General features: G+C 43.4%; 4 protein-coding genes and 1 long non-coding RNA gene across 6 annotated transcripts; 2 read left to right on the forward strand and 3 right to left on the reverse strand.

Moving 5' to 3' along the window:
* Positions 1-932: 932 nt before the first annotated feature.
* On the reverse strand, positions 933-34846 carry FAM131B (family with sequence similarity 131 member B). 2 transcript variants are annotated; one of them, XM_027722139.2, is made up of 7 exons: positions 34325-34846; positions 15192-15301; positions 13732-13767; positions 11093-11186; positions 10293-10499; positions 9846-9989; positions 933-9413 (listed from the first exon to the last, which is right to left on the reverse strand). In XM_027722139.2, the coding sequence occupies exons 1-7, from the start codon at positions 34350-34352 to the stop codon at positions 8869-8871; spliced, it is 1164 nt and encodes a 387-aa protein (XP_027577940.1). In that variant the 5' UTR covers positions 34353-34846; the 3' UTR covers positions 933-8868. The 2 variants fall into 2 exon arrangements, with proteins under 2 accessions (XP_027577940.1, XP_027577941.1); XM_027722140.2 differs by having other exon boundaries at positions 10293-10490; positions 34325-34845.
* ZYX (zyxin) lies at positions 34327-64096 on the forward strand. The gene is given in 11 exon segments (XM_027722138.2): positions 34327-34408; positions 34411-34500; positions 54805-55065; positions 58685-58884; positions 59875-59967; positions 60263-60769; positions 61084-61225; positions 61310-61479; positions 61637-61815; positions 62044-62164; positions 62587-64096. Coding segments are annotated over 11 exon segments (1941 nt in total). The 5' UTR covers positions 34327-34341; the 3' UTR covers positions 62698-64096.
* LOC113988483 lies at positions 34812-50316 on the forward strand. Its single transcript, XR_003540923.2, has 3 exons — positions 34812-34909; positions 36774-37073; positions 39477-50316. It is a non-coding gene; the product is annotated as an uncharacterized LOC113988483 (long non-coding RNA).
* A 3330-nt stretch (positions 64097-67426) lies between the features above and the next one.
* EPHA1 (EPH receptor A1) lies at positions 67427-101826 on the reverse strand. The gene is made up of 18 exons (XM_027722129.2): positions 101492-101826; positions 98403-98470; positions 86587-86862; positions 84539-84929; positions 79512-79667; positions 78257-78589; positions 76899-77023; positions 76637-76796; positions 73990-74086; positions 73195-73250; positions 72796-72918; positions 72507-72692; positions 71998-72059; positions 71393-71602; positions 70662-70811; positions 69802-69995; positions 69326-69481; positions 67427-68462 (listed from the first exon to the last, which is right to left on the reverse strand). Exons 1-18 carry the CDS (start codon positions 101556-101558, stop codon positions 68384-68386), a joined length of 2889 nt encoding a protein of 962 aa, XP_027577930.1. The 5' UTR covers positions 101559-101826; the 3' UTR covers positions 67427-68383.
* A 9807-nt stretch (positions 101827-111633) lies between these two features.
* On the reverse strand, positions 111634-112644 carry LOC113988487 (olfactory receptor 10AC1). The gene has a single exon (XM_027722146.1). The coding sequence runs from the start codon at positions 112642-112644 to the stop codon at positions 111634-111636; it is 1011 nt and encodes a 336-aa protein (XP_027577947.1).
* Between the last annotated feature and the right edge of the window lie 31535 nt (positions 112645-144179).

Below are 144179 nucleotides of genomic sequence, written 5' to 3' on the forward strand. Positions count from 1 at the left end.
CAAAATTAATTATATGCACATAATTATGCAGATATACATACCGAGTGGTGGGTGGCAATCTATTCAAGTAGTAAAAGCAGGTAAACTGGAAAGAAGCAAATTAACTTCAAATAGAATACAGAAAGCAATGATCACCTAAATAGTCCTGATTGTGAAATATGCTATGCCTTAAGCACGGCAAAGGGACACTGCCTAGCCCCTGGAAGAACCAGTGGAAAAGCACAAGTATCTTGACAAGGAAATATATATCTTTCATGACTAGAATTTAAAAGTCTCATATGGCAAACAAATAGCTACTGGATCTGGCCTAATGTCCTAGATCAGAAGCAGATGATACAACAATGTTGGAAGTGCAGAGATGTTCCTTTCCCTCTGGGTCAACTAATTCCCCAATCTGCTAAGAGAACACCAGGCTGAGAAGCACTGATTTAAAACTGAAATGTGAACTCAGAGCTGTGCTACCCAAAGTCAGTGCCTAAGCATCAAACTCCTCTTTGTGTCCAGTCCTAACCTGCTGCTGTGAAACTTGTCCAACTCTGTGCCAGATGTGTCTGCATGTCACCAATATCGGGACAAAACTTACATGTATCCAGTGTAACAGGAAAACTCACTCTATGCTAAACTAGAGGATTCTGTTGATGTGATGCTATCTATCCTCAAATCTGCCACAATGGCCTGGGATTCGTGTCATGGTAGTCACAGACACACATTAGATTTTAGCTCTGTATACTCAAAAATTCTTATCTTCTTAATGAGAAAGAGAGTATCAGATATTTCCTACTCTGGAATGCTTCTCCAAGCCACCACGGATCCTTTTCAACATGGTCCATCCGACTATGGAAACCCACCCCCTCTTCCTAGGATCCTCCTTCCTGAGACGCAACTCCCCTGGAATCAGTCCCACAGAAATAAAACACTTCCACCAGCCAGGATGGCAAGACCACATTCTGTTTAATAACAACTCCATAAAGGACTGTACATGCTATTTTGAGCTACCTCCCCTCCTTTACTGTGGTTACTGCCACATACAGGCATGGAGGTGTGTAGTGCCATATAAATTTCTAAGTCTATATGTAGTGTGTGCACATGTATGCATGTGGTTGTACATGTATGTATTTATATATATCTTTGTAGAAGTGTTATCTCATAAGTCACATTATCAAAACATGCGAAGTATATCCAACAAAAATTTTCAGGCAAACATGTTTTGGAGCTGGAAGACCAAAGGCAAATCAGACTCAGGGCTAGGGTGGGACAAGGTAAGGATGAAGGCTTTCAATAGCGGGTCCCTTTCCCTTGTTTTACTTCAATTCAGTACTTTCTCCCCAAACATCAATGCACCTCTGTAAACACTAGCTTGAAAGAATAAATATAATCACCATGCAGCCTCCCCGCTACAGAAAGTGTACAGGCTTAGGGGAAGCTCTTTAAAATTGCTTTGCAGCAACCTCCATTGTCCCATACACTTATGCTAAGGTAGTTTCAGATACCGAGAATACAACATTTAAAGACCCAAGCCTTCAGTTATTTTTATACATGCTTCAGGAATCCATTCTGCATGCCACCCCTGAGACTCCCATCCACCACCCTTGTACCTCCCAAAACCTCAGTCTTTACCCACCCCTATCTAAAAAAGAGCTGAAACAAGAGAAATCCTGTTCCTCATTAAATTGAGTCCCAATTTTATAATGTAGGGATTCCCAGAGACCTCCAATCATGCACAACATCCACAAATTAGAGAAGAAAAATTAAAGCCAAACAAGAATATATACCTGCAAAAGAGCTTTTGGCTTGCTACATTGCTCAAGCATGCAGTATCTGAAAGGAAGGGAAATCCACTTGTACTTGCCTCATGGGAACTTGGCAGGGCTCTGGAAGAGGGTTCTTAACCTTTTGGCCTCCAACTCATGACCAGATTTCCATGCCCAATGAAAATGAACCCAGAAGGCCAATGAATCTGGACTAGATGCCTGTATCTTATTAGAAGCAAATCTTCATGCATGATCTTGTCTACATAATGGAGAAAAGCCTTTATTGTCTTGCTAGCATGGACATTTGATCCCTTATGGGAAAGCAAAAATAAGACTAGGTTTCAGAGGGCATTTAAAATGTCCCCAGTCAAAGGAGATGAGGAAGATCCACAGAACACTGTAATCTCTCTCTTCCTAGAAGACAGCAGTTACTACTTATCAATAGGTAAGTCCTGCCCATGGCAGAGGGGTTGGACAAGACAATCTTTAAGGTCCCTTCCAACTTAAACCATTCTGTGATTCTATAGTATCTGCACTGAGAACAGTCTTGAACAAGTCTTTACAGTTTTAGTAAACATAATCTTTCTCGGACCAAATTTTTACTCTTCCAACAACGTGTATCTGCACTGGAAAAATATATTACATATTTATTCTCTTTTGTGCAGACCAACACTGACAATCACAGAGCTTCTCTTAATTTCCAAGGAAAAGATAACACTTTGATCTGCCTATGCTGGGGAAAAATGCCAGTGCAAGGATGTAAATAGACCCTAATGTTCCAAGTGCAAATCGTCCATGTCCATTTGTTAACACAATAACCATTTGTCTTCATGCCTACACCTGTCAATTCATGGAGATGGTTGTGCTGCTGAAAGAGTGTAGTGTCTCCAGGTTCCATGACAAATTCTGAGAGAAAGAGAGACATTGATCCGGCACACAAGTCCAGCTCTTCTGCTCCTGCACTACTTAGCCTGGGAAAAGCCTATGATACAAAAGAGGCACCTGACATTGACTTTACAGCTTGCAATCATATTTGAGACTGTGCTTTAATGACTGTAGTCTGTCCTACATATATGTTTAGTTCTAATAGGCACTATTTTACTCACATTTTCCCTGTTTATTTTTCCTTTCCCTGAGCCATGGCATAGAAATCTTTCCCTGTCAGATTGCTACAGGGGAGGAAAATCAAAGGTGAAACTGTTACTTAGTTACATTTTTCTAGATGTAAGGGCACCGGCTTTTTTTTCTCTTTTTTCTTTTTCTTTTAGAAAAAGTCAAAAAGTTAATTTAAAAGACATGCCAGAGTGGTCTGAACAAGAAACATTGGAAATTCCACCTGGGAGAAATCAGAAGGAAGAGCTTAGACTACGTCAATGTTGCTCTGCTTTCTATAGCATTTAGAGGTGGATTTATCTGAGTTTCTCCTTCCAGACAATTACCAATACATCAGTTAAGGCAAACTGAGCTGAATTTAGGTATTTTAAGTTTCCAATGAGAACAAAACTCACATTAACTTCATTTGGACAAGGAGTAAGTTCTTACTTGGTGTATTTCTCATAAGATTTCCCTGAAGAACTAAGCATGCTGAGAATGGTTTTTCAAAGATAATGAAAAGAAGCTAGCAGGTACCCTTTCCTATCACTTTGTCTTACAGAAAAAACAGTGTGGCTTGGACTAAGGAGTACTATAAACTGCAACAATCCTGGATTTACAGCTTGTGCAGCAAGTCTGCCATGAAGTTTCCTACCCGAATTGTGTAAACAAAAGACATTTAGCTTTTCTTGACCTTTTTCCTGAGCCTTTCTCTCGATGTCTTTCCCTCTCTAGCTAGACTTCTCCTTGCCCTTGCACAGGGCACACATAGATGTCCACAAGCCTGTACTGTTGCACACTACCTTGCCTCACCACCATACCTCATACCTCTGTCCAACTAAGAGAACAATTTCCTCTCTCTGGTTCTCTTCTCTGGGGCTACAACTAACATTTTTTCATTGTTGCTGTACACAGTACAGCACACACAGACTCTGCGTAGGTGAGTAGTGCTCTTCTGGATCTCACACTAGATTGGAACTGGCTTAAAGACAGGAATAAGCCTCCCTTGCTCCAGTTGTGCTTCACTCTTGCACAAGGCTCTCCTCTTGCAATTACAGGATAAGACTTATCAGTACCTTTAGCTGCCATGGAGTTTAATCACTGAGTGCATATAAGATTTATGCATGTTAATTTTATTAATTCCATGCATCTATCAAGTTACTCCTGTCCTCCTGTCCCTTGCAAGGGTTTATCTCAAAGGAGCCTTTGGAAAGGAAGGGAATAGTGAGGGAAATAACAGAGCATAAATAACAACGAACACCAAATCAAGTAAGAGCATACTAGAAATTCCAAGAAAAACACTATGGGAGAGAAAGGGAAATATGTCCTTCATGGTGCCCCAGTTGGGCTTATTCTTTTCAGACAGGTACTTCACAATTGGCTTGAGCCAATTTAAGTTGCACTGGTAAACAGTCTTCCACATGACCATCTGCACATTTTACCAGCCCTCAGTGATGCTTGCCTCACCAAGTGAAGCAATATGAACAGTTCATCCCTCTGAAACCCTTATTTTGATAGGGGACTGGGTTAGTTTTCAATGGGACCAGTTCCTGAGCAGGCAAATGAGTGCTAGCGCTGGTGCTTTTTAGGCAGTAGAAGTACACAGCTGGTGCTGGCGGAAAGGAGGAGGCATGACAGCTCCTTCGAGCAGCTTAGATTCATCATGAAGACGCCACTTCAAAGTGCACTTTCCCTGTTTCTCTAACCTGATATAAAGGAAAGCCAGCTGCTGTGAACAGCACTATCTCCCCCTCTGCTTACAGCTGTTCCCTCTTCACTTTTATAGTAGGGTAAAAGTGCATGGTTTGCTGTGGGTCAACTGTGCATCGGCATCAGCACAAGGCTTGTGGGAGGTGAGCACAGCCAGGGCAAAGGGCTGCCTTCCTTCACAGCAGCTGACCATTGGATCAGCTTAGAAGCATGGTTAAACTGTTCTTTGCTGCAAGTCTGTCGCTAAAGGTGACATTAAAGTTTTGAAGGGGGAAAGCAAGTGGGTGACTTGTCAGCAGCTTTCCAGAAGAAGGTGATGGTAATTTAGAGGCACAGAAACTGAAAGGAGCAGACTGACTTCTCCATCCCAGAGTCTGAGGTAATGGAGTTGAAGAGAACTCAGAAGGCTTATAAAGAAAGCTTCAGATTTATAAAAAAACCCCCAACAACTTATGAAATAGTGTAATCAGGTATGAGCAATCATGGGAAAAGGAACAAGAGAGAATTTTCTTGCAGTGGAAGCTTTTAAATTAGGGTCACTTGTGTTTAAGTTTTCTTTGTGTTTAGCATAATGATTTCAACAAGTTCCTATTGAAGACAAAGGCTTGGGGAAAAGATGAGAATCTTCTACCTCCACTGCTTCAAGAATATCCAAATTTTTCTGTAGTGCAGCTCTGCTTTACAAAAGGTTTGTGGAAACAAACAGCAGGCTCAGTTTCTTAGTAACTGCAGATCAGGAATATTGAGCTTACCTTTCGTCTTATTTCCAGCCTCACAAATACAATTTGGGCTCTGACTATTTGGCTGGGCTCTCTCCAACTCATCCCTCCTCACCAGGATAAAGGGATTGCAGGCCAAATTTCACTCACAGAGCACCTGTGCCTCCCATATGCTTGAATAGGTGTATCTACATAATAACAGCTTTTCTGGGAAACGTACACTAGGTTCCAGGTCTCTCTCTAATATTGGATACACACAACCAGCAGGCCTGTTACATAAGAAAAGGCCAGGTTATGCAAACAATTTTCCACTTTCAAAGAGATTCAAACTGCCTTTCCAGTTCAGCTAAGGATGCTCACGCAGGTGACAAGTGTAGATAGGCAGATCTGCTCTCTCTGGTCAAGCTCCTAGCAAATACAGATACATTTCTCTTTTGGATTGCGGAGAGGTCACGGAAAATAGCCTTTTTCTTTCTTTCAGGAAAAGGCTGAAATTTTATTATTCACAGAAAGTCAAGACCTTTATGAAAAAAAAAAAATTAGTAAGTTTGGAAGTTTTTACAGAGAGTAGTGTTCAAACCAGTCTGTATTCACAGAGAATGAGGCTATCTACAGGTTTCTAGAGATCAGGTTATGGAATTATACAGCAGGGTATAATTCTCTATCCCATTCCACAGAGGTTAATTTTTTTCACACTTCTTCCCATGTAGATAATTCCTTGTCACTGTCTTCCACAGAGATAATGTACATCTTTTAGACATGAGTCACACATCTTAGTAAATGTACCACATGTCCATATTAAAGAAAAAGAAGGCCTGGACAAGTTGACCCACTTGTCCCAGTCCTGTAAACAACACAGAGGGATCATTAGAAGCTACTCTAAAGTCACCGTAAACATCCAGATTGCTCCTGGAGAGGCACATGGGAACAAAACGGTTTGGAGAGGAAAACAAGAAGCCACCCAAATCTCCCAGAAAGAAACATACCCAACAAATGTTTGTTTCCCTGAAGGATTTTTAAAAAAGAAATAAGAAAAGGTTAACACTCATTTGTCATCTGCTGATGTGGCTCTTGGCACTTGCCCCATCTCCCTTTTCTGTCTAGCGTGATTTCCTAGGTCTCGCTCTAAGGCTAGACCCAAACCAGTTCAGGACAATGAGCTAGCACTGGCCCTGCAAGAATTATCAAGATCATATTTATCAAACCCTCCTGCCCAGGGGAGGTTAGCACCTGAATGTGTAAACATCTTTGAAGAGATATTGAAAGGTCATCATTCAGGAGAAGAGCTACCTCCTTAGAGAGATGTAAGCAAGACCAAACAAATGAGTAAAAAAAGATGATCACAAAAACTTTTCCCTCTTACCTACACCAAATTACCAATCTTACTTAAATATCCCAAAGGTCTTTCCTTTAGAGGTGCAAGAGAGGGAAGACAGATCCGCTTGAAGTGGGCTTTGCTGGAACGACTTAGTTATTGAAAGAGGAGTCCCTCTTCATGCAGCTGCCGGTGTAAGTGGGAGAAAGCTGAGTGGGGTAAAGTTCTACCTGAGAGCCCCATTCCTACTTTTCGTAATTCCTGGATGTCACCTGCTTTGCTTGCCAGGAGCTGTCTGAACTCTGAGACTTGATGGTATTACTTCAGTCACAATTTATTCTCCTTAGACATTCTTCCCTGCAAATATGCAGGAACTAAATCTGAAGCAGGGAAGGAGCACGCATCACTCTCCTGTCATCCAAAAAACACAACAAGCCTGAAGAAGAGGCAAAGAAAAAACAAATGTATCATGAATTAAACAGAGTAGATATGAGTCAGAGTAAGTGAGAAAGAGTTGCCCCTGGAACAGTATGGCAGTGCCCCAGGCAAATTCATTTCTCTAGCTCATCAGATTTAGCATCTGATCTACACCCATGCTTTGCCGATGCTTTTTTGCAAGACGTCTTGCAATTAAAACTCAGCATTTGGGTCATCTCTGCTGGTTCTGTTCAGTTCTTCAGCAAAATCAGTAACCTTGTACAATTTTTGCTTTTGTCTCTGTTTTTTTTTTTCTGGCGAGAGCTCAAAAGGAGACAATTTCCTTTCAAAACCTCTTCCTCCCAAAAGGAGGTCTGTAGAAACATGGTGAGGAATTGCAAGAGACCAAATTCCCCTAGTCAATGAACCACGGTTTTTTAACAAAAAATGTAGAACCCGTAAAAATAGGGAAAACTCCTGAAATCAGCTTTCTCCACACCTAAAAAAGAGATGGGAGGGAAAAACAAACAGACCAAATACTGAGCATTATTGATACTGCTTGGGCATGGGAAAACAAAAGAAAACATAGGCAGGAAGAAGACAAATAGGAGGAGAAAACTTCCTCTCACCCCTTTTCCTCCAGCTACATTTGGCAGAAGGAGTGGCATACTGCAGAAGGAGTGGCAGAAATGGGAAGTGAACAGTATTTCTGTTAAGTCATGACTGGAGTACAGGCCTTTCCTATTATTAACTGCTGTGTTATTAACACCTATCCATCAATATAAAAAGGTTAAAAGAAAAAAAGCAAAAGCTGAAAACTCTAATGTAAACTGGGTATCTGTGATCTCATAGCTGTACATGCTGTTCCTGGATCTGCTGCCTACTCTCTGGGTCTCCCCATACCACTGGTAAGGGAGAATACGGAAAGATGCAGCAGCAGCACCAAGATGGACATGTTCTCAAGCCTCCTGCAAGAGTCAGCTTTTTATTACTATCTCCGAGGCTGAAAATGTCCTTTCCACCGGCTTCCAGTGCCCAATGCCAAAAGGACACACCGCTCTTGCCAGCTCCTGGGAAGGCAGAAATGTCAAATAAAGAAACAAATAAATGAAAGAAACCAAAACATGAATATCTGAGAACAGGGTTAGATTCACATCTGCATCCATTCCTCCATGCCACAGCAGAGCCTGGCCCACAGAGCCACACCATCTGTACAGCAGCATAGCCCGTGCCAACGGAGCACAGTTTGTATCCATCGAATCTACCATTTGTATCAAGGTGCTATTGAGGATCTGGTTACACAGCAAACTTTCATTTCAGTACAATATGTATCGAATACAGCCTTATAGTCTGTATTGGTCACAATCACACAATACTAGTGCAATCTATATTTGCAAAGCCAAATCTTCATTTTAAACCAGTTTATATTCACATATTCTATCAAAGGGGACCATGTGCACAGAACACCATCCATTCTGCCAAGATGAATTCTAGCCACATAGTCGCTCCCTATACCCAGCCTGTCTCATCAGCCATATCCCCCGTACCAGAAGAATTTGTATCCACAGCCAAGACTTTGTATTAAAAAGATTTAGAAATTATTTACCAATCCAGATCTCTACAAGCACCTCACGTGTTGCCCAGAGCAATGAAAATCCAAAATATATGTCCATGGGGGAGGGGAGAAGAGGTTTTTATGTCAATCACTTTGAGATTTTCCTCTTGTTTAAAAAAATAATTAAATGTCAAGAATGGAAGGTGTGCCTCCTCAGAAATATGGGGAGCTGGAGAGAAGAATCCCTGTAATTTCATTCCTTGCCACCCCTCTCTTTGTTCAGCAGTGATGAGAACTTCACAGAAAGCATCAGTTATTTGTTTCTCCCTCTTCCTCATCAAAGGACTGCACCCCAGAGGAGGTGACATCTGAGACTTTGCGGCTCAGTGCAGCATGTTCCATCTCCTCTCGAGGAGATAGAGATTCCAGGTCCCGGCACACTGCATCATCCTCCTCTGGAGAGGGCTTCTTGTTCAGGAGAGGAGCCTTCTCCAGCCGTGGGTTCCCTTCATCCTCAATGTGGTCCTCCATGTATGTGCTGGACTCAGCTCCACCCCCACTCTGAGCAGTCTGCAGGGGCCACACGTGGACCAGCCCCGTGCTCTGGATGAAGTTCTGCTCCTGCCGCTGTTGCTGCAGCTGTTGCTGCTGGAGAAAGCTGCTCTGAAGCAAAATGCTTTCCTGAAGGTTTGTCTGGGACTCATCAAAATTCTGGCCTAAGTAGGAGCCAGTTGCTGGGGAAGCAATGAGGGACTGGTCACTGGCCTCCCAGGCATCAGATGAACCTAAGCAATACATGCCCTGCGAGACGTAGGAATGAGGCCAGCTATCATACTGCGTCTGGGCCATATGCTCTGCAAGTAAAGGAGGGAAACAACACACAGTTAGACACTCTCTCTAGGCCAAGCTGGCTCATTCAGGTAGTCTGTGTGCCTGTGCATGGCACTGCACTGTACACGGTAAAAGACTCCCTTAGAGGGAAGGAGGGCGAAGAGAAAACACAGTTCTAGGCAGTAGGCAGATAACCTTGATTATATCCACAATTGACTGCAACGGCTGGTAGCTTTCCACAGTTGTGCCCGAAAAAAGGCAAAAGGAACTGGACTTTGGAGCCTCCCTGTTATAATTAGATTCCTTGAACAGCTCCACAAATAGGGATGACTCTACTAGTCACACCCCCAAAGACTGAGGCTGCAGAATAAAACAGGGTAAAGGGAAAGACAGCAACGTGAAAACAAGAGGAGGAAACGGAAGTTTTAAGATTAGCAAGAAGCACTGGAGCTCACCTTGGCTCTCCATCAGCTCCTGATAGTTCTCAGAGTAGTTGCTTGCTGGGTTGTCCTGATTTGAGTTTACACTCACATCCTCACCATCCATGGAGGACCAGGCCATGAGAGTTGCTTCAGAAATAGCAAATTGTTCCATCACTCCTGTGCCAAAGGAAACAGGAAGGGTAAATAGAGATGTGTGAAGGTCTCCATTTCTCATCACCCTCCTTAACCTCATCTCTTGGTCACACTGTCCCACTCTTGTCCTATCTCAGCAACACCCATCACCCACAATGGGCCCTGACCCTCTCACATTTGCATTCCATTGGCAATCCTTCAACCACCAAGTCTCTCTCTGTTTTGGCCATCTGAACCACCCACAACCCTCTCCTATGTGGTCTCTCGGGGATTCTGCTCTGAGTCATCTCAACCAATCCAATCTACATGCCAGAAAGTCAGTGCTACCTGCAAGGAACCGGGCCTCCTTCTCCCCATCACTCAGGTCTGAGTAGGCGTCGGCGTCTTTGCGCGCTGTCTCGTGCGTGTGCTGCTGCTGCTGGCTGTTGGCTTTGCCCCAGCCTTGCCACTCAATCATGTGAGCCACACGGCCTTGGCCCATTGCTGTTGGCTTTGTGACATGGTCCTTCATGCTGCGAGATATCCCTAAGGGGCCAGACATTAGAAAACAAGGAAGGGCTATTACACAGTTCCATGGTTGTCTGCCATGCTGTTTACCTCTCTTAGAAGTGGAGCTTCTCCCCTCCTTTCCTGACAGGATTCATGCCTGCGGCTGGGTGTCTCCCAGTTTCCCTGTATCACTCTCCAGGAGAGTTTCTCCATGTTTCCTTGGACTAGCTCTCAGAAGGGGGAAAAAGGGAAACTCAAAATCTGAAAGACCATTTCCTTCCTTGCCTAGAATCCATTTAGGATAGAGTTGGGCATGAAGGATGAAGCCTGGAAGTGAACAAACTAAGAAACAGAAAATGGGGTTAAACTCAAGACTGTTTGAGGGGAAGCAACTGAAGATGTCTGAGCGGGGGTGCACGGTGAGAAGTCAACAGGAGTAAGACAAATCTGTTCTTTGAAAGGGCAACAACAATGAGATCTCTGTATTTAGAACCATGGTGGTGGAGACTCCTCTAAGGCCTTGAAAAGGCGAGAGTCAGAAAGGAGCAGGTGTGAGAGCAACAAAGAGATATGGGAAGAGGCACAAAGGCCTGTGGAGAGAAGCTGCCAAGGATAAACTCAAATTCTGAGGACCTCACCAGAGAAAGATGATTTAGCCAAAGCCCCAATCCCATAAGCATTGGAGTTGCGTTTCAGCTTGGGGAGGATGGAGGTCGTATCTTCCATGGAGAGCTGAAAAGAGAGAGAATATGAAGAAATGATATACAGGAAGGAGAAAAGGAAGTGAATTGGAGTGAGAAATCAGTAGGTAGTTGGAAGATGAGGAGCAGAAGCAAGCAATAGGAACAAAAGAAGGAAAGGAAAAATTAGAGGCTATTTAACCAGGACTGGGTATTGCATAGCACTGGGACTGAGTGAGGCAAGGTCAGAGGGAGAGGCAGAACCAGGCCGTGAGAAGCCTCCCTTTGCTGCTGCCAGTCCTTCATAGACATGCAGCAACGTTCCCAACTCTTTGTTAGAGATCCAAGACATGGCTGATGAACAATTCAGGGAACTTCCAATGGGGAGCTGTCAGTGCAAATGGCAAGGCACAGTAATTAATGTATCATATATTCATCATACTAAAGTTAATAATTTTTATATGTCACTTTGGGGGTTTTTATTCTTCTCATATGGTCTTAATAAAATGAACATGACTGTATCAGTGATGTGTCCTGTTTCAAGCACCTACAACTACCTGTATGTAAATGTGGTATATACAGCTCTGCTAATTTTCTTTATTGTCTTCTCTATGTTCATCCAAAGTCCCAGAATAACAAGGACAGGACACTACTGGGACAGTCAGCAGTCACAAACATCATCACGAAAATAATCTCTCAAGATGAATTCATCAGGCTTCTTCAGAGATGCCACGCATTTCATCTGAGGCTTAATTTTCACAAGGGCTAAACAAGCATTGCTTCTGCTCTTCATTTCAACCTCACTGAAAATCAAGGCCAGAATGTTTGAAACACAACAATACTCAAAAGTAGTGACCATGATGCCAGAAATTTTAAATCCTGACACAAAACAAGCATTTGGTCACAGGCACAGACCTCACAAAAAGTGAGTGGAGCAATAACTGGGCAATGAAATAGCTGGAGGCAAAGAAAGGCATTTTAAAGATGTTGAACTGCATATAATTCCAGTCAATTGCTGAATTATGAGAGATGAGGTTTTCTGGAAACTGAGCATAAAGGTAGCAGCTAAGGCATTCTGTAACTTTGGAGCCAGGAATGTCTGTGTGTAACACGAGCTGAAGAAATCACAAAGCAGGGGAAGAACAGTAAAAAGTGCGAACACATCCCTTGTTCCATGATGCATTTCCTTAGGTGATGAAGCTTGCTGGAGAAAGTCCACCTATGCCCCCACTGGTCATTCCTGCCTGGGCACTGCTGTTCAGTATCCACCCACTTGTTCCATGACAGCCTGCGGGCTGGGCCATGAGCTGCCTCATGGAAATTGGCCAGAGAAGAAAGTAAAATCAGGGGGTTTCTACCACTGCAAGGTTGGAGAGCTATGACATGAAGGCAGAAATGAATGGGATCAGAAGGAAATTAATGATCCAGCTTAGATACCAAAGAAGGTTTATGGAATTACACTGCGAAAGAGCTGCATTACAGAAGAGCTCCATGGATTCTGAATGGGTTGGAAAATGGGAAACTGCAAGTAAGGAAACTGTCTTCTACTTTCTTTAAGGATACATGACTGTGTACCTTGCTTTGAGATAGACAGAGGTGCAATGAGGAAAAAAATCTGACAAATTTCTTCTAGACAGTTGCTGCATGCACCATTATTTTCCTGCACAACTTGTTTCTCTAATTGATCCTAGGCAAGAGATCCCAAGCCATAAGTGCTACAATAAAAGAAGTATCAGCAGGGTGAGAATTAGTTAAAAAAATGTCCTCTTGATATTCAGTGTCCCAAGCGCTTTTAAACCACAGATTACCAGAAAATTACAGACATTTTAAAAGTTTTGAAAGTATCTGGAATACGAAAATATTTATACTACTTAAAATGAAGCTTCTAATCTTGCCTTTACAAGTGTACAAAACTATCAAATTAACTTACGTTAAAATACTTTTTAAGCCTACTGATCAAAAAAAAAAAAAAGAAAAAAAAGTTTGGTAGCATAAATATGCATTATTCCTTTTCCAGGATGTTGTTTTTGCTTTTGTGAAAAACAAAACAAAAAAACCCACATTTTTTTGTTCATAGCACAGGTATTAAAAGCAAAAGAAACGTGTTAAAATGTTTGCTTGTTTTTTCTTCTGCTTGTTAACTGAAGTTAACTAGTACTGACCATCTCCCCCGGGGGACATTAAGAATTCTTTTACTTCTGTATGCAACTGAATATGAGAGAGACATTTTTCCCAGAGAAGATCAAATTATGACCAAGGACTAACAATCTTCTTAACATTCTGGACAGACACCTTTCTTATGTAGCAGCACCCAGAAATTTCAAAAATAGAACATAGGAAACATCACACATTTGTCCCAAAAAGGATGAAGGCAACTCAATAGCTATCTGCAGATCTAAATACCTGCCAGACAGCAAAAAACGGAAAGCAAAAAAAAATTTATCACCATCCTTTGAATCATAGACAGTTCCCAGAATTTCAGTGGCACTAAAAACTTCCAGTCGTATTTCCATTCTGGCCTCCACTGTATCCAATGGCAGACAAATCCTGGTCTTCCTATAACTAGAAATTTGAACAGTAGTGTAGCGCATACTCACGTTGATGCCATCCCAGGAGAAATCTGTCCGTGTTTGCTAAAGAAAGTAAAGAATGACAGCACGTCAGTGCAACAAACATGCTGCGAACAGCCAAGCAACTCCAGTAGTTTTGCCATAATCAACAACCGCTACGTTATCTGATATATTAAAAGAACCTTGTGTCTTTCAAGCTGGTTTCATTCCCTCCTGTTGATTATGGCGTCTGTAGGTGTCACGGTGCTTGGAGGTGCAATAGCAGATAGAATGATAGAGGAGGAAAGGGAAAAACACTTTTTCACAAGGCTCCCCTTCCAACTGTGGGTGCTGTACCACTTTGAGGCTAACACAAGGAGGAGCTACACCACCTTTATATTTTAAGTATAATACAGCAAGCAACAGAAGTCTGCTGAAGTTATTTTTTCTTGTAGTGTTTTGGTTTGTCCATTCTGACTCACTCTCCCCTTGCAAACTACAGCCATTCCCTATATCAGCCATCACAGCACCAATTCACAGTGTGTTTCCTTCAGCTGGGAGGACTCACATCTCAGCAACTTGGTTTTGGGGATGTGGACACAGGAAAATTTAGATGAGTCAGTGATACCTATTATATCCATTCATATAAATCAAGATGTTCACTGAGGTGTAGTTTATGCTCATTGACTTTTAGATCTGCATTTGATTTAACTGAATCTTCCACACAAGATCGGGCCCAACAATTTCTGCCAGGATTCCATGAAACTCAGAGTTTCTTGAAGTTATATTCCAAGCCAAAGACATATAAAAAGGAAATAAAAATACTGATACATTAATATTTTTTAAGGTTTTGCAAACCGTATGTTATTTTTTTAAGGTTATTTGTGAACATTATTTGTAATTCTTCAAATATTATGCATTTAAAATAGCTTTGGTATTTTTATTAATCATCATTACATGCACTAAACCTTACAAAGCTGAAATTTCAGGTATCTAAGAGTGCAGAAGCTGCAATAATTCAGAACAGCAAATGAACCAGCCCTTGAGATATTGCATGGTAAATCAATTGGCTAGGAGTTACTAGTGAATGCAGCCCTAAAAATCAAAATGTAAACAAATCAAAAGATTTTATGGCTATGCTGCAGAAGCTGGGACAGACATAGTGCTGGACATTTCAATATTAATCTGTATTCAAGGAATGCAGACCTACAGGCTTGTGAGAACTGTCACTGTTTATTCCACGTCGTGTTCCACTCCCGTCATGAGTGGTTAAAAAGCACTTTCATTTGCAAATTCTTACTCATTATGGATCTTGTGAAGGAGTGACTCAACTCTATTCAATGCAAACCAAACTACACAGGTATGAAAGTCTGGTGCTCAGGTGCTCATTGGCATTCTGGTCCTCTCCCAGATGATGCCTCTGTGATGCACAACACGCGTTTCTGACCTCACAGAGAATTCAAATTTTCTGATCCCCTTGGGTAAGTAGGTCTGGGACAGGCACTTACCTCAGTGGAAGGTCGATGGAAGCTGCTGCCATGCAGTGAACTCGTGCTGTCCATATTGATTTGGTCCACATCTTTCAGTCCCTTCCAGTCTACTGCAATCACCTCATTTCCTGTGGGAACACACCTGGTCAGGCTTCTGAATGCCATCACAATTTGTTCTATCAGTCTTAAGCCAACTCATCTAAGCAAACAAGAGAATCATTGAGTTTAAGGCCACAATAGCCTCAAATCAGATATTCTGGTTTTAATCAGACATGTACATCATCAACTATTATATTTCTCACAGCTATCTCCACATGAAGACTAGTCACTCGTGTTTTTCTCAAGCATAATGTATGCTTGGCTAAAGCACAGATTCATCAGTCATGATGTGTGACTGAAAAAGAACCAATTCTTTTCATATTCCCTTCCAATATTAAACCATCATCACTTAAAAAGGCATTTCTCAATTATAATTTTAATTGGTCTGACAACAACTTAGGGCTGCTGGAGCCCTTTCTTTGCCATTCTTAGCAAGATTAAAGACCTTCTTAATACCTGCCATTACATTTCAAATTTTAAATATCAATAACATAAAATACAAATGATAAAATTTAATCAGGATTAAAAAATTAAAGAACATTAAATTTAAAAAGCGAAACTAAATGAAAAGAAGCACACATAAATAGTCAGCCAAGTAACCAGGACTGCTCTGTGCTGTTAGTGATTTATTGTGCCTTCAGCCTTTGTGCCATCCTCAAACTCTGCTTAGAATTATTTGCTGCCATGTCAGAGAGGAACAATTGTACTGTCTTTAAACTTGAGCCTTGCTAGAACCTGGCAAGAAATATAGCTCCCCAAATGATCATTTATTCCTGAGATCAATTCAGCAATGTCTAGTCTATTTGGAATGCCACTGAATGTGAATGGTTCTATTTCCATCAGCTTTTAGCTTTTTATTTACTCTTTATAGCAAATTTCTCCTCCACAAACATATGCAAACTCCCTTGCTCATTCTAGCAGCTCTGCCGCATTTACATAGTTCTCATCAGTGCACTTCCCAGGCAGAAATCTTCTGACAGGCAAGAGATGCTGCGCTCCACCCCACATAGGTCTGCACTTATGGGTGGGAAGCCTGAGGCATTCGTCAGCTAAAATTCAAAATGCAAAGAAATAATTTGGTCCCCTAGAAAGGCTAAACATGGCGATATGTAAAATATCAGAAAGCAAATGTTATTTGTATACTGTGGTGTCCACCACTCCTTCATATCTCAATTTTCTCCTGTACAAAAATATCTCCTTTCTGAAAGAACTAAGGGATATTTTTCCCTTCATGTCCAAAGTGTGTTTCTGTTCACCAGGATTATTCAAACCAAGTGTTTTAATAGCATCCCCCATATGCTTCTAACTAGGATGAGTAAAGTTGCAGTTAAAAGAAACTTAACTTAAAAGAAACTTAAAAGAAAAAGGATTCCTGTACTGTATTCTACAAAGGTGAGCATAGAGGTCAGACACGGACAGACTTCAGGAAAAGGCAGGACACAGGTATGATGAGCATGACAAAGACCACCTCTCAAGGTTATGATCCACTTAACTGATTTTCTTGACAAGCACATGCATACATTTGGACTCACTGAGCTCTTGGTGACCGCACTGCCACTGATCAGAGTGGCAATCTTGAGACTTGGGCATTTTTGTATTCAAGCGAGAGGAACAAGGTCTTAACAGGCCACTCATGAGTTGCCTATTTCCAGCATGCCTGGAGACCTCTTAGATCTGGGGTCCAAACAAATCTTGCAAGGCTGGAAATATCTCTGGCAAGGGGAAGTGCCAGGCAGAGCTGTGAGAGCCCAACTGACAGTCCCAGGCACATCAGCTGTAAGGTTTGGTTGTGGCTTAGAATGGAATTTGGTCTAAGGAGTAAAGGGGAGAAGAAAGGGGCATTGTCAGGAAATGCAAATCTAGGGAGGACAGGTATGGGAAGGAGCAGAGGGGTTGACTGTGGTCAGGCTGAGCTGAGGGACCAACAGAAGTCAGCGGGAGGATGAAACTGGAGTGAAGAGTAGAGCGGGAGCCTGTCCTTGCATGCTGGGATTCAGCTGCCTTTTTCTGTCTGTGCTCCTTTCCTCCACCTGCAACCCTTCACACTAGAACAGGAGAGCTGGGGCATTCCTGCCACAGACCTGACCAGGGCAGGGATGCTGGGGAGGCAGGAGAGATGCCACCTCTCCAGAGCAGAAGGCAGCTGTACAGAAGCCTTCAGTGCAGGTAACAGTGTCACGCCTGTTTTATCTGTTTACCCGAGGTCGTTTCCCTGTACTCGCAGCTGTTTCTGAGCATAACACTGTGGCCCTTCTGTAAGTCTACACAGACATCCTGGCACACACCACAGTCTGCAGCACAGCTCTAGGAATGCACTGCAAAGACACCCGCACCCTTGCCAAAGAAACAGAACAACCTCAGGAAGCCTGGTGCTCAGCACATGTGTCTTGACAGCCCAGAATTTGGCAAATGACACCCAACCTTTGCTCTCAATGCTGCAAGCCCACTAATGGTTTCCTTGAAGTGTTAAGACCGTGGAAAATATTCCAAGAACCACACAATGCTTTGGGTTGGAAAGGGACCTTAGAGGTCATCCAGTTCCAACCCCACTACCATGGACGGAGACATCTTTCCCTAGACGAGGTTGCTCAGAGCCGCATTCAACATAGCCTTGAACACTTTCAGGGATGGGGCATCCACAGTTTCTCTGGGTAACCTGTTACAGTGCCTTATCACCCTCACAGTAAAGATTTTCTTCTTAATATCTAATCTAAAGCAACCCTCTTTCAGTTTAAAGTTATTCCCACTTGCGCTATCCTTCCCTGACCTTGTAAAATGTCCCTCTCCAGTTTTCGGGCTCCCTTTAGGCACTAGAAGGTGCTATAAGGTCTTCTCAGAGCCTTCTCTTCTCCAGGCTGTATACTAACATTATTCTGGTAGATGGTGGCATCAAATGGTTGAAGAACAATAACATCAAACAATTATTTGTCTCAAAGTCCACACCTGTTCCACAATAGTAGAACTAAAGGCCTACAGAATTTTATTTATGACTGGTTTTCTCCAGTTGAAATAGCTCATCCACCTAGTTCAGGGAAAAGAATGAGTAATACGTGATTTTGCATGCTCCATAAAGACTGAATAATTATTGAAAATAAATTCTTGATCTAAATAGTTTCATAGGTACTAAGAAAGAAATATATTGAGAGAAAATAACTCTTTAACATCTGTTAAATGCTTTTAAATGCAGTAATATCTGCTGAAGAGTTACATCACCACACACTGGCTGAAAAGAAAATCCCTGTGTTCTAACTGGTGTTGGGCCTGGACCAATGTTACTTTCTCTTATTGAAAGTTGGATAAAGGTTACTGGGTTTTTTTCTCTTCTGCTAGAAATAGCAAGAGCAACATTAACCCACAGACACGAAAGATCAAGTTCTGCTCTGACAGATGGAAGGAAAAAAACATGGAAAATCAGGGAAAAAAAAAAGTATGGACAGTGAAGTGAAAAAGAGAAACTGAAAGCAGTACACTGTACATTAGCATTGTTTTTATCCAACCTCTTGTCAACTTCTTTCTACCATCAATTTGTATGGGTTTTTTTCTTTTGTAATGGTAGGTTTCTTCTCCAATATAATTTATTTTCTCTTATCCATCTTCCATTCCAGCTTCTGCTAATAATCATGACTAGTCCTTTTGTAATTCTATGATCAATCACCTCTTACAGAATAGTATTTGCTCTTCTCCATATAGAACTGATAAGCATTTTAAAACGAGTGGGCCATAAACCTAATATTAAAGTGGGATTTTTACAAACACATGCTATCAAATTTCTCATTTAAATATTCTGAAATGAGATGATGAAAGTTGAAAGATAACTGCGTTTCTGATTTCCTTGTCATTGTTTCTGTATGGTATGTACAGCAAGGATATAGAGGGAATTCATTTTCATTAAACTCTTAAGAGATGTCTTCATTTTATTTAAAAATTTAATATGTGTTTTGAGGGTTTTAAACATCATAAATTCTGCTCTGGAAGACTCAGTAGATGACTGAAGAACAAGTAGGAAGCTGATTACATGAAGCAATGAGAGAAAACCAAAGCAGTTGAAATACATAAATATATTAAGACATTATGGCAGATCATCGTTGCTTTGTATTTTTTAACATGAATTAGATAAAAAAAAACCTCTGAAAAACACTCATCAGAAAAAAGTGTCTCCGTTACAGCTAAAGTAACATTCCAACTCAAGTCATTTAAGTCTTTGGGGGAAAACATCATCCCTCTTTCTCTTACATTACTGTTAAGGTAAAAATCAAGATTTATTTTTAAATCTAGCCTTTCTAAATAATAGAGATAAAAAACACTCAAAGCAGAAAAAAATGGAAGAAAGAAAATACCCTTTTTCTTACTTTTTGTTTTGTGGGTTTTCTGAGCATCACGGACTCTCAGAAACTAGAAAATGTATGTACCAAGTGTTCCCCAAGCAAAGTGACCATTTTGATGAATGCACTGGAAAAATCCAAGAAACCATCTGGATGACTGTATCCTACCTTGCTGATATAGTATAACTACTTTTTTTCCCCTGTTTCATTAGTTCATTTTGCCACATACCTTAATTTACCATGGAGACACAGAATTTCTTAGTTAGACATATTTTCAGTTTCTTTGCATTTCTGTGATCATAAGAAATTCACTTCAGTTTGAATTACTCATTACTTAATCTAAACAAGTCCATTCTCCTTGGGTTTCCTCTTGACATTTTCTCAATTGCTATTACCACTGTGCATTCACTGATACTATATTTGGTACCTGTGCCTGTATTTTGTTCATTTAACAAGGTATACGTTTGGATCAGGCTTCTGCATCTATGACTTTAACCTGCATCTATAGCCTGTAATAATCTGTTGTGTTGTAACTTCTGTGCTGGATATTAATCATCTCCAACTTGTCTTCTCTATTTTGTTCCACACTTAAGTAGATCAGTACAGTTTTAGAGACTTAAATTCTGTTTTTCCCTTTTGGACATCACACTAGTGAAGATGTACACCGTATACCAAATACGTATTTGTGTCGTTTGCTTTCTGATGTGTCATGCCAATTAACGTAAGAAGAAACATATTAATTAAACAATGATTTTCCAGCACTGCTATTATCCCCTGTTAGCACACTTTCTTCTATTTCTCAAATTTTACTTTCCAGCAGAGAGTAGAAACCTTATCATTTGATATCAGTAGCCAATGTTAATGTTGGTAAAGATGAATATTTAGAGTACATGATTCATTATTCTTTTTCATTCCCTTCTTTTCCCTGAACTAAGAAAACAACAAATGTAATTGCAGTAATTATGATCAGTCTGTAAATTGTTCTTTCCCTGGTACCAATTTTCATGATACTTGTGGGAGTGTCTGTCAAACACAACATCATCATGTCTTGTCAAATGTGGTTGAAATTAAAGCAGCTGAAGCTACTGGGAAGGACTGACAGATGGATGGATAGCATAACCATAGAAACCTTTTCCTTCCCTGCATGCTTTATACAAAGCCAACCAAAGCTAGCCAAAAGGTCAACATCAAGGAAAGGAGGCAAACAGTCCCTGTTTGTGTGAGGCAAACAGTCCCTGAGGTGAACCTCCAGTGGAACTATTCAAATTCTCTCAGGTAAAGCAGAGAAATCAATTCACCTGAGTTATTCACAACTCCATAAGTATTCCAGCTTGTACTGCATAAGGAAACATAAAAATTAGTTAGCTGCTGTTGGCACCTACCAACAGGGTCACTTGTCAAAGAGGACCAGAAAAAAAACCTGTTTTCTTGGATGAGACAGGACTGATCATCAGCTCAGCTGGTGTTCACCAAGGCAGAGAAATGTCTCGGTCTCCACAAAACAGATGTCTTGGAAATTTTTGATAAAAAATGAAAACACCTACAGCTCTGAGATGTCTGTAAGAAGAGGAATCAGATGAGCAGTTCTCAGGATCTTTGCTTTGGATTTGGATAATTTCAATAGTTTTCCAGACCATTCTGCCTCTTTCTGCAGATAGGTCCCCTTTTTAGAGCTGTTTAGGAAGTAGAATTAATGAACAAAATCCAACACCAACATTTTTCTTCTTGACTGGAAACATTTTCAAACCAATACTAAAGGCTACTGCACATCACATCCTCGAAACTACGAGGAGGTGAACAGAGAGCATAATGCTAGACACAGGCAGTTCTGTCCTGAGAAGCAGTCATGTCATTTAAGCTAAGGAGGTACTGCAAAATGAAACACATCCAATTAACACAAATTTTAAAAAAAAAAATCTCAAAGCCCTGTCTCATTTGCAGAGCAAGTATCAGCCAGCATGAACAGTGGCGATGGGTTTATCCTCATTCTTCACTGCCTCTCTGAAGTGCAGAGAATGTGTCCCCAGGGGCCTCATTCAGCACAGTAAGTATGAAAACGTCAATATGAACCAAGGTAGCAGCCCTTTTTTGCTGGCCTACAGCCAACATTACAGAAGTAATACGCAGCAGGCAATTTCATATGTTGCTCTCCATATGTGTTTAAATTTTAATCTCTCTGTAGCCCGCATGTCACATGGGCACTGTCCTGGAGCATAAAAACACCATTCAGTGTGACATCTATGTGCCATAACTTCATCCCTAACAGTGCGGAAGAGCCATATCCAATATTCCTCAGGAGTCAACCAGCAGGTGACCACATCCTTCTCCACCACAGCCACCGCACACTCAGTCACAGTCGTCATCAAGCACCTGGTTTTGGAACAGCAGCAATGGTCAGAGCCAGCCAGGAGGCACTGAGACTGCTGACTGCCTCTCACCACTCTCCCCAAAAACCAAAGTGTGGGAGTTCACAGAGGCAGTGATACCCTAGGTCATGACAGTGACCTCCAAGCCATAAAATAGGTTTTCTTCCTGGCAATACAAACCACTCCATGGGAGGCAATGCGTAAAGGGCTCTCGGCATCAAGCTCTTCCAGGTGCTGGGTATAGAGGTGACACTAACTTCTGCCTCACCCCTTTTCCCAATGTGGTTATTCTCATTAAACCTCCCTAAAGAACCTGGTATTTCCTACCATCTCTCTTCTGAAGGGCTGCAAAGGACAACTCCCTCTGCCAGTGAGTCCTCATCCAGACAGTGAGGCAGGACATGGCCTAGAGAGCTGAAGAGTCCTTTACATTCAACATCAGGAATCTCTTTGTGCATCCACAGCTCCTCAAGGGACACTTCTGAATTGCCTGCTTTCTGACCCAGGAAAGAGTCATTAACCCTCCAAACAGTGAAGCAGTGGTCACAAGCAGATAGCCCACATACCTGGGGGGACCCCATGCAGGAGGAGAGGGCTGTTTACAGGGAAAAATTGTTACTTCTCATGCCTCCTTCCTCTGTGCATTCATCGTTATCTGAAGACCCAAATCCTCTCCACCGACAGCACTGCATGGGGTTGTTGTGACCCAAGTGCAGAGCCCGGCACTTCACCTTGTTGAACCGGCCTCAGCCCATCAATCCAGCCCGTCCAGATTCCTCTGCAGAGACTTCCTGCCCTCCAGGACATCAACACTCCCACCCAACTTAGTATTGTATGTGAACTTACTAAGGGTGCACTCAATCCCCTTATCCAGATCATTGATAAAGATATTAAACAGGACTGGACCCAAAACTGAGCCCTGGAAGACAGCACCTGTGACCATTTGCCAGCTGGATGTTAACTCAATTCACCACCACTCTCTGGGCTTGGCCATCCAGACAGATTTTTACCCAGTGAACAGTGCACCTGTCCAGGCCATGAGCAGCCAGTTTCTCCAGGAGAATCTCATACAATCAGAGAATGATTTGGGTTGGAAGGGACCTTAAAGAATATCCAGATCCAAGCCTCCTGCCATGGGCACGGACATCTTCCACTAGACCAAGCTGCTCAGAGCCCCATCTGGCCCCACAGACCTGCGTGTGTCTAAGTGGTGTAGCAGGTCTCTGACCATTTCCCCTTGGATTATGGGGGCTTTATTCTGCTCCCCATCCCTGTCTTCCAGCTCTGGGTGCTGAATATCCTAAGGACAACTGGACTGACTATTAAAGACTGAGGCTAAGAAAGCATTAAGTACCTCAGCCTTTTCTTCATCCTTTGTCACTATGTTTCCCCTCATATCCAATAAAGGACTGAATTTTTCCTCAGCCCTCCTTTTATTGCTAATATAGAAACATTTTTATTGCCTTTTATGGCAATGGTCAGATTAAGTTCTAGATGGCCTTTGGCCACTCTAATTTTCTCCCTGCACAAACTCACAACATCCTTGTAGTCTTCCTGACTGGCCTGCCCCTTCTTCCACTCTCCCTTTTTTCCTGAGTTCCAGTCTAAGCTCTCTGTTCAGCCAGTCCAGTCTTCTTCCCTGCCATCTCATCTTTCAGCACATGGGGATACCCTGCTCCTGTGCCTTTAGGATTTCCTTCTTGAAGAATGTCCAGCTTTCCTGTACTCCTTTGCCCTTTAGGACCTGCCTCCCAAGGGACTCTGTCAAACAGACTCCTAAACAAGCCAAAGTCTGACCTCCAGAACTCCAAGGTGGCAGTTCTGTTGAATCTCCCTCCTTACTTCTGAGAATCAAAAACTCTATCCTTTTGTGATCACTTAGCCCAAGATGGCCTCCAGTCATGACAGCACCCACAAGTCCTTCTCTGTTCACAGAAAAGAAGTCCAGCAGGTGCCTTCCCTAGTTCGCTTACTCACTAGCTGCATGAGGAAATTATCTTACACACACTCCAGGAAACTCCTAGTCTGTTTCCTCTCTGCTACATTGTATTTCCAACAGATATCTGGTGAGAGAAACTGTTCCCAATCCTAAAAATCCATGAGCGGGGCTTCAGGTGTCCTCACCAGACAGAGCAGCACAGCTCCCCAAGCAACTGGGAAAAATAACAAAGACCTGCTAACCCTGAGACTGCAGCAGCTGAGCACACCAGGCAGAGCTGCAGGCATAGAGTGCCCAGTCCTGCCTCCAACTGCCCAGCCCTGTACCTGCTGGGGTGAGGCTACAGTTCACCATCACAAACACCATCACACCCACCCCTAATCCTACCCCACAATTTTCCCTGCTGGCCCCGAGGGCACAGGCACCTACACGGACCAACCTTCAGGGGGTACTTACTGTTCATGAGGCCCCTCTGGTCCCCAAGGGCTACCCCACTCCCTCTGCTGTTTGTCCTCACATCAAAGGGACAGTCACTGCTCTCTGTTGGGTGAGTGCAGCAATTGTTCAACCTCCTCCCCCTTAAACACAACCACAATACGTGGCTGTAGGACCACTTGTTTTCAGGAGAGAATGAGGAATCCTGGCTGCCAGTTTCTACTTCAAGCTAATTTCATGGACCATTGCGAACATCATTGGGAAAATCCTTCATCAAGCAGAAGGTACAAGTTTCTTCACAGGACCCCCCTAGGTCATGTTTCTTCTGCAGTCAGAGGAAGGCTGACACATCAAGCATGCCAGTCTTCTGACTCCTCCAGAACTTATTAAGATTCTGGTTGCACTTCTCACATCTTTACTGTACAGTTCCTATCCCAAGACCCACTAAATTCTGAGCCCTCTTTATCAACTTTCCCCTTTCTCATCAGGCTGGTTATCTTCAGCCCCAGGAGGAGGAAAATCCAAGATCTCATAACTAACAGTGCTATTTCTATTCCCTTGTCCTGAACAGGGCACCACTAGGCAGTGTTTACCAGTTCCTGAATATCATGGAAATACAGGAGTGCTCTGCTCGCTGTTCCTCTCTGGTTCCCTATTTTCAAGGTTTTAGCCTGTTAGCCTGCTAACCTTGTACTCTTTTCTTATTTCTTCTTCCCATTCCCCACTCCAGTGACTGTCTTTTTTTTCTCTTTGGTTTCTTTTCTTCACTTTTTTCTTCTTTGGGGGAGTAGTGGGAAAGGAGGCATTTAGTATCTGTTTGGGATGAATATTAGCTTGCCCCTAAAGTGAGAGTGGATGTATAAGAAAGAGTATACGAATAAAGGAAATAGCAGTGATATTTTCCCCAAATACTTGTCCTAGCCTGTCGCAATTTACACCTCAGGTAGTTCCTCAGACAGAGACATTGCCTCTGTATTTAGTCATCTTTAAAGGAGTTTTCTTCTATTCATCTGTTCCCTTTTTAAACTAAAAAAGCCTCTTAGTACCCGTAGCATCCTATGCCAAGTAGTTCCACAATTTAATTCTGCGTCGCATGAGGAAGTGCTGACTTTTATTTGTTTGAAACTTGTCACTTGCTAGTTTCATTTGATGTCTAGATTCTCTTTAGAAATAGATAATGAAGTATTCTTCCCTCATCGTTTTCTCCACGCTGCTGCTATCACAGAGAAAATTCATGATTTTATAGATGTCTGTCATAACTTTCCTTAATCATCTCTTTTTCTTTTACTTGAGAAATTCCTGTCTATTTAAATGGCTTCTTACATATTCGCCGCATGATACCTTTGATTGTCTTCGCTGCCCTTTTCTGAATCTTTTCCAGTTTGATTATGGCCTGTCTGAAATGGGAATGGACAATTAGGGACAACATATTATATTCAAAAAAAGGTCACAGAATGGATTTATGCATAGTATAATGCTGTTTCTCATTTTATTCTCTTATTCTTTCCTTAATTGCTAACATTTGATTGGCATTTTTAGTGATACTAAGCATTAAATTACACATTACAATCCCAAGATCTCCTTCTTGCATGGTAATAGTAAACTCAGAACCTCCATCATTGCAAATGTAACACTAGAATTGCTTTACCTGTGTGCATCATCTTACATTTATCCACCTCAAATTTCACCCATAATTTATGTTATCCGATATTGTGAAATCAAATGACCTAGTAATTCAATATTATGAAATCCTTTTTCAAATCTCTGCATGCAGTTTTTTGCTTGCTTCCCCAAATGACTACTGTTATTATCATACTTTGTTACCTCATGAGATACCCCTCTTTTTTGTATCATTTATGGATATGCACAAATCTGAAAAAAATATCCCTCTTTCATGCTAATCCTTTTTTCCTACCTTTACCCAGCTCCTTAATAATTTCAGGAACTTCTTTTTGATTCAACAGCAGATTCATGTCTTTAACAGCCTGGGGTGAGTGACCTTAACAAATGTTCTTTGCAAACCCAAGTAGACTATAGTTACTGGATCTCCGTCAATATGCTTGTTGAACCCCTTCTAAGACTTATAAATTGTGATGTTCCTTAACAATAGTAGTGTTAACTCTTTCTCAGAATATCTTATTTGTCCATGCATGCACTAATTCTGTTCTTCAGAGTAAAGTATATTAGTTTGTTTACTAGCCTATAGTTTTCCAAGTCTCAAAATCATTTTAAAAACTGGCACCACATTATCTACCTTACTATCTTCTTGTACCAAAGTAATTGGAAAGCATTACAAATAATAATCAGTAGTTCAGCTCTTTCACATTCAAACCTGTCAAGAAGTCTTGCATGAATACCATCTGATGACTTTTTTGTCTACCTGTTCTGCAACCTCACTGAGTCTTTAATTTGAAGCTGATCTGATGCATCTCCAACACGGAAAAATTCCACAGGATAAAATTCCACCACTTCTTCCATGATGAACAGATATAAAACTGTTGGGGTTTTGAGGCTGGGGGGGTGTGTGATGTTCTGCCATGGTCTGAATCTCCCCAAGTCACTTGAAGCCTCTTTAGTAGTAACATCATGCACTAAGTCATCCTAATCATTGCACAAGGCAAGTTACTCTTTCACAGTCTCTTGAATAGCTCCTGAAGTAAACACTTAATCTGCCAGCCTACCCGTAGGGTTAACTGAAGTCTCTGTTACTACTGAGTTTCCTGCCTTCACAGGCTCTTTGATCTTCCTCTGGCTGTCACAGCTTTCTGTGACCATCCTGTCCAGTGAGCATAAATGATCAGTAGTATAAACCCTAAAACTCTTTTTCCCACGTGGAATGTCAATCCACATGGTCACCATTTGGATCACCAAACTATTTTCTCCAATCTAGAATTGGAATTTAGAAATTTTGCACTGAAACTCTTCTGCAAGCCATGTCTGATCAGTATCTGCAGATACAACCACATTCATTTCAGGATATAGGAATTACATTTCCTGTAAAAGTCTAGTATACTCCTGGACTTGAGAACTTGTAGCTTAAACTCAGAAAGAAACATCCTGATCATCTAATCTCACCTCCTTGAAATAAAGAGAGGCTAATGGTATTCCCTTTGTTAATTATACTTTCTGCTGCTGTGCTTGAACTAGAGCATTTTTTTTTAATCTTGATTTGTATATGTTCACATGACAGAGGGCTCACTACAACTCTTGGTAAATTATTCCAATAGTTCAGTATATTTACCATTTGATTTTTGCCTTATTTCCAATCTGAATGTATCTAATCCTTCCATCTTAACAATTTTCTACTGGGTTGAAGAGTCAGATGACTTTGAGATAGTTTTTTTCTTCAGTCAAACATTTAAAGACTGTCATCAAGTCACTTCTGTAAGTTTTTATTCAGGGTTCCATGTTTATTTTTTGGCCATTTCTGGTATTTCTCAAAGTGATAATAATAGAATTAGGCAAAGTAGATGAAAAATAATTTTTTCACAAGTGTCAAATGCAGAGAAAAGATGTCCTCTCCTCCTGTTCAATATTCAGCTCTCAACAGATCAAAGAACCATATCGGCTTCTTTGGCTGCAGCATCACAATAGTAGCTGTTGATTTACTGATTAGAAGTTCTGATACCTATAAGCTTTTTTAGTGTGACTGCTTTCTAACGTAGAGTTCTGGTCCTGTAAATACTATTCACGCTATTCACTAAATATATGAACTCATATTTGGCTAGATTGAAATACACACTGTCTGTCAGGCCTCAGTACTCAAAATGAATCAAACTTTCCATATCAGCGATTTATTCTTTTAATTTGTACTTTCATTTTTAGCAGTTTTTCCAGTATTTCCAGATTCTACCAAGTTTATCAGTATTTTAGATCTCCCTTAGGATTTTGAGCAATATGTTAAAATCACACAGTACTGTCAATTGCATTGACAGATGTGGGCTCACATAAGAACACAAGTTTTTCAACAGTGATTCTTTCTTTGTTACTATTTTGCTATCTATTGAATTTTGATGCCCTTAAAATGTACTGTATTCATATGTTATTAGCCAGAGAATCATGTGGTGCTGAGCCGACTGCTAACTGATTAGTGTTTTTATCTTTTACCAATCTCATGTTTTAGCTCCATTACCGTGGTTATAGGTAAAGGTACTTCTATCACAGAAGTACTTGGCTGCAGGGAGTCTCATAAAAGTCAAGAAATTAAGTTAGTTTGACAGGATCTGTTTTCTATAAACCCATTCTCACTGACATATTGTCCTTCTAATATTTTATTGGGAATTTTATCAGACTGACAAAATTAAGTACCTAGGTCATCTCAGAGAACTTTTAAAGTTGTAGTAGCACCCCAGCTTTTCACTTCAAGTTCTTCCTCACTGTTTCAAAACTTCGAAAAACAAAGCTTTGACTTCTGATCCAAGTGCTTAAAAACTCTCGAGTGCAAATTATCTTGAATTGGCTGTTGTAAGTACCAGTCTAAAATCAGGGTTGTTTACTGTTGGAGAGCTTAACCTTATTAAACAAGTTGAAAACTATTTTTTTCTACTTCCCCTCAAGAAAACAGACCTACAATATTTATTGATTAGTTTCATTTTTTCTGCTTCAGTACACATCAGTCTATAGAAGTCAGACTCCCAGCTCTATCACGCCAAGGAAAAACTATTCGTTACTTCAATTTTTTCATCAGCTCCTTCATAAGTTTTCTCATAATTCTTTTATATTACTGTCCATAAGAGTTCACAAAGTCAGTATGTTGTTCCTGAGTTCTGTTCCTCAAAATCTGTTGTGTTCCTCAACATCTGTTGTGTTGTACACACATACACACAAAAAAAGTCTGAGGTCAATCAGCAACATGCCAAAGATTGCTTTCTAATACTAATGACTATTGCTAACATACACATATCTTGCACACCTTTTTTAGTACTGTTTCCTTATAAAGCCAGGCTTAGGCAATCATGCTATTTGCTAGACATCTCCCCAAAACAACTTTGAAACAACTCACCTATGTTTCAGAAACCCTGACGAGAGAAAGAGAGCTCTCAGAGATGATCAGTTTGTACGCTCTTCATGACAACTGGCTGCTAGGTCTGGGAGACGGTCTCTGTTCAGATCCTTACAGGCAGAAACAAATTCTTATCCCTGAGCTCTTTACTTGAGTTTTTAAAGTGATCAGATTGAGAACTGCTCGAAAGTGAAAAAGCCAGACTCGGAAGAAATATGAGTAATGAATTGAGAACAACCTCAAACCAGTCTAATCTGGAAGGAAAGGTATCCCTTTGTCCCTCTGTTCTGCTTGTCTCTCCCCTGGGTAAGAGAGGAACAGTATATCCAGATGCTCATCTCCATGTATTCCAACACTGCCTATAAAGTGGCAGCGTCTACATGGAGCTCTGTGCTCTTTCTCCTTCTACCTGTGTGCATGCAAATAAATTAATATATCCCTACTTTCATGACTCCGTTTCCTTCTGCATTAACATTTCCTCTCTGAGGTTTCTCTCTCTATTTCTTTTCACTGACTCCCTTATATGTTGAAGGTGGAGGAGGGAGGAACTGGACACTGGGCCTCTTGATATGTATGATGTATGTATGCAGACTGGATGTCTCAGTTTTTCACACTCCAAGTGTGTAGACTACACTTGCCATTCCAGATCTCACTTTACACACCTACAGATCTGTGGGGGGCATGAGTAAGGAGAAAAATGCAGGAGATGTTCACTGCTTGCTCCAGCTGCTTTACCCCCTCTCCTGTCAGTCTCCTATCCTGCTCCCACTCTGCTGAATCTAAAGTAGCTGGATTAGAAGTGGGTGGTCTTTGGCTCCACTTCTCCTGCTGTGGATGCTATGAGCCACTCACGCTCAGTATAGAACATCCAGTGCAAAAGCAATGTAGAAAGTACGTACTGCTGCCTCTGCAGTACGCTGACCATTCCTTGTAGAGGGCAGTCCAGCAAGCCAGGTAGCCGGCTTTGGCCAATCAGATTTGACCCAGAGACTGAAAAATGAAAAGCACTGCCTTTACCAGTCTGTATGGTCAAGAACTGATAACTCGGTGCATGAGCCTAGCTATGGCTTGGGCTGTTTCTTACAAAACTGGCAGAGCAAAAACACACAGGGAGGACTTCAGCTGACAACCGGGATTATCATGCTGAGGGATTTTAGTACTCTCAGTAGTTAAAGGAAAGTGGTGACTGGGGGAATGTATAGGAGTGTACTAACAAAATGTAGAAGACCCGGGGTCCTCTGACAGAACAAGACTAAAGCAATGGGTCCAACCTGACTCAGAAAGGTAACCATGTCAGGCTTTAGATCCTAAGCATAGGATCACAGGATAACTGGGTTGGAAGGCACCTCCTGAGGTGCAAACTCCTGTTCAAAGCAGAGTCAGCTATGAGGTTAGACCAGGTTATCTATGGCTTTATCCAGTCTAGTCTTGAAAACCTCAAAGAATGGACACTGCACAACCTCCCTGGGAAACCCCTTACAATGCTTGACACTCCTCACTCAAAAAGTTTTTCCTGATACCCAGTGTGAGCATGTCTAGTTTCTCTTCTCCCACACTTCAAAAGTGCTATTGGTTTTTAATTTCTTGGAATATTTTCCCACCATTTTACATTACTTCACAAAACATGTTTGCTGCAGGTTTCTGTGCAAACACATGAGAGAAATCAGAGACAACACTGAAAAAAAACCCAGAGAGCAATCTTGAGCTTAATAGGCTTGAGTTTTCTATTAATCTAAATCCATTCAGGGAATTAAAAGAAATCTTGCCACACTAGTCAGAATAGCCAAAGTTAGGAGATGTCTAAGCTGTGGTCGAAGGTACACTTGCAACGCATTCATACATCTATGCAGGCCTGAAATCCTAAACTTGGCTAATTCAGTTACTGACACCAATCAAGCTGATCTTTGGCATTTAGTTGGTACTCAAATATCTACAAGTTCCTAGCTGGATTTTGCAACCTTAACTATGTAGCAATCTCAATGAAAACCTCCTGTACATTGCCTGAAATTGAGTCCCAGCTATGATGAGAGTTGCTAGATAGCTCTTTAAGAACTATGATGGGGTACCACCAATACAAAGACCTGACTTGTAGCTATTACCAGAGGCAGAAGCCAAGCTGCAATGCTCATTGTGTAACTGCTATCATGCCACGTTACACAAGGCACATGTATAACATTGAGATGTGACTGGATATCAGCTTAGACTTTTAAGATCACTTTTTAGCTTTTTCCATACCCCAAGAAATCATAATCTGATCATTACCATTGTGTGTGTCCTCTATAAAACTACAAGACGTTATATGACTCTGTTACGACCCTTTCAATTACTTTTCCCCAGGGAGAAATAACCAGAAAACTCATATTTGGGAAAGAAAATGTAAAGTTGCACATCACTAAACATGTGCAAACTATGACATAGATCATAGTAAAACATCCCTGCGGGAGATGAAGAAATCATGTGGCTTGCTTAAAATTGGAATGGAAAAAGGCCTGGAGCAAGCTCAGGGCACAATCCTGCACAGGCCCTTGTGCGGTGAATAAACTAAATGTGACTGATTACGAGCTTTCTATCACTAATTAAAACCATCCAAGTTCTGAGTTCAAAATCTGTCACATGCAAATTCCAAGGTAAAGCTAACACAAGAGTACCACTTTTCTTTTACCTTTAGGACGTCTTTCTTTGCAGAAACTAATTCTGCAAAAATCTAGATACACTATACAGTGAGAATACAAAGCTCTACTCATGCTAGGGTATTAGAGCCAACCATATTCTAGAGCTCAGACCTAGTCCTTTTCCCAAAACAGGTCTGAAGAATCCTTCCTATAACTTAGGAAGGCTGGAGTGAAAAATCTAGGCAGCCAAATAAGATTTGTTCTGAACAAAACCCCTTAGATGGAGGAGTCCAAATAAAACCCAAGGGTCCCATCTTCACTCAATCCAGCCTTTAAGACTGAGAACAGATGAAGCCCCTACTAAAGCAAAACAGCATAGAAGTTTTACACAAAACAGGCATTAGGCACTATCACTACATTCCTATCTGACTCCCATGGAGATTACAGTTGTGCAATCCCCCTTAGCGCACACCTTCATAACACCAGGTCAAGAACAATTCCTCAGTTAACTGTACAAATAGGTCCCTAATGTCCACTGTGCTATTACCGTCTAGAATGAACATATATTGCATCAACCAAAAGTCGCTATCATATAGGGAGTCCAATATCTACACCATTAAGGTCTGTATTTAAGGACTGCAAGTGGCAGACAAATGATGCAATTATCATTATCCCATCATCATTTTAATGCATAGACACTATTCTATACTTTCATCTAGGCCCACATATCTGTATAACATTTATAAATATATATATAACTATATATATTCTCATATGAGAATGATACTTGCAATAGCTCAATTATACAAAAGGGTTTTTTTGTAACACAGATTTCAAGTCACAGACCATAAAAACACTGGCATGCATAGGAACAAATGTCTGTGTGGTTAGGTATGACAGCTTAACTACACTGGAGTGGAGAGTGGGTGCTACTAGATGCATGCTTTTTCTTTATTTCAAGAGTGTTGTGGTGCGGGAAGAGAGAACAAGAACTAACGTTGCTACTTCAGACACACATCAATAAAAGGCACGTGGACAATTTGCCAGCTAACAGGATAATAATGTCCTCGGCAGTGTGGATGTGTGAGGGATATGGGCAACACAGGAGGTGGAAGCAATATATGTTTTGATATGCTATAGAGAGAGAGATCCAGGCGAGCTTGAAGAATCTTAAGGGAAATAATGCAGTGATCATTATCATGTGGACATTATAGAAGATGTCAGAGATTTCTTTAGGTCATGAGGACATTTGAGACCACTAAGAGACATAGGCTAGATGTGGGAACTAATTTCCAAAGTAGAAACGGGATTCTGTAGTTTAAGTTTGCTGCTGCAGGAGTAGATTCCCTGGAAGTGCTCACAAAGGGCTTTCCCACTGAGACAAGTGTCACAGTACCAGGCTTTGAGACAGCCCCTTGGATTTATTCGGGGGATGTGCTGCAACTGTGTTGTGCTCAGAGGTCTCCTTTTTTCACAAATGTCCCCATGCCCATGTGCTTTGTGGACAGGCTTGGTAGAGAGACATGTACTACCAAATGAACTCCAGTCTGCTCTCAAGAGATTCTTTTGGTGTCTTGAATGATACATCTCCATATAACTGATGACTGTACCTGTGGTTTGCACAGAAAGAAATTTTCCTGCAGGGAAGAAAGTGTGCCCAGGATGCTGTTTTTACCTGTAGAGACCTGTGTTTAGGGATCAAGGGATCTCTTGGTATCTGCATGTGTGTAGGAGGGGAGAGCTGGGTTACACAGCCTAAAGGCTTAGGATCCTCTGCTGTAAAATGTGCGTGGCCCACTAGAAGGATGCGATCCCTTCCCTTGTGTCCCCTCGCAATGGCTCTGCGAGAGGGAAGGGATTCACATTTGTTTGCTGTTCTCCATTGAAGTCTACGTAGGGGGAAGGGGGAGAGAAGAAGACGTGCAGATCATGCAATGTTATGTATCCTCGGATAACAATAAACCGCTACCGAGCAAAGAAGGCAGCCGCCGTCCGCCTGATCCCGCTCCGGGAGGCACGGCACGGCACACCCCGCTCCCACCCCCTCCTCCGGAGGCGCCGCACTGACCCACATGTTCCACGACCTTCCGTCACGGGTGACACGGGCAGACGACCCCCCGGCCCCGGGCACGTCGCGCTGCCAGCGCCTAGGCCAGCGGCCGGGGCTCCGCGGAGCCCCCGCCACGCCACCGGAGACCGGGCAAAGGAGGAGGTGGGGAAGGGTCGCACGCAGCTAATGGCGCTGGACGGGCAACCAGAAGGGGGGCTGCGAGGGGCGACCCGCCACCCGCCGTGCCGGGGGCTGTCGTGCCGGTCCCCGGGCGGGGTCCGCGGCTGCCCGAGCATCCTCTAGCGCCGTCCCCGCCAACGCCTTACCTACGGTGCGGGATCCGATGCAGCCCATCACTCCGGCGGGGCTCCGGGGAGAGGCGGCAGCCTCACCAGCGAGTAGGCGGAGAAGGTGGGGAGCGGTGGAGGTCGGAAAGCAGCCGGTCCCTTCAGCAGGAGATGCCGGGATGGCCCAGCGGGGACCGGCGCGGGGTCATGGTCAGGTACGGGCGCGGGGTGCCCCCGCCGGGGCGAGGCGGGCGGGCGGAGAGCCCGCGGGCCAGGCTGTCATCTGCCCCCGCCGCGCCTCCGCGCTTTGTTCCGCGCCCCGCGCGGCTCCCCGACCGCGGCCGCGTCGTCGCCGGTGCCACTGCCGAGCCCCCGCCGCCCGCCCGCCCCCCGCTCCCAGCTCCGCGCTCCCGGCTCCCCGACGGGGGGCGGGCTGAGATTGGGTAAACAGCTCCGGCCCGGCAGCGCCGCGCCGATTGGCTGCCGCCCTCCGCGGCCCGGGGAGGGGAGGCAGCGCCGGCCGGGCCGCCCCTCCTGCCCGCGGGGGGCACGGGGCGCGCCGGCGGCGGGGCGAGGCGAGAGACCCCCGGCGGGCGGGCGAATGGGCAGGACGGGACAGGACAGGTGCGGGCGGCGCGGGGTGGGGATGGAACGGGGGGGTGGTGGTTTGCAGCGTCGCGGGGCCCCTCCCACTGGCCTGGGGAGAGGAGCGGGGAGGGGCGGGCACAGGTGAGCGGCGGGTGGTGCCGCAGGCCGGGAGCCAGGGGGGGAGAGTAGAGCAGGCGGGGGACAGGCGGGTAGGGGGCTCGTCTCCGTCCCAGTGAGAAGCAGCAGCAGCAGCAGCAGCAGCAGCAGCAGCAGCAGCAGCGAGGGGCACGGGGGAATAGATGGAGGGATAGAGGGAGAGATGGAAGAAAGGATGGAGGTATGGATGGAGGCAGGCGGCGGCGGGCGCGGTTTTCCCGGTAACTACACTTGCGGACCCGACTCAGTTACCGGCAGCCCCCCAGCGGCCGTGCCGCGCCTCCCCCGCGGCGCGCCCGGCGCGCTCCCGCCTGGCTCAGCCGGCCCGGCGCCGTCCCGGTGCGGTCCCGGTGTGGTCCCGGTGCGGTCCCCGGGAGCGGCCCCGCCGCAGCCCTGCCTGCGGGGACTGCGGGAGCCGCCGAGGGGCGGGCGGCCCGCGGAGCGGCCCCAGCAGCGAGCTCGGGCAGGAGGACGGTGTTCCCCGCCCGTTCTGCCCCTGGCCGTGCTGCGGGGCTCGGGGCCGCGGGGCGCAGACGTGCGGCGCCGCCCGGCATCTCTCTGCCCGTGGCCCCGCAGGTCGGTGAAGGAAGCTCATCCCTGAGGATGATTGCTGAGGCCTTTTCCACGTCCTCCCCGCTAACATGGCAGTGAGGAGGGATCTCTGCAGATGGAGAAGGTGTGGTTAGGTCAACTCCCTTCACAGCCCAAATTCTTCCTCAGCTGATGGCACGAGCAACAGGCAGTGTCCTCCTTGCCCACTTCCCCTCCACCACAGTCTCCCCTCAGTCTGCCCATTCCACCTCCACTCTCTGAAATGCTCAGGATTTCTCCCTGGTCCTTTGTGCATTCTTCGCCCCCAAAAGCCTCTCTGATCTCGTCAGCATCCTTCCATTCATCTCTAGTTAATGGCAAATTGAATTTTGTTGATCCCAAATGAGCTATTTTGATCTTATCCTTGGGCCTGGAAAATTCAGGTTTTGTCAGCATTGCTGAGAAGTCACTCAAGACAGCTGAACAGCCCTCATTAATAGCAGTACCAGGGAATATGTAAGTTCATTCATTCCCATGCACAACTTACAGTCAGCCTAAGGAAGGAAAAAAAAATAAAGAAAAGGACTTCAGGCATATCATATTTTGCCTGACCCTCTGAAACAATAAGCAGGAAGTCTACTCATACAAACTAAAATTTATATAGGAAGGAAATTTATGCAGGCAGGGGAAAAAAAGCACTGTCTGAATATATGCAGCTGTTGTATCTTTTCCCTTTATGGTATCGAAGATAGTACTATGTATGATGAACATGACACTGCTGAAGTGTAGGCAATCATAGTCTTCTCCTCTCTGGGTGCCCGAGGCCAGTCTGCTCTGGTGCTATGATGCTTATCACTGGGTACAACACATTAGATCTCTGCTGAGGATGAAGTTTTTCCTGAAGTAAAATTCTTTTCCTTTCTCACTCCTCCTTCCACCTCCCCCATGTATTTCCAAACCTATCAGTTTTCATCTAGTCTTTTTGAATGACTCACTGAAGATACTTTTCTCAACGTATCTGCACTCTCGAAACCCAGGTTATAAAAATACCAGGGAACCATAGGTCTAGCAGAGCTTCCCGTTAACCAGAGGTGTTTCACCATCTCTAAAAAGCAGATTTATATTGACTTGGAAGGCTAAATACAAGGAAAGGGGAAACAAAAGCAAATTGCAATGGGAAGAGTGGTATATTAAGACCCAAATCCTGTTTCAGATAAATGTTTTTCACTGCCTGGCCAACTGTTGTATCTGCAGTCTCCTGTGGACAGATCGATCAGGACAGCTGTCCTTAGGAGTTTCACCAAACTCCACCAAACAGCATTTGCATCTCATCCTGGCCTGAGAAGATGTATTACCGACACAGCTGTGAGGAATCCCTTTTCCTCTGTTCAGAGAGAGTCTGGTTTCATCTTAATCCCCTTCTCTCTCTCACCCACCCACCCAATCTAAATCTGTTCCTCAGTGAAGCTGCTTTTTGCACTGTGAGTGATCTCTGCTGAAATGAAGATTTCAGGTAAGTCGCATTGATTCTTCTTAATTCCCCCTGCATGATGCTTTAGCTTGTCTATCACTTTATCTCAAGCTTAAAGTCACACCCCAGGTCCTAGCAAGTGCACATTTGGCTTTCCTTTCATTAAGCTACAATATCATTTACATCTGCTCTGACTTCTGCCTCAGGGTATGATTCTGCAGGCAGAATCCTGGCACTTACCCTACCTGCAAAACTTCTTTCCAGTTCTTGATGGATTTGTCTTCTGATGCTTTAGTGAGCTGATAGTTTACATAGGGATCTGGCAAGCACCCATGCTGCTGCAAAGTAAGTGTCAGACATGCACAGCAGAAAAAAGGAACTGGAGAGAAGGAGGATTATACCCGAGTGTCCATTCATTCACTCCACAGAACTATTGGCCTGTCTTGTGGCTGCCTCACATGTCCTGATGCCACAAGCTCCCCCCTTTTTTAATTTGGAATCAATATCACTTAGCTGCTGGAAGCAATACCTATCTTGGCACCTACAGCCATGCTTTGTCTGCCATTTTTAATATAGTCAATTTAATGAAAGGATAGACTCTTCACCATCCTTTGGTTCTTAGTCACACCTTTATTTATTATGGACCATGTTTACATGAGTCTCCATATTTAAAGCAAATTTCATTCTCATTAGAATTTGAGAAGACTTTGCTAGACTATCATCTCTCACCTTTCACCCAGTTGCTTGGCTCTTCTGTACAGTAGGTTCTATGCAATAGGGAGCTCATCATCAGTGAATAGTTTCTAGGTTTTAACAAGCCAATAACTAACTTTCTAAAATCAGTTAAAATATGTTTATCATACAGTAGCATAAGAAAAGTATCTATTTTACATTCTGAATCAGTACATGGTTTCATGAGAATTATCACCTAGGAAGGAAGTGACAGGACTGCATCTCTGAACAAGGGACTGAAACAGAGCATAAGTCTAACTGTCCCCCACAGTTTGTCCTTGCTTTTCCTTAGCAACAGTATTCCCACTGGTGCTGCAAGGAACTGGAGGTAAATGACAGAAAATAAATGGTTTTGTTTTCTTTGAAATACACTTTGACAGGCACTAAGTATTTTCTCTAAGCATTGTGGGTACTTTCCTGAACAATGAGGCTATAATTTCATGTAGGAAATTGTGTACAAAATACCTTTGATAAGTGCTCATTTAAATGCTGGTCTGAAAGATCTTTGAAAATAAACATTTTCATACAGGGTTGGGAGAGAGAGATATTTAAATGTCTAGAGAGACACTTGATCCTTAACATAGCTGGGTATCTCAAAGGAAGGAGCAGTAGAAAACAGCCACTTGCAACCTCCTAAATTGTTTGTATGATGGATGAAATTATGTGCCTCTCTGTTTATTGCAGAGCTGTAGACCTCCCTTTCCACAGCCCCTGTTGTGAGAGGCGTGCTGGGCAAAAGAGAAGGAAGGTTTGACCTCTTGTGGGGCTGTGGGTCACTGCCTTTAGGAACTTCTGTTTGCAGAGCAGAGCTTCAGTGCTGCCCAAACTAGGTCAAGGATGCTGGTGGAGGAAGTGCAACATAAAGCTCCCTTGACCTTTTTCTTCCTCCATTCCTGCACCTTTGTCCTGAATGCAAGAGAGAAATTGAGATGCCATAATCAACTCAATAAGCATGTGCTCCTAGGCAAGGGCCACCTATTTCTGGAGTTGTGTGCCAAGGTGAGTTGGGAACAGACAAGCATCCATGCCTCCAATGGTCTCTTCCCGCCCTCTGGCATTCAGTCCGAGTGGTCACTGTAAGTCTGAGCAGGAATGAGTGAGGAGGAAAACATAATTCCAGCAAAGCCAAAGATAGTGACCTTGTGCCTGGTAGAGGGGCTGGTAACAGCAGAGAGTAACGCAGTTTTAGATTAACTTCTAAAGTTAATCTAAAGAAGAAGTTTTAACAACTTCTTCTAAACCCACTCTGAGGCCTCTGTCATAAACCTGGAGACTGGCTTATGCTGTAAATTGCTAACTTCTTGTTTGTGTTTTAAGAGACAGCTGTTCAGCAGTGTTTATCTTTTCTATAAGCCATTGATGAATACATTAAACCTATTTTACCAAGTGTTCCCTATATCTCTATATAAATATAAAGATCTTATAAATTATAAATACCGGAACAGCATCTTCCTAAGAAACACTGCTTATAAAATACAGAGCTATTGTCACTGTCATATCTGCTGAGTAAATTTATTCTTTTCATCAATTAATTATCAGGGATGCAGATTATATCACAGTAGGTAATGTGCCCCTGTCATCTCCCTTAGCTACCACTTAAACGAGTTAAAATGAAAAAAATACCAATATAAATCTTGCCAACTAGTGCTCCACTTCCAAGTAAACATCACCAACCACAAAATATGTCTTCCTTCTGTCTACTCCTGTCCCCAGAGGTGTCATTGGGAACCATGTCTATCTTCCCATGAAAAGGCTCTGAAAAATGAATGTTCGCCGCCTTCTGCTTCTCTGATGCTTTTTAAAATCCTTATGTAATATCGTGTGACCAACTACTATCCCAGAAAGACATGGAGAAACTTCCTACATGCTTCTTGCAAGATGTGTCTTCAGCTGTGGAAAATATACAGAGGCCTATGAAGTTCATGAGTAGGAGATGTTTACAAAAATAGTATCTATATCAGATCTATAGAGGCAGAAGTCATCCTCCGGGGACTGTAGCTCCAATATGCTTCTCTTCTGGCCTCCTTCCACTGGCAGTTTGGATTCCCCAGCAAAAGCTACTTCTGGCAGAGATCTCAGTAATTGCTTCATAGAAGTAATGGATAGATGCCATAAGAGTTAATTCTACATCAAGCTGTATTAGCTACTGATAGGATTTTCATGTGGACCAAAAAGGAAATGAGATAGCAAAATGACTCATATAGTTGTTCAGAGCTCCTTTGGTGCAAGAGACAAACAGAAAGGCTTTTTATGAGGTTTAAAGAATGAAAAAAGCAGTGTCAATGTAGTTCAGATCCTGAAAGTGGTGCAACTTACCTGACATAAGTGAAAGGCTGGGTCCTTTCAAGCTGGGAAAATATTTGAGGCTGTGTGAGTCAACTGAAGATTAGAAGGGACAACAGATGGAGAAAGGTAGGATATGTTTGCATTGCATATTGTGATATAAGCTCATGCTTACCTACACTCACATCTGAGCAAACGCGATCTTTTTCCGCCTGCACCCACAGCTCATAACTTCTAGGAGAGCATATTAGTTCAGTGCTGAGATAGAACTAATCAATACAAATAATCAGTACCTCAATAGTGTATTTATCAAAAAATCCTCCTGGGTATTTTGTCCTATATTGCTGAAGAGAGGTAATAGTGAGTGCCAAAACATTATTTTCCTCTCTCCTTGCGTGGTGAGTTCTCGAATTGGCCTGTGCTGCCGAAGCAGAAACATGTGCTTTGTATATCCTGGCATGATCTATTGGAAACTGAACATTGACAGAGCGTCCCAAATTAAGGACAGTCTTACTCAGAGGAATTCAATACTTTGATGTTAGCCAGATACCTTAAAAACACACTCATTTCAATGCAAGTTGAGATTCTTAAAAAATGTATTTCTGAAACAAATTTTAAGAATTTCTGCAGTGGAGAGGTATGTCATCCCCAAACATAAAGTGCAGGCAAACAGTGGGCTAGCTGTAATGTAACAATAGACAGGACTCACATGCGTACTTTGCTGCAAGATCCCTGTTATGTGACCTCGCTTAATTTGGTGGTATGTTATTAAAATGTAATCAACTTTCTGTATAACACATGGGTTTGACATATTGGTACACAAATAAATGTTCAATACTCAGTGTTCGCCGTTCTTTTCTCATCTTGATACTTGCCTTCCATTAGTTTTTCTTAGGAATTTGTAGCTTCAGAGTTTTTCAGAACATTGCTGTTTTGTAGGTTTTTACCAAGTGTAATATTCACTCAGAGTCTTCATCCATGTTTTGATTTTTATCCAGAGTCATGCAGAAGTGTCGTGCTCTGTTTTGTATATATTAAGATCTCATTTTCATACAATTCCCATTTCATGACTTTACAGAAAATACAGAAAAGGAATTTACCATCTGGGACTGTGGTGGTGCAGCTTGCTCTGTTAGCATTTCACTGATACCTTTGTAGCACACTGACCTACTGCATGTGAGCATGCATCATCTTCCATTTGAGCATGGAGAACCATTGCTCTCTGGAACTGCAGCTCAGCATCAAAGAATTAGCAAGTCTGCTTCATCTGTCACAAACTTCACCCACTCAGCAACACCATTCTGGCAAGTGTCTTTCATGAATCTATTCTGCATCCTCATATGTCCTTACCTTGTGTCTAAACCAGCTAAATGCCTGCTACACACAGAATGAGACTGAAAGTATTCCGGGCCTGTTCTCTCAAATTCCAGTTTTTTCCACCATGGCCTGGGGCTTTTCCAGCAGCAAGTGAAGTGGGAAGATAAGTGATTTCAGATAAGGCACTCCTTCCCACTCCCTCCCTGCCAGGAAGGGCTCAGCAGATGCTAACAAATGAGGAGGAAAAAAGAAAGGAAATTCCAGAAGTGTTAAAAAAAAGGGAATTTGTTGAACCTCTGGCAGTCACATTGAGAATGTCAAGGTTCCTCACCATCAGGTAGGTAGTGCCAAGAGGGAAGGTCAGAGGAGGTGGCTTTGGAGGGTCAAAAAGGCTACTTGATATGCATTAGAGAAACAGACACCACCCATGACATAAATGTGAGGTGTATATTAGAGTGCAGACATCTTTGATGCAGTCTGAGTCTTATTTTGCCTTTTTTAAAACATTTACTTAATTCTCTACTGAATGTCTCATTTCCCAACAGTGAAATATACAGCAGCTACTTCTGCTAAATGTCAGTTGAATCTATACTAGTGGTGTTGCTCAAACTGCATTTTTAAAAATAATCTGCAAGCAGTTAATGTGCTTTTTAAATTCTCAGTGTTATGTAAAAAGGCACAATATTTTTAGCCTTACAAAATATCAGTTGTCATCTCCTCACTTTCTCCCTTTGATATATTGGAGATGGGGGACTAGAAGCTCAGAGAAACTGTGGATACTCACAGTTTTAAAAATACATTGTTGTTTGTTTTTTTTTTTTCCTGCAATGTGCTTCTGGAGTTTTACAGATCTTAATAAAAAGATACAAAAATACCCTAAACCTTAAAAGCAAGTCTGAACAAAGAAAGTACTTATTGTAAAAGCTAGAGATTCTGTCCTCACTGCCAAATTCTTAAGTCTGGAATAGTGACAGTATAATGTATCCTGGAGCAAAATATTAACTTAAACTGTTCGCTCATGCGCTGACAGAATGGCCCTCACATTTTAAAAAATCTCCAGAAATTGCTCTCTAACATAGAGAACACAGCTGTTGTGAGTAGGCTCTGGCAAATCAACATTGACTCAAACTATTTTTGGAATCAAGTCAGGCCTGCTGCTGTTTCTGGAAGATGTGAATACATCTACCTGCTCTGCTCTGCTGTGCTGCAGTCCATAAGGAATATGGTGGGTTCCAGAATGTTTCCCTCTGTGCTTATTTGGAGGTGACCTTTCCGTTCCCATCTGTTTACAAGTCTTCTGAGGTCTAATGTCTTTCCCTGCTGACAACCACCTTAATAAGAACATTTGGACCTTGCTTCTTTCTGTATTCTCTACTGAAATTTGAGGAACAGGATCTCAGAAGAGTCTTGCTGCCTTTTCTTCTTACTGTCTTGCAACACTTGACATCCTGATGGTACCTTCTGAGTAGGAGGCATGCCCTATCAGAAGCAGCCCAGCAAAGAAGAGCATCCTGACCTCAAACCTGTTGTGATCATAGCTGATCCTTGAAAGAAATCCACCAATGCAATTCAAGAGGTGGCTACTGGAAAAATAATGTTTATTGTTGCACCACACACTCTGTGGAGATACTATGTATCAATACTGGACTTAAGCAAAGGCTGTTAGCTTTTATCTGCTCTCACAGAAGGTTTGCTCTTCAGTTCTTTCTACCTTCCCAAAATTGTTTTTAATCTGCAGTAGGTAAGAGAACATTTATCATACTTTCATATTTACTACTTCTTCCTCAGTTTACTGTCAGCTGGGAGAAAGAGTTGAAACTATTGTAGATGAGGAGAGTTCTGGTCTTGTGGTCCCTCAAGTCACATAAATAATTGCTATGTTTAGGAGAGTGGCACCATGTAACTTGAAATTCCATTCCTTGCTTGGAGGTGCAGGGATTTGGAGAATAACAATTTTCGAGTCAAAAGCAAACACAAATGGAGACTCTAGGACTCTGGTATAATCTGGTAAGACAGCAAAGCAGGATGCAGCATCAGTGTAGGCTGAAAGACTAAATGAATTCTGAGTCTAATGAGGGAGTCATTCCAGCCGAAAACCAAGCCAGGGGCCTGAGAATATGCAACATTAAAGAGTAAAAAAGTCTACAATTTAGTGTCCCTCTAATTTTAACTGCAAGCTAAGGTCATTAAGCTGAATTTAGGTTTTTGGCACCAAAAGGCTGATATCTGTCTCTGATGTCTGGCAGTGATAGCATCTGAGGAGTCAGAGACAATGAACAGCATCAACCAGACCAGACCTTCATCCATATTCTTCACAGATGAACTGTACCCTCTACCCTTTCCTGTCCCATTCCTCAAGAAAACTTATTGCAGTATGTAGTCTAGCCCTGTGGAATGCCTCCTTTTGAAATCTAAGAGGGAATGGATACAGGTAGTATCCCATATGTACATTTAAATGTGGACCTCTATGCAGATTTCCTCTGTTTTGGATCAGGACAAAATGGGAGCAATTTTACTGCATTGGAGAAATGCAGGCTGTCCAGTGTGTCCCAAAGCAAGTGGACTATTGGAACTAAGGCGGCTCCCTCCCTGTCAGGTTATTTCATCTGAGGTTGCACTGCTTGCCTGTACATTGATTGGATGTAATGTGTGGCTCTTGCAATGTCTCAAATCTGCCAAGCTGTTACACTAATCCAGGTTATTTTCTAGTTTACTCCAAAAACATTTTCAAACAAATATTCCTTTTTTATCAAATCTCATTTTTGTTTTATATTCTTAAAATAGAAGCTTGATGACCACCTTGGGATGATATAGTTTTGGAAAGCATGGCAATAAATGCCAAATAAACAGGAAATAAAAGGATTATTGGTGGTAAGACCCAGCAGTCCTTTTCATGGCATTGAACACTACATACCGAGGCATTGGTAAGAAAGCTGTTGGTGGGAGGCCCAGGAAAAGCAACACTGATCTGGAGAAATAGCTTTGTAAATATCCCATTCATTTCTTTTGGCAACTAACACTGTCTCTGAAACCATCAGTCATTCTGCAGAAAATGGTTTTATAGGGCTTTCCTTATAACCTGAGCCTATTTTCATTAGCAACCTGATGAGATTCTGCTGGCTTAGTTTCCAAACATCTTTCACTACCTGCTGCTCCCAACTTTTAGCCAGCACTGTCACAGGCATTACCTGGGCCTCAAGAATCCCAAGGAAGAAGTATATTTGCATATGAAGCCTGAACACAGATGACCTTCAGGCAGACTGCAGCTGGCCAAATGCATATCTAAAGTGGTTTATATGGAAACTGAATGCTCTGGATAAGGTTAAAGGTTCCAAATGACTTCTTTCATAAGCCATGGAAGCAAAGGGGCGGGAAGTTTGCCAAGTACCTCGGAGACATGGTCATCATATTGACCTTCATCAAGGCAACTGAAGAATGCCTTGGAAATGCATCTCCAGAAATGTACATCCAAGCTGAGTTTTTTAATCACAGAATCTTAGAATCATTATGGCGGGGAAAGACCTCTAAGATAATGTTATGTCCTGAGCCTTTGCCCAGGCATCTGCAACTGACAGGCAGGGATGGTTCACAGTTATGGGAGGAAAAGCACTTTGCATTGGTACAAAGTGGTGGGAGTCAACTGATCCAGAATTTAGGCTATGTCTCTGTCATGCCAGCACACCTCTGGAGAACCCAATGTGCAAATAGTCATTGACTTGGTAATACAGAGTGGAACGCTTTTGAGGACCTCTCCTGCATTTTGAACAATAGCTGTGGCTACTTATGCTCTCAGTGTCACTTAGACTAGCTACAAAAGCTGGCAATGGTGGCCTATAATTGCTACTACCCTATCCTGAACAGTCAGTGCTTGATCACTTTGCTGCATACAGAATGAACTTAGCACAGATCTTCAGTAAGACCTGTCACACCCTTATATTTTCAACCTACTGAAAATCATACTCTGCTTGAAAACCAGCTCTCTCCTGTAAATTGTCACTTGTCACAGACTCCTAGCTGCCACTGAAAGGACAGTGGCTCCACTGCAAGTCCCTGCTAATTATCTTGACAATCCCATGAAACAAAGATTTTTGTCTGGTCTGTAGTTATCCTTTTATTCATACTGTCAGTAAATTAACTAGCAGAGGTAGTAGTAGCCACAGGTACTAAGCCTAGGAACTGCAGGAAACTTCATATAGCCCCACACCTTTTGCTTTTGGAAAGCAAGGAAAGCTGTACTCAAATGGTGGTTTACTGTGCAGCTTGTGGGTAACATTTGGCCTGGGGTTTTTTCTTTTTAATTTTTCCCTTTTTTTTTTTTTTTGCAAGCAGACTGTTGGACCATATGCCTGTATTGTCTATTTGGTTGGTTTGTTGCTTTGCTCCAGGCCTTGGTTCCGTGATCATCTATACTGTGTACATACTAGGTTTTGCCAGGACTCTAATCTGGAGTTAACCAATTATTTGGTTTTACGAGAGGGTAGTTTGCTTCAGGATCCACACCCTATAGATAATGCAGGTGGGGACTATACCAGGCTTCATTCTTACTGACCAGAGCAATCTGCTTGTGCATGCCTAATGTACTCACAGGTCCAGCATGCCCTGACATATGCATGGCACCTCTTCGTAGGCATCACAGCATTAGCAGTCTCCAAAGGCTGTCTCTGCTTATCTGGCTATCCCAGTTCTTCTGCAGGAAAATAATAGCACTGGGATAGAAAGGGGCCATCTGTGGACTGGACTGATTAGGATCCTGTCCCAAGTTAATGTTATTGAGACTGTAGCTTGGCATCTCTGTCCCTCCAGTACCAAGCAGATGCACCAGATCATTCCCTGGGAAGCCACTACACAACTTCTATTGTATGACATAGGAGGACACTCAGTATGATATCAAGAGAGTTGAGAACCTGCTTTTGCCTCTCAGCTTTGTCACAGGGAGGATGCAGGGAAAGAACCCTTTTCCCAGGATGTGGCACCCTCCCCCCGACACATATACTGGAATTATTTCTGGGACTTTTTTTCAAAATCCCCTAGGATGCAACACAGTGAGCACCCAGGAGTACCTGTGTCTATTGATTACACTCATTTGTAGGAAGGAGCATGGCCTGTTTGTGCCATGCTTACAAGACTACATAATGGAGTGAAGAAAGGAGACTTCTGCACGAGAGCATGGCACTCGGGTGGAAAGAGGCTTGCACTACACACAGGAACTCTTAAATTAGCAGGCTGACAGATGTGTTTCTTTGATAGTCACTTCTGACAAGCAGTAATATTTGCCATAGAACATCCAAATATGTCACCGCTTGTCTTGCTGGTGGCAATGGGTGGGGCACACAGTTGAGGAAATGGTAAGGGTGCCTTGGAATGTGGAAATGGCAGCTTTCCGAGCAGAATGGGCTCTGGCGGCCGTCTATACTCAACCACACACATGGGCATGCCCCAGGAGCTATCTCGTAGTTTTCCAGAGTTGCAGGACAGGTCGTATAGCACCTGAGGGAAGAGATATCCACTGGGACAGCCTGCTTGCATCCCTCATTCCTCGGGCACAGAGCCCAGCAGCAGTGAGCAGTAGGTGTGGGAGCGCCGTGTGAGGGGAAGCCTGTCAGTGAGCAAGCCCCAGGAGCCATGGAATTGCAGGCCTGCTGCCATGCTGAGAAGCAGATAGAGGCAGCAGCTTGGCAGGAAATTTTGGTGGAAGGAGATAAGGAAACAGCAGTGGCGATTCATCTGGGAGCTGCACCTCCTGCTCAGGAGGCCCTACTATGGCTCTGTCTAGGAAAGATCTGCCAGCCTTGCTGAAAATGGAGCTTCTTCCCTGGACAGACACCACACAGTCCCCTGTTCTCCTGGGTGCCTGGCTGCCATGACCAGTCATGTCCTGGCATGACCAAGGTCATACCACAGAGATCCTCTGCTCTCTCTTATTTGTATGTGTCTGATTTGCCTCATTAAAAAAGCATTTCACAGGTTTGGATTTTTTTCTATTTACAGCTTTTGGCCTATCCTAGTGTTTTAGTCAGGGTAATCTAATTGTATGTGTGTGGGCGGAGTGGCCTTTTGAAGTATGTACATATGTGCATGTGTACCATGCAATACCTTCACAGTGGGATTTGAGGGCCTTCAGTTGCAGAGATCACAGAGGCTCTCTGTAGCTACTAAACAGCTCCCCTTCTTGGGGAGGGACACTTCTGATGTGTGCTTTGAAGAGAACCAGCAAGGACACACTAGATATATGTTCTGGGCTGGTCATTCAGGGACTTCACAATTCGTGACCTTTGCAAATAGCATTCCTGACTGTGTGCCAATTTCACAGATGCAGGAAGATGACTAGGCTCATAAGGACTGCTGTCTCTTAAGGCTCTGCTGTCCCCAGCACAGCTCTCTGTGTTTGGCACACAGCTGTCAACACACATCCCACAAGGGGACTGAGGCACTCCAACTTGAGCAGCACTCCTGCTGTTTGCTCAGGAGAAAGGCAGCTCTGCACACGTCATGGCCTCCCTGAAGGGTGTGAGCAGCAGCCGTGGCAGGTGACAATCTGTGCCAGATGTAGTCTTTCACACGGAGAACGCACTTGAGGGTGGGAGCAAGGAGCATGCCAGGAGAGGGACGTGCTGTGGGAGCACAACAGATCCTAGGAGACCTCTTAGCAAGGTGCATTACATAGAATCATGGAATTGTTCAGGTTTGAAAAGAACTCTAAGTTCATTGAATCCAACTGAAACATCTGTTGGTCCATATGGATGCAGGCAATTTGCTGCAGGTGGTTCTGCCCTGGACAGTGCAGGCCTAACCTCATCTGTACCTCTCAGCCCGGGGACCAAAGCAGATCCATTACATATTCCTAACTCTTCCAGTAGGCCCAGACATAGCATTTAATACAGCACGGGGAAAGCTTATTAAGTGGTAACTTAGCAATAATCAGTAAAATGTGGTTAGACTAAACAGAAGTTATATGACTAAAGCATCAGAGATTTGACACAGATATAAGTCAGAACTTTTCACTGCTTAGGAAAAACATGGACTCCTGTATGGCATCACTAATTGTTAACTAACTCACGCTGAGAAAAAATGGCACTAATTGATCTGTTGATATGAATAGAAATTATACAGATACAGACATTTTGCGTTATTAATAACTAAAGCACCCTGTCCAGATTCCAGATTGCTTTCTTCTGACATTAAACATATATATAACACAAAGATTCCCATCTGCAGCTACCTGAACCCTACCTGGCTATCAGAACAGATTTTCTGCCCAACGAGTTTAATTCCCTGATAGTGTTCTGGCAAATAATCCTTCCTTTTGCATTCAAGGACTTATTTTTTCTTCTCTTACATCTATTTTTATTTTCATTTTATAGGCATCACTGCTAGCATACTCCTCATCCCAGTGCAGTATATGAATTTGCCACATCACTTCTGTGTGGCATTATTCTTTACTCTTTGCATTACATGACTGAATTACCAGTGAAGATTCTTTATACCTGTTTCCATTAAAACTTAGTCTCTCTGAGGTGAGTACCTTGAACTCTAAGCATTTCTAAGCTTTGATTTGATAGCCAGTACTGGGGCTTGCATCCTGTCATTTGCCTCAAAGAAGCACCCAGCTAGAACTTTGTCTTCGAAATGCCTCCAACACCTGCTTTGTAGCGGGCTGTCACTTCACCCATTGTGTATAGTAGCATTCGCATCACAATATCATCCAAATATTAGATCGCTTTTAGTCATGGTATGGGACAAACAAAGTGATTTATGCAGAGGGTTGCTGCTAATTCCAGAAATAACAAGGTCTGGCACAAGCTAAGTATACCTGCTAATCCATCACTGTACCCAGACAGCTAAATGCCTCTTCAGGACTAATATTTTCCTTCAACTAATGAGAGTGACTACAACTGTGTACATCTTAGGGCTCTAATTTTCATTTGCAGCGGGAAAATGTCTACTCTTTCAAGCAAATAATTCCATGAAGGAAGGTTGCTAGCATAAGGAGATTCTAATTCTCTTCCTGGAGCAGTCAGAACTAACATAGGGAAGTCATCTTCATTTCTCATTACAAAGCACAAACTTTAAGTCTACTATATGGCAAGCATGAAATCAGATTAGCTTACCCCTGTGTACTGATATATTCTGATTTGAGAAGTCTACCTTTCACATGTGCAACCTGCAAAACACCTCTGTTTCGTATGTGTTTCTTCATAGTGAGGAATTAATACAAAATGCCTAAGACAATCTGCTTTTCTTATTCCCACTTTGCTTTATCTGCCTTCATGAACTTTTAACATCACCGCATGGGTGAGACAAACATGCAAGCATCTGGTTTTATGGGGATGTGACCAGAAAATATGAGAGCACAGATCTTTTTTTCATATTCACTCAGCACTTTTTTAATCTCAGTCTGAGACATTCTTTGTTTCCTCTGGAGTCAAGGCTAGCCCAGGGAACAGCAGCAGAGTTCTCTGACGTCAGGCTGATCGTGTAAAGGGTGCTGTGATGTTCCAGAATTTGGTTAGCAATTCCGCAGTGAAATGTTTTTAGCTGTGCACTGACATCTTTACCTGAACGAGAGGGAAAAGGACTCACTGCACTAGAAAAGTGACGGTCTTAGAAGACTCAGCACAGAGATACCTTCCTTATCCTATATAATTACCTTGTGCGTTAATCATAGGAGGTAACAGAGCTGATGCCATGCCTAGAAAAGCAGCAGTAACTCCAGGGTTATTTAGAACCCACAGAAGAGCTATATATGCCTAAGTTTAGAGCTATATATCAATGGTTGCAGCTATGTGAGGAGTGATATGCTCAGCATTGTTGTGGGTGGCATTTTCATATGGTATGTAACACTGAAAAACCTCAGAGAGCCAAATTTTTCCAACTGTATCATCTGGTTAAATAAAAAGATATAACTTCTTTGTACAAGCCTTATGTGTAAAATTAAAGACTTGTTTACACTGGATTTAAGCCTTGGATGAATCTCTTTGCCTAGCTCTCTAGTGTGAGCATTTTGCAATAGTGCAGACTGGGAGTCTCACTGGTGTGGTTTGTGGCTTACTCACCCACCTGCGAGTAAACTACCAGTACTGAAAGATACCTGTGTTGATAGGTAAGTCGTAGGAGCAGAAAAACCACAAATCCCTTGAGCATTACCAAATACAATAATTCTCCAGGGTTATTAACCCCAATATTAAGACCAAATTCCAAAGTCCAAGTACAATGATTTCTCCTAGCACAGGAATTCTGTCTTTATTGGTGCTCCTCCTTCCTGAGAGGCTTTGAAGCAAGAAGCAGCAAAGGCTGGGGTTGAAAATTTCATGTTCTGTTGTGCTGGGTCAGGTTGTCCTCGTTCTAGAGCAGGGCTGGAACCACAGCCAGCACTGGGATAAAAATAAAACCGATGTGCAGCACTGGCAATGCAACAAAGCAATTCCTGTGGATAGTATTTGATATAGACCAGCTTATAGCGTTTGCCTTGCAGCCAGCGTAAGGAGAACAAGTCGCTTTTCTGCACGGTGGAGTCATCTGATGTTTGCTTTAATTTCTGGCAGAATGAGGGAGCGTGAGTCAGATGCTCTCACAGCTGGCTTGGGCGAGGAAGAGGCCAGCAGGGACCCTGACTCACCAGAGCCGCCGCATTTCTTCCGAAAATCCAGCTCAGCGACTGGAAGTGAAATCACGGGCTGGGGGCAGCTCCAAGGTTAGGGAAAGCGGGAGGAGCAGGGCTCTATGCGGGGGGCAGTCAGCGAGCCCAGCCCAGGGTCGGTGCCGAGGGTACCGGTGAGAAACCCCGACAGACACGTCTCGCTCGCTTTCTCGGGCAGGCAGAGAACAGCCCCCTCCCCAGCCGGCACAGCCCGGGGCCGCTGCCCCGGCAAGCCCCGTCCCCCCGTTACCTCATTGCCACATTCCCCAGCGAGTGAGCTCAGCTGTGTGCGCAGCCTCGCGCCTTTTATGGTCAAACAACTTTGCCTGGGCGAGGCTTTTTTCGCGAGTTGGGAGGAAGCGCCGGGGCTCAGCCTCTCCCCCGCCTCTCGGTGCTGTTGCCTCTCCTGGCGGGCGGGCCGGGGCAGCCGAGGAGCCCGGCCCCAGCCCCGAAAGCCCCGGCCCCGGGGGTGGCATTTCCCGCTCCCCCAGAGGTGAGTCTCTTCGCTTGGCTTAGCGACAAAGCTTTTGTTCTTTGCCCTGGGGCTGGCGCGGGGCGTGGAGGTGTGTGCGGGTTTCCTGCCGCTCCCGCCCTCGGACAAGAGACCTTCGCTCTCGGTGGGGCTGATTTACGGTCGTGAGGGCGTTTGCCCCTCCGCAGATAGAAGGTTCGCGTGTGTGAGGTGAGTTTTCTTCTCTCTCAGTGCAATGGAGGCGGCTCAGCGCTCCCGCACAGCCCTGGGAGCGGGGGAGAGGGAGGGGGTGCTGCCGGGCTTTACTCGGGACAAGCTCTCTTTTGTGTGTGCATGGATGAGCGAGACACCTCGGGAGCCTTTTTCCAGATGTGTTTGAGAGAGGAATCTGGGGCGCTTTGTGTATGAAATTTACTTAATTTAGGACTTTCTGTCTTTCTGGGAGTGCCATGAGAAAGCGAAGACTTAAGTGCTTGCAAAGTCGTAGAAATTTCTAACGTTTTAAATATGTTTGCGTAGCTTTTTGGAGTTTTTCCTCTCTTTTTTTTCCTCCCTTGCAGAGGGAGGAGGCAAGCCCAGCATCTGTGAGAGAAGTTTGTAACTCCGAATATCCCCCTCCCCCAGCCCGGTTGCTTTAAGGCTCTACCTTGCAGCTTGCATAGCTGACTGACTTTTCTCTCTTTGAAGCTTTGTAGCTTTGGGGCAGGCTCGGAGAACTTTCTGTATGAAAATAAGCATAACTCCTAAATCCCTTGAATCTATTCTTAATACTCTTTTTTTTCTTTTTTTTCTTCTTTTTTCTGTAGTTCTCCTTCTGACTCCCCTCCATTGGGAGGAAGTTGGGAAATAGGGGAAGTGCAGATGCAGTGTATGAAACCACGATGCTGGGCTGGCTTTTACAGGGGCTCCCAGCGTGGCTGGAGCCAAACTGCTTTTACCAACAGAGGTGAAAAATGGCTCTCAGGTCTCTGCTTCCTCAAATTCCTCCTGCTTTCACTACCGCAGGAAAGGAACAGAGCTTTTGAAAGTGGTATCATGGGATCAAATAACTGAAAGCTCTCTGGATGCATAAGAAGTGGCAGACCCACTACGGGACCTCCTGGGAGATGTCACTTGGTTTTGTCCTCCTACTTTTCCTTGCTGTCAGAGAGAAACAGTGTATGAGGCAACTAGGTATCCAGACTGTGTCCTTTGAGGGCATCTTTCTTCTTAGCTCCACTTGAGTCATCTTAAATACTGTTACAGGAGGTAGAAAAATCTCTCCCCTTGGGGAAAATGTGAGGATGAGAAGGATTTGAGATTAGGTCTCTTGGCATCACATTCCCTCTTCCATAGCTTTCACAATCTGCGCCACAGGACTTGCATGAGCTCTGTGTTTCTGCAAAGGCTTAGATGGCATTGGCAGCGCCCCAGGGTTGGGAGGGTAACTCTGCAAGGCCAGCCTTTCTCAGGCGGTTTGGTCTGTGTGGGGGTGGACTGATAAACAGAAATAAGGATGAGCAGGGGCAGCTGCTGGATGGAGACAGCCCTGAGCAGAAAAGGGCCTTAAGTGCAACATAGCATATCGGGAAGTGGGCTTCTTTGGGTTAAGGGAGATAGCATCTGCTGGTAGCAAAGCCAGTGGATTTTTGTGAAGAGACTGTATGTTGACCAGCTCCAGTATGGATCATGGTTAGAAGTGACATTGTCACTGTAGTGTTCTGCTCATAATGCTGTCAAATCTGGTAGGACTACTGTTCCACCATGTGGCTCACTACACCATAGTGAAATAGTCGAGCATGAGGCAGAAGTCTCTAAAGAAAAGCTGGAGGTCTTTTTAATAGCTTCTGGCTGGAAGCTGTAGAATGGAGAGAGTTGGTCAGTCCCTTCTGACTTGCAAGTTTGCTTGACCCCTACAAGTTTGAGGGTTTGAGGACAGACCTTGCTAATTACTCTTCAGCCTTGGCCCTTTCCTCATGCTGGATCAAGTGGGAGATGCTCAGCACAGCTTTTTGGCTAGTGCTTACTGTTTCAGCCTCTTTCTCCCTTTGGAAAGCCCAGAAGATTTTGTCCAAGCATATGCAACTCATCAGCCCTTCACAAAGGGAAGGAAAAGTGCAGCAGCATGGACGTTGTGTTTGTGTTGTCATATGCTTGTGACCTGGAGAAGCTGTGACAGGTTACTATATCGTGCCACACTGCACTGAGTCGTGGGAGCGCTTAGAATGGGGCACGAAGGTCTTATCAGCAGCCAGGGGTAATCGGGGGTGGGCGGATATTTGTGGCACCAGGGCTGTCTGTCCCAGCAGCTGTTATTGTCCGTGAGAGAAGCCGGCAGTGTGGAGGGGCACTGATTTGGACATGCCAACGTGAAATGCTGGCACGGAGCCCCTGTGCTGACGGCAGCCCTATTGTGCTGGGGTGTTAGGAGGGCTATAGGCATGCCAGGCTTTACAACAAAGCGTCTGGCTCCATGGAGGCTTCTCGCACGAGTGAGGTTGTTGGCCTGGGGGAATCCTGGAGATGCGCCTCTTCTCAGGAGACCTGGGGTTCCCCCAGCAGCCAGCTCGGTACGGGTATCCTCCGGCCGCTCGAGCCGAGGGAGAGGGGCAGGTTCACAAGCCCCCAGGAGGCCTGACCGAGGGGAGCCCCGGTTGCGGGGTGCTGCCCGCACCTCTGGCAGCCCAAAGGGGCGGGCGGGGGGCGGTGGCGCCGAGGCGGCATCCGGGGAGCGCTTCCTGGCGGGGGCGGAGCGGGCGGCGGAGCCGCGGCCAGCCCGGCCGTGGGCAGGGAGCAGGGATAGCGGGGGTTCTGCCTGGGGGTGTGACACCGAGGAGAGCCTCACCTGCCCCGTCGTTCTGCCTCCGCCGGCATGGAGGGGCCTGGAGGTAAAGGGTGGGGGGTGCCGGGGCTTGGAGTGGGGGCTGGGGGAGCGTTGCTGGGACTGTCACAGGCTGAGGTCGAGGGGAGCTGTCTGGCGTTATTGGGTAAAGGGGAAGAGGAAATGCTGACTCCAGTTCTGGGGGCACCCCTTGGGGTGCGGGGGATCGCCCTCCTGGTCACCATGATCCCCTTCGGCATGTGAGGCTCTGGTGCAGCAGAGATCTGTGTTTCTCTGTGTCCAGAACCCCTTTGTGGTTAATGCCATCCTGAGTTGAAGTGGTGAAGTATGATGGCTCATTCAAGCTGTCTGCAGTTTCTGTTCCCCCTTTTTCCTCTGCTTAGGCACCTCACCCTCTGGCCTGACTTAAATTCCTATATCCCTCTGTTTCACATTCACATCCTCTCTATTAAGTTCCACTCTGGCTCAAGGATGACTTCATGTAGGTTTCCTCCGTCTTCTCTCCTGCCAGGTGCTGAGAAGATGGCCTCCCCAGGTGCCCCAGGGACCCGCATGACGTCCACAGTCAGCATCAACATTTCTACGCCCTCCTTCTACAATCCACAGAAGAAATTTGCACCCGTGGTTGCCCCTAAACCCAAGGTGAACCCCTTCAAGTCTGGGGGAGCATCAGAGTCATCGCTGCCACCGCCTCCTGGACCTGGTGCCCAGCGTGCTCAGATAGGAAAGGTGGGGGAGGTTCCATCAGCATCCATGTCCCTGCTGGCAGAAGGTAGGTGAGGGTTGGCATGGCAGATGTGAATATGCATTTCTAAATTCTCAAGGTGTGAGATCTGTGACTGGGCTAAACATGACAACAGGGGCATAACTGCTATAAATGATGGATATTCTTGCTGTAGAGGCTGGCAGATTCCAGTCTCAGATATCGAGAATGAGATAAATGGATTAGAAAGGCTTCTCAAAGTACATAGTATCTTCATTAGGAAAGGAGGTGGGAAGGCAGTCCTGCATTGCACTAATGCTGGAGGAACGCAATGGATTTTTCGCAGTATTCCCTGGGTGCATAGTTGTGTAATTGCAGTCAGTTTCTGGCCAGCATATCTGAGAGCAAGTATGTTGCAGAGAAGTTGACCCTGATAGTGATGAATCATGCTGTTGTCCTTCTTCATGATTGGTTCCAGCTCAAGTTGGTTATCTCTGACTGTGGAGATCCTTCTTGTGGACCCTACAATTGCCATCTTTCCTTCTGGAGAAGAGGAGGGAGAAATATTTGCCTGAAAAAATGATGGCAGTGATCATAAACAGGAAGTGAGACTTAGAGTTTGTATGTCTTGTACAGTTTTGTACTTTTCCTAGTGGTTTGGGTTGGGTGTGTTTTCCTGTGTAGAGTGACTTCTTGATTCACTGTGGTTTTCTTTTTTCTTTCTTTCTTTTTTTTATGTGTTTTTTTTTATTTCCTGTGGTGGTGGCATGTTGGATTTTTTTTGTGTGTCATGTTTTGTTGCTTGTTTGGTTTTGTGTCCTCTAAGAAGCACGGTTGTGTGGTTCTGTAGTTGGAACTAATCAACACAGGGCCATCAGAAATTTCCTTGAGGACCCCTTGCTAATGCTTGATGCTGCACGTTACCCCAAGGTTCTACAAAGTCAAGGGTGCATCTCAGTCAGGACACACATGTTCAGATAATACTGGTTTAAATTTCTTTCCCTGTTTAGCGTAGACTGTGCAACACTAATATTTTTTAGGTTAGCATGCTAAGTTAGTGGGCAGCTGACCTGATGGTAGGAAGGCTGTTCCTGTGCTTAGAGGAGAGAAATTAAGCCATTTTTTTCCATGTCTCAAGTCACAAGGGCATGCCAGTGCTTTTGTCTCCTAGAATTGTACCAGCTAACTCTGGTGATCTGTTTCTTGTATGTTGTTGGCTGGAATCTTGTATCTGTGGAAACCAAGGTCCCATCTTAGGCTTTATGGTCTTCTGCTATAGTTGCGTGGATTAGGGATGTGTCTGTCAGAAGGTCTCAAACTGACACAAATACATTACATGAAGTACTAGACAGATTGATGTTAAATTTTTCAGTGTACAGTGTGAGTGGAACACTGGGTGTTGTTTGCTCTGCTTCTCTGTTCCTTAAAATGTGTATTGTGAATGAACTAGACAGAAAGATTAGCTAAAGAACCATTTGTCACAGACTGCTGTGTCATCATCATTTGAGAGCTGCCAGCAAGACATCTGAAGTACAGATGAACCACCAAAACTCAGTCATGAGAGAAATGCATCTGATTTGATCCTTTTCTGCCTTTCTCATACACTCCCCAAACAAAATGTAGTATAATATAAAGCCATAGCAATTGGTCTCTTTGTCTTAAATGACAGGATGGCTAAATTAGTATTGCTGTAGCAATATTATATTTAGTATTGATTATTCTATAAAACTGGTATAACAACTTTATGGGCAGCTTCTTTTTTTTCCATAAATAATTAATAAAACAGGCTTTTAGTGTATCTGAAACAATGTGACAACAGATCAGGGCTTTGTTTCTGTAATATTCTTTGATTTCAATAAACCAAAAGGTAAGCATGTACAAACTGCACCCCAAACTGTAATTTCAAAGAAAAATTACAAACACAGTATTACTCCCTCCCCCCAATAGAATTTCTGTGGCACAAGAAGGCTTGGAAGAGGTGTTGCATACCAGGGCAGTTTATGCATTCCACAGGCTAATAAGATTTTGGCTTTCATTTTCTGAAAGGGCAGTATCGTCTCCCTTAGCTTACTGTTCAGTCCTTATAAAGCCTGTTGACAACAGCTGGATATGAAGATGAAACAATTTGATTACTGCTGTTAGAAGTTGCACTTGGAGTAGCTGGAATGAAAACCTTGGCCTTTTACCCTACTACTGCTGGTTGGGGATAGCGAGGAAGAGAGGTGGGTGTCCAGAAGAAGGGATGTGGAAGTTACACCTCCTCATCTTTGGTGTTCTTGCTGCATGGTTGATGAGGACAACTTTACCCATACATGGTGAAGGGAAGAGGATTCACATTTCTTTGACTGTGTTGTAGTAGAAAATGTCTGGGTTTGCCTGTTCCGCATCTTTGGCAAATTGGAAACAATGGGGTTTTCTTCTAGGAGACTGAAGTCCTCTGGTGCTTTTTCAGCCTGCTTTAAAAGGTTCTGGAAAATTTCTCATGTCCTAATATGCACTGGGTGTGAGGACATCTTGGCCTCCAAAAGGAAAGCTGTTTTCATCCCCCAGAAAAACAAAGAAGTTTCAAAGATTCTTCATATGCATAATGGGCAGTTGCTGCAACTTGGTTTTTCCCCCCCCCCCACTTGTTTCCTATATGCTTACTGCCCTGCTGTGAGGTGCCAGCTAATTTTCCTGTAAAAACACAGGCTCTTCAGGATCCTGGGCTGTCCACTGGCACTGTCTTTGCTGCTCTGTATCCAGTAACTTGAGCAAGTTACTGGCAAGAAAAGCATATGCTGTGGACCAGCAAGTGAGACAAGGAGTGGGAAAGGACATAGTGAGATGTGTTTACCAAATACACGATAACTATTCTCAATGACTAATAGCAACAGCTATTGAGGAAAGATTACATGATTGTGAAAAGCTTTGGACAAGGTGGAAACCAGCCTGTGGAGTTCAGTTGTCCTTGGTGGGTGCTAGGATCCCCTGGGTACAGCAGAACTAGTGTGGGCTCACAGCTCAGAGGGCCAGTGGCATCCTGGGCTGCATCAGAAGACCAGCAGGTCAAGGGAGGTGATTCTGCCCCTCAAGTCTACTCTTGTGAGACTCCACCTGGAGTGCTGCGTCCAGCTCTGGAGTCCTCAGCCCAAGGAAGACATGAACCTCTTAGAGTGGATTCTGGGGAGGGCCACAAAGATAATCAGAGGGCAGGAGCACCTCTCTGACCAAGACAGGCTAAGAGATCTGGAGTTGTTGAGCATGGAGAACAGAAGACTGGGTAGACCTCATTGCAGCCTTCTAGTACCTGAAGAGGCCTTATAAAAAGGAGGAACTTTTTATACTGGCAGATAGTTACAGAACAAGGAGCAATGGTTTTAAACTGAAACAGGGCAGGTTTAGATTAGATTAGATATTAAGAAGAAATTCTTTTCTCAGAGGATGATAAAGCACTGGAACAGGTTGCCCAGAGAAGTTGTGGATGCCCCATCTATGGACGTCTACATTGGATGGGGCTCTGACCAACCTGATCTAGTGAGTGGCATCTCTGCCCATGACAAGGGGGTTGGAAGTAGATATTCTTTAAGGTCCCTTCTAACACAAACCGTTCTATGACTCTGTGACTCGTTGCAATACCTTTAAGAACCCTCCTGGCTTGGAGTAAGAAATGATCCAAACTTTTATTCTCATTCTTTCTTCCCCATAGACTTGCCACTGCCGCCTCCTCCTCCACCCGGAGAGGAGACAAGTTTCTCCTCAAACTGTGCGTTTCCACCACCCCCGCCACCCTTTGAAGAACCTTTTCCACCAGCCCCAGAAGAAGCTTTTCCTTCTCCTCCTTCTCCTCCTCCTCCTCCTCCACCGATGTTTGATGAAGGACCTGTGACCACGGTACCTGCCCCACAGGTGAGTGAGGTTCAAAGGAAGTATGGTTTCTGTGATGGTCTGTCAGTTGTGACAACTTCTTGCTACTCTCTGACCTCAGCAGCAGGAAGCCCTGAGATCTGGGAAAGCTGAAAATGCTACCACCCCATGGACCAGCATAGGTTAGGGTCATCTGTCTGGGCTGCAGCTCTGCAGATGAAGGACCTAGGGTTCTCGGTGGACAGTGAGTTGAATGTGAGCCAGCAATGCGTCCTTGTGGCAATAAAGGCCAGCTGCACTCTGGGCTACACTTGTGAGAAAAGGGCAAGGACTGTGATTATTCCTCCCTTCTGTGCTAGTGAGGCTGCATCTTGGAGGACTGCATCCATTGGGTCTCTTTGGTATAACTCCAGTGGAATACTGAAGGAGATGCAATCCAGTAGAAGGTCGTAGCAGTCATTGGGGGTTGGAGTAGAAGAAGCGGCCAAGGGAGGGATCTAACTGCAGTCTGCGATATCTAAAGGAGGGCTGGAGAGAAGACAAGATTCTTCTTACTGGGGCACAGCAAGAGACAATGGACAGAAGTTATGGCAAGAGAAATTCCTCTTGGACAGAAGAAAACCCTGTTCCGCTCCAGGGGTGGCTCAACGCTGGCACAGATGCCCAGAAAGACTGGGGAACCTGCATCCCTGGGAACGTTCAGGAATCATCTGGACAGGGCCCTGAGCAACTTGGTGTATCTTGGAAGTTAGCTGTGCTGTGAGCAGTGTGTTGAACTATAGACCTCCAGATGTCTTTTTCCACCTAAATCTATCTGAGAACTTCTTTGGGCTGTGCATTTTCCCACTCTTTGTAGGCCTTAGAGACTGTATCCTGTTCATCTTCACCAACTTGTTATCCACTCAAAGCAAGGAGCAAATCTGTACCACAGTCCAAAGTATCAGAATCTGCTATTGTAAGGGGATGCACTCATTTCTCTGGCTGTTCCTGTAACATGCTCTGCTCCCTTTTTCCTCATGGATGGCGGTATAGGTACGTGGCAAGATGAGCAGCATTGATCTTGAGATTGACTCACTGTCTGTAATGTTGGATGACATGGAGAAGAATGACCCCTTCAAATCCCGGGTGAGCTCTCCAGAATGTTGCAGGTGGAAGAAGAGATGACTAGTTTGCTGAACAGAGGTAGTGAGAAAGGTGCTACTGAAGATTAAAATGTCTGGATAAACTATAGCATGGAAGTATTCGTGAAGGACCAGAAAGCATAGATTTTGCAACTTGTCAGGACTGCTAAATATGTAACAGTTGGTACTCCTAGCATTCTGGGTCTGGGATAGCTGCAGACTTACTGCTATAGGTGGCATATTTTCTCTTCCACCTTGCTGATAACTGCCTGTTTTCCTTCTGCTGCTTCCCTTTACAGATAACTCCAGGATCCACAGGTTCTCTGGAGAAACCATTGGCCCCAAAAGCCCATGAGGAAATGCCATTTGCACCCAGAGATACTCCTCATTCCTTTCCTTCCAAGTTCACGCCAAAGCCAAGTGGAAGCTCATCTTTCAAGCCCCCTGGAGTTGATTTGAACCCCACTCCAACCCCATGGGCAGCCCCACAGCAACGCAAGGAACCCCAAGCACCAGTCCCTCCACCCCCCTCTCTCCCTCCTGCTCAGCCTACCCCTAAATTCACCCCACCTTCTGTTGCTGGCTCTCCTATGTCTGTGTCCAAATCAGATGCCAGTGTTCCCATGGCTCCCTCAAACTCTACAAGATATCCTACCTCCCTTCAGACTCAGTTCACAGCCCCTTCGCCTTCAGGTCCCTCCTCTCGACCACAACCTCCCAATTTCACCTATGCCCAGCAGAGGGAAAGACCCCAAGTGCAGGTGAAGCCACGTCCAACAGAACAACCTGCTGCTGCAAAGGACATGGTAAGGGAAAGAGCTATGGATGTCTTCAGACAGGCACACTGGGAGTGAAATCAAAGGATGAGGGAGGTTCTGCCACAGACTAGGGTAGGCTGTTACCCATCTGAAAGAGAGATGTAAATATAGAGATAGTGGTGAAGAGGGGATAGGACTTCATGTGAAGGTAGAAAGGAGCAAGCAGAGTGGATAGCAGATTGTTCCCTAAAGAGGGATAGAGACGACCAGTAAAAGTGAGAGAAGTAGGTCTATTAGGGACAGGGTGGGAAGGACTCTGTCTATGTGTGTCCTTTGGAATTGAATGTTTCTTCTTCCTGCAGCATAGACCCACAGGTTCCAGTGCGGATCCACCTAGAGGGAATTCCTGTCTGACCATGAAGGAGGTAGAGGAGCTAGAGAAGTTGACTCAGAAACTAATGAAGGATATGGAGCATCCGCCCCCCTCAGAGGCTGCTACTTCTGGTGTGTTCCCTCAGTGGACAGCAGTAGGACTAAGACTGCGGTGAGTTTTTATCTCTCCTAATCCCTTTCTTCTTCCATTGACAGAGCTCTGCGGCTTCTGCCGGAAGCCCCTATCACGAACTCAACCAGCCGTGAGGGCCCTGGACAGCCTCTTCCATGTGGAATGCTTCACCTGCTTCAAATGTGAGAAGCAACTGCAGGGGCAGCAGTTCTACAATGTGGATGAGAAGCCCTTCTGTGAGGACTGCTATGCTGTGAGTCACTGGAATAAAAGCCACTGGAGAGTGCTGAGCTTGCTGTGGTTGCTCTCTCTTGCTTTCCCTTCCTCCTTCTGTCGTGGCTCTCTGTGGCATAGCCTTGCACAGGTGGTGGATTGGATTAATGTGCCTTATTTGTTTCCTTTGGGCTCAGGGGACCTTGGAAAAGTGCAGTGTCTGCAAACAGACCATAACAGATCGGATGCTGAAGGCTACTGGTAACTCATATCATCCCCAGTGCTTCACCTGCGTGATGTGCCATACCCCTCTTGAGGGGACCTCTTTTATTGTGGACCAGTCCAATCAGCCTCACTGTGTGGATGACTACCATAGGTATGGAGAGAGCACATGCATGTGGGGGTTGGGTTGCCCATGTCATCTGTTGGATGTGAAGTTAAAACTGTCAGCAATGCGCCCTGTAGCAGTTAAGGTCTCTTCCCACCTAAACTTCTTTGTGATTTATTATTCCCTTGTGGCTAATACTATTGAACAGCAGTGAGAAACCTGCCTTGAATGTCACCACAGGGGTCACGGTCTCCTCTATGTTTTTGTGTGTTGCAGAAAGTATGCTCCACGCTGCTCAGTCTGTAGTGAGCCTATCATGCCAGAGCCTGGGAAGGATGAGACAGTGCGTGTGGTGGCATTGGAGAAGAATTTCCACATGAAATGTTACAAGTGTGAGGTAAGCCTGGTGGTCAACTCCTCCCATCTGTCCCATGCCCATCACCAGCAACTGCGTACCTTTTGTTATCTATCCTGACAAAATACTAAAGTTGTTTTGAATGAATCTGGAGCATTTTTGAAGCAGGTTCAGGAGAAAATTAGACATTTGCAGACCATGGGTCCATGAACAAGGACTATACAGGGTGGCTGTATTCTCCAACACCCCTAATGCAGCAGTTGTGTATACCAGGGGAACATGCTGGGATCACAGAAGTGGCTCACTTTCCCCTCAAAATAGCATCTCCCATTTGCACCATCAGAGAAAGAGCAGTAGGCTGTGAGCCGTTATCCTGATACGGTGGGGCATTTCTTATGTCCTTGAAGGCAATCACCTTGCCATGGGCTGTTGTTGAGTTCCCTCCCTCTTCTTTCCCTGTTCAGGACTGTGGGAAGCCCTTGTCCATTGAAGCAGATGAGAATGGGTGCTTTCCACTGGATGGGCATGTGCTGTGTATCAAGTGTCACACCGTTCGTGCAAAAATGGCACGCTGAGGAGCTTGGAGTGGGCATATCCTTGAGACCCCCCTGCACTCATTACTCTTCCCCTCCCTGCCATTGTCTTACCCTTCTGCCTGACAAGGCAGATTGCTACCAATGGAGACTATGCCAGCACAGTTCTTTACTCATGTAGGATTCACCGCTCCTAGACTTCACTCTGCACACCCACCAAGAAAGGACCACTTCTGTTACTGTTTCCTGGCCCCAGTATATTCCAGGCTGGGGTCTATGATCAAGGTGAGTGCACAGTCGCTGTTCCCTCAAGATTCTGGAGGAGAAAGACCAGACCTCCACCACCGCCTGGTGGAAGTAGCAAGAACGACCTGGTGGCAGGTGCTGGGAAGGGCTGAGCATTCTGCAGTTCCATGGAGCCAAGAATAATGATGGGAGTTTAGAAGGTGGAAGTCTACATCTCAGCACCACTTCTGTCTTCAATTTTATTTTCTGTCTTGTGGCACGTCATTGTCAGGATGTCTTCCCCTGCTCCCTCCCTGACTCCTAGGTTAGTGTGTGGAGGCAGAACATCAAGGATCTGTTACTGTTGCTGGAAAAAGCTAACCTGCTATAGCTGTCCTGTTTTTAATGGGTTTTACTGATTAACTGTCTTGTTGCCTTTTTGTTTTCCTTAGCCAGATTAAACTGGCAATATTTGAATTACTACTCTGTTCCTGAGTTTGGAAACATTTTTTTGTTTTGTTTTTAAAAAATCCTTTTCCCTTCCCAAAATGAATCATTTCCCAGTGTGGTTTCTGGACAGCCAGGCTGGGCACCAGAGTAGCAAAGCAGTCCAAAGAATGCATGTTTACAAGTAAAGACTGTCATAAGGATGGGCAGCACACGGAGAGGAGACGTCTCTGTGCACGGATGAGGATTCAGCAGACTGAGGAACGTTTCCCCATTCCAGTAGGGATTCTGTCACTGCTGTCAGTGAAAGCTGCAGTGTAATTGCAATGTACTGTCTGGCTCTAAGTGTTACTGCACCGAGCCCCATTTCTAGACTAGAAACTCTCAAACTGAACAAACCTTTTGAATAACAACACTGTCCAACCACTGTTTGCATTCAATAAAATGTGTGGTTTTTTCCATTAACCTGTCTGCTGTGTTTGTTCAACTGCCCATGAAAATTGCTGTCTTTGGCAGTGGAGAATATATAGCTGCTCTTCCACCTTGCCTCCAGAGATGAGGAGTCTGAACGTGGTGTTTTTCTCTCTGTGTCTTGGTCTCCTTTCCAGAGTGTTTAGTTTCCAATTTTTCTGTACCTGAAGAGTAGCTCTCATTTAAAGCAGTGGAAGACTGCATTTCAGTAGAGCAAGATTGTAGTCTGCTTGATGTGTCACTGGGAGATGAATATTCCAGTCTGTTGCAAGTGGACTGTAATAAAAGTGGTCAATTAGCTTGCTTTGCCCTAACTATTGCTACTCTGAAAGTGTTTGTACTTGATGTTTATGGTTTTAAGCATGGTGGTGTAATGGTCACTGCAGGTGAAACTCCTTTGTGGTAAGCACCAATGTTTCTACACTTCAAAGATGTGAACCCTACTCTTAATCTCTTGCCAGTTTTTGGAAAATCTTTGATGACTTCTTGCAAATTGATCCAGTAAATGCTTTGAGGTTTTCTATAGCATGAGCAAAGAATAAACAAATTGTACCTTTGATTTTTTTTTTTTTTCCCCCCCTTACCTGACTTCTTGGTGGTTTGTAGACGTTGTTTTGAGAGGTTGTTTCTAGACTATATAAAATTGTATATAAATTATATATAAAATTTATTTATAAAAGCTCATGCCTACAACCACCAAGGAGTGTGAAGGAGAGAAACTGTGATGGGATGGAGAAGTGCTCTAACCTAGGGCTATCAAAGGATCATAGCTCTGGTGTCTGGGTAGGAAACCTGTCCAGTGGAGTCAATGGGAAGGACACTCTGGATCACCTTATGGATTAAGGGGAGATTAATCCTTCTGAGGGGCATGGGGTACAGGGAAAGAGCATTTTATGACTGTACAACACTTTGTTATGGGATGTCTAGGGGTGGGATCAAATGCAGGAAAAGGGAGTGATCAAGGACAGGAAGCACCATGGGAAAACTGAGGGGAAAAGGGCAAAGAAGGTGGTGTCTGCATGTACAGAGCATGCTTGTCTGGCCATGCCCTGTGTGTCATCAGTGCAGTTTGTCCTGCCTTTGCAATGACTCTTTTATCCTGTGAATGGACTCTATTCCATGCATGTGGATCTAAGCACCAGCAGCTGGAAATACCTGAGTCCATGCATATTGAGTGGATGTGTATGCCCTTGTGTTACCACTAGCAAAATCAAGTCAGAGTATCTGGTGAGTAGGGTAAGAGACTCGAGAGCCATGACATGGCATAGCTGTGAGTCTAGCTAGAAGCTGTAAAGATATGTCTGAGAGTCAACTGCTAGAGCTTCCAGGAGATCCAAGCCAGCTACTCTTAGGTCTGAAACTCAGCTACTGGACCAGCTACAAGAGAACAGTTTGTGTGTGAGGTGACTGGGAGACTAGGGAATCCTGGGGCCAGCTGCTGGGTAGAGCCAATGTCTAAGGCTAACTACTGGAGGGCTCCAGGGGGTGTGTGTGTGTGTGCATGTCTGAGTGCCCACCACTGAGCAGGGCTGCAGGCCTTGAGAATTTGCTTGTCCTGGTGCCAGCAACAGAGGAGACTAGCTCAAGCTCCAGGTCATGGAGCCAGCTACTGAATAGCTAGTCTTGGACGCTAGAGGGTTTCATAGTACATATGTATGTATTTCCCTCTAACAGGTTCATCCTGTTAGAAGGGAATAGGATCAGGCTGTTTGTGCTGTGCTTGCATGACTGCTGTGCTCTCTGCCTCAGGCCAGTCATGTGCACTGTGTGTGCTTTTATGTACATGTACATATTATATGCTTGTGTATTTTGTGTGCATGAGTACCTATTGGGAATACATGCTCAGGCTTGCTAGTGGCTGTAACCTGGGGACATGGAACTGAACAGCCTCTTCTCTATCAGGCCAGCTGATTCAGCAGGTTCTAACAGTTGAAGTTGGAAGGGACCTCCTTGCTTAGAGCAGGGTCAGCTAGAGCAGGTTGCTCAGGAATGTACCCCTCCATATTTTAATACTTCTGAGGATGAGAACACAACCTCCCTGGGTAACCTGTTCTAGTGCTAACTACTTTCAGTACCTTTTTCTTACCTTCAAATGGAATTTACTGCATTCTGCTGCTCCTTTCAGTGGATACCACTGAGGTGTGTCTGGCTTCTTTTTCATTCCCTCTCATCAGGTATTTATGCACGATGATGAACCACCCAATCCTTCGCCTCTCGAGTCTGAACAGTACCAGCTCTCTCCTTGTGTGTCTGATTATCTAATCCCTTCAAAATCATAGTGGCCTTTCACTGCACTTGCTCCAGTAAGTCTTTGTCCTTCTTTGTGCTGAGGAGCCCAGAACTGGACATAACACTCCAGGTGTCTGATTGATGCTTGAATGAAGAGGAAGAATTGGCTCCTTCCAGTTACTGGTGATGCATTTGCTAATGTAGTCCAGATACTATTGTCTTCCTTTGCTACAAGGGTTCAGGCACAACCTGCTGTTTACTGTGACCTGCAAGTCCTTTCCCACAAAGCTGCTTCCAGCCAGTCAGTCTCCAGCTTGTACTGGTGCATGGGGCTATTCTTCCCCCATTGCAAGGCTCTGTTATTTCTCTTTGTTCAGCTTCCTGAATCTCCTCTCTTACCATTTTCCCCCTCTATTAAGGTCCCTCTGAATAAGGGCCCAGATAGCACAGCTATGTGATGTATCAACCCCCCACCTTTCTATCACCTGCAATGACAGGCCAAAGTTTACACATGCATGACATAAGCTTGTAATCTTGTGTCAGCCTTATCAGGGCTTATGTGTTAGCCTGGGTGTCTGCCACGTAGCAACTTATTATCTGTATTTCATATTAAAGACATCAATTACTAAGGCTGAACTTACTGATATACTAATGATTCACAGTAAGAGCTTAGTTTGTCAGCTCTAGTTACAGTGACTTGAATAGCTGTAGTATGTGTATTCTGTGGTACCTTGTGTATATTCTGCTGCTTCTCATGTTGAACCTTCCTGCTTTAGGTTGCAGTTCCTTTGCTCTTTGCTTCTTAACTCTTCTGTCTATCTGTGGTTAAGCAAGTCTTTCCCAGGAGCAGGAGTGTTAACTTATAGCCATAAGAACTTGGAGCATTATACAATTATGGAAATGTTGATAGTTATCTCTAGCAAGTAACTGATTACTGAATGTGTAGCACTCGCCTTCACCAACCTAGACTCGAAAAATAAATCTTGAGGTAGCTACTCTTCCCAAATAGAAGAAAGTCTCAGGAACAGCACTGAGAATTTTTTTTTATCCCTGGACAGTCTATTCTGCAGAAGGAAGTACTACTCATGTATTTCATCAAACTACAGCAGTAGCTGCTAATCTTTCTTATGATTTAGGAATAATAACAGCTGTAAAAAGATGGATATTAGATGTGTATGTCTGTAACTGGGTTGAAAGAAAAAAATCTGAAGTGACCAGGTGCATAGGTATCCTTTAATCCTAATGCAACTGTACTTCCACATCAAGTCTGCAGTTAAATGGATGAAGACCATCAGCTGAAACAGCAAATCATGGATGTAAGGACCCTGCTGGAACTAATAATATGTATGCTAAAGGTCCCAATAATATTTGAAATAAGCCAAAGAACACCAACACAGCCTGCTCTGCCACAGATTTATTTACAAAATATTATTTACAGATATAAGTGTCTTGAGATCTGATAAATAATAACATTTCCTCCACAGAGAAGGAATAAGGCAGACCCCCTACACATTTTTCTGTTACAAATACCCTATCCAGCCAAACAAGACTATTCTCTCTTTTAAAAAGGGGCAGAGAAAAATGGATAACTAAAGGGGTTTTTGTTCATGGTATATGAAAAGGTATTAAGCCGTTTGGAGAGATGTAAATCTCCCCTCTGGAGTGTGCACGTGCTAAACAGCAACATGCTGAGGTGATGTGATCACACAAGTTACAGCAGGGTGTGCTGCTACTCCCAATTTGTCCTCTGAAGAAAGAAGTACACCACGGGTTGGTGTTCAAGGCAAGAACAGCTGAATTAAAAAATATATCCCTTACCAGCAGCCTTTTGAAAGGCTGAATAGTTTGTTCCTCTTGTAAAATAAGAAAGACAGAAGGCTGCTGAAGTGAGAAGGAATGTATGCCAGGGAGTGAATGAGCCCAGTCTCTACCTGTCTGTATTCTTGTGCCTTTTCCCTGAATGTCCCAGGCTATAAATCTGAACCCTCATTTCCAATCCTCAAACATAATTCACCACTCCCAGCCCATTTTGTATTCCATGTGATACATGAGGGTCTGAAACTCCAGTATATGGGCTACAGGGACTACTCAGTGCTGCACAAAATGGACTGTAGAAGACAGGGCTGAGAACAGTTTCTAAGACCAGTGCTCTGAAACATACTCATGGCTGCTGTAGAGCTAAAACAAGGGGGAACAGAAATGAGAGCAGGTGGTGTTGCCTCATGAGCCTTTTCAGTTCTGGTTGTTTTGCTTTGCTTGTCCCAGTCACTCATTTGGAAGCAATTGCCATAGGAATGATTCCAAGTGATATCTGGTAAGAATGGGCACTTTTCAAGCTTAAGAGTACAACAACTGATCACTCCTTAAATCCTTGGATGCTACACAGGATCCTCTTCTGGTGGCCTGGAAGTGACACTCCCATCTGTTTCAAATCCCTGGAGGAAATGGGAAAAGAAAGATAAAAATTAACTGCTGTTCTTATTCCTTGGGGATGAGGATGTGGGTAACAATTACCGAGCATTAGTTCAGAAAGCTTCCTTTCCCTCAGTGCCTCCTACTACACCTATCTTTACTCTAGAGGGAAGAAACTTCTAGATGTTCCTGCCCTTTCCTGGCATCTCTGCCCACCCAGTCAACTGACCTTTCCCACCTCATGACTAGGCCTGTGCTCCCAGTAAATCACGACTTGTTAAATCAGCTTGTGATATGGGCCATGTCTCAACCCTTTAGCATGTCTGTGCCTGCTCATTTGTTTTATGTAACTGCCTTGGTTGGAGCCGGCTGTACATCCCCAACCCTATGAGAGAACACAGCTGTGTCGGTAAAGCATCTGACCTGAGTCCTTCTAAGGAGCCAGAAAGATTTGCTCTATGACAGAACAGTGCCTAGCTGATGGAGGCAGGGGGATATCACTAGCCCATATGGGGTTCACAGCAAGAAAATTATCTTATTAAGTCCTACAAGGGAGGGGAGATGGTCAGCTAAGAGAACTGTTTTCCACCTATTGTTTCCCCTTGCTGTTTGTGTCTGATGTTAGTTCAGAGCAGCTCAGAGCCCCAAAGAGCCTCAAGTATGGACAAGGACAGTTAGGGAATTAGTCTCACAGTTTGGGTTGATCCCAATTCTGGGCTGGTTCTTCCCATTTAGGGCAAGAAGCCAGTCCACTTCCATGTAACTACATAGAGAAGGATGGAGAGATGCCTTCCAAGCAAATCTCAGTGCCTATTTAGATAGCACAGAGGCAGACACAGCTATTTGTATCACAGCCTGAGGTGCCTCGTGGGTGGCCTGTGCTTACTCAGCAGTGAGCTCCAGAATGGACTCCATGGTGTCCAAGCCAGCAGTGCGAAAGTTGGAGATGTAGCGCTTCATACGAATGGATTCCAGCCATTCAGGGATGGAGCGGTAGGGGATTCCATCAGATCCACTGCAGCTGGGGAGACGGAGTGTTACCCTAGAGACAAATAAAACCTTCATTAGCCAGGAAACTACCTTAAGTGGCCAGCACTATGAGACAGCAGCCAGAGGGCAGGCAAGCACCCTCTGACAGGGCTAGGCCAACTATCTGCTCTCTGCACAGTAAGGTCAGACCAGGCCACTGGCTATCTCTCTGTCACCAGGAGAGAGAGATGACTACTTACTATCTTCTGCACACAGAGCACGCAAGGTGCCTCTTGCCAGTCCGCATTGCTAGCACTGCCTCTCCTCCTGCTGGGGACAGGGAGGTGAAAATCTCCCAGTTAAGCTCTCCTCCTCCAGTGACAGCCTGCTTACCTGGGATCAAAGTCTGCAACAGGCCGGAGGAGCTGGGGACTTGAGATGAAATGTTGCAGCTGTGCCCGGATTTCCTGAAAATGAGGCCTCCTCATCCGATCATGTGACCAGCAGCTCTTCATGAGTTCATAGAGGATAGATGGACAGTCCACAGGTGGGGGGAGCCGGTATCCATCCTCTAAGCTTTTCATCACCTGCACAGAGGACAGAGAGAAATCTGGCCAAGAGCAGAGAGTGCGGAAGAGGAGCCAGAAATCTCTGTGGGGCTAAGAGCAGGCCATTCACTGTTTTGCACAGTCTGAGATGGGTTGAAACATATTACATGTGTATGACACAGGGTTTGGGCAGCACAGCACAAGATCAGGACACTTAAGGGATGTTAAAAAGCAAAGTGGCATGTGCACATACTTTCAATCCTTTACTAGCTTAGCTCCCCTTTGCCACTCAGGACATTTGTTCATGAGAAGTAAGGACCAAATGATCTTGGCGCAGACATGGTGTGAAAAAGGGAAACAGACTCTGAGGAACAATTTCAACAGCATGTGCTGACCTCACAGATGTGCTGAGCCTAGAATGAGACCAGACACAATACTTGAGAGCCAGAGGAAGAAGAAGATGAAACAAACAGAGAATTCTCCAGATACAAAGCCATAGCTGATTTATCCACTCTTAAATTTGGCTCATTGCTGTTGAACATTTTTTACCTTTAACTTGGTTAAATTGATTTTTAGCAGGGAGGGAGACATAGTTATGTGTCCTAAAGAATATCAAGACTGCAGGTGGAGGGGGATCTACAAATGTTGGGCCTACGCGCCTTGTTTATTTTTTTAAATCAGCCCTTGAGCTCAGTGTCTTGTTACCTCTTGGTTGGTCATGTGCCCATATGGCTTGTCACCAAATGACAGCACCTCCCACATGACAATTCCAAAGCTCCAAACATCACTGGCTGAGGTGAAAATCCGATGAGCAATGGCCTCTGGAGCTGTCCATCGGATGGGAATCTTACCACCCTGTGAAAGAGCAGAGACATAGCGTATCCAGCATGTATCATTAAGTTGTATTTCTCCAGTGCTTTCATGCAAAGACCTTACAAAGCGGTTTAGAGTCTGGGCCTACTTCACTTGAAGTGACATGTAACCACCCCGGGGAAATTTCTCAAAAGGACAGAAATATTCTTGGAAAGTAAACAAGTTTAAGCCCTTTGTTCAGCTGAACACTACACAAAATCACTACTGTTGGAGTAAGAGCCTGACACCATGCACAGCCCTACTTTGAAGGACCCCATGCATTAGAATCGCTGGAACTTTCATTGAAAGACACAGAGATGTTTCTAGTCCAAAACCCTGATCACAGCAAGGCTATTTTCAAAGCTAGATTTAGTAATTGAGTCCAAGAGATCAGACCTCTTACTTTGCTTCTCATTTTAAAACCACAGTCCCTCTGAATTTCTTAGCAAAGTCAGCATAGACTCCAGAAAGAAAAGTACCACCTTCTGAATCATCCGCAGTGTGACTTGCAGTTTTACTATGGGTTTTCCTCAGAGACTACAGTTAATTTATAATACAAGACTGAAAGATTGTTTTTGCATTACCTTGGTTTCATAGGTTCCCTCTGCATCATTCTCCAATATTCGTGAGAGACCGAAGTCAGACACCTTGCACTGAAGACTGCGTGTTACCAGGATGTTGCGAGCAGCCAGATCCCGGTGCACATAATTGTGTTCTGAGAGGTAGGTCATGCCAGAGGCTATTCCCTGCAGCATACTCACAAGCTGCACAGGGCTAAATTTTTCCTCATTCTCCTGCATGGAAGAAGAAGTCAGAGAAGGTCCCAGTCAAGTGACATCAATCTGCTTGGCTTCTAGTCACTGACCTTATCAACTTACAAAAGTGGGCATTGGTGAGCAAGCAAAAAGGCAATGCTGCAGCCCAAAGGCCCCAACAGATTCTCCCTAAGGGACTGGTGGTGGTCTCCAGAGTCATCATTAGGCACCTGCACTTCAACTACCAAGGACAGCACTCTGGTCACTGAGCAAACTGGATGGAATCACGCTTCAGCTGCTGAGACTGGAAGCGTCCGTAAGCAAGAGTAAGTGGATGTCTGGATCTTATTTCTAGTCTTATTTTAGGGCCCTAAATCCAGGTCAAGTGCAAATTCTGGCAGTACACAAGCCTATTACAGATTGGAGTTTCTTACCCGGAGGAAGGTATCCAGCGCTCCGTTCTCCATATACTCAGTGATGATCATCATTGGCCTCCCTTGAGAAAGACAAGAAGTGTCAGCCTTTTTGAAATTCTCCTACTCTTGCCTTTCAATGCTCTCCATATTGCCCTAACACACAGAATCATGTCCAACCCCAGCTAACACCGCCACTCCACTGGCACAGCGGCTGCCCCTTCTCCTTAGACATCTCCCAATGATCTTGTACTATTCCTTGTGTCACATATAACCTTGCAGCATCCCTTACACTATCCCAACTTCTCATCTACTCGCCAACCCAAGAAAATCTCTCCTAACACTGCCTCAGGACTCTGTTGGAAATCCATACCACTTCTCCCTTCCTCATTTTCTGCCATATGATAACATGACAATGCCTGTCTTCTCCCAGCACAGCCTCTCTGACAGCAAATTCTCTAAGAAAGGCATGAGAAATGTGCCAGGTTCTGCTCTCATTCCAGGACCCTCTCCCATACACTCTTACTTACTTTTGGTGACAACTCCTTCCAGACGCACAATGTTTGGGTGATTGAATTGCCCCATAATTGTTGCTTCACGCAGGAAGTTCCACCACTGTGAGTCTGAATATGTTGACTTCAGAGTCTTGATGGCAACCACAATACGTTCTTTCCCTGGGAGCCGCAGGGACCCACGATACACCTCCCCAAACTCTCCTGAGGACAACCAGAGGCAAAAGATCACAGACGAACTCAGGAATAGGCAGCAAAACAACAGTGTGAGGAAACTGAAAGATGGGGAGAGCAACAAGTAACTCACCCTCTCCAATCACATTCTCCATAGTGACACAAGAGATATCCAGTTCCTTAGTGAACTCCAGCACCCCTCTGCTGGGGTCATCATATGGTTGCAGGTCTACATAGGGTTTCAACCAGACCTTCTCTATGGTAAAGGGAAACAAAAGAACAAATGAACCTGTCGACTCTTTGGACAACACTCGTAAGGCAAAACTACAAAAGCAGAAGTGAATCCAGGGGATTCTGACAATGGCAGCAAACAAATCTACCAAGTACACAGCAAAGAGTAGAACTGTTGTGGGAAGAGGGAAATTACATGAGAAAAGCCATGCTCCTATCTGGTTTGAAACTAATGTTTCTTTTCATTTCTTCCAAATCATTCCAGGCTTCCCCCTGGTTTTACTATCCCTTTGAAGCTCACCTCGATCAAAGCCTGAAGTATTGTAATCTGGCCGTGCATGTCTCTGACGAGTCCTCCTAGTCATGAAAGAAGCAGCCATGAAAATAAAATGGTCAGCAGATAGCACAGAGAAAAGCAACACTTCCAGGGTGTCTTGGACAGAGTTCAGAGTAGCACAGAGCAAAGTGAAACCAGACACTGCACCTACTTGGAAAAGTACAGCTACCAATAAAATGTGATGCTTCATTTACGTTTAGAAAGGGAGCTGTGTTTCCATAGAGGTAGTTTTGTGCTGAGATACAGATGAATTTTATGTTTTCTGTACACTTTCAGTGCAATATCTGATCTTCTTAAAATCAAGCAATAGCAGCCTTATAGACATTGAGAAAGGAAGTAGAATTTTGTATCTGGATAGAGTACCACTACAATAATGGTATATGGAAAATGGTTTGAAAAGGCTGGATACATGTATTACCACTTTATGGGTCAGTAGCTATAGAAATGATTGCACCATAACAATGTTTTTATTCCTCTGTCATGGTAACAGTATGATAGTGCCAGATTGCAAAAAACCTGAGAAATCACCACATTTTCCTCTGTTCCAAGCAGCAAACCATATCTTACAGACATCAATCCCTCCAATCCTGCTATTCAAAATTACTTACTGAGACCCTTTCCATCTTGCTGCAGCACACTGGTCTTTTTCTTTTCTGACCTCAACATCCCATGAGAAATCAGGGCTTCCCTTTCTCAAGCCCCCATAGCTCAGCTGTTCCCACATCTATAACATTTTCAATACCAAAAATCAATACTTACTTTCGCCGAACGATGAGAAATCCCAGAAGCAGCCCAATAAATAGCAGAATTCCAAAGATAATAGAGACTATGACTCCACCAGACAGAGCTCCCGTGTCTGCAGGAACAAAGACAAAGACCATATCATTTAAGAGACCAAGTTCTATTTGTCCAGAATGTAGCAACCAGCTTCTACCAGTTAATGGCATTAGGTAAGTTGCAGCCATTCATCTTCCAGGCAGCAGAGCCACCACATTTGAGTCCTACCATACTGTTATTCATGTGCATGGAGCACCTTCTGGTGGTTATTTGGTTGACTCTTAACTACAGTCTTGGTCTTCTAGTCAAGTAATTCATCCCTATGCCGGATTTTCTACATAAATTCCATGACACTTTTAAAAGTGAAGAACAGCTGTTCCTTCGCTCCCACTCCTCCCCAACACTCCTTTCAGATCAGACCCTTCTTCCCGCTCAGTAGCTGATTTAGGCCATGACAGAGCAAAGACATGATTTTCCCTAACAGTCTAACTTGACTCTCTTCTTTTTTATGACATTAATTACACCCTCCCCTCACATCAATATCTGGGGCTGGTCCTTTGCCTAATTACTCTGACAGAAGCCTCTGTCTGCTTAGGACTTCTGAAGCAAGCAAGTATTGACTTACAAACTTGCAGTCTAACATCATATTCCTGCTTTCTCAAAACTGAGCATCAAGTGGTTTCATTTTGTGATTGGATAGCATTCAGATAGCACTCACATAACACAGGTTGTCTCCTTCCATTTAGGTTTTCAAGCTAAAGTCAGCCATTTCCATACAGTATATTTTAATTAATCAGAAAAAATCCCAAATTACCTCTGTTGGTGTTTTTAAATCTTATTTCCTATAACTTTAAAAAATATTTTAAAAACTTAAATATACATTACTGAAAAGTATTCATATCCATGTCTAATGAGAATCTATATTTTTTTATATTTTCCCTAAAGAGATTTAGGAAAACATCCAGAAGAAAGAAAATCCCTAAACAATTTTTGTCAATAAATGGGCAGATTTTAAAGCAAGGAAGAGATGATGCAGAGAACTGTGTGTGGAAGTGCTTCCTAACATCTAGTCCAAAGGTCAGCATCTGTAAAGCTTAATTGACACTTCTTATTTTTGATCAATCTGATGCTGACTCATCTCACTAAAATAATCAAAAATCACCAGCTTAGTTAAGTAGAAATCAAGAGGAAGAGCTAATGTTCTTGGTTTGTTAAAATTAAAAACTCCAGATTTGAAAGATGAAATAGTATCTTTAATTACTAATATTACTTTTATTTTATTATTTTATTATTAAGCTTTTAGATACATAGCACTTCTGCAGGAAATTCAGGGATCTAAATTCTCAAATTCAGACTTAAATTAAAAAATCTCTCCTTGCAAATCCTGTCCCGCTAATATCCCTAGGCCATTACAGCTAAACAATGCTTCTAGTATTACCAAAGAAGAACTCTCACCAAATGAATCCTCGCAGGCTCTTCCTTTTAAACCCTTTCATAGTCAAAATACCTATGTCTTGACATGATGAAATGATCAACTTTTATTTGAAATAAAGCATAATCTTGATTAAAGTATTTTCTAACATATTCTTTCATAATGAAACAATTGTACATGCTAACTTACATATTTTCCACAAAGTCTTTTTAGGACATTATGATATTGGTTAAAGATAATTTATGTTATCATCATTTGGCACTGTGACTTGATGAAAATTTTACCAAAAGCTCCTGGTGCCAAAAAGAGCCCAGTCTTTATATTCCACTCATGGTATCACAACTCCTTATCAGCTTTTACATTGTTAATTTAACTATTTATTCACATTAAGGTATGCCTTTGCTTTCTTCCTTATTTCAGTACAATAAAACTAGCCTTTCAAATGCATCCCTTCAATGCATGTATTTCTAAAATTATCTATAGGGTCAATAGGATAATCTGTGAATTTGGGAAATGAAGAGAGAGCAAACTCCATCATAGCAAACTTTTGACAAAAGGGAAGCCTTTGGGTGACACAGGGAAAGAGGAGGTTAGATGTAAGACCCATATAAGGTGTCCTTTGATATAAGAGAAAGGTCTTCTTGTGGCCTCAACAGCTTGGCATTCTACACATGGTGCTTTGGCTGAGAACTTTTTTCAGTGGCATATACCATCTTTTGGGGCAGAGCTACATTCAGGAGCTGGACTACACACAGTGGAGCTGATAAAGCTGAAAAAACCCAGTATTGAGGTCCTCTGAGTTCTCCTTTTCACTAGTAACTGGTACACAAAAGGAGGCATGTGGTAATCATTTGACTAACATTCAAACTTACAACCCTTAGCCAGAATCAAAATGTCTTTCAGGAGAACTAGATAAAGAGATGGTTAACTATTGTGCCAGTACAACACACTAACCTAAGACTGATCAGGTCTGAATGGGCAAGTACAAATGAATTTTATATGACAGCAAGGAAACAGTAAAAATGCCTTTTGTGTCTACAGAGCAACAGGCTTGGCCTTCATGACAAGGAATTCAGGACTGTGGTGTCTGTGCCTTACAGCCAGCAGAACACAAGAAGAGATCTGTGTATTATGTGAATATACAGTCTGATGGAGAAGTGAGTTCTCCCAAATGAGATACCAGTGCTTGTTCTCTACCTGGTGGAAGAGTGCGGAATTCCTGCTCTGGGGAGTAGGGCCCAGGCCCGAGGGGTGTAATGGATCTCACACGAAGCAGGTAGGCTGTGTCTGGCTGCAGGTCTCTCAGAGTGACATTTGGCTCAAGAAGGTGCTTCACTGTGTAACGTGCCTCCTCTCCCTGCAGAATTGAAACAGGGTCAAGTAACGAATACACATTGAACAAGAGAACATTTCCACCCCTTTGAGTGGAAGGGGGAAGGACAAATAAGGCAGGCCTTACTTTCTCAAAGAACATGACCTCATACTCCACTGAGGTCCGACTGCGTTGCCGTGGGGCAAGCCAAGAAACAGAAAGACTACTGTCATCTCTTTGAGTCAGGATAAACTGGGATACTGTCACCGGAGCTGCAGGGGAGAGAACAGAGAACAGAAGGAAGAAATACAAACATAATGCAAAGTAGGTCCTCTCTCTTTGAGAGAAGCTCTCTCTTTCCTTCTCTGATCATACCATGCAACTGGAACTGACTCTCATTGCCACTGCCACTCCCTCATCCTTCTCTTCTGTGGTGAAAAGGAAATGAGGTCTCCGGTCATAATTAATTGCTTTCCGTGAATAGTATGCTTCTGCCAACAGTGGAAGCATAACTTTGTTTGGCCCTCAAAACAAAATCAGTGTTCCAAGAAATTACATTTAATCCAGGACTACACTGAAAACATTCAATTTGAAATAAAAACGTTAGGATTTTATGCCCTTTCAGCAGCAGCAGGACAACTATCCTACGTGATGATTTATGAATGCAGCTCAACTGCATAAGGGTACAGTGAAACTCAATGCTCAAAATCTCTCAGCTGACTGCACATGCAGTTCATGAATAAAAAGATAATTCTCAAGAGTCTGCAAAGACTGAAGAGTTAAGCCTGGTTCTCTCCTTGCCCTTCAACATCACAGGAAGTGATGAGGCAAACCAAAAGTAGCTCCACTTTTCTGGATCAGAGTTGTGCTGCCCCCGCACAGCGTCAGGAAGAGAAGTCACATTTTGCCACTAAATTAGAACCTGGGGAATGTACCAAGCGCTGCTGAGCACTGTGATGTCACTTTTCTATAATCACGTTTCACCGCAGTCTGGAAAGTGTTCACAGGACAGCCAAACTAGCCAGCTTGAAGATAAACTACAGAAATGTGTCAAGAACTGGAACGTTTTTAACATCCTCATCTCTCCATGCTTTCAAAACTTTTTTTTTTTTCAATTACAGCAAGGTTTTTGTTGTGTTTGGTTTTTTGCAATATCTGAGTCATGGGAAATATTTCATGACACGGTCCTTGGTCTTCCTGTCACACAGGTAACAATACTTAGGCTGGACTACACCACTTGTTTGACAGGGAGGGTTTCGTCATCCTCACGTCTGTTAAGTTCTTGGTGGATTCAGAACTCTTGGTGGGTAATGATTACTGCTACTTCGATTTGCATGAAACATGGCTAATAGATTTTACATGCCAGAGGCACTTTAGAATCCTTATCATACCAAACCAACACATGTGGCAGACAGAAGGAGAACATGGAAATAGCTTAAATATTCACAGAGATTCCTCTTCCTGTTCGTGATGAGTAGGAAGAGCTTCTCTCTGCTTCTGCTAACCTGCATGTCCAACTGAGACCCAGACAGCTGGAGCAGTTCTCTGTGGAGCAGGTCCCATTCCTGAGACACCATTATGGGCTTCCACAGCAAATGTGTAGTTGGTGTAAGCTTCTAGGCCGTCCACGTCCACAGCAGGTTTTGTGAGACCAGAAGCACTGGGGGAGAACACCACACCAGCCTCACACGGCTCACATGACAGGAAATGGCAGCGCTGACAGAAGACTGTGTAGGTCAGGTCCTTCCGCCCACCGTGGTCGCTGGGTGGCTGCCACCACAGACTCAGCTGTGTGCCAATAAGGGAGAAGCTGACATTGCGGGGAGCTGAGGGGGGGCCTACAAGAATCATGAAAGTGTTAGATCCAGATGTTTATACACAAAGTACTATGGCAGTTTCATATCTGCTGATGCACCTTCAAATGCAGCCCTCTGTCCCCCCCCAGCCTCTCCCTCTCTGATCTGTCATCCCCATTTCCTGACCTTTTGTTTCCTCCAATATCCTTGTTCATGGAATCATAGAACGTTTTGGGTTGGAATGAACCTTAAAGATCACCTAGTTCCAACTCCCTGCCACAGGCAGGGGCACCTTCTATTTGACCAGGTTGCTCAAAGGCCCATTCAGCCTGGCCTTGAACACTTCCAGGGATGGGGCATCCACAGCTTCTCTGGGCAACCTGCTGCAGCGCCTCACCATCATCACTGTAAAAAATTTCTTCCATATGTCCCATCCAGATCTACCCTCTTTCAGTTTAAAACCATTGTCCCTTGTCCTGTCACTACAGGCCTTGCTAAAAAGTCTTTCTTCATCTTTCTCACATGCCCCACTTAAGAGGTGAAAGGCCACAATAAGATCTCCCCAGAGCCTTCTCTTCTCAGACTGAAGAAACCCAGCTCTCTCAGCTGTTCCTCATAAAAGAGGTGTTCCACCCTTACAGTCATTTTTATAGCCCTACCCTGGGCCTGCTCCAACAAACCCCTGCCTCTCTTGTACTGGGGGCCTCGGAGCTGTATGTAGCCCTCCGTAGCCCTCTTGAGGGTCTCTCAAGAGCAGAATGGAGGGAGAGAATTAGCTCTCTCAATGCTGCTTTTGATGCAGCCCAGAATACAGTTGGCTTTCTGGACTGCAAGAGCACATGGCCAACTCATGCCCAATTTTTCACCCACCAGTACCCTTAAGTTCCTCTCTGTGGTGTTGCTCTCAATAGGTTCATCCCCCAGTCTGTATAGATATTCTTCCTTCTTTCTATCTGCAACTCACGCGTGCAAGCAATGTTCTGGCCCTCTGAAGGTGCTCGGTAGAAGCCTGCATTGCAGGAACAAGATGTAGCTCCGGAATCGTTGGACATGCTGTTGGGGGGACACTTCAGACAGTGTTTAGTCTCCAAGGAATGACGGTAGAATCCTCGCTGGCAGGCTGTGAAAGGACAAACAAGTCAATGTAAGATAATCAATAAACCACGATCAACAAGAAAACACCTGGCAGTTTTGTTCAGCTTCTTGAACACTCCTTTACCTGCTTGCTTTTTTTCCATTTTCTTAGTTCACAGAAATATTTATGTTGAGAGGAACCCCTGGCAATCACCTAGACCGATCATTTCAGAGCAGACAGAGAGGAGATGCAAACTCAAGGTTATGACAGGACTTGCAGACTGAAGAAGGGGGATCTCATTCCTCACAGATGCTGTATGAATAGGGAATCCGGTCAACCTCAGAAACTATTTCCAACAAAAACCCAGACTGGTCTGCACCCTGCAATTCAAGATTTTCACACTATAAATAAGAGCTGTGAATAGTAGCTCCAAATTCTTGTACTCCTCAGAGTCCTCTGCTTCCTGACTTCATGTGGGATAGCCAGTGGGATTTTTAGGGGGAGCATCTTTGCTGATTTCAAGTGTTTTACCAGAGAAACACTCAGCAGGGCCCTGGGGAATATCAAGGTAACTATCAGTTCAACTGACAGCACTGAGTGTAACTGGCTGTGGGTCCAACACAGACTGTAAGAGAATAGGCGTCACGTGGTTTCTATTTCCAGTCCTACAAAAATAATCAGCCACGTTCTTTAAGTATAACATCTGACAATCTGTCTTTGCTCTGTTACTATTAGCTTGATCTACAGAAGCACTGGTCAGTTTACCAGTTATCTCAAGGTCAATGCTTCACATCTATAGCTGTGTAGCAAGGAGAAAATGAGTGAGGGAGGTTGAATGGTTTACCACCCTGTGCTAAACGAATCTATCAAATGTTCTTAAACTAAAGAAAACTACCAACTTATTGCTAATCAGATGGTTGAGGAATGCATACGCTAATTTTCTGTCACAGCTACCACCTTGCATTTAACTTGAACACTGAGGGAATGACCCTTTTCCTATTGCACTATAAAAGCAACAATGTCCTGAATAATCCCTCAGGAGATCCCAACAGAGAAAACCATCTGTTCAGGAGCCTGACACAAATGGCTTACTGTGGTGGAGCATAGCATAGGAAGTGATCCTTTATCTAGAAGACAAGAAAACAATTTAGCCATTCCTACTGTGTGACACAGAGGAACATCTGAGAGACCCTAAAACCTTTCCACTAACAAAGGCCAAACAAGACTACTCATTATTAGTCTGCAGCAGTGACGCCTAAAGAGCACAGAAAGGAGAAATAATCACAAGAAGTAGGAGCAACCACCACCTTATGATTTGGGGAAATAACAGAACCAATCGGGAAAGCCTATCATTCTGAGACACAATCATGCAACTATAGAGTCAATGAAAGCAGAAGACATTGAAAAGAATTAAAACGCTCAAGCATTGATGGTCACCAGCCCAAAGAGATTCCATTTATATTCCAGACCAAATCAACTCCTTGATAAATAGGCAATAAAAGTTACTTTCATCTCCAGGCTGCTCACAACTGAGAACAGTTCTACATGCTGGAGTGAAGATGAAAGCTTTGAAGCCCCTTGCCCCTTTGCTGCAGCATAAGATTTCAAAATTCCTGATATTGGATCAGTTTGGGTCAGGAGAGCTTTGACAGCAACAAGAAAAACAAAGGAAGCACAGACCCACAGACTTGTATAACACAGAGGTTCTGATGTTGCCTGTATAATACTATCTGCCATAAATTTGAGACAATATACATACCCTCATTATCAGGCTGAGATTGTCCGCAAGTAAATTATGGAAATTTAGGGTTGGGGACCTTTGCAAGAATCAAGGAATCACAGAATAAATTAGATTGGACTCTGAGATCATTGAGTCCAACCTATAACCAAACACCACCGTGTCAAATAGACCGTGGTACTAAGTGCTACATCCAGTCTTGCCTTAAACACCTCCTGGGATGGTGATTCCACCACTTCCCTGGGCAGTCAGTTCTAATGTCTAATCATCCTTTCTGTGAAGAAATTCTTCCTAAGTCCATCCTAAACCTCCCTTGGTGCAGCTTAAGACAATGTCCTCTCTTCCTGTCACTCGCTGCCTGCAAGCAAGGCCGACAGGCCGCCCCCCACCTGGCTACAACCTCCTTTCAGGTAGTTGTAGTGAGTGATAAGGTCACCCGTGAGCCTCCTCTTCTCCAGGCTAAACAAACCCAGCTCCCACAGCCGCTCCGCGTAAGACTTCTGCTCCAGAACAGTTAACTCCGACCCCAGGAGAGCCTCTGTTCCTCCAGGCCTAAGCTCCGGTGTCACTCCAACCCACATCTGCTGTACCTCGCGGTGCTGCCGAGTCCCTTCAAGCAGGGAGAGCTGCCTTGCAGGGAGACAACACCCTGCTGGGGAGAGGGAGCTGCACGAGGGACTCCGGGCGTAGGGGCAAACGCCGGCCGGACCGGGTCACATCACCTGCGGCGGTGTCCACACCAGTGAACTAAAGCGTGGCGGGCAGTGCGGGGACACCGGGTGGCGGCACGGAGCGCCAGCCGGCCGGGCCGCCGGGCCCCGCTCGCGGTGCCGGCAGTGTCCGGCAGGGGGCGGCAGCGGCCCGGCCCGGCGCCCCGCAGAGCCCGGCCCGGCGCCTGCCCGGGACCGCCCGGCGGGCCGGCCGTGCGGGCGGCACAGCCCGGGGGCCGGGCCTGCCCGGGATCCCGGCTCCCACCGCCCTTCCCTGGGGGCCCCGGGCAGAATTAGGTGGGCGGCTGCCCGCGGCTGCCCCAGGAGCGCGCCTGCCGGGGGAGGGAGACGCGCAGCCGGCAGTCTCGGCTCCCGCCCAACCCCTCTGGCCCCCGGTTTCCCCAGTCCCTGGGCACCCGCTCCAGGCGACATGATGGGAAAAACAAGCCTGGAAAAGGGCCTGCTCACCGGGCACCAGAGGGCAGAGAGGATGGCTGGGGCGCTCCCTTCATTCCTTATTCCTTGGGAGTCTGAGTGCCCGCCAGCGCCGGGCAGCCTGCAGACACCAGCCCTGAGCTGACAGGGAGCTCGGCTCACCTGTCACCCTGCAGAGCCCATCAAGGAACCAGAACACAGGCTGGGGCACAGCCAGCCAGCCTCCGTGTTCACCGTAAATTACGTACTTGAGGAAGTTAATCACGAGCTGTGCGTTTATCAACAGCAAAGTCTGAAACATTGTGAGAGGCCTGAGATGTAATGCTCTGGGCAGGCAGTTTTTCTGGGACCATAGGATGGCTGAGCCATTCTGTACCCAGGAGTTTTGTACGGCTGGGAATTCACCAAGAGCTCGAGTGAGCTAGTTAAGAACCTCAGCCTCTGGCTTTCTGTTGTCTTTTGTCCTGTAGCAGAGGTCAGGTTCTTTTCCCTGTTTAGAGGCAACGGTTCAGCCTTCTTTTTTGTTTTTGGTTCCTACTTAAGGCAAAACTCAGATGACACTGCCAGAAGGTCTTCCATCCTGTCCCACTTTACATGTCTGAGGAAGTCCTTCCATGTTCTGAGGACAAAGTAAAAGCTGTGATCTCAGTCTTTATCCTGACCTGGATTGCTCCCAGTCCATTGCACAATGCCTGGTCTTTTCTGCTGAGGGAGAGAACCCCAAGATATGCCCCAGCAGACAACCTACATTCACCTTCTCCTCCGATCCTCCAAGACAACGCTGCTCTGGTCATGAAGTACCTCTCCCTACTGCTGCTAGGTTCTCCTCTTTTCCCTTCCTCCCCCCGGGAGACCCCCCCAGTCCCTGCTAATCGTACAAAAGATACTTCTGGCTGCAGCTGTACTTGGGCGGAGTGGGATGAAAGCACAGATGTAGAATGAACCTGTGCTGTGATAGCAGTCAAGGCTTGTCCAGACATGACAGCTTCCCTGCCCCTTCCCAGACGAGTGCTCTCAGGAGGGCGGGGAGAGCTCTGTAGCACTTAAGTGGAAAAACTGGCTGGGCTGTGCAGAGAGGGGATTGCTGGAGGAAGGCAAGGATTTTGTGCTTCAACCTTCACCAGCTCCCCAAGCGAAATGAGCAGTAAGAAGTGGGGATTCATAGAGTCACCAGCTCCTTGTAGCAGAACAAAGCAGAGACACGGAGCACCTGCTGAACCTGAGACCAGTGCATGGATTCCTTTTTCTATACACCTTAACCTTGTGCCATAGAACTCTGACAACAAGAGCAGAGTTGTGCTTTTGCCTCCATTTCTGCAGTAGTACATACCTCCAAAACAACACACATATCCTCTCCCATGACAAACAAACAAAGTTGCCTTAAGAAGCTGAATCTTGTCCCCTCAGTGGCCAAGGGAGAGCCCTGTGCTGCCTGCTTCAACAACCCTTGCTCGCTGGGACTCCAGCACCCTGGTGACTCTTTTGCTTGCTATAATTGCTCTTCCTCAGAAGAGCAGGCACGACGATATTGTGCAATGTGTTTTACATGATTTCCCATGGCAGAAAAGCCATCCCAGTCCAAGAAGAAGGAGAGACAGAGGAGAAACCTGTCCCCTCTGTCTCTCAGCTTTCTAGTTACGGGACAAATACCCTGTTCTGGGCGTCTAACCCATCTGCCCTGGGAGAACAAGGCTTCTGTTTAAGGGTTGAGAACCAGTTGTTGAGTGAGTCAGTGTCAATCACATAGTTACAGCTCGCAGAAACTAGCTGCAGAGCTGAAAGTTCCTGGATGAAGCCCAAGAGGGAGTGGAGAGGTGTGTGCAAGTCTTACACCTGACACATAAGGAGAAAAATCACAATTGAAAAAGAGAAGCTAAGGAGGGGAGGAAAGGTATGATACACCTGGCAGGCACAGAGGGCAGGCAAGAGAGATAGACCACACTAACTGCCCTGATCCCACTCTGTGCTTACAGATACATCTCTAGCTCTCTGGATCCTCTCCCATGGCCTACAGCTAGTGTCTGCATACTCACCTACGCAGCTCCCATCAACTTCCTCAAACCCCACAGCACAAAGGCATCGGCCCACTGGTACCAGCCACTCCCCATCGGTGCTGCAGTGCATCCTGGGGGGAGAGCCCACTTCTTCAGCTGCATACTCCACGCAGACCCCAGGCACTTCTGTCAGCCCCTCTGAACCTGCTAGTGTTTCTGGAAAGCGAGCCAGGCCCCGCACTGCCTCTGGGCAAGTCTTGTAATACACTCGGACAGACACCATTGCTACGCAAGCTCCAGAGTTCTGGAAAGCCAAGTAGAAGCCCCGGCGAGAGAGCTTCCCAATGGGGCACACTTCTGTGTTCAGTTGCATGGCCCCTGATTCGATGTCTCTGCTTGTGAAACTTCGATCTGCTGCCACAGTGTTGAGCTAAGAGAAAAAGAGAAAGACAACAGCTTTAACACCTGAGCAGGCCACAGCAGCTGAGATACCCATGTCTCTCAACCTTCTTTTACACTAAGGCCTTTTAGGGGCCGTAGGGTCAACTGCTTCTAATGCCAGTGCACTGCATACTTTCCTTGTACTTGGAAGAGGTGTTAACAAAGCACCTTTTCCTGTCTCTGTATCTCCATACTTTCCATCATCTCCTTTAACGGTTTTGTACTCATTCACTGATCTTCTACAGTACCCTATGTTCTGAGTCTCTGGTTCCAGAGGTCTTTAGGAACTGCCCCTAAAGGAACAAATCTCTCTTCTGTGATAATTTTGTTTGCAAATTGTATGCAGTAAAATCAGAACACCACTTAGAGCTGAGCTTTTAAGCTGACTAGTGAATTACAGCCACCTGTTTTTAGGCTGTTCTTGTTGCAGTTCAGATCATCTACTGCAAGGTGCTTCTCATGCAGCAGTCAACATATTTCAGCACTGTAGATACCTGGGTGAAAAATGCTCCCACACTTTTGCATTCCCACTGCCTCAGCAAACAAAGGATGAGTGTGAGTGAGAGATACTTTCCATGCTTGAGCGAATGGGAAAGGTCTCCATGACATCCTGTGATATGGAACAGCTGGACTGCAGGTGGAGTGGCCTTTCTTCTCAGAGTGAACCTGGTAACTGATCCTCTCCTCCGCAGGCCCATCCCCATTGCATGACACCACCCACTCCCTGTAGTTGGATGGGAGATGAAAGGATCTGTAGAGCAGCTGCATCTGGCAGTGGGATCATAAGGCATGTTTAGGAGTTGTGGAGGTATCTCACAAATTCACATCGTAGGCTGCAGGGGAGGTGGAGGAGCACTGGGGAGGGAGGGGAATCAGTTACCAGAGTCCTGCTCTGCCTGTGGTGGATTTTACTGCTCTTTGTTTTTATCATATCCCATTTAAACTGCAAAGAAAAGGGAAGTCAAGTAATTTAGGTCTGTGGCTTCTTTTAGAACAAAACTAGATTGCAGAATTTCCTGTGCAAAAAAAGCAGAGGTTCCCTACTCTGCAATTCAAATATTTCCATGGCAAGAATGTTCCTATGTTGAGGAAAACAGCAGATAAAACATGGCACTGTTAAATACTTTCACACCAGGGAGAATTTCATTATAGCAAGCCATCACTTTCAGGTTTATAAAAGAAGACCCTATATCTCATAGCAATTGGAGTAAATGATCGGGACCAGAGAGACCTGAACTGGACTTGTTCATCACTTGGTCTAATCTTGTTTTATTACCTAAGGCAAGTCAAATTCCTTTGGTCTCTGCTTTACTATTTCTAAAGATTGGTGCAACCATCCAGCTCAATCACAACTCTTTAGAATCCTTACCTATGTGGTGTCTGGTTAAATAAGTGGTTATGCAGAACAGAAGTCCGATCTCATTTGAAAAATCCAGTGCCTCCTGTGGCAAAGTCTGCTCTGAGCGTCACAGAGAGCACTGGGGACAAAGTTTATTCTAAGGACAGTGTTTACTATCCATGCCTTTCCCCAGATGCTGGTTCTCCTAGCCTCTCCCAGTCAGCAGGACACACCTAGTTTAAGCTAAAAGATACAACTAGTTTAAGCTGAAAGATATGACTCAGTCTTCACCCCCAGCGATACAGACCTTGGTGAACAGCGGGCGGCGGAACTGGATCCCAACGTCTTGTTCAGACTCCATGTAATAGAGATTGAAGGTCTCTTTGCAGGTCACCACTTCACCTTTGAAGCTCTTGCAGTCCCTCACAGTAAACTTTAGCTCCACATAAATGCGGGAGGCTGCCTCACCCCGATAAATCCAGTTGGTGCGAAGCCAGTGATCAGTGTCACCCTCGGAAAGTACACTGCAGTCTTGATACATATAGACTGGGGTACCATTTATCATCTGCTGCACTTCACTCCACTGCTCCCAGGACAGAAGAAAACACACACTGTTAGATAGATCTGAGAATCAAGTTTCACTTCAAATATGACATAATCTTACCTAAAAAATCGATTCTCATATAGGGTTCAGGGCTCTATTCAGCTAAAAGTTTTCCTACACTTAGCAAAAGCCGTGTCTGGTCTAGAACCCCATGGCTGCCTAAACTCTGTACATGGAGAGCAAAGAGGATACTATTATTAGGATCTGATTTACATGGACCCTTGTACATCCTCTTCATCCTCCCTTGGTTCCAATTTATTTCTTTCATGTACTGCCTTACCGTAGAGATTGAGAAAAAGACCCACTACTCCCGCATATTTGCCACTTCTCTCTGCCACAGTTTACATTCGAAGTGTACAGCAGGACCTACCAAACCAGGACTGTTGTCTGCCCCTGGAAATAACACACAGCATTTGAGAGTAAGAGAAAAGATGGCCTGACATCATAGGAAGGCAAATTACAGAAGGACTGTGCTAGAGCAAGCACTTATTAATTTGGAGTTCACGCTTCTTTAAGTGGGATATTCTGCAAACCCTAGTTTAACTATTAAAACTCGGTTGATTCTCCTGACTTCATACTGCATTTAGGTTCTGCATCTTCCTCAGCAAAAAATAGCTGAGAGGAGCACATGGGCCCAGCTGGTTATATGACCTCACTAATACTATTTGCACGAATTCAATAAGGTTTGATTCTGATTTTAACATACTCTTTCGCAAAATTTTATGTGGTTCTAGTTTTGTTACCTTACCATAGGTCAGATACAAAATGCAAACAACAGTCTCTTTGAGTAGGTCACACATGAGAACTGAAAATTTGGAAAGCGAGGTTTTGTCCACAGGGAAAATAACTTAGATCCTTTTTCCCCCACTTGCTAAGACTACCTTTTCTCATTATGCTTTAAATGTTTAATCAAATTAAATTGAAACAAGTGCCCACATAGGTATTGGCACAAGTTTAAGCATCTTGGTTTTAAATCACACCCCAGGTTAAGATGCAATTTAAACAAGGCCTCAGTCTCTGTATTACTCCAGGCTTGTCAAGTCTCATGGGCTGAGCATGAGATTCACACATTTCTCTGGCACCACCCCCTCCTGTGCTCACAGCACAACAGCTTCTCTCCTAGCTTCTGATGCCAGGGACCAGGTCACTCTGCTAGTGGAATACAAGAGAGGTACCCACAGAGTGCCAAAGGAGGCTCTGTTTTGATGATATGACTTAGAGCATACCCCCTACACAGCCCCACTCTGGAAAGTATGGGAATGCTTTCTCTGAGCCAGCAAGCCCTGCTGATAGCACAAGCTCATATCTGGATGATTCCAGCATTTTACCTAAGTGCATTCTAACAGTCTCCTCCCAGGAAGTTCTGTGGATGGTATCTATGTGTCCCTTCTTGTTCCCTTTTTTCTCCATGTAATTAATCTCCGGTGTTACCCCACCCTCTTAATCTGATCCAGCTGGTATATACCTGCACTACACAGGATTTACACTTATTTCGCTAACTGGAGGTCAAAGGACTTAAGATGGCAAAAGAGAGAAACAGGCTGATGGGTCAGTCACAATTGATGAACTGGAAGGGACAATCACTTAATCATCTCTTGCACTATTTAGTTGAAAATCTTCTGGAAAATGCTACAGAACTGAATTTACAACACATCCTGAAGTACACTGAAGAAATAAAGTTAGAAAGGAGAATAAGAGAAAAGTAGTTTTCATAAGGAACTGCCAGTGTTAGGACTGGCTCTTAGAAGCATTTTTAAATGGGTGTCTGCCTCAACCAAGCTGATGGGAAAAGCATAATTGCATTTGGAGGCCAAGAGTTTGACAAGTTTCCATTAGCAGTTATCCTAAGGCGGTACCACAGACAAGTGTCACCAGAAAGTGTTTTTTTCGTGTCTCACCAAAAGGCATGAGCTGTTGTGATGCATGTCCTTGATATACCATTTTCAAAATTTAAGTGATACAGGATCAAAGTTACATTTTCAGTAGTGACAACTCTACCAAAAAAAAAAAAAATTACTTTAAACTCTACTTCTGGAAAAACTCCTACTGCTAACCCCTGTATTTCTTAGCTCATCTTAGCCCAGCCTTTTCCAGACTGAGCTCTTCAGGGCAGAGATGCTTGGCACTGACTATTGCACAGTTTCATATGCAGTGTGGTGCAAAAAAATAACAAGGGAGTCAGACATGTTTTTTCTAGACTCTACTGCTGATGGGTAAAGGAAGTAAAATGAGGATATTATTTATGCTAACAATACAGAACTATTGTTTAATATGCTTCTGACTTCTTTTTATTATTCAATGAAGCTTTTAAATTCAAAGTAGTAGAGGAAAACTGTTACATACAACACTTAATGAAAGGGTGATGAGACCAGAAGTTGCTAGGCAACTGTCTCATATCCTCAAAGAATCTGCTGCAAAATCAAAATGTATGCCTCTGATTTTTAATGTAATGTTCTTAATAGACATGTGTGGTAAAGTCTGGCTCAATCAATATTAATTACTTGGCTCTCCAGTTTGTCTGCCAATGAAATTGAACCAACCTCCTTTGATAATATAACTTTCTACCCATTTCTTTCCAGGCACTGTGTCCTTGCTCCAGTCATCAGGCCACAGGATGGGTGACATTCTTCTAGTAGGAGTGGGGGACAGTGTCAATCAGACCTCTTTATTCTAGCAGTGAGTGAACTTCTGGTTTTATGATGCTAGAGAGAACTTTCTCACAACATGCAGAATCATAGAAAGACTTAGGTTGGAAAGGACCCTTGGAGAGCATCAAGTCCAATTCCTTACTCCAAGCAAGCTAAGGACTTCTTAAATTCTTTAAATTTTATTCTTTAATAATCCCTTTAAACTCTTTTTTTTTTTTAAGTAAAGTCTAAAATGTCTTAAAACTAGTCTTCAAACTTTTCAAATCAAATAGAATTCTTTAAAAGTTGCTAAGAAAACAAATGCCAGTGGATTCAGGAGAGGGCCATGACTTAGTACTTTGACATCATTAAAAGTGTAAGGATGTAGCCATCGGATTTGAGAAGAAAAAGAGTGTTCTCTGCTTCTCAGGACCCTATACACTAATACAGGCACTTAGTTTCAAAAGTTTGTTCTTGAAAGTCTTGGTGTGGTGGTATAACACAGAGCAAAATAATTCCAGCACAGCAATTAGCAGTAAGTGAATGTCAACCTCAAAACAAAGTACTGTCTCAATAACCTCAGAACACTACAAGTTTAGAAAAAAGGAAGACAACTTTCCTCCAATCGGTTGGATTCCATATAAAGAAAGTAGTGGTGGAACCAAGCTGTCTTTATGAAGGCAGTTCAGAATGACTTGAATAACAATCTAGAAGGGCACCAATATATATATGTAGTAAACAATATTGGTTTGGTCTGCTATGTGAGTACAAATCCAAAGACAAGATAAGATAAGGTGTATGCCTTTTAATATCTGCCTCCATCGACTCTGAATTGATTACACAGTTCGAAGGTCTGAAGCCTAAGGAAGGCTTACTCTGCTTTTTCTATATAAATGAACCTTCTCTAAGTTAGGTCTCTGTCAAGGATCCTATCTAGGACAATCTGTCTTCTTAGAGCCACTGTCTCAGGCTCTGCGGGCATCAGCGAAGTGGTCTCTTTCGGTTTTAGTCTTTTTTAGATGGGGGAAAAAAAAAGCAAACAAGCTTTTTATGTTGATGAATACAAAATTCATCCCTGCTAATGAAGAGGTCGGCTACCAGTGACAGAGGCAGCAGACTGACAGTTTTGCAAATTGTTAGGCTCAGACAAGTCAAAAGAGCTTGTGACTTGCAATAGGAATGCTGTCTCCATCTCCAGGTTGCCTGTCTCCTTTCAGATAAGAGCCTGCATGCTGTGACCTATATCTCATTTGTTTTCACATTACCTTAGCACAGTGGCTTCCAAGCTGTGGCCTGCAGACCCCTGAGGAAAGGCACAGCAATACTTTTACGAGACTTACAGAAGCGACAACAGGGCAAGCATATTGCCAGTAGGTTTAAAGTAACTAAACTAAGATGCATGTCTCCACTGGAAAAGTTGAGTGTTCATATGCTGAAATATAATAACTTCTCTAACTTTGGGTTAGAAAGTTCCACTAAGCTGAAAAGACTGCCTAAGTTAGTACAGCCAGCTACAGTGTACCTGAGCTTAGCAAGTGTATCTCTTTACCATCTAATTTTCAGAGAATTCAGAGGCCATTAAATCTCCTCCTGAAGAATAATTGCAAGGCCCCAAAACAGCAAACTTCTTCAGCAGCAATACATCACTGCTGTGCCAAGCCAGAAACCTCCTAGCAGAACATGTGCCATTGAACGGTTTCTGTCCCCTTTCCCTGGCTGCATTTTTGCCTGTGGAGTGTCTTTGACTTTTGTATAGTAGCATTTGCATGCTATGACCAAAAAACCTTCCTGGAACAGATTCAGAGTTGAAGACAATTGCAGCTGTACTACAGTCTTAGTGTAGTGCCTCAGAGGAAAGCCTGTGACAGTAGAGGCACTTTGCTGGCACCTGCCATGGTGTGATGAAGAGCTTCTCTTTAGCCAAAATACATCTGACAAAAATCTGTAAGTAGGTAAGGCTATACCAGCCAGCCAAGAACAGCAGCACCACAGTGGTATATTCCAAAATGAAGCTTCTGTGACCCTTCACTGAAAGTTTCTCAATACTCTTTGAAGTTCATTTGCTGGAACAAATTTGTGGAAGACAATTTAGATGATGATGATGAAAGAAGTGTGGTGACATCTAGACACTTCATGAGTGTCTATAACTTTAAATCTGAGAACAACCAAGGCTGCTTTTATTTCTTTGATCATTTGGCTATGGTCAGGCAATTTTGATTTCATCACATCGTCATGGAGCCTTTGACACAAATGAACATAGAAGTGGTGTTTACTTATCTACAGTATCTTTATGGGTGGGATGAGATATTTTTTTCCCCACAATGATCCATTGATTATTTTCAGGGAGGAGCAACTGCTTTATGTAATTACTCGTTCTTTAGGGCACTAGCACATAGGTCTCCATCCCACCCACATCCTTTTAATTTAACTTGTACTCATGCACGTTCTTATGGGAAGATAAGTGCTAATGTGAGCCACAGAGCTCCAGCACATTGATTACAGAACCTGTTTATCAAACCCAGGTTCTGCTGTCTGCTCATTCTCTGAACTGTCTAGCCACATTAAGGTCTTGCATGAAAACAGTTCGTCACGAGAGATGCTACTAGATGAGGGATAATGATACTCTAGTCCAAAATTTCACCTCAGTATTTTGGAACATTTGTTTTGTATATACCTCTTTTCTTAACACTGACTAATGATATCAGTAACTACAAAAAGGACAGAAGTGGAAAATCAGATGGTGCATCTTAAGAGTTCAGAATTTATGGCTAAAGTTGTATTACCACTACAGAAAACGTTAGCTCTCATGTTATTTTTGCACTACATTGTACATTGCATAGGATCCATCGTAAATGGAAGTGATTTTTTATATTTTTTCAAGTTGAAGGGCTTTTTATTGTGAGTTGTGGTTTTGTATGGTGTGTCAACTACACTTCTAGAAACCTACACTTACAGAAACCTGGAAAAGAGTCTGATGGTGATGGGCAATACTTGCTCTGTTTGTGTAAGTTCCTTTTAAAGATGGATCAGGAATTGGGTAATTGTGCCTTTTCCTTGAGATGATCAAACCTGCTTGGAGAAAAGAAGCTGCAGGAGTTGGCAGCGTGGAAGTCACATGAGGAGCTGGCAAGCTTCGGGTCAGCTCAGCATAGAAAAACCGGGAACTAGGTGTTAAAAACAATGGAAATAACCTTCCAAGAAATCATGGGCATATTTTTCTGCAGATCCACCTCTGAGATAGTAAGAATCACACTTCAAAGCATAGGTTCATCTAGCAAGCATACAGAAGGCAATAAAAAACACGAAGCCTTTTCTTTCTAACCTGCCTGCCTGCAAACTCACCAGTATTCTGGTTGGTATTATAATAAAAGTTATTTTGGTTTTGTTTTTTTGGTTGGTTGGTTTTTTATTATTATTATTTTAAATAGCCTGTTAGTCTTCTTGGAGGACCATGCTAGAGGCAGATTAATCTCAAAGGTCCAGCTGACTTGTGCTGCTTTTGTGTTGACGTGAGGAAGTTCACTGAACCTTGTCCACTCATTCAACAGCTATAAAAGGGTGAATCAGCCTTCTGAAGCTGCTAGGCAACAGTGCTGTCACCACCACAGTGCCCAAGCAGCTGTAGTGATGAATGTCATGGTTGTACAGCATCCTCACTTTGGCTCAGAATGTGCTCTTTTCTGGCCTTTAGATCACACCACTGAGTGCACTGGCTGAGATTGTTACTTGGGTCTACGGCAGTGACTCCATCCTAGGCTACCTGGTTGATACCGTACAGCTATTAATTTACACTTTATTTGCTCTCATCTCACTGTTTTTTACTCCCCCTTCTCACCCTTCTGAGTAAAGTATATCTGGATATCCATACTATTTTTATCCCTTCTCTTCCAAATCCACACAAAATAACTAATTTTCAATTAACAGAATACCCTCAACAAGTATCTGCACCCAGTGCATGCATCAACAGCAGCAGGTCATGTCAGGATACAACCCTGAAGCCAGAGCTGTTCGCATTTCCAGGTGGTTGTTGACTTTACTAAGCATTTGTCCCTTATTTCTATAAAGATCCTGTTCACTTGGAGGAGCTAATCCCCTGTGCCTGTACTTAAGCTGAGCGCAGCCTGAGGTGTATGCTGCTACTCTACCCCAGTTTCAGAGGTGATGACACCCTTCTGAGTTAGCGCTTAAAGGACATGCGTGGCCCACAGTTGTGGGAGGAGGTGCACAGAATAGAATTTCTGATGGCTATTTTTCACACCACCTTCCAATGCTACAAAGAGCTGACTGGCTGAGACTTGTTCCAGGTAAGACTGAGTAAGATACCAAGGAGTCTGACTAAGTGAACTGCCCAGGTTTAACGAGATAAGGAGTGCTCTGCTGGAACTGCTTGCAGGTTGAAGGCTGTGTGGCCTGCAGCACTATTTCCTTCATGACAGGCCTATCTGTCTGACCAGAAGTGGTGGAAACAGAAACCAGCCATCAGCTGATATCAACATCTGGGACCTCTTAGTCTGCTAGAACCTGAAGGCATGTAAATGTTATTGTGTGGTCAGTGATATAGAAGTTGCTGACAGGTCACAGGTACTTGATCTAGTCTGTTACCTAAAGACAACAATTTAGCACTGTAGAATTTGAACCATGCCTGGGATTTAATAGGACAACGATATCATAAAAAAAAAAAAAAATCTGATTTTTGGCTTACTCAAATTGTATTCACATAGCTTTGGCAGCCACTATGATCATATGAAATACAGGGTGCAGAACTGAACAAGAATTACATAATTTCCAAAGTTTTCAAGTGTTTTTGGAGCTACAATAGTTGTAGCTAGTGGCTACTGGGATACTGGGATGCCTCTGGGATACATTAGGCCACTGGGATTACGTACACATCCTTTGTCCTGTTTGAAAGTAGACTTTGGAAAAGTTGAGCAGATCAAGTGCCATGCACACTGGGAAACCTGGTTAGAAAAGCTGATAGCTTTGATGTATGTGGGGAAGCAAGCAAGAGAATGGAATAGGTAGGAAAAAAACTATGGCCTCCTCCTCACCACGAATAGGAGATTGAGAACAATAGCAGCCTAGAAAGGAGACTAAGAAAATAATATGGGAGCTTTAATAATACTATGATCCATGCAGGAATATAAGTTAGGAAAAATAAGCTCCATAAAACCAGCTACCAGTGGAGAACTGAGCCTTGCCAAATCTTTAATATGTAATAAATATGAGAGGATTTGGCTGCAGCAGAGTTCATGTGATTCCTAAAATAACATACATCCAATTGAAAACAAAGTCACTTGAAACAGGACCCTTCTACAAGCAAAGACAGCTGTAGAACTAGTGAAAGCACACCTCTCAAGAAAACATAGCAGCTAAAAAAGAATAAAAGAGTGTTTAATTTACAATCCATTCAACAGCACAGAGAGAGAAAGTCATATTGACAAGCCCAGTGTGCAGCATTCTCCAATACAAATCGCTTGGAACTTTAGTAGTCACATATACTCATGGAAGTATGACTGGATTATGCAAATATTATTCACATACACAGAAAGGAAATTAGAAATTGTGGATAAAAGGAAAATTTCAAGACAGGCCCACAAGCTGGGGGGGAGATAATCATAGCATTAAAGACAAATATTGCATTGCTCAATACATTGTATCATAGGCCTACATAAACTGATACAGAAAATCCATAGGAATTGTTATTACAGAGTTCATGTGAAATTGGAAGGACATTTTGTGCCTGGGCTAAAAATTCAAGCTCAGAATTCTAACAAACAAACAATTAAAAATATCACACAAACACAAAGATTTAGGTGGAAAGGGACCTTTGGGTCTCTCCTTCAATTCCCTGCTCAGAACAAAGCTAACTTCAAAGCCAGGCTGCGTGGCTCAGGGCCTTGCCTATTAAAAGCGAAATGCAAGAGGATAACATGATTCCTCATCACAATCTGTTCAAAGCTGATGCAATTCTACTTGAAAGAAAATTAGAAATAAATAACTTTTTATACTGCTACTTTACAAGCTACCAGAAAGCAATGCTGCTGTGCCTAATAACTGAATTTTTTCATGATTGGATTTGGGAAGTCTTTTCTGAACAGTTTCAGTGATTTTTGAAACCAGTTCAAGTAGCTAGGCTGTTTGTGCAGCATGAGGAATCTTAAAGAAATGTCAGGGCAAGTAAATTCCATACTCCTGATACCTTCAAAACGGTCATCATTAGCTCTCTAATGTACGTTAGAAGGTGGAATTCTACCACTAGTGGTGTAATACACCTCTCTGTGCCCAACTGCTATTGCTGTTGCAAAATTTCAAAGACAAAAAAAATTACCAAGAAATTTGTTAGAAGATGGTGGAGGGGGGTGATAAGGTAGATAAAAAAGGAGTTATAGAAACTATAGTCTGCGTTTTTAAAAGCCTAGTTTCCAGTAGTAGCCTAAAATGAAGGAAACCCTTTCTAAACAGCTACTATAAAACAAGCTAACACAAACCTTTTAGCAAACACAACTCTATAGGCACTTTAAGTACAGAGACTTTCACTTAAAGACTATCTTTAAGCTTAGGCAAGATGCCAGTTAATGTAATCTACAAGTTTTGAACTACGAGATGTACTGTCTAAAACTGACTGGTGTACAGCTTGGTGTCCTTAGGCTGCTCACATGTTAACAGAAACATTGCCTGTGCTGGACACAGACCAAGTCTGACCCTGAAACAACCACCCATGGCAAGCTATTTCACCCACTGTCATTGGCTAAAAGTGAGGAGAAAACAAAGGTGTAATTCTGCCTCCACAGACTTATCCAATCTCTCTGGGCTATGCCTCGGAGGCCTTGTCCATATAAAGCATGAAAATTCCTCATGGCAAATTCCTCCTCTGTGCGATAAGTGTATTGACACAAATCCAGCTCATAGATGGGAGATCTCTGGCATCTGAGGTGAGGTACAAGTACCAGTGTTACATGAAATACACCCTTCAACTGCGTATGCAATACAGCTCAGGTGTTTCCAGCCTTTTACTAATCAAGCTAGTCAGACTATTCAGTATTACTCTTGGCTCATTTGTGTCAAAAAATATTCTGAATTATTTTCAGTTCTTTTTAAAACATATTTATTTCTTCATTTTGGACAAATTATTTCATGAAGAGTTGTTCAAAGTTCTGATTACAAGAGAATCATCCATTTTTCCCTTTTTGCTTGTGGTAATTTGTCAGCCTTCCACCTAACAGTTATTGGGAAATGATGTGATTAGACAAATCTCTGCAAAAGACTTGCTCATTGAGAGTCAATGAATCTATTCTTCATACTCTGTTATTTTATCAGTCATCAGTATCCTGATCTATTAGTTTTGATTGCTCACAGGCCATGTTTTCTCAGTTACAATTACATTTTGAATATACATCTTTTGAAAAGCAGATGTAGCACAAGTAGGTGGGTATGCCTACTCCTTACACTGCTGTGAACCTACTATGCAAAAATCAGATGTTCTGTAATAGCGATTTTATTTTCTTCCTATCGGATTTTTTTTAGAATGCACTTTTCAGTGATTTTTTCTAATCTCTTCAAGAGTTAGACTTCATTGTGAACATGCTTGAAGCCTAGAATTGGGGTAAAATTGCCACACAGACAGTTGATGGGACAACAGAGGGAACAATGGGCAAAACATGATCTACATGTATGTCTCACTAGGGCACCTGTTTTGAGTAGGGTATAATAATAATAACCAAAACAGTTTACTAATAAAACAAAGGCAGTTATGCCAGTACTGGAGAACCTCACTGTCTGGCTCTACTTTACCCAGCAAGGCTACTGGGAGGAGGAGAAGGAGGAGGAGGCTGGGGTGAATTTAAAGCAGCCACAGCACATTACAGAGGAAAGTTATGAAAATTAATTAGGAACAGGTTGAACCCAGGTCTACTTTATAGGCATCAAGGGTGAAGACTCTCTCTCCACAGGAAAGCTTGGGACTTGCTAGAAAGACAAGAGCATGGATGAGGAACTTAGAACTATGAATTAACGTATGTCCTTCTAACTACTCCGTAAATTCCATTTTCTTTGTGCCTTCCTTCCACCACTGCCACAGTTCTGCTGTTACAAATGAAACCATCTTTGACAACGTTGGTTGTGACACTAAAGGGACTGCTCGACTGTACTGCATACAAAATAGCTGTACTTGTACAAAAATATCTGAGAGTTCAGCTGTCTTTTGGGGTCCTATTTTGCAGTGATTTCAGAAGTAGATTTTTAAGCACTTCCATCAACTCAATTTTGTACTCATGAAACAAAGGGAAATGCTTTTCTCATTATCAGCTGTGTGGACCAAACACAGCATTAGGGCTGGGTGTAAGGTCCTAGAATCTTGCAGCCCACCCATAAGAGTAGATTGTTGCCCCATGAGTTAACAGCTATTTCTTCAGTCAGCTGCTGAATTAAAAGATGTGTAATGTGTTTCTAATTTCTTGAAGGACTTTGAGACAGTAATACTTCTGCTATGCCTATTTTCTTAGAAAAAGAGATGTAAGATTTATTTGCAATATGACAGAATGAAAACCTAGATGATGATTGGATTTTTTTCTTTTTTTTCTCTCCATTGCTTTATTACCTCATGGAAACAATATATTTCAAGGATATGTTTAATCACTGAGAGCTAATGAAAGTCAATAAGCATCAGAAAAGCTACTGACACTCAATGAGCTATCAGTCCTTAAAAGCTGGCTAGTGGCTGAGACTGCAGAGGTGAAGGGGCAGAAAGGGAGAGAGATTTACAAAGCATAAAATTTTCAGGAGAGAGCTGCAGAAGCTCAATTTCAGTAGGAAGGGTGAAAGTTCAACATGGATTATGCTTTTGCATCATTTAGTACTCCCAGTGGCTCCCCTTCCTTGAATGTGTGTACTCACCCCTACTTCTGGAGGGTCTGGAAGCCAGCCTAGTTCACCCTGCGCAGTGCTTGTGTCAAGTAGATTCACTGAAAACCGGAAGAAGAAGAGGAAAAAAGAAATCAGTGACCCAACTTATACGGCCCATAGAATGGTTTCATCCTTGTTTTGTCACAGAAGAAAAGTATTGCTAAAGGAAGGATGGAAAGATACGAGACAGTGCAGCTAGTCAGGAGTTAAAAGTTTTTACAAGACCCCCTCTCACACACATCCAAAAAATGCAACCCTGACAAATTTTATTACTTCCTAAAGCTGCCCCAAAAGGGAAGGAGAAGGCTGAAGCCTATTCAAATGGCAACTCAGCATTAGCAGCTGAACACCTTTCCCTTGGAATACTAAGGCAGCAGACTAAATGGATGAAGAGGAAGACAATCAAACAAATTACCAACACAAAAGATCAATCAGTGTCACCTAGGGTTACTATTCAGTGCTTGAAACACAGTGGGAGAGTACTGAGGGAGTGTGAAGTGTAGAAAGGACTTGCCATTGTCACAGTATCCAAAAACCATGATGATGCATCAGTTGTGCAAACTGATGAGACCTCTACTTCTAACTCAGGCTGTCCACCATCTGATGGTGGCCTAGAAATCGTTTAAGTCTTTAGCAGAGACATCACGAGAGTAACAGCTCTGGCCATACTATGGCCACCTCTTGCAGAATTGCCCTGCACAGCTGTGTTAAGCTTTGGCTACTGGAGTCGTGTGACAAAGGAGAAAATCATTGCTATGTTCATTTTAAGCCCTCAAAGAAATTTGAAAATGTGATCAGAGTTTGCCCCCAAGTCTTGATCTGAAGAGATGTTAGAAACGTATCACATTGTAGGCAAACAGGGAGAAGAGAGTTGGAATAAGTCATACTGCAGGATGTGCAGCTTTGTGCCTGCCTTTGGGTCTGCTGGTGCTGCCAGAACAGACTACTGGCTTCCCTGCACCTATCGCAGCCCCAGCTGGGGATCACAGGAAGCAGGAAAAATTCCTTGGATTCTCTTTTAGATTCCTGTGGGTGTATTCAGAGGGGTCATTTCTAAACATCTCAGAAAAGAATTTGGGGTGAAAGGTAGGAGGGGGGAAATTTTTAAATGGCATTTAAATAGCCGGGTTTCCTCCCCCTCATCTGACTGCTTTACAAATACTGCCTGCCAACTGTAAGTAATAGAGTGTAAAGTGCAGATCAGCAAAAGTCCTGTGGAATGAGGAAGCAGGCTGTGGGCCCAGAATCAGAGATAAGAGGGATTGTGCTGCTGTTCTCACCTCTGAAACACCCTTTCAGGATTGGGAGAAGGGAAAAGCAGGAATCCGGGTTTTGCAAGTTCACAGTGTTCACAGTGTGGTCATATGGCAAAACCTTCCTAAGCCACAGGCTCCCTGTCCAGACAAGGCTCCTCAATCACTTCCCTTCTACTCTCAGTCTTTCTATTTGAGATAGTATTCTTCTGTGGTTAGCTTCAAAACCTCCAAGGGTGAGGTAGCCAGTCCTACCAGAGCATTCACCGAGATAACATCTATCCCATGCTTTACAGGACTGAAGCATCAATGTGGAAGTGAGAGGGGCTGTATGGCAAGTTCCATCAGAGCAAGGGAAAAGGAACTTGGAAGTGGCCAGGACAAGAACATTGCAGAGCCCATATGCCGTGCTCTGCTCTGTCAGCAAGGGCAATTCCTTCAGCTCCTGAGTGCCCAGTGCAAGGATGAAGTCCATTGCCAAGAAGTACCTCTCAAAGTGAATCCCACAACAGGGATTCTGGAAGGAAAGGAAAATTGAGTCAGCAAGACTAGAAAAGCACAGGGAATACAACTACTCGGAGGCTACTAGCTCTTTGGTCCACAGCCTTGCTGCTAGGAATCTCATGTGGCTGTCCAGCCATATGGGCGGAGGTGTCCTCCAAAAGAAGAAAGACTTCAGATAAGAGAGGACGCTGGGAAAATGAGCTGTTTCCCAGATCAACAAGTTAAGGAAGAGTAGATCACAGACACAGCCCAAATGAGATGGCTGAGATTGGGGAGAAGCTGGCGGACAGGTCCCTGAGTGTTACTGCCAACTGCTGGTCACAAACTTCTGGAAACCAAAGCCTGTGTGGTGCTACCCTGTATTACTTCTGGCTGGCCTCCTCCACAATGTCTGCTAGCTGCATCCATGTAGCTGGATCCTTGATAGAAACGTGCTTGTCACGAATGCTTTAGAGCACTCAGAACTCACAGAGTCTGAGATAAGCCCATGGCTGAACTGCCAGCTGTGACTAAGTCCTCTTGATCAAGAGCCTGGAGAAGCAAAGTACTGTCTTTGGGATGGAAAAGCCCCAACATCTCTCACTGTGAGACACAGAAGTCCCTAGAGGAAATTAACTGCAGGAGGAGGTAGGGAACAGACCAGAGATGCACGCTTCTTCACCTCTCTGTCAAGTTACCATTCTCCCAGGTTTCATAACCACTGTGTAACTACTCTCAGGATAGAAGGAAAAAAGATCACTAGATCTAATAAAAGGAAGTAAGTGGAACAGAGAAGGGAAACAAGGAATTCTTAAGAGGTGGAAGACGAAACTGTAAACCCCAGCTCCAGCTTCCAACACTGGGGTAGGTAAAAGATTCTCCAATAAAATGACTGTCCGCTTGCTCACAAGGATTAACTCCCAAGAGAGCTTCCTAAGGACTGTGCAGGGGTGTTGGCAGAGGGGGGGGAAGAAACTTTCTGAGTTTGTGTTTAAACTTGTTATATGCAAGGCCCGTGTTTTAGGGAAACGGGCAGAATTCTCTTGGATCACTGAATATGCCGAGGCATTTGTTCTTCAACTAGGAGGAGGTGGAGAAGGACGGGGAGAACATACCTGGGCTCGTTCACTGAGCCACCGAGATTTGGTTGGGGTTTGCTCCAGGCCTTGGTCTCCCACCCACCAACCTGCCCTTCCCTGATACCCCAATCCCTCTATGGTGTCCCTGGAGCCCCAGGCGCTTGGGCCAGGTCCCATTCCCTACCCTTCAGCGAGGTCCCTCTCCGCCTGCCCGCCCCAGCCCAGCCCTCCAGGCAGAGGGACCGGCGGCGGGTCCCACGCTTACCTTCTTTCCCAGGCACCTCGGGAGGAAGGAGAGCCCAGAAGAGAAGGAGCCAGAGGTAGAGCTCCATCCCGGCGCTCCAGGCGCTCAGCTCCACGCTGGCCGGAGAGGGGGCCCGGCTCGCAGCCCCCGCCGGCTCAGGCCTCCGCGCCCGGGCTGCTGCGGGCAGCGCATGGGCCTCTCCCGCAGCCTCCCGAGCGCAGCGCGCACGTTGCACAACCGCCCGCCTGGCCCACGGTGGTGATGAAAGATCAAGGCGAGTGGGTGGAGAAGCCTTACTGCCTTTACCTGTTCTAAAGGGGCTGGTCACAGACTTCCCATCTGGCAGGCAAATAAACCCACCTTAAAGGCAGCCACCTCTTTTCCTGGGAGCCTCCCTCCACCTTTGCTCCACTCCCGTAAGAGGCTCCCGATTGCCACCTCCTGGGCAGCCCTCGCCATCCTTCCCGCTCCAGCCGGCCCCGGCAGTGGCTTTGAGCTGAAATTTTAGGAAGAAATTCTTTACTATGAGGGCGATGAGGGGCTGGAACAGGTTGTCCAGAGAGGTTGTGACTACCCCACCTCTGGAAGTGTTCAAGGCCAGGTTGGATGGGGCCCTGACAACCTGGTCTAGTGGAAGCTCTAGTTCCAACCCTCACAGCAGGGGAGTTGGAAAGAGGTGGTCTTTAAGGTCCCTTCCAATCCAAACCATTCTGTGATTCTATGATCTATGATAATGGGACTAAAACCGCTGAGCCATCTTCACTGAATAGGTTCAGGAAATCCATCTGTACACCGGGGCAACAGCCCATTTCATTCCCCAAGCATGTCACAGAGAGACAATCATACCACTTTGTCTGGCAGAATTACTGTTTTTCTTTTACTAAGCTTCTCAGCACTGACAGAAGGTGCCTGCTTTTCAGTAAAAAAAAAAAAAAAATCATGGGAGAGGAATCAAGCTAGAAGGATTCTCTCTCTCTGTGTAGGAAGACTTCATGGGCTTTAAGTTTTCTTCCTGAGGGACATAAATATGAAACTTGCCTTTGTTCTGCCTCTTCTGCCATTCATCAAGGATGTTATTCCCACCCATGCACAGCTATTACACCCCTCCCCGTAAGATACAGATGGTATTATTACACTTACACTTGCTGTAAGACTGCATTCCTCCTGCTCTCTTCCTCCTCCTCCTCAAGGAAGGCTAAAGAAAGGACCTTGTCAGGTTGCTTAGAGAAACTGGGGGTTCTCCACCCTTGGAGATGTTCCATGTTCACCAGGACACAGCCATGAGTAACATATCCACCTCTGGAGTCAGCCCTGCTGTGAGCAGAGTTTGGGACTATGGACTTCCTGAGGTCCCTTGCATCTAAATCTTTCAGCGAGTTCTGTGATTCTCTAACCATACATCTTGGGAAACCAAAATCTATCCCAAGAAGTTTGAACACAGGCAAGAGAAATTTGAGAACAAATGGTTAAAATGCTAACCTTTAAATTTTATGTAGCACATGAAGTAAAAGATCCGTGCAAATAATGTAAATGTTAATGACATTCAGAGTAGTTATATCTTAAATTTGTTACAGTTTAATCCTGTCTAAAGTGCTCTTTATCAGTCTGCAGTGCTAAGTCTCAAATTTTTACGCCCATGTTTCCCCCGCATCTGAATTACTCCCATTGCAGCACCAATATAAGGTTTTCTTGTCTACAACCCATACCTTGAGTTTGCACTAGTGAAATGTATCCATTTCGATCTTCATTTGTACAGTACTGTGCCTTCTTCAGTCTATGATGTATCATTGGGGCAGATAGACCCACAGCTAACTTCTCTGTGATGGGACAACGTAGGTGTGGCCTGCATAGACATGAGACGGGAAAGAGCCGTTTGCACTCTGGAGGGTAAGGCTCCAGGGCAGATCAGGACCTCATGTCCTTCCTCAGGAAAAAAAATAAAGAAATCAGTACTGATATTTGATTCCTCAATGCTATCAGAGTTTGTACCTGTAGAATCTCAGAAGTGCCAAGCTTGAGAGATATTCTATCTCGTTTCATTGGTGTGCAGATACTCAGGATATTTGATCTAAGGAATAGGCAGGAACTAGGGCTTGTTAGAGCAGATGTCATAAAAAAAAAGATTTATTTTCTTTTTCCCCCCCTTGACAATGTCGGCTGATGGGGGTCAGAAATTGGACTATTCCAGATAACAGTGAGCAGAAATCATATGTACCACTTTGTGCTTTTGTAGATTGGAGATCACCTAGTGTAGCTCACAGTCAGAATGTGTACAAGGATAGTGAAACAAAATATAATCTAATGTTACAATAGGATCAAGATCTGAAGAAAATCTATAAAAAAAGTGGGAGCATAAAAAAGTAGAAACTCCAAAGGCCTAGAACTTTGCTGATATCTGTAAAAGCTTCGCTAGATTGCTTTACCATGTGTCCTCTGCACCAAAATGCAGATCCAAAGGGTAAAAGAGGGAATATACACAGAGGCTGCACTCACTAAAGTGAAGCACTACGTGTGAATTCTCATCAACTCTGCTGAGTATTTTGTAAAGAGCGTTCTTCTGCTTGTGCCTTACAAGGCTGGATTTTGTCTTTGCAAACTGTTGGACAAAACTAATTCCCTGAGTGTCTAGTAAAAAACACAAACAAACAAAAACCAAAACAAAAACACAAACAAACAAGAACAAACAAAAACCAACCTAACAACAATCAGACAAACAAAACTGAAAGAACTTAATTAAATGTTTACAATTTCTATGTCATATTCTAGGACTCTATGATTTACATCTCTAGAAACTCTCACTGTCATGGCTTCCCAGTGAGCTTCCTACCTCTGGCATACCTTTTGGTGGTCAGAAGATAACTACATCTTTTAAACTTACTCTCAGCTTGTCTTTGGATTGAATCTCATCTTGTGTTTCTTGTCCCTCTGAGAATTTCTGAATTGCAGGGCATATTTTTTTTTGTTCCATTTCCCAGTATCCTGTTTCGAGTACCACTGAGATTAGGTATCTAGCTGGAAAACATCACTATACCACACACCTGGGCTTTCCTCCTACAGATATGTGGGCTTGTGGTGAGGGAAGTGAGGAGGAAGGCTATGCACCAGCTCTTGTTTTGATGTACTGTTGGGAAAGTCAAAGGGCACTCCCAAGGCTGAGTTGGGACGTGCTTCTTTTGAACTGCAGTTCAGACAGAACTCTCTCATATGTTTCTTACAAATTGATTACTGTGTTTGCTGCTCCTCACATTTTAGAAAGAGCTATGTGTTTCACCACTGCGCTGTTAAATATCCTTATAGATGATGAGTGAAAGTGAACCTAGGAATCTCTGGAGTTCCTCACTTGATATTACTTTCCAAACTATCAAAGCATCCTTTTGGTACTGATAACTTGAATCTGTGCGTCCTGAACCGGCTTTCAGTAAGGGGTCGTAGTAACACAGATGTTAGGGGCCTCAAACACATTTTGCAACAAGCCCCACTTCAGTCTAAAGGAGGAACTTGTTCTGTGGTCTCTGATTCTCTCCTTTTATCCCCTATCTCTACAACTCTGAGAAAAATCTATGACAGCTCTGTAGAGCATAAAGTATGCTCTGTTTCAATGTTTTATTCCCTGTAGAGAATTCATGCTTTCTCTCTCTTATTCTCACCTCCATGACCATAGTTTAATATTCTAGTGTTTTCAATTATATCTTGGAAAGTTTTCTGGCTCTATTCCACCAGCAATTATCATAGAATATTTCAAACAGCTGACTTCAGACTTTTTCTGCAGAAAATAGACTCCTACCATCTAGTGGTTTAAGTTGTTAAATTGGTTTTGTACATGGACTTTTTCACTCAGAAACTCAGATTTTATTTTAAACAGATATTTTAAACTCCTTTGAAGGAGCACAACTGACTCCTCTTTATCACGAAGCAGCCACCCCTAGCTTAGATACATGAAGACTTGACTGCACAAGTAGTCAAGCTGGTTATCTTTCTCCCTTGAGAAGAATAACAAGGGAAGAGAATGAATGAAGCTGATAGAGACAAGCCATAGATTTGGGGTTTCATACCCAGAAGAAGCAGGGAACACTCCCTCATTCATCCTCACATGTGCAGAGATAAATACCCTTGGAGATGTACAAGCTTTGCCTGAAAGGCCCTGAGCAACCTGACACAGTTTTGGTGTTAACTCTGCTGTGAGTAGATATTTGGACTAAAGACCTCCAGTTATCCCTTCCCACCCTTATCTTTTTCTGATTCAGTTTATCATTGGTAGATGAGCAATCACATCTTCTTTCAACAGGAATGTAGACACTTCCTTACTTGGGCTCCAGTCAAAAAACAAGGGCAGCTTCCCATATGTATTCTCCACCTAACAGAGATGTCATACTAGTGCAGGGACCAGAAGTCCAGTTTCCCTGTATAAAACTCCACTTACTTGTTCATCATATGTGTTTCTCTACCTACTGATGCCCTGGCTGGACACCTAATTAAACAGAGAAGTGTATTTCCACTGCCAACTGAACTGCAGGCTTTGTGGCTTTTGTCTCTGAATAAGCTTATCCTGCACATGGTCTGCCTTGCTCTTATTTGGCTTGCAAAACAGGAATAAATGAAATTATTACACCATCCTGCAAATGAAGGGGAGTAACTTTCTTTTCCGCAGAAATTGCCTGAGATAATTCTCTTGCCTTCATATCTCAGCTCTGCTCCCCCTCGTGGTCCAGTGGCTGTGGAGCCTCAGAAGCCCCAGCTGCCTCCAGGAGAGCGCAGCCCATCTCACCCATCAGGACCACATGAAATTTAAGTTTTGTCTGGTGATGGCGGGGATTTTGTTTCTTTGGTCAACAGTAAAGCCATGAGAGACTGAGAGACCTATTGAAAAGAAAAAAAAAAAAAAGGCAAAACTGGGCTTTGCTTACATTAAGTGCGACATTTTGGATAGACAAGTGGGAAGCAATGCAAAACCAGTCATAATACAGTCTGATTCATGTTCCCATTCATAAAACTGCCCTAAATGGCACAAATCTGGGTCACAGGAGTTAGTTACTTTCTATTATACTATTAAATACTATTTATAACACATTATATACTTATAAACCCAAAAAGTGCAATTCTACACTTAAAACTCCTCTTCAAGAGCACATTCTTCCTGGGCCCATTTGAAAATATTATTTTATCTTTGTGACATTAAGTTTTCACAAGATGATTCAATTTCTCCTTGAGCATTACTAACACAACAGTACATATATGATAAACATAAAATTTGACCCAGATAAATTCAATTTCCATTAAAAATGCTCATGACTTCTTTAACTAGGTTGTAGAAAAACAGAATTATAATACTTTTAGTAGTTGAATCATAGCTCAAAATATAGCAATAACAATCTCTTCATGGCAAATACCTCTCTGTAATTTGTAATTTGTTCATATTTTCTAGCTGTTCTTCCCCACTCTTGGATTAATTACGCTAAAGTATGAAAGTACCTCACCAACTCTGGAAAAAATCGTCAGCATTAATAACATGCAGTAAGCAGCCATATCACTAGTCACTTTGATAGTGTGATTTTAAATTTCTTTGTTCTACACTTGCAGCTGTATGTGTGAATTAATCAATCTTTTGTTTTCTGGGTGTTTATAATAGATATTTTAAAGCTTTTATGTATGTTTCATGTCTGCAATTATTTTTATGCTCCTCTTCTTGACAAATTACAGTTGCTTCCACAATCTCAACACAATAAACTTGTCTTTATTCCTTGCTGTTGTAGCTTAATCTTGGTGTTGTAGTGTTGCTATGCTGTGCAGAAATTAGTTACCACTGGTTACTGTGTTAGCAACCTGTGTTCTTCCTGAGAGGTTTCAATGTGGGTATCAAGAGAAAATATTTGAAATAGATACTTGTTGCATTGCAAGTGGGAAGAGGGCGTTGAACGTGTTAACATCTTCCCAACTCACTGCCAACTCTACTCGCAGTTCAGCCTCCCACTTGATTTTTGAAACCTGAACTCTTAATTAAATCAAAACATGAAAACTAAAATGAATGCTGAGAGCAACTGTATACCAAAACCACAATGAAACACGACACAGACTTTAGGAGACCTGATTTTCAGCAGTGACTAGGCTAAAGGCCCTATGCTGCTGAGCCATCTGGTCTTCCCTCTACTTTACATGCCAATTTGTAGAACCAGACGGTCTTATATCTTTGCATACCAATTTGTAAAACCAGACTGTCTCATATGCTTGCACTTGAGCAGGTGAAGCCAAGGGTACACATTGGGTGGATATCGACCTTCCCATGGTCACTTTTTCCTAGGCTTGCCTGGAAGACAACTGAGCACAGCAGAATTTTTAGAGTCAAGAGCTTTAGGTTAGGGATACAATGCTGGAATTATTAATAACGCCTTCAGTCAGCTTTTTGATGTGGAGGTGCTTGCAGGGCAAAGTGAAACTAACTCTGAAACCAACCAGCTGGCATAGAGCTTCACCTCATTCTTCAGCTCCACTTTGGTCTCCTGATTATTTTTTGTCTTACATTCCTGGTTACTTCCTGAAACAATCCATTAAAGGAAACTTAAGGCCTGTACAACAACCCAGTTGGTAAACAAAAAGCTTGTAAAGTCTAGAAATTTTTTATTCTGGAGAGAAATGGAAGGTGATTTAAGCATATTTCTTTCCCATTAGCCTGTTTATAGGGGTGTGGACTGTATTCTTTTATATCCTATAGGAATCTTTCAGGTTTTATATGCTGGGCACAAAATTTCATATAATAATACAAAGCAATCTCAGTAAGGACTCATCTCTCTTCTTTTGTAAGTCTTCTGTCTATAAATATCTGCAAAAGAAACTCCTATAGCATTCTAGTTTTTGTCATAGTAAAGTATGTAAATAGTAAAGCACACTAAATATTGCCATTGCCTTTGGCATGTTCGATGATAAACATGGTAAACAGGAGCCTTTTGTCAATAAAGCAAATCAACATCTGTGACAGCTTTTCACCCTCATGATATTAACATCCATTTTTCTATGCTTACTACTATCCCCACATCCATTTCATTTTGCCACTCCACTGTAAACAGTTGTATTAATTTCACCTTGGTGCTTTCCTTGTGCTTCAGATCAAAATACAAAAAAAGCTATTTGGGTAAATATAGGATTATCTACAGGTTTTCTAAGCTTTTGAAGAATCCAGAAGAAAGGAGGCTGGTGGACTCACTTTCCATGTAAGCCAAAATGGATAGGTTGTTATAACATGACTGTCAAGGGGAGGTGAATACATTGAAACTTCTTCCAAGCGCTTAAAATTGGACTTTTGGCAGTTTTTCAACTTCCCTTACCCATAGTAGAAACAAATTCCTTTTTTCTATTTGGTTTCCTAGGAAAATAGGGAAATATTTTTAATGCAAGTGCATTTAATTCTTTTAGGAGATTGACTATTTATAGGAGCGTATCTAGGCAGTGTCTTACCTGGATTGCCAGTACAATATGACAAGTGTGAAGAAAAAAACCAAGAATTTTTCACTGGTTTCTTTCTATGCTGAAAGGGAGATTTCACTGGTATCCTACCAGTATCACCGGTAGTACTCAAGATATCCCACCTTGAAGTGTCTCTTTGGAATGGCATGTACCATTCAAGGTGCTGGATCTTAAGCACCCTTAAGTACTACTTGAGTACCCTTTAAATACCCTCAAAATCTGTGCCATCATCATCCAAACTCTCTTCATTTTTGAGAAAGTGGACAGCATTGATATTATCATAGAGGCCTTACAGGTTGAGCTCTGGTGCTCAACCACTGATAAGGTCTGTGTTCTCATACAGTGCTTGCTCAGGGCCACCTTTACAAACTTAATTGCAAGGATGAATACTCTGTTTTTATGGCTGTGTAAATCACAAAGTGATTCTTAGGGATGTCTTAGTTGGTTTCACTGGAAAACTTCATGATGCCCCTGTTTGCCAGATCTCAGGTCTCTCCAAATTTAGGAATGTAAGCATTCTTCTTCCAAGAAAGGACAAGACCATTTGTGAAAAGCAGGTGCCCAGCTGTGCTCATTCTGTGGGGAGTCTTGAGACCCTACACAACCCAAACAATTACAATGCCCATGGAAAGATCTTTGCCATATCCATCTTCAGCTGGAGGTGGAAATGCACTTGTTTAACTCTGTGCTGCCTGACTGGATTCTACTGTTCCCTGCAAAGTTCTGAAAAGGATTTAGAAATTATCTTTTTTTTTTTTTGTTATTCTATGCTCAACTCCCTACAACAGGGATATTGCTGTCTTACTTCACTTGAGCATTCCCCAGCTCTCAGCACACAGTGTACTGAGTCAACAGGACTGAAACAACGACTTGGAAATATGGGTGGGGTGGGGTAGAAAAGGGACCTCAGGCAGCTCCTGTCAATTGAAAGATAACATATTAAAAAGAAAGTAGTTATGACATCTCTTATACACTGCTGCTGCTCTTACCTCATAAGCTACCCCACTTCCCACTCTTATCCCTGAGTCCTCTCTACAGACCTGTACAATGCTCGACACAGCTGGCCATAGGGGAGGGGGAAGGGGTGCTGTGAATGGGTGTCGGGATACTGATGAGGATAGTCTTAGACTAATGTGTGTGGGAATACTGTGTGGGGACTAATGTGTGGCGGTAGTCTTGGGCTCTGGGATATCTCTTCACTCCATTCATCTGCAAGGACATTGGGTGGAAAGAATGTCCAGAAAGCCTCCACTGCTTGTTGTGCTTCCCACATGCATCTCAGAATGAAAGAACTGTAAGTCTAGCCTGGCTGCTGTTTCAGTCATGTCATCCCTTCCAAAGGCATCGTCTGTATCCTTACAGTGAGGAGAGATCTGCTGAGGTGCCCCTGATAAGCAACGGTTCATGAGAAATGTCCCTAGTTCAGGACAGAGCCCTGCTATCTTGCTATCTTCCCACAGCTAGTAGCAGATAACAGTTATCTCTCTGCTATCCCATACCTACAGCTACCAGAAACACATGAGGGCCTCTCCCAAGGTTTTGATCATAGTATTATAAACCTCAGTCTTTCTGTCCTTCAGTTTTATTGCCAGACATTTAAGCATATCAACACCTCCTAGAAGGCAAGTTAGAAACCTCTGCTGTAAAATCCTACTAATCTCAGGAAGGTCTGTTTGGGCTCTAAAGAGCTATGGAGGAGGGAAATATTAAATAAAATAACGAAGTTGCTTCTTTCTCCTCTGTTCCTGTCCGGAATTCATCTTCCCTAATTTGTCTGAATCATCCTGTTCCTCCTACATGTAGGAAACTCATAAAATAACACTGTTTTGCACCTTTCAGACTCATGCCCACTGCAGTCCAGCATGTGCTGTAGTTCTCACTGGATTGCTAAAGAAATTACAGTAACTGTAGCAGCAGTATTATTACTCTTACAATGATAGATTTCAACACTCCCCAGGCATCCTTATTTATATGATGCAGTCTTTCCTGATAAAAGTCACGTGATAAGACCAATGTCTTAGTCTTTATGTTACCATAGGAACAACCCAAATCTAAAGCATCGCCCTGTAAAAGGAAAGCTTACTTCCTGCAAAGCGGACATAGGAAGCTAATGCTCTTGTCAAACCGATGGCACTTGAATTTTCTATATCTAGAATAATTCAAGGTTACAGGAGTTTGCACTAACAATCTTTCCTTTTGTGATGGGATGCCAGAGTGCAACCATCTGCTAAATTTGGAGAAAACCACAGCTCTTTTCCCCTTCCTTCTAGCCGTGGACTTCCTTCTTCTAACCTTCCAATAATTTACCAGTCTAAAATTTTTATTGACTTCCCAGTTTCCACTGTCATCTTGATAGAAAAATAATGAAACCAATACTTTAATATTGGTTTATTTGCTTTAAATATTTTTGTTGATCTTTTGATTCTGCTGTGATGACCATGAATGTACACCTGAATAGGTATGTGTTTGATCACAGAAGTGAGACCACAAATTGACCAAAGCTCTTCATCCTCACAAGCCATTGAAGCATTTTCCTTTAGATCAAGTGTTATGTTGAAGACCTTTCTTTTTTTTTTTTTTCTTTTAGCAGAGATTTCTTTTTCTTATAAATATAGTGGTGCATGTAGAATTCTGCCAGGATATTTGCCATAGTGAAGTGTATGGTGATCTGGTCTTAACATGATTATGGGGCTATTTTCCAATAAGCACTAAAATTTACCACACACACACATCTCAACTCTGATTATATCACAGCTCAGCTGAGCTATTTTCTTCCTTCTCAACATTTTCCTGAGGATCCCTCTGATTTCCTTGTTCCTCAGGCTATAAATGAGGGGATACAGTAGCGGAGTGATGTTGGTGTAGACCAGAGACACCACCTTGTCTCGAGCTGGTGAGTAACTGGACTTAGGACGAATGTAAATGAAAGTGGCAGATCCGTAGTGTAATAACGTGATGGCCAAGTGTGAAACACAGGTAGAAAAGGCCTTGCCCTTTCCCACAGAGGACGTGACATGTAACAAAGCCGCAGCAATGCAGATATACGAGGTCAGGATTAGGAGGAAGGGGAGCAGCAGAAGGAGCACGCAGGCAGCCAGCAAGGGCAGCTCAGGGGTGTAGCTCTGTGTACAGGCCAGGTGCAGCACAGCAGGGACGTCACAGAAAAAGTGGTTGATGTGACGAGAATGACAGAAAGGTAAGCGGAAAACAGCCACTGTCAACCCCAGGGCAACAGCAAAGGCTCCCAGGCAGCACACCACAGCAAGCCTGAGGCAGAACCCTTCGCTCATCACAACCATGTAGTGAAGGGGCTGACAGATGGCAACGTAGCGGTCGTAGGACATGGCTACCAGGAGGAAGCATTCAGCCCCACCGAGTGTGACAAAAAGGTGCATCTGTGCAGCACAGCCTATGAAAGAAATGGTGCTGCCATCCACCACTATCAGGCTGAGGAGTGCCTTAGGGACAATGACTAGGGTATAGCAGAGCTCGATGGCAGAGAGCTGGCAGAGGAAGAAAAGCATGGGGGGACGTGAAGGCTCCATAACCACTGCCATGAAGACCATCATATTCCCTGCCAACGTGACCAAATGAACAATGAGAAAAAAAAGGAAGAGGAGGACCCGCAGACAGAGCAGCTCAGAGAAGCCAAGCAGGAGGAACTCCATGGTTGCACCAGTGCTCATATTGTCCCTCTCCATGCAGCCTTCACATGGCATCTACAGGGAGAGAAGCAAAAGGGAGACAGTTGAATTTGACCTGATTCTTGGCAATCAATTCCATATAAGAAATAGTGTTGCAGTACTGTAGAACCAGTGTAGTAAAGCTGATTGTGTAGGGAGGAAGGTGATTTAGCTAAAAAAAAGCAAACTGATTTCACTCAGTCACATTCAGCATGCTCTCGACCCACATTCTCACAACCACCAAGGTTCTTGTGCCTGAATGATCTCCCTAGGATTCTTTGCCATAACTTTGATGACAAAGAATTTCAACAGTTCTGTCTTCATCACTTCTTCTGAGTTGTTCTTAGGTTTGTGACCATGTGCAAGTTTTGAACATGCATTAGGTACCCTTTAGGAGGTAACTCTGATTAGTCTCTCTGTCCTGTCCTTTCTGATCTGAGTGTCCTAAGAAGCTGCAGACAGATGCGTTTGCATCTTGATGACCATCAACAAGTAGGTCTTGGAGACATTCTGCTACTGTTTCTTCTGGTGCTTCCACTCCCAGGCAGACCCATTTGTTCTCTGTTCACACCACTAATGCAGCCCTCTATATCTGTGCCAGAGATGTACAAGGGCACCTAAACAGTGAGCTGGAGCTTCTGTGCTACTGCTTGACTCCCATTAAGGGGAATTTGAGATGTTTGCTGATTGGCTTTTCCCTCTGCTACAGTAGATCTACCATAAAGTTCACACAGAAGCAAGGTTTCAGTGATTAGGCATGAGGATTGCAAATTAGAGCTGATGTTTTCGCTGCTTACATCTTTATACCTGGCTCCACCCTATGGCATCAGAGTTAAAGTAAACAACCAAAGATTTCCATGACAACATACTTTGTAACTGGTTTTTTAAAGAAAATGCAAAGCTAATATTTTGGACTTAGAGAGAATGAGATTCTGCTTTTCACAAGAAGAACAGAAATTTCCTAGGAATATGGAGTGATACAAAGCTATTTAAGTAGAAAAACCTAGGAAAGATAAGGATGTAGAGAGCCATATAATAATAAATTACATATACTGGTCACAGTTGAACAGTGTTCACTGCTCATGTGTTCATCATGGAATACAATATTTACTACAAGGAATAATTCCCACTCTTTCTACACTTTGTTGTAAAATAAGAATAAAAGCAGTGATTCTTTGAAGATTTCGGCTTATATTAAAAAACCAGCAATATTTTAGTGTGAAAGAAACTGGAAAATTACATCAAATATCATGAAAGACAAATAAAAGGAATGGGAAGTTGATGGGAAAAGTATTAGTCGAGACAGGTGTTTTCCTGGAAAAAGCCATCTCAAAAAAGCTCCAGAAAGAAATAACCAATAAAATTGAGGAGGTGAATATACTAAGCCTACAGATCTTTCTTTTATTTTTACCCTAAGGTTTCCTTGTGATTCAGTATCTCAGCAGGATTCAAAACATCTGGGGACTCAGACGAATAATGAAAACCTCCACAATTATATTACCTCAGTGCAAAACTAGGAATTAAATTTCTCTGCTTCAGAGCAGAAGTCAGCAAAATTGACAGGTTAGGAAGAAACTACCATAAGCTCCAAGACAAAAAAAATGGACAGTCAGTGAAGACCAAGAAGGAGCTCTTTAGAGAACACAGAGGGAACAGCAATCCTGCAAAAGGAGGTAACTCAACAAAGACCACTGCTAGAAACAGTTCCCAGGGTTATAAAGCCACAACTAACTCCTACATCTACCTTTTGCTGCTGCAAGACCTCCCCAACAGCTATTCTAAAGTCTGACTACAAAGCTTTCTTGATACTCTATGTAAGTAGTAGGTCTTCACAGAAAACAGGAGTAACAGGTTGATACATGACTGTGGACTCAGTCACTGAGGACCAGCTTGCTCCAAGTACTGAGACTTTAAGAGGATTCTACTAAGCACAACAAAGGTAAAATGTGGGGAAGAAAGAGGGGGTTCCCTCCCTTTGGTTTGGATCTGATCACTTCAGTGACAACATACCGTCTTCTCTGGGTTAGAAGGTAAGGAAATAAAGACTTCTTCCCCTTGATGATGTGCGCTGCTCAGTCTGGGCTGAGATTCTGTTTCTTGCCCAGTCTGGGGTCCCTCTGGCTGTGAGTGTCCCTAGGGCCAATGCTTTCTTTCAGCATCTCATATTAATTCTCTCTGCAGGATCCAGCTCCTTATATACCATATGACACAGAAGTCTGTCCTCTTCCCCGATGCCTCTGTTCTCCCTGCACAAATGACAGGAAATTCCACTCCAGCTTTTCTGTAAATCAAGCAATAGGATGTAATTGGACCTTCAGAGGAAGGCAGAGTTGTAGCACTAGCACTCTCCTCTCTTGTTCTTTTCACTGAAGCAATTGAAAGTACCTGATTATTTCCTGGGATAGTTTGTACCTGGAATGGCAACATTTTAATTAACAGAATGTGTTGCTGCTCTTCTTAAAAATAAATCTGTGGGTCTTTAAGTAAGTTTAAACTAAACTCACACTTAAAGGCAAAGCAAAGCAGATATAAAAACTTTAAACCCATCTGTGTGTGGAGTTTTCACGAGTTCAGATGACCCATTGTTTCTTATTTAGTCAGATGAAATCACTATTCAGCAGTAAGTAGGACTGCGATTATTTGAACCCAGTTTATTTTCATTGCCATTGTTACATTCATTCCTGGCCACTTACACTGAAATCTAAAGAGATCTGTAGGCTTCCGTGAGTACAAAAGAGAGGCAAACTCAAGATTTTTGACCGCTACAATGGATCTGCTTTCTGTTAACCCAGCTTGGCAGAAACATGTGAATACGCTATTTTAAGATTTTTCACAAGTTTAAAAGAAGTCCTTTCAAAATATTCTTCTATATTTTATCTATATGGCATAGTCATTTTGGGACAAAACTGCTTCATGCATCAATCCAGTTTGGGGACGAATTGTGTTGGGAGCAGCTCTGCAGAGAAGAACCCAGGCTTCCAGCGGACAGCAAGATAAACAGGAGCCAGGAAGGGGCAACAAAGACCAACCACACACTGGGCTGCAATAGCATGAATGTGTTCAGCAGGTGAAGGACAGTGATTATTCCCCTTTACCTGTCACACATGTAGCCACATCTGGAACACTGAGTCCACTGTTGTATTCCCCCATACGAGAGATGACAACAAGCTCAAGAGGAGCACATGATGTCCAAGGGGAGGCTGAGGGAGTTAGGTTTGTTCAGCCTGGCAAAGACAAGGCCAAAGGGGTTGATTTTAGCTACAAACTGGGAGGCTACAGAGACATCAGAGCCAGAGTCCTCTTGGAGAGGCACAGCAAAAACAGTCACACTGTTTGAATCAAAGAAAATTCTGATTAACCATAAAGAAAAAAATGCTTCTCTTCACAGTGGTGGTTCAGCACTGGAACAGGTGTCCTGAGAGGCTGGGAGATCCTTCTCCTTGGAGATGTTCACAGGTTGTCCGGACAAGACCATGAGCATCCTGATCTAGCTCTGGAGCTAGCTGTCTAAATCTTTCTTAGAGTCTGTGATTCTGTACAGCCTTGGTCAGACATCCAGTATAGACAGGATCAGAATTGTGTGTACCCAAGGAACTTTAAAGAACTTTGCTGTCATGAACTGAAATACTCATAGAGTTTTGGCTCCTCCAAGGCCACTATCTGGGATTCTGTAATGTCACAATTTTGAAATTAGATAGAACATAAATGACAAAGTTGGTTTTAGGTATTTGTACTTGCTTTTAAACCTGTCACATAACTTCTTGGAATTAAAGCCATGACAGTGAAGTCTATCCTCTTTAGTCTCTCAATTAATTTCCTAAACTTTCAATGCTTTTTATTTCAATTTTTTTCCCTTTTCTTTTTGTTTAAGATTCTGCAAACATTTCAGGGCACAGAATGTCCTTAGAGCATTTACAAACCCAAATTCAGAATTTATCTGGAATTTCTAGATATTGTTGCATAATACTGCACAAAACAAGAACCCTGAAGCCTCTCTCTGGCATGTTGTCTCTGCAGATGTAATAGGAGTAAAATTGAGGAGCTGATTATTTTCTAATTATGTCTAGCAAATTGAGGAGGTTATAAATGGAAGCAAATCTTTACAGTGAAATCTAGTTTAGTCAAATGCTTTGCAGAGTAAGATTGCTCCCCCTAGTAAACTCTGTGAGAATTTCAGAACATCAGCTGATTAACTCACTCATAGTTTGTGTTGTAAAATAACACTCAGGGGTTTAGGTCCATTTCTTACTTTATATTTATCCTCTTCTCTAACCCAAACTGTAGGAGAAAATCTGCTACCTCAGTAACAATGCAAAAATAATTACAAGGAACTATTTTGACAAGTCTGTTCCAACTTTCTCGTCTTCAGATCGTCCTTTTCTCCTGCTGGACTGGAGGTGAACTGAGGTGAGTCAGCACGTACCTAGTAACCAATACCACAGAGTCAGCAGTTATATGCACTAATTTTTTTTTGCCATAGTGCCCAACCTTACACTGAAATAAGTAAGGCAAATTACTGTTTCAGTTTGTGAGTGTGTAGATAAGCTGTCATTTATTAACATGCAACTTACACCTCCCTGCAATGTTTCAACACACTCCCACACGTTACCTCCAAAACACAGCTCACCAAACAGGGGAGCATTAGCTGGAGTGAGGTATGCATCTCAGTGCCAGAACACACAGCAACAAGACAAACAACAAGCAGGAGAGGATGAGAATATGCATGTCAAAGCGACTCCATACTTCCTCCTCTAGCCCACAACTTTCAGGTTCCCAGCATTTTCATTGCATCAGCTTACAACCAAATTCATAATAGATTATTAAAAGCTGCACATTGGCATTAGTGTTTGCATGTCTTGAGTTTGCAGCATGTTACAGAGATGTACCTTCTTCCTTGCTGCAGAGTTCAGCCCTGCTCTCCTCCCCCGCACTCTAACTGTGTGATTTTTTTCAGTACATGCCTGCGAGGCTTTGGGGCGGCCTGCCTTAGCCCGAATTTGTATAAAGAGTTTCTTGGAATCCAGCTACAGTTAATGAATCACATCATATCAGCTTCTATCAGCAATTGCAACACACTTCAGAGGATGTTTCCCCTGGTCTTCAGAAAAAGGACCCATGCTGGGCTTGCCTATCCACACCCATGAATCGCCAGCCTGATCCAAAGAAGGCAACAGAAACTAGGAAGCTCAGTGTAATTTGGAGCAATCTGGACAAACTGGAAACAACTAAGACAGGTACCAGGAAACCTGGAAGAGAGGGATGGCCAGTCCCAGTGATGGCTGGGGAAACAGCGAGCTCAGCCCAGGCAGCCATGACAGAGAGATACAAAACTTTTCAGCAGGCTGAAAATAATGCTCAAGCAACATGAAGTAACTAGCTGGTGGTAAAAGAGAATAAAGAGGATAAGAAAGATTGCAGATCTTCTTTGCATGCAAAAGCATGCTGATATTGATCCTCTGGGGGTACCATGCCATTGTATGGCAAAGAAAAGAAAGCAAAGATTTTGGCTTTAGCAGCTGCACTGTTGTTCTGCTGCAGGTATGTTCAGTAGCAGAGGCTACTTCATTATTCAGAAACATGATGGTGAGTTATCTGATTAGAGAACTAAAGGTAGTTTTAAGGCAGATTACTTGAATTGGTTTTGGTGGTTGATGAAATGTAAGATTTACTCTAATGAAAATGGTAAGAGTGGCAATGTAAAAATAAATGTTAGTATCATTTGAGAAAGTGCATTTGTGACTCCAGTAAGGTTGATTAGGATCAGAATATAGCAGGGCCACGGGCTGAAAATTATAGCATTTTGACAGAGACTTTTTAACAGGTATGGGATCCCCATTCTGTAGCCAACAGAAGTCAAGAATGCTGCCTCCCACAGGGGCAAGGCACTGAAACAATTGTGCATAGCCTTTAGGAGGAGCAGTGTTTCCTTATTCCTATAATGTTCAGAGCTTTCTGGAAACCAGGAACTGAAACTGGCTGAGATGGTAACAGCAGGATGACTGGCATCAATTTGCCTTGGTGAGAAAAAGCATCACCCTTCTCTTGTTGAGTTTCTGTTGTTTGGCTTGATAAACACTGTCTGGGAACTCAGTCTGGGAAAGATGATGAACCATAAACCAACCAAAACAGAGTTTTGCAAAAAAAGGGTAGGCAGCCTGACAGCTGACTACTCCTCATGATTTGTTAAAGGTGGGGTGTTTCTTTCACCTCGTTGTACTTAGTCATAGTCTAACCAAGCCAAAGGCACTGTCTTGCATTTCTACTAAAAAAAATAAATCCCTTAAAAGTATCATAAACATGCAAGCTCTTCTTATCTGGAAAAAAATAAAATTACTGGAAGAAAACTGGTTTAGAACCTGAGAACAGCAGTTTAAATGAAAATGAAAAAGACAGACAAACTGAAAATTAGGCTACACGCCTTGGAAAATATTAATTTGAACCCCAATAGTTAAGAGAAGCAGGTGAGGGTAATAAGGAAGACTGACATTCTGAGGACAGATCTAAGTTTTCTTCTTTTATCTGACATTAGTTTTAGATTCATTTGCACAACTTTATGAATGTCTCTGTGGACCTAATTAAAAGTTTGGGTTTTAACTACCTGCAACCAGAGAGACTCATCTGGAAAGGAACAGAGTAGCTACAACTCTCATAGTCCTTGAAGGAACTCAGCAGTGCTCAGACCCTCTTGGGGCAGGGATCACTCTGGGGTCTTGCTGAGAATCATGGTGTTGACTTCTGAAAATCATGTATTTATTGTTCCCTGTGCAATGGTAGATGAGGCACTGTCCCACCTGAGCTCTTCCTTAGGGTGGCAGTGCTGAGACACTCCACCTGGGGACATCATTTGTTTTTGCTTAATTTATTCTGATGCAACTGCAGCTCCTGGGAGAAAACACAGAAAAGTTCATTCTCTTATGAAGTTCTCCAAAGGAGACACCATCCCAAGCTGATGCTGCACACACTTCATCCCCAGTGTACCCAGGCTGCCACTCATTTCATCCTTCTTATCCCATCTCATGTTTGGCCATCTAGATTAACATTTTGCATCTATGTCAATTAGGAGCCCAAAGCTCATTTTCAGGATAGTGAGGTGAGTAACTATTAGATCAATACGCTTTTCCAAAGATGCTTATTGCAAAAAGTAAACTCTGGAAACCACCATCTCAGAGTGAATGAATAAACTGGAGCTTGTTTAGACAGAAGAACTATGGCAGACAGTCAATATATGTGTGGTCAGAGGTAGCAGGTAAGCTTCAGAATGTGTTCTAGCATTGAACTCTTGAGGTTGTTTCAAGATATTTTTCAAGTAAGTTAGTTGGAGGTGAAAGAAAAGAGAAATCTGTCATTAATGGTGGGAAAAAACTATGTTTTAGGAACCATGTATAGCAACTTGTTGAACTGGATAGTAAGGGAGCAGGTGCTCAATAGAAAAGCCATTCAGCTGTTGCCTTCAGCATTCTCTAGCATCATTTCTACTTATTGTGTCACATAATTATATACATTTCATACTTCTATTATTTTGTTTCTTGTGTTCACATCATCTCTTTATACTTACCTGCCATAAGAGCAAAAACTAAAACAACTCAGTGAAAATTTGGCAAACTATTCTTCATATAAAGCCAAGCATTGCAGCACCACAGCAAAATACAGGGTGAGATGCAGTACAATGTTACTGGTCCAGGTGTCCATGAATGCAGATTTACAGGAAATAGTTTCAAGACGAGTGGATGTAAAAGAAACAAACTTCTAATAGCTTTTCTGCATGAGGACCTGTTAGAGATAAGGGAAAGACCTGTCAGCCTGCAGGGATCCCTGTCTATAGATGTGTCATATATTTCTTCATTGTGTTCCATGGGTGACCAAAGCCCTTATCTGAATTCATGGCACAACAAAATCATGAGCTTCATGGAGGAACAGGAGCAAGAAGAGGACAGTAGCCCTATTATTCTTCCAATGAGCAGGCAAGCTATACCAGTCTGCTTCACTGCCCATTCCCATCTAGTTTTATTATTGGGGCTCCTCTAGAACAAATAATTGGCAGATGAGGTGACATTGAGCCCTCACTGTAAACGCGGGCCAAAAGCACCCTTATCACCTTCTGGGAGTCTCAGCGAAGATGTGGCATTAACAGAGGACTTGTGCTTGGCTGAGGTCTCTGGAAGTCCTAGGAGTTACACTCGATGATCCTTGTGGGTCCCTTCCAACTCAGGACATTCTATTCTATTCTGTTCTTACCTTTTGTGGCTCCTTGCATTCCCAAATCTTCATTCACAAAGCTTAGCCATGAAAAAAAAAACAAAATCCCTCATATTTACGTGTTTGTTGACCAATACAGCAGCTCCAGTCCTTGGATGCATGATTAAAAGCCTGATACCTCTGGTGCCCATAATGTTTTCCAAGCTGTATTTTTGTGGATCTATTTGGTACAAAGGCTTGTATTCAGAAATAAACTGCTTGTTAGAGCACATGCTAGCTGATGTGCATATTTATACCCTTTCCTTTATATTCAAACACTGAGAAGAGCTTCCTCCATATTCAGTTTTAGCAAGTTTCCTTTATTAGCAAAACCTCATTTTCCCAGAATGGGGAACATAGGCTGCAGATCTTGTGATAGCCTGAGCAACAAACCAGGCTAAGTACTCAGCTGTTCTTTCAGCTGAGTATGAATGGGAAATGTAATGAAGCTGCATCAAGTGGATGTGATACCAAAACATTTTCCCATGCTACAAAAGCTCTTCACTGAATCACAAAAACATAAGAAAGCTGTTTGGAAGATCCAACCTCCTGCTCAGAGCTGGAGCATCACTAATTCTGCTTCCCATAACGATGGTCTTGTCTAACTGCATCCTGAAAGCCTCCAAGGCTGGAGACGACTTCACCACTCTGGATACCAGTTCCAGTGCTGTGCTGCCTGTTGGCGAAAGTTTTTCCTAATGCCAAATAGAACTCCCCAAGGTATGATTTAGAGCTATTTACCATTACTGTTAATTTAATGGAACTGTAATAAACTTCTGTTATTTGGGAACTTCTGTCATTGGAAGGTGAGGGGCAAAGAGGAACAGGACAGGAAGGAGGAAAAACAAGATCAGTGCATGAAGACTATGTTGGAAAACAGCCTGTTAGAACACCATAAAGACAAAGTAGTCTTCTTTACTCTTCTTTTGCACAGTCACAACGTGAAAGAGTTGAAGGAGCAGAGAGACAGAGGAGACCTTCTTTGCAATAAGCACCATTTAAATACAATGCCTTCCTTTGAACTGCTGTGCTCATTAGCCAGCAGTCTTTCTGTGCTAAGCAACTGCATTTGAACTGGTACAGAAACAAAAAGCATGAAATCTACTGTCTTCTGTGGTATAAGGCAAGTGCTTGGCAGGCAGAGCCTATTGACCACTGCATTGCTAATGGCTTGAGCTGAGCTGACTGTAGGTAGCTGTGCAGTGAAACAGAGTTCAGCTTCCAGTATATCCTGACTTCCATTTTGGTTTCCATACAGATGGACAGAGGACCCATCTGCAACTGAGTGTGTGTATGACAAATACCTTGTACTGCTGAGAGATACTGCTAGTAAAGCTTTGTTTATAATTTTTCTTTTGTGCTTGCTTTTTTTACCCCCTATGGCCTCATCAATCATCATATCTCATTCACTACTTTAAGTTCACAGAAGACATCAGAATATCAGAGCAGTCAGTTCGAATGGGCTGCAGATATGAAACTTCGTTAGTGAGATAAATGAAAGGAAAGTTAGGAATCCATTCTTTTTCTATCATAGGAAGTGCACTAATGTAAACAGTTTTCTCTCTGCTGAGGATCTGGATAGATGATGTCTCTTACAACAGCTCTCTCTTACAGTCTCAAGAGGTGAGTAGTCAACTGGGAAAGATGTAACTGTACCAGATGCAGCTATGCACTTGACAGTTATAATAAGGATAGGCCACCCATACCTTTGAAGGATGTGAAGTCAAAGAAATTTATTAAGTGCCAGCTGGAAATATCAATGAAACTCTGCAATATGTGCATGTTCTTAAAAACTGATTTTATTTGTTTTAGGCTTTGATGAATAGAACAGCCTTTTGTTGCCCAAAATTTGGAACAATGTGAATGTTGCATAAATTAGGTCACTGAGATAGGAGTCTTGATATGTGTTTCTCAACACTACTGACGGACACTAAAATCAGAAGATCAACTTCACTGGAATTAAGTAATGCATATAATTGTATCTAAGAATTAAACTTTTTTTTCCAAGATGCTCCAAACCAAGGTTTTAACTTTTACTCAGGGTGGAGAAACAGTATCCATATTTTCTCAAATCACTACTGTGGATTTGAGAAATCACAAGTCTCATTTTGGAAGCTCCACGACTATTCCTAGAAGCACAATTGTTTTCCCAGACAACAACCTTCCTATGAATTTTTCACTTCAGGAGTTCATATTAGACTTAATAGTATCCATTTTGTGTCCAGACGTTGAGGACTGTGGAGCAATGGAAATGTCTGAATGGTGGATAGAATGCAAGATAAAATAGAGCTCTACATGTCATTAGTTATGCATGGCATGGAAAGTAAAAAGGGCACAAGGCCACACTGAAAACAGTGAAGTCATTGGTAATAGAGGTTTTTTAATGTCCCACAACAATAGGCCCTAGTCAAAAGCAGAGTGATAAAACTGGGAGCAGACCAAGCCTGGGCACTGCTACTTGTCTCATGGGATATTTCTTTAGAGGAGAAAACCTGTGGAAAAGCATGAATTTTGACAACTCTGTTGCAGAGGAAGTTCAATAGTCAAAACAGTGTGCTGACATTCAGGCAGATAAATGGACTAACACCATTTTCCACTACACTGAGGAAGAAAAAACAAAAGTCTAGAAATTCAGATAATAAGACAAAAGCAGAAATGTTTCCTTTTAGTCAACTGTGTCTGTGATGTTTGATGTGCTGGCAACATTAGGCAGGTATTCACATCTCTACCCAGAAACAATCTCCTCTGTTAGGCTGATTTTTTTTTTGAGATTCACTTCAGTTCAGGAACGGCTTCAAAAGAGTATGTTATTTAAAACTGTAAACACAAGATTTTTCTCTCCAGGAAAACAAAGCCAAACTGAGAATGAGAATAGAACTGGTAAGTACCTCAGCCATGACTGCAAAAAACACGTAGGCTGTTCCTGATGTCGCAACTCTGCAGTGTTGTAATTACACTGCATTTAAATGGAGGACTTGGCTGTCTATACTTGTTTTATTTGAGTCCTGGAAGTGTTATATGTGGAGCTGTTGAAGGCAGCACCTTGTCTGTGGCAGCCTGTGCAGTTGGCCATGGCCATGTCCCTTCCGTGGACAGGTGCGTGCGTGTCTCTGGGTTACACACCCAAACTCAGCCCTGGCTGAACTTGCAACCTGGGGAGCAGCAGCCATGAAAACCTGCCCTGGATGGGCTCCAGCAGTTGACAGCTGAGCAGGAGGAGTTACTGGGGCTGAACCCTGGTCATCCCTTAACTATACTTACACACTGAACTTGAAAAGTGACTTGGCCAGAAAGAAACTCTGGAACTTTCTTTTCTCCCCAGAAAAAAAAGCAGCTTGTGTAACTTTGCTGTTATTTTCTTTTACTTTCTGTCCTTGTTCTGTGATATATTTTCATCCTTTCATTCTTTGTTGCTGATCAGCTGCTTGCAGGAACTACCATGAGCTATCTTGGAAGGGCATGTTTTGTGTTGAAATCCTACAGAACAGTGGATAATATTTCAGTTCTATTCTTCTTGCAGTTGTTGTAGGATGTTATTCTGTTTTTGCCATGTCAAAAACAATAAAGATCTGGAAAAATTCCTTTCACAAAGGAAAAATAAAAACCAGATTTACCAAAAACCATAAGCTGGAAAGGGACCAGTGAAAGCCTCTAGCCAAATCTCCTGCTGACAACAGGGCTGACTTCAGTTAGGTGGGATTCCTTAAGGCCTTGTCCAGATGAGTTCTGAACATAGAATCACAGAATGGGTTGGAAGGGACCTTTAAATATCATGACTGCTGGAAACCACCTTGAAGGTACTGGGTGGGGGGGGACTGTCAAGCATTAGGAGCTGCATTTAGCAAAGGCCACCTGGTTGGTCAACACCCGAGGCTCCATCAGTTGAGCTGACCCTGCCCAATCAGAACCCTCACATACTGTAGATGAAGTCCCTGTGGTGCATATAAGAGGTATGTTAGGAAAGACTGTTTGGATTAGTCCTACCTCAAGTAAAGGCAAACCCATCAGTGGGATTGTTTTTCCTCAAGGACCTGGTTTCACCTAGTGGGTAATAGAGAAAGATGGGGAAACACATTTTGTACCACAAGAGGTCCTAATTTTGAGTGAGAACTGTCTGTAATATTTCATTATATATATACAAATATATATATGTATAGTTAAAAAAGGTATTAATTTAGGCATGACATAAACGGTATAGAATAAGGGGTGGATAACATCCTAGTTACAGGGGCCAGGACCAGTTTATCACTATGTGGGTATAACCAAAACTGTGTATTCTACACCCTCTATGTAATTTCTGATGGATTGTAAACAAATGGATCATTTGCAGCAGCTGCCCAGGGCACACCTGACACCTCAGGCTACAAGCTGAGTGTTAAAGAAATCCTGTGAGGCAGGAGAGTGTTTCTTTGTCTTCACACCAATGACTCAGCTGTGACAACTCCCCTCCAGAGAGGCATAAGCACCTTCACACCCAGCCTGAGGGGTCACCTCTGCTAATGGGCCACAATGGACTGGCATAATAGGCAGCTGCAACGACCTAGACCATCAAAGATTCTAAAACTATCCCATGACTCACAGAGTTAAATTACCCATTGTGAAACTCCCTATCCTGGGGGAGGTACTGGGAATTCCCACCTGAACCTAAGCATGTATAATCTTGGGGTTTGGGGACTTCTGGTACCACTCATGGGATCCAGAGGAGGACCAGAACTTTGACAGAGCTGCGACCATCATCTGGACCAACAGGTTTCCTTTGCTTTTACTTTGCACTCTGGGGGGCCATGTGGTGCTCAGCACAGGGGCTAATGAACACTGTTCTGTTCTTGTCCCAGGGAGCTGGGTTGTATATCTGGTTTTGTGGGTTAAAACCAGTTTTCGCAGTGTCATTGCATTTATTGTAGCCTTTTTAGTAAATTGTAACTCTGACTTGTAATCTCTCTTGAGTTGGGTTCATTTCTTCTGCTGGTTTACTTTTAAACCAGCACAGTACCTCAGCCTTCTCCATATCAGTTTGTTACCATTTCTCCTGTCTTATTTATTAGTGGGATGGGATATGACATTTTCTTTAGTCTTCCTTTTCTGGTCAATGTGTTTATAAAAGCCATTCTTATTATTCTTGCCAAATTCAGTTCCGGCTGTGCCTTGGCTTTCCTGATACCATCCCCTGTAGCTGGTAGTAGTTGGCTTCCTGCCAAACCCCCCAGACTACAGAAGAAAAGCTCCCAGAAGAGAGAGAAGAAAAAAAACGGAATAGCAAAAGCCATATAAAATATATGTATTTTACATATATCACATATGTACAATTAAGGTACTGTGTACATATGAACACAGGAACCCCAAATCGCTCCCAAAAGGGAAAGAGGGGAAGGGAAAAGGGACAGAAAGGGACAAAAATGAACAAAAACAAAACAGGTATCCACAATTGAAAAACCCAGTAACCGACAAAGTAAAGAACTAGCAAAATCTCACCACTTCCCTTGAGAAAAGCAGGACAGTCAGACCCAGCCCAGCACCCTCCCCTCATGCATGGCAGACAACAGCAGTCGCTGCAGGCCTCAGCTCCAGATAAGCAAGACCAACACAGGGATCTACTGTTCCCAAACCTCACCGGAAGAGGAGAGAGAGAGAGGTCTCTCTGACTGGTTTATTTATACTTCATGTCACATAAAGGAATAGCACGGAATACTTCTCTGGTCACTTCCCTAGTTCCTTCCTGGTTACAAGCTGGTCTCCAGGAAGGCCTAGACTGAAACTATCACAATCCCCTTATGTTTAGAGCATAGTTACATGAGTTAGGAACATGAAACTTCTGTTTCCTTGAGTCGCTGAGGGAGATATTTTTTCTACACTCCTCATATTGTACTCAGTACCTTTCCTTGGAGGAGAGAAAAAGCTATATCTACCTACCCTTTAGTAGTGTAGGGAAGTCCTAAATTAAAGAAATACAGTACTGTGGGGTGGACAACCCTCACACAAAGTCAGTGTTTACACAAGGGCTTCCACCAACTGTGCTAACCATAATCTCAGTGCATGTCACTTAACGATCATACCCTTCTGGTGTTTGCACAAGTCTTCATCCATCTTCATAATTGTCCTGACACAAGATGTGGTTTGGGAGGGTTGGGCCAGGCATTAAGAAAAACGTTTTCAGTAGGACTCTGTGCAGCGCGGGATCAGGTGTAGGATGTTGACTTCATCAATATTTTCAACACTTAGCCAGATAAAGTCACAGTGACTTGACATGGTGTTGCAGATAGTCTCACTTGAAGTAGAATTTCTGAACAATACACCACTGATTTTATGACACAGAAATCCATGAGCAATTGATAAATAACAAATGAATACTTACTTGTGCTTACAGCTCCAGCTTCTCAAGCAGAGGTTATCTTAATGTGCTTCCCTTCCCAGCTTGACTGGAAGCTATTTCCACCACCCTCCTTTATGTTCCTGTCATATTCATTCACTATCAGATGAGAGACATATCCGATGATATATTGAAGTTCAGACCATGACATCTTTGCTTAACATTAGTCCTTGACATCTTGTTAATCGTAATGACAGTGCAATAGAGAGTTCTGATGAAATTCCAGGCAAGTTTTAGCAGTTTTCTTCAAATACTGCAAGAATGGAATAAAAAAACCCTATCCTGATAGAGCCTATCATCCCCTCTCCTCCCCATTCATTTTAATGATTGATATTATTTATTTTTCTAGGAAGCAGATATCCAAGCTATAGTGACCACAATAATCTGATAACGGCCACTGCAGTCTGCAAGTAATAGTCCAGCTAAAGATTAATTATGTCAGCTATGCAAATAATTATATTCTTGAAGTGTTTGGTTTACTTTTTAACTTCTCTTGCAAGGACTATAAGTAAAAAGGAGTTTCTTGTACTAAGTCCCCTTTCTTTAAAACCCTTTTGCAGCTGGTCCCAGGGCCAAAGGCACTAGACTGTTGCACATCATGGCAACCAGTTCCTCAGGGCACACTGGTCCCAGCTTCATTGCCCACATCTTTCCAATCAGGGCCACGGTAACACAGTGTCCCATCCCCTGCCCCCCGCCCAAATTAAGGCCAGGTTTTCTTACTAACAGCAACCCCCCCCCCAACCCAACAAAGGAAGCCATTTAGGGTCAGCTTGCTGCAGCTGCATCCTGTCCCTCTCCAGAGGATGGCAGCAGAGCTCAAGCAACCCTGAAGGATCTTTTTCCCCACCCTGGTTCATAGAATCACAGAATGGTTTGAGTTGGAAGGGACTTCAAAAACACCGAGTTCCAACCTCCAAAGTTCAGACCCTGCTGAGCTCCCTGCTATTTCCAGGCTTGATCTAAGAAAGCTTCCCAAGGGATCCAGGTGAGATCCCTTGGAATAAAGTAGTATTCAGTAGTACAAAAAATCTGGTCAGTATTCCGAGGTAACACCAAGAGAAAGTACAGTGAGCAGCGCAAGAGTAGCGTAACCACCCCAGCCACATGGCTGTCCTGGTGGATGCCCAGGATAAGGAGGGTCCCCACCTGGATGCCTCCCGATGTTCATAGTCCTCTGCACCCTGGTTCTGCACCTCCTGAAGCTGTGCAAGGAGTGCCGCTTTCCTGCTTTTCTCAGAAAAACTTGGGATTTCAAGGACTGGGAAAGACTAACCTACCACAGCACTGGATTGCCTGTTGAAAATAAAATGTATTTATTTCAGCAAGCAATGGAAAGTGTATTATGGATGCTCTGGCTAGCATAAAACAGGGGCTGGGCAAATTTGTTAGATAAGGAAATTTCAGTGCTGATTAAAGGTGAACATACCTTGTACTACCTGTAGATTATTTTTCTGAAAGATGGTGAGAGTAAAATGAAAATGCTATGTCTCTAAATAAATGTCTATATCAACAAAAAAATATGTCTACAATGGAGTTACAGCACTGGTGGAAAGGGGAAGTGTTTGACATTATCCATCTGGACTTGTGCAAAGCATTTGAAGCTTTATAGCATAACATCCTTGTCTCTAAACTGCAGAGATATGAATTTGATGGATGGGCTACCCCGTGGATAAGGAACTGGCTGGATGGTCACACTCATGGAGTTATGGTCAATGACTCAGTGTCCAAGCGGAGACCTGCAACAAACAACGTTCCTCAGGGGTTGGTATTGGGACCGGCACTGTTTAATGCCTTTGTCGGTGACTTGGACAGTGGGATTGAGTGCACCCTCAGTAAGTTTTCCAGTAACACTAAGTGTGGTGCTGTTGACACACTGGAGGAAAGGGTTGTCATCTAGAGGTACCTTGGCAGGCTGGAGTGGTGAGCCTGTGTGAACCTCATGACAAGGCCAAGTGCAGTGTCCTACATGTGAGTTGGGGCAATTCGAAGCACAAATACAGGCTGGGCAAAAAATATTTTGAGAGCAGCCCTGCAGAGAAGACTTGGGGGTGTTGGCTGACGAGAAGCTCATCATGAGCTGGCAATCGAAATGTCTGCAGCCTGGAAAACCAACTGCATCCTGGGCTACATCAAAAGCAGCTGGCCAGCAGGTTGAGGGAGGTGATTTCTCCCCTTTAGTTCCACTTTAATGACACCCCACCTGGAGGCTGCATCCAGCTCTGGAGTCCCAACATAGGAAGAACATGGATCTGTTGGAGAGGGTCCAGAAGAGGGCCATGAAGATGGTTAGAGGGCTGGAGCACCTCTGCTGTGAAGACAGGCCAAGATACCTGGGATTATTCAGCCTTGAGAAGAGGCAGCTTTGCGGAGATCTTATAGTACCTTCCAGTACCTAAAGGGACTACAAGAAAGCTGGGCAGGGACTTTTTACAAGAACATGCAATGATAGCACAAGGATTAATGGCTTTAAACTGAAAAAGAGCATATTTAGATTAGATATTAGGAAGAAATTCTTTGCTGTGAGGGTGGTGAGACTCTGGAACCTGTTGCCCAGTGAAGCTGTGGATACACTTTCACTGGAAGTATTCAAGGCCATGTTGGATGGAGCCCTGAGCAATCTGGTATAGTGGGAGGTGTCCCTGCCCATGGCAGGGAGGTTGGGACTAGAGGATCCTTAAAGGCACTTTCCAACATAAACCATTCTATAATTCTGTGATGCTATTGCTTACATACTTAATTAGCCCAGATACTCCTGCCTCTGTTCTCCACAGTCATCTTGATCTCCTAACACAACAGTTTTACTTCCCACACTTCAACCATCAGCCCTTGTCCCCAGGAAACGATTTTTCAGCATATTCCTGTCACCTCCTGAAAGGTGGTGCTGGGGATGGTTGGAAGGCTGTGTCTATCTGATATGTCATGGGCATTTCCAAGAGCAGATGTGCTGAGTACAGGGTTCCAAGCAGCAGTTCATCACCTCTCATCTGCTTTGTACACTTCATGTCCACTAACTTTGTCAGTGTCTGTTGCTCCTGGTTCCTGAGTGACCACAGGAAGAGAAGGAACATAAAGTGACAGGTAGACACCTACCTTGCTGTCACTGGTCATTTCTTAAATATGCTGGAGATTTTCCTCTGGTATGTCTGTTTGCTGTGATTCCCTGGGGGGAAGAGGCTGGCTGGTAGGCTGTGACTTCACTGACACCAACAGAGAGTTTGTTCCCAGCCTTTTCAAAGACATTTGACTGGGTTTTGCCACCTCATTTATTACTCTAATTTGTGAAGTCCGGTAGTGCACACGAACAACAGCTCATTCCATCTCATGGTGCTGATAAGGACACTTCAAGCTGCGTTGTCCTTGTGCCTGGGTGTCACCGCAATGGGAACTGATGCGCAGCAGCTCTAGATTGATAAGCTGCTTTATTCCCCACAGGTCACATTGCTTTGGGAGGGTGTCTCAAGCAGCAGATCTGGTTTGAGTAGGCCTCCCTATGGGACATAGAGATCATACACAGGCCAGGAGCCTGGGAGATCCCGGATAAGTCTGTGCTGAGCTCTGGGGCCGATGGTGTTTAGCTTGGTGAACTGCACTCTTAATATGTGGGACTGTGTGAACAGGAATAGGGCTTTGTGACAGTAAAAATGACAAAGACAAGTTTGGTCCAAGGAGGGAATTCCTCATAGGAATAACCTGCTGCAGTTGTGCACGTTTCACTGTCACAATTGTTTTCCTGATGGTCTCTAAGGATCTCTGAAGGAAGGTCTCTTGTTAATGCTTTTGTCAGCAACATGCTTTGCGTTTTTTGAGATTTGATTTACAAGGATGGGAGAATTTCATTTAAACTTTACTGTAGTGTTGCTTTGGTTAACCCAAAGTCATATAAGGCACTGTCAAAAAAACACGGTAGCATAAGGGGGAGGAATATTCTGACAAAGAAAACCTAGAAGAAATTAAAGGAAACGTCAACAACTGAAATGAAAGTGAGGTGGTTGTTTAAAAAAGAATGGACAGACTTTCCCATTCAGATCAATCATTTAGCCGATTCCAATTTATCAAAGCTTTCTGTTTGATTATGTAATTTAGGGCAGTAGAAGACTCTATTGTCAGTATGATCAATGCCTTGAGATACAATCATAGTTGTAATAGTTAAATACAATCTGCAGGTGAAATATGGGCCAGGATCACAGCAATAATCAACATGCTTACCAAGACTTTTAGTCTGATTGAGTCAAGCCTAAACCTGCTGTTACTGACCCGTGAAACTGGAAGGAGACAAAATCTTTCGGGAGAGATCCAGGAAAAATGTTTGCAAGTGACTGTGTGAATCATTCTCTGGATGCACAGAGACATCTCATTATGGAAGGGCAATACTGGTCTATACTAAACAGTGTATAAAACAGACCCACTGTTGCTTGCAAGAGATTCTTTAATGGCATCAACAGAAATGGATTACAGAAAATGGCAGAGGCCAAGGCACTGCAAGGGCATTGTAAAACAAATTACAAAGGAATCAGCACAAGCAGAGGCAGAGATCTAGGTCTCCAATTTCTTGCTGGGGCTGCATCTTCCCTTGGCATTGTAGGATTTGCATTCTAATAGGAACGGCCAGGGTGAAGGGGACGCAGGAATGAAAGCTTGTCGTGTAAGTTGATTGCCTTGTAATTTGGAAGGTGTTCTTTTTCTCCTGCAAGGTATTGGATTCCACTTCCATCGCTGTTCTCACACAACAGCCAACACCTCTCTGGACTTTGTGAGACATTATCATGTCCTGCAGCCAGATTGGTTGCTTCTTTTATTACCTTCTCCTTCCCTTGAGACTGGGTGTGTTCATAGAGTGATCTCAGGATTGTGCAGATCTTCAGTGATCATCTGCAGAGAACTGATCCTATCATCCATCCTTCTACCAACAAAGCTATGTTCTCCCTCTCAAGACCAGAAACTGGCCGTTATAGTTTGCATGCTCATAAGCCACCCAAGGCTGGCCGATTACGTTCACCGAGGAGGCAATGTCATTCCAATCTTTATCTCTTAGATTGGAAACATCAGTGGTGAATTCTTTGGACAAACCCTGGAAGTTGGCACGCTCATAAAGAATGATTTTTCCCATCTCAGTAGGACTTCTGGAGTTTGGACTTCTTGCTGCAGGAGCTGGATGACAGCCTGTGTGAAAGAAACAGAGAAAACATGAAGTACTTTTAAGAAGCCTTTAGGGAAAACGAACAAAATGATGGAGAGCCATGAGGGAAAAAGAAACAAAGGAAAAATTAAACATTTTTAACAAAGAATAAACAAAGCAGCAGCTGGAAAAGAGTGGGGGCATGACACAGAAATTTGAAATTGGAGGAAAAAAGTAAAATATGTTATGTACCCACAACTGTCCAGTTTTATTTTGTTTTGCATGTTGGTTTAGGTATATGCCAAAATTAAGTTGTAAAATACTCCCGTTTTCACCCCTCAGAATTGTGTAGCCATAGCCCTCTCCACCCTTTCCTATTGTAGGCTATGTTTGTCCTGCAACCATCTTCTCAACACCTGAAAGATGGGATAAGTGTCCACAGATACAGACAGCATATTCTCGCATATGTGCTGTAGCCCTCATCCCAACACTAAAGCCTCTTTCTCTTCAACTGCATTTCATGGCAGCTGCCCAAGAAATCATTACAGTTTTCATGTAAAAAATGTGCCTCTCACCTTGATGTCAGCTTCAGGGATGGGAAGAGCTGAGGGCAATTCCTGCAGTCCGGGGCTGCTGTTTGTGAAAGGGATTTCACCTGCCTCCATTTATAGGTTGCACAGAAGTCTTGTGAAACACCCCAGTCAGTGGAACTGAAAGTGGCCAATATTACACTCAGGGATCAAATTTCATTGACCATGTGTTCCTACAAGGACATCCAGCCACCTCACTGTTCTGGTTCAAAGCCTGTTGAAGCATGAGCATCTTGATAACCCTTAGAGATTCGGTTATTGTTTGTCCTTATCCTCTAGAAGCTTGCTGAACCACAGTGGTTGGAACACTTTAAAGTACTTTGTGACACATGGGCTGTAGAATTTTTCTGCTAATTGCAGTTTACATTTTTGCTTACCTGGGAAGCACAACTAATGCACAACCTTTGTTTCCAAAGAGTTTCGATGGGAGATATCCATCAACATTTAAGTAGCTTTTTTTCCTAGACCTCCTTTCCCTCTTAGAACCACAGTATTATTAATGTTGTAAAAGGCCTTCTAGATCATCAAGTCCCACCATCGACTGAATACCACCATGCCCAATAAATCATATTGTAAAGTGCCACTTCTAGATGTTTTTTGAACACTTCCAGGGATGGCTATTCCACCACTTCCCTTGGCAGCCTATTCCAATGCTTAACCACTCTTTCAGAGAATACTTTTTTCCTAATATCCAACCGGAACCTTGCATGGCATAACTTGAGGGCATTTCACCTTGTCCCATTACAAGTTGCCTGGGAGAAAACACAAACCCCCACCTCACCACAAGCTCCTTTCAGGCAGTTATGGAGAGCACAAAGGTCCCCCCTCAGCCTCCTTTACTCCAGGCTAAACACTGCCAGCTCCTTCTCTCTCTCCTCCTCAGACTTGTTCTTCAGACCCTTCACCAGCTCTGTTGTCCTTCTCTGGACTCACTCCAGCACCTTAACAGCTTTTTTGCAGTGAGAGGCCCAAAACCCAACACATGATTTGAGGTGTGGCCCTACCAGTGCCGAGTTCAGGGAGACAATCACTGCCCTGGGCCTGCTGGATCCACCATTTCTGATGCCAGCCAGGATGTCACTGGTCTTTTTGGCCACCTGGGCACGCTGCTGGCTCATGTTCAGCCAGCTGAAGCTGTGGATGCTCCATCCCTAGAAGTGTTTTTTAAGGTCTCTTCCAACCCAAACTGTTCTCTGATTCTATGACATATGTATTCATACACACCTTTATGTATAGTCATAGATGTAAAGGGTACTATTGTAGATGATAATCAAAAGCACCAACATTGTTGTCTCAAAACCAGAAAGCAGGTCACCGTGTAGAACCTAGAAATAGGGTGTAAATAGAGGCCTATTATTATGGTTTAAATAGTAGCTTAAAAGTCCAAATTTCAAAGCTGAGGCATGGGAAAAGAAACATGGATATTTGCAGACACTTTATTCAGTAAATACCAAATATTGTAAGTTGTGCTTTATACTGTCAGTTTTGAAATTAAACAATTTAATCTGGTTAGAGATGGAGTTTCTTTCACACCCTTGTTAACCTGCAATATTATTCTCCTAAATATGACTCCAAACATTTTCCCAGTTCAGTCTGAAGTAAGTGATTGATATAGTATTTCTTTTTAATACTTTTCCTGTATCAACTGTTTCCATTTCTGTCTACGGAACAAGAAAGCTTAGAATGTTGTTCCCCAGCTTATTTTTCTCTTTTGAAATTTCTGAACCACTGATCTTGTTTCTCTTCATTTCCCCATCCTCCTTTATTTTCTTCTCTACATGGGCACAAGTATTCTTCTACATCAAGTTACTGGTTCTTCCAAATGCCAGACTTTGCTCTCAACCAGTCCTACTGGAACTCTTCTTTGCAGAAAACAGCACTCCTTAAACTCTATTGGAGAGAATTCTGTAGTGTGTCCTCAAGACTCAACCCATCTTCCCTCTGGTCGCTGTCTTCCAAGGGTCAAAGAGGGTTGACTTCCTGCTTTCTGCTCTGGTGTACCTGACCAATTGTCAACCACCAGAAAGATCATCTCATGAGTTATTGAATTGAATTAAACATAGAGTGAATTGCAGAATTAGCTGTATTTCAGTGTTTTTCCTCATAAGTATTAACTGCCTGCCTTACATCACTAATCACTAGGAAGTTACAGAATCAGGCTACTGGAGGGTATGCTTCCTCTCTGATGGTTAATCTTGAAATTAACTAACAGGCATTCTGGACAATATTACAAAGTCATCACTAAAACAATTCCCAGAGTTGGCTTCCAACCTTGGTTGCTTTGTCAGTTGTTAAAAATATTTCTGGTTTATGTTTTCACAAAATGTCTTTTGTTATCAGGTAAAAGATTTGTGAAAACCTACGTTAGCATAAAATGAATTTTTAGCACAAAAGTAAGAAAAAGTGATGATGGATCATTTGGTTGGTTTTCTTTTAAATTTCTGCTTGCCTTTTTTGTTGAAAGAATGTCATACACTACTGATGTCAACTCAGAGGAAACTGTCTGCAGTAGCCTGACCATTCCTGGAATTATAAGGACAGGAAAAGCTAGAGAGACTTGAGAGACCTATGTGACCTATGTCACTAGGTGGTCCTAATGGGTCTGAGACTGTCTTCATCAAGCTTTGAATATTGTGTGGGACAGAGAAATGCATGATGCTTTGACAGGGAAGCTGGTCTTGCATTAAAACCTCAGATATAAAAGATACAGTGACGTGATAGAGAGGTTGCTACAGGATATAGGGTCTGCTAGACTAGATTTAAGAGGCATGGACCCTGCACAGGTCTGAACCTAAATGAATTGTTCTACTGAGCCTTGTCTCTTCTGCTTCGGTCACTAGTTCTACAGGTGTCTCCTTCATTTGTTCTTAGTGTCTGCAAGCTTGTAGCACTTGTGAATTTTAAAGCTTGGGAAGTCAAGCTTGTAAGAGTGTGTGAAATATGACAGCATCTGTTTCATTAATTTTACCAAACAAAGATCTTTTTGGTTCAAAGTGAGCCATAGTGGTGTAATTTTTTAACAAACTTCAAGCCATCAATTAGGGCATGGATCCAGACAGAGATATCACATAGGCAGAAGACTCCTCCTGGTATTCAAGGCATCCATGACTGCGAGAATGTTTGAGACAAGTGTGTGATGTGTGTATGTGTTAGCTAGGAAGTAACAAGCTGCACCAGCCAACAAGTAGAAGGCACATATTCTTTGGTCAGAGTGCCAAGATCCAGGCATTATATTGGTCAAGGTGAGGGCTCATAGTCATATTTGAAGGACCTGTGAATGCACTTATGGATCTAGAGACTGAAATTGTGTATGTTTTCACTAGTGAACTTCGATCTTGATCATCTGGAGAGGAGGAAGGAGACTTGGCTGTCTACACTTGCATTTTATGTCAGTCCTGGTCATGTTATATGTGGGGTTGTCGAAGGCAGCACATTGTCTGTGGCAGCCTGTGCAGTCCATGGCCTTTCCATGGACATGTGTATGTGTGTCTCTGGATTACACACCCGGGTTGGCTGAACCTGCAACCTGGGGAGCAGCAGCCATGAAAACCTGCCCTCAACAGAGACCCTGGCTGGGATCCAGCAGCCAAGCAGAAGGAGTTCCTGGAGCTGAATCCTGATCATCCCTTAACTGTACTTGGACACTGAACTTGAAAAGTTGGTCAGAAAGAAACTCTGGAACTGGTGTTTTCCCACAGAAAAAAAACACCCTTGTGTAACATTACTGTACTTTCCTTATACTTTCTGTCCTTGTTCTCTGATATATTTTCACCCTTTCATTCTTTACTGTTGATGAGCTACTTGCAGGAACTATCATGGGCTGCCATGGAAGAGCATCTTGTGTGTTGAAATCCTACAGATAAGCAGATGCTATCTCAGTTCTCTTTTTCTGACAGTTGTTGTAGGATGTTATTCTACATCTGCTCACTCAAAGCAAGTAAAACCACATCATTAAAAATTCCTTAAAAAACACTGAATTAGCAACAAAATTCCCCAAACACCCGCCTGAGCAGAGACAATTTGCAGGGACACATTGATTGCTGAGTGCAAGGACAAAGCAAAGGAGCTCCTTAGACCCACTGAGTCAATGTCAGTGCACATAAACCCCCATCAGGACAGGCTGTCATGGCTGAAAAGAAGGTATGGACAAGGGACATCAATCCCCTTTATTTACAGAAAGATTCTTGAGGAACAATATGGATTAGGAAGTACTAGGATCTGCCAGTCTTGTGTCTTGAATGATTCTGCTAGCCGGGAGGATTGCGGGATGATAGGATAATTCATGTTGGGCGTTACCTTTGGATGCCATAGGGTCCAACCTGCTGCTTAATAGAGAGACAATTATGAGGTGAGTTATGGTTGCTCTGGGCTTTATCCAGTCAGATTTTGAAAACCCTCCAGACAGAGACTACCCAACTTCTCTGGGTGGTGTGATTTAAAATTTACTGAACTCACAGGGGAAAAGTTTCTCATTATATCAGTTGGAAGCTCTCTTGTTTTGGTTCATGCCTATCACTTTTTCATCCTTCCATGATATGCACTCCAAAAAGCCTGAGTTCATTTTCTCAGTAACTTACTTGTAAGTATTGGAAAGTTGTTGTTAAGTCCCACAAAAACATTTTTTCCAGGACAAACAAGCCCAGTCCCCCAGCTTCTCCTCCCAGGGAAAGTGCTGCAATCCCTTGACATCCTCCATGGCCCTACATAGAACTCCATCAGTTTACCAACATCTTTTTATGCTAGGTGACCCAAAACCAGAAGCAGTGTTTTAAATGCTATCAAAGAAGCAGTAAGCCCCCTAATCTACTGACTTAGGCTCCTGTTAATATACCCCAGGATGCTGCTGGTCATTTTGCTACCAGGGCAGACTTGGTTCATATTCAGCTTGGTACCTACAAAGACCACAAGGTCTCTTTCAGCAGAGCTGCTCCCCAGACAGTCATTGCAAGGGATTCTTCCTTCCCAGTTGCAGGACGTTGTCCATCTGAAATTTCATAAGGATCGCACCAGCTCATTCCGCTTGCCTTATAGATCCCTTTGTATTGGAGCTCTGTTGTCGAGGGGCAAATTTGTTTAACGAGCTCTCCATCACCCCCTGCAGCCTATGTCTTTCAGTCATAAATACATGGGGGCTGCAAACCTCCATCTGAAGGGCATGAGGGGAAGTCTCCTACTGAACAAGCCATCAAAAAAGTGATATCTGTGGAACTGGAAAAGGGCAACCCAAAAAAGGGCAATGATCCTGTATGTCAAGAGAGGGAAGAGAATCTGCAAGAAACAGTGTCAGCACTCTTTTATTCTGGCCCATGGCCCATCCTTTGCTAAAGAATCGATAATTAAAATGTGTGAAATTATTTAGCAGCATAAATAAAAGGACATAAATTCTGCTGATTTATAAAGTAACAAACATGAAGACCCAGATGGCAATGCAGTAGCCTGGTGGAAGAGCATCACTTTCTCCTCTTACAAACCTGTCACTCATCCATAGTTATTAGGAACATTAGGGAGTTTCTCAGTTGTCAAAATTATTAGTTATAAGACCCTGGGAGAAACATATTTCATCCTTGAAATTCAGAAAGAGATTTTTTCCAGATGTCTTCTCTCAACACCTTCTTCTAGGATAAAGGTTCCCTCTCTTACATAGTAAATGTGCAAAACTTTCAAAGACTTTGACACTTAAACTAATGAAAAAGAAGATTTATTAAGACTAGCATTTGAAAAATCCAGTTGTTGAAAAGTGACAGCACTGTACAGATAAGATCCTGTGTTACTTGGGTCTTCGTCCAAACAGGGTTAAGAGGCCTATCATGATTTAGGTGCAGTTTGTTGCCTCAGTCCAACCAACAGTTCACATACCAGTCACCCTGTTCACCTGCCCACTCAAAGGCCGGTCTTTGTGTACACTGTTGTGTTCATCTGACAAAGGGTCATCATGATCTGTGTCTGTAGGGCACAGCACCTCCCTAAAAAAAGACATGAACTTGGATCCTGTACACGCAACTGTGTGTACGTGGCAGTAGGGCACAGTCAGTGTGCTAGGAGGGGCTGATTTACAACAGGTTAATTGACTCAGGTGCAGCCTTACACTTGCATGTTCCTTCAGTTTAGGCTCCAGAGCAGTTTTTTATGCCATGCTGTATTGCCATGTAAAAGCAAACCCATTGGCACCGCTGAGGCCAGATTCCCAAACTGTGTGTGCTCACTAGCCCACAGGGCTCCCAGGGGTGAGTCATGGGAGTGGCTCCGTTGGTGTCTTAGCAGGGTAAGTCTTGAACGTGTCTGGCCTGTACAGCCTGTAAAGCACCCTGCGGATAACCTGTCCTCAGAAAGGTGGTAAAAAGAATTAATATTTCACAGGCAGAGACAACCACAGAGCAAGACTGGGCTGGTTTAACTCACTGCCAAATGTACAAATTGGGCTCAAGGTCAGATCTTGTCTGCCTGGAAACCAGATGACAAGCAGGCATACCTGCTTCCTTATTTTGCAATATATGTATGTTTGTAATATATGTGCAGGATGCTAATAATTGACTGCTAAAAGATAGGATGTACCAAAAGCAGTGCTCTCCTTGTCACTGAGCTGGTTTTAATGCCAAGGTTCCACCTGCAGGTGGAATGAGGTCTTCACACACTGTTTAATGACTACAGTATGGACAGAACATAGCACTGGAAAGGCTGGTCACCTGTTACTGTTTCCTATAATTTTAAAATTGGATTTCAGTATTTAGATTATTTTCTTCTTGTTAAGCTGAAAAATTAAATTGTGAACTGTTTGTACCACTTTATTTTTTACTCATTTGAGCAAATTGTACTTTCGGAAAGCCTCTTCTAAATGAAGTTCTTTGGAATAGTTTGTTTTCCGAAGCTGGTTCCTCAGGCAATAGTGTTCCCAGCTCAATGGGTGAACACTTAATGCATGATAACTGGAGCAATGGTACCTCCAGTACATTTTTGGCAACAAGATCAAGTTTGACAACAGAAGTAACCCCATCACTTATAAAAGATGGCTGTGTGAAGTTGGAATCAAATGACATTCTTCCATATCATGTTTGGACAAATATTGATTAACTAGAGGGATCCCAAGACAGAGGAGCTGGTCTTGAAAGGAGCAACACTCTCACCAAAGCTTCCTGTCTACCTTAAAAGAACTCAGGTTTCCCAGATATCCCACTCTTGAAGAAGAGAGATTGCAGAGAATCAAGATCATAAGACATCATATTATATGATATATATATATTATATGTTTCATATTTCATATCATATACTATGCATTATGCAGTATATGCAGTATATCATGCATATATAGTTCATATATCATATATATTATCTGCTATATATGATATTGTTCACGCCCCCCACAGCAGGGTCCACTGTCTGTCGTGAACTGGGGTGATGGGGCTCTCAGAAATGGTGGTATTCGGTGTGAATGTCACAGCAGAACTGATCCATTGGCTTAGGAGTGAGATGAGCACAGACTTTGGCTGTCTCCTTCCCCTCAGCCTCTCCCCCACAGCAGAGTGGAAACTAAGGGAGCTGAAAGTTTGGCTGAAATGTGGTATTTCTACAGGATGACATGGGGCCCATAATTTTACAGGGCAAATAAGGTTGTTTCTGCTGAAGCTGCTAGAAGGATCAATGGATTGTGAAGACTAACAGCACAGGTGACATTTCTAGCCTCTTCTGTCAGCAGTGTGAAATGCCTGAGAAGGCTCACAGTGTGGTTACAGAAGATACCACAGTCTGGGACACAATACTCGATCTAAAAATTGCAGTGTAAATTTATATAGACGGAAATAAATGCATAACTATCTATATACCCAGCGTAGCGATGCACAGATAGAAGTGTACAGAAGGCCATGAGAACATCCTGCCTCTGTGTCCAGCAACATGGCCAGACAATATCCTAGCAACTGAATCCTTCTCCACAGGGAGAAATACACACACCTGTGCACTGATTTCCCCTGAAAAAAAAACCCTCTCTGTCCCAGTTGGATTTTTGGAACACTTCTGATCTCATTCTCCAAGGTGTAATGCCACAGGCACCAACACAGAAACTATGCTCTTGTTTTACAGGCAGTTGTTGCTGTCAAGGTCAAATGGTAGCAAAAATAGGGAAGAAATGTGAAGCACATCCATATTGAGATTAAATTAAATGCTCATAAAATTATCTGCCTTCCAAAGCAAATTATGTGCTTTTGTTGACAACATGGAAGGAGGGCAGGGGGGGCAGAGCTTGAAAAACATTCAGTCCTGATGGCACGCCTATGGGAAATGCAATGGTCTCAGTGCCTAATCCCTCTTGAGCAGATTCTCCAGCTAAACTGGAGCCAGTAGATGGCCAAAACATGTTTCTCATTATGGACCATAACCTGAAAAGTCTTTGTTATAATATATTTCAGCAAGAAAGGAGCCTGTAATTGGGACAAAACAGGTAATCTGTAGGAAGTGGGGGTTGCTCACCACCAGATACTGCCACTTGGCTCCACAGGCGCCCACAAGCACGCTAAAGAAAGTTTATCCTCTCACAAAATGAAGCTGTGTCCCTCTTTAAGCAAAAGGGTGAGGATACAGCATACCTCAGGGTTTTTGAAGCAACTAGAATAGTAACTTAGAAATTTAGACAAATGTTTGTCTCATTTCCTTCCCGAAACAACCATTGGCCTTTCCTCAAAGCTCTCAAATTCAACTCATCTGCAATTCCTTTCATGTGGTGTCCTGTGGTGACTTCTGAGTGACATGAGTAAGGTAGAGAAACTGAACTCAGTTTTTCCATGTTTGCAGAGGCCTTCAGGCAATCAGATATTTCAATACTTAACTACAGTGGATCACATTGTGAACTACGGTTCCTATGTTTCGACAAATAAACTAGAACCTTTTCATAAAACCCTGCGGTCTCTGTAGACTGATGTATAACAGTGTAAGATTAAGAGAAATTAAAAACTTATGCAATGGATTGTACAAGTACATTTGATCACCTGGAAATACATTTTATTGCTTTTTTTTATTCCTCAATGCTCAGAAATATGCTAAATGGCTCAATAATACAGTAAGTTTTCATTCATGACTAACCAACACTGTCAAAACGCAAGGATGACCTCTTGACAGATGTTTTCTCTGCAACTGCTTTCACAGCCTCATCCTATCTTTGCTGTTTCAAGATTTCTTTCCCATTAGGGACCACAGTAAGTCAGTTCTCATTCTACACATGAGACCTACAAAGAGATGATAGGCCCATGGGGAATTTGCACAACTTTACTTTCATTTATAGTTTTGTCATTCACCGTGGCAGGTTTTAGACTGAATTACATTTTACAGAAGTTTATCTTATTCTATTGGCTGCCTAGTAATACAAAATTTCCCCAAAGTAGACTGTTCATGTATTAAGACAAAAAAGAATTTCCATCCAGGTCTTGATTGATCTTCATCTGTACAGTACAGATTATTTCTGGATGAAACAGCTAGGTACATCTTCCATCATCCTGAGCCACACAGACTTAGAAGTGAGATGAGAATTACAAAGGTCACAGTGAACCTTAATAAAACTTTTCATCCTGTCATAGCAGAGCTTATCTACTTCAGAGCAACTATTTCCCTGCATCTCCACTTGCAAACATGCTGAAATAATAAATGAACTTTTATTAATCATCTCTTGAATCCACAAATAGTCCCTAGAAGGACCCTCAATTCAGGGTTTTGCACAGCATCATTGCAGTGACATCAAAACAAAATTCAGATGAGTTAGTTTGCATTTGTCTCAATAGCAGTCTAACCATACAGAAGCAGAAACCCTATTTGAATTAGACCATGTGTGATTTTTAATGGCACCTACTAGTTCCTAGCTAAGGAACTACCATTATGTAAACCTTCATAATATACTCCATGTCCAATAAATCCTTGGTGTGTTCTAATTTCTTAATCTAAAAATCCAATTATTCTGATAACTTTTGTATTTATATTTAAACTACATGCCTGTAGTTTTATATAGTACACAAAGTTACTAAGAGAAATAGATTAGAGAACATTTATTATTTTTATTCAAGGGTTGCTTTACATAATTTATTTTATAGAAGTTTTTTTTACAGATATTATCAACAGGAAGTTCTGAAATGCCTCCAGAATTATTTTTTTTTTACTAAGCTGTAATTCTCAATTTGGAAATTCAGAGGATGCAGTTACCAACAAATAGCTCCATCTGCACTGTGTCTGTTATTCTACCATTTTGTCACTATTAACATTCATCTTTTTTACAGCTGAGATCTCTCAAAGTTTTGATGCCCTAGGAAAGTTAATCTGAATGGTCCTCAGGCTGTGCAAAGGATAGTCCATCTTAAACAATTCTTTTGTTTAACAGGTTTTTGTAAGCTGAAGCATAGAGGACTGTACAACAGTATTGTTTGAGCAAACAAGAAATTAACTTGCCCCATGCTTGAGGAGATAGCTGATCACATGTGGACTGTGGAGAGTTGCCTTGCCATTGGTCCCTAACAATGTTGACTTTGTTAAGGATGAGGTATGAAGCAGAATCTTGCAGGATCAATACCTATAGAGCCCCTCTTCTGTGAACATCTGAGTTCTGGACCATCTGGAAGAACAGGAGTCCAGTATGAGCTACATTTGATGGGCTTGCCATTTCCTGATCCAAAATTATTGTAAAGCACTGTGGAGTGGATTGACTTCACAGAATGAGGATCCCAGCATTGGAATACATAAGCCTGCTTCTGGAAGTCATCGGCTAACAAACCTGAGTGGGAACCACAGCTTTGGAAAGCAAAGACTTTGAGGGAAGTATGGGGGTGAAGCCCAGCACTTGGTAAAAAACTTGCATCTGACTGTAAGTTGCAGCCATGGTAACTTGATTAATGGACTGGACAGCAGGATGTCCCAAATGTAGATCACAGAAGCTTTCTAAGCTGGAGGATTTCTTTGGTTAAGGGAACTGATGACACCTGGCAACAGAGGCAACATGCAATGCTTCTACATTCCAAAGCCCAGGACTCCGGAATGCCAGCAGCAGGTGCAATGTGTTACACACCCTGATGTCTCTTAGCACAGTATCTCTTTCATATGATCAAGAACAATAATTCCTGCATTCATGGGGCAGGAGAAGAGTGCAAGGCAGGATTAATTACTTTCACTGAGGAGACAATATCATTCCAATCTATAGCTCCTAGATTGGAAATGTTGCTGGTGATTTCCCTGGACAAACCCTAGAAGTGGGTGTGCTCATAAAGAATGATTTTTCCCATCTCAGTAGGACTTC

Source organism: Pipra filicauda, unplaced genomic scaffold, assembly GCF_003945595.2.
Source record: "Pipra filicauda isolate LSUMZ 115617 unplaced genomic scaffold, ASM394559v2 scaffold234_size1211729_pilon, whole genome shotgun sequence".
NCBI lineage: Eukaryota > Metazoa > Chordata > Aves > Passeriformes > Pipridae > Pipra > Pipra filicauda.

Bases quoted from the DNA above. Each gene is read 5' to 3' on its own strand.
- FAM131B (XM_027722139.2), bottom strand. From the start codon at position 34,352: ATGGGCTGCATCGGATCCCGCACCGTAG. The intron at 10,500-11,092 runs GTGAGGTCCTCA...TTCTAATGTCTG, and splicing joins GGCTAAATCATCTTTCTCTG to GCCCCTTAGGGATATCTCGC. The intron at 9,990-10,292 runs GTAGCACTGACT...CCTTTGGCACAG, and splicing joins GGAGGCCCGGTTCCTTGCAG to GAGTGATGGAACAATTTGCT.
- EPHA1 (XM_027722129.2), bottom strand. From the start codon at position 101,558: ATGGAGCTCTACCTCTGGCTCCTTCTCTTCTGGGCTCTCCTTCCTCCC. The intron at 98,471-101,491 runs GTAAGCGTGGGA...TCCGGTTTTCAG, and splicing joins CGAGGTGCCTGGGAAAGAAG to TGAATCTACTTGACACAAGC. The intron at 74,087-76,636 runs GTAGAGAACAAG...TTGTTCCTGCAG, and splicing joins ATTCCGCACTCTTCCACCAG to ACACGGGAGCTCTGTCTGGT.
- LOC113988487 (XM_027722146.1), bottom strand. From the start codon at position 112,644: ATGCCATGTGAAGGCTGCATGGAGAGGGACAATATGAGCACTGGTGCA.